Source organism: Bactrocera tryoni, chromosome 5 (genome assembly GCF_016617805.1).
Source record: "Bactrocera tryoni isolate S06 chromosome 5, CSIRO_BtryS06_freeze2, whole genome shotgun sequence".
Lineage (NCBI taxonomy): Eukaryota > Metazoa > Arthropoda > Insecta > Diptera > Tephritidae > Bactrocera > Bactrocera tryoni.
In genome coordinates this window covers 14692929-14837107 of record NC_052503.1, presented here as the reverse complement: position 1 = coordinate 14837107, position 144179 = coordinate 14692929, and the positions used below count along the sequence as shown (strand labels likewise).

Sequence of the window (144179 nt, the reverse complement as noted above, 5' to 3'; positions counted from 1 at the left end):
TTAAGAAAATTTGAATAATCGATTCGAGAAACGCACCAGCATATTACGAGAAATTTTTATAGAGAACTCCTTGGCGTACCAACGTACATACTTATTATAAGGAACTGTTATTATAAGTGACAATAATTAGCGCTTTTATAATAAAATAAATAGAAATTAAAATAAATCAAAAGTAACCTGTTTATCACTAGAAAATGGAAAGTCTAAAGGTGTGAGAAGTTTTTGAGACTTAATCTGACAAAGGCGAAACTTTCGGATATGGAGAGTTGACATTCTTCATTCTCTTCTTCGAAGCAAATTATACAAAGGCATCCTGAAAAATTATAAATCCTACCGCATGTATAACGATTGAACGGTATCTTTGTACAACTACTGAAGGTTGATCTTTGCTGAGAGCGTAGAACTTAGTAGACGATCACGTCCTGAGATTTAGTAGTAACTTTGAAAATTTTTCAATTAAAACTTAATCTGGTTATATATATGTTTATGTACATTTTATATACTTCTTAAAGTATATTACTATTTTCGAAATTAGTATTTAAAATAACACAAAGTAAATAAAAATTCATTAAAAATACTGCAGATGTTTTATAAAATACTTAAAATATTACTTATAGCACATGGTGTCCTAGAAATTTACCTAAGCAAACTTTACTTGTTCTACTGACGGTAAATTAGCGAGGGAAAATAAGAGAAACTTATACAGTTGAAACATATATATTTAACCAAACTAATATAAAAGCATATACTGAAAATATTTGACAAATTAAATTTCCCCTAGTGATGATGGATGAGCCACGTTTCGCGCAGCCGATACCGAATGTAACAGTTGCTGTTGGCCGAGACGCCAATTTGCCATGCGTTGTTGAGCACTTGGGTGGCTATAAGGTCAGTTGAAATTTATTTAAATATATAAAAATATAAATTAAGTTATTTCTTAATTAAGTTTGCGACTTTTCAGCCCACCATGTCCTTTTACATTCTCTTTGTAATTTATAATTATTCCTAATATTTCTAATTTTCTATTTCTTATATAAATTTTTAGGTCGCCTGGATACACATCGATCGCCAAATGATACTTACAATACACAAGCACGTCATCTCACGCATACCACGCTATACCATTACCTATGATAATGCCAACACATGGCTGTTGCATGTGAATCAGGCGCATCAAGATGATCGTGGCTATTATATGTGCCAAGTAAATACGAATCCTATGATAAGCCAAGTGGGTTACTTGCAGGTTGTGGGTAGGTGCCACTAATTTTATATAAATACTACTATTAATTATTATATTGTAATAAAACTCTCATTGTGTGAGATCAAAAATTTAATAATAATGATTACGAGTATTATTTAATAAAATTATACGTTTTACCAGCTGAGATTGTATTGCTCATACCAAATGGTGTACCGCAGACTTATTTTCACTTGGCTGGTTCTTTATGCTACTAATGTTAATTATTTGAATTTAATAATATTTATATATTAATACATTAACATAATTTCATATTTGCTCATTTTAAATTATGGAATATCTTCTTTCTTTTATTTTAAATAATATAATAATTTTGTTTATCCATATTTTCTTCCTTCTTCAGTACCACCGAATATCTTAGACATCGAAAGCACGCCCTCATCTGTGGCTGTGCGTGAAAATCAAAACATCAATATGACTTGCCGTGCTGATGGCTTTCCAACACCGAAAATAATTTGGCGTCGCGAAGATGGCGAGGAAATTGCCGTCGAAAAGAAGAAGAAAGGTGAGTTTCATACGGCTGAAGCAACAATGTTTTGCAATATATGTATAAAAGCTTTATAAAAATAATTTTTACTCTACTCTTTTTATCACTCTTCACATTTTTTTAGTTTTGGTCTACGATGGCGAGGTGCTGCCACTGACAAAAGTTAGTCGCAATGAAATGGGCGCTTATTTATGCATAGCCACCAATGGTGTACCGCCCTCGGTGTCTAAAAGGATTATACTGGATGTTGAATGTTAGTATAAAATCTATTTATTATTGAATATAAATAAAATAAATTTATAAAACTGAATTATGTCTAGAGTATCCTATATATATACATGTGTATATATAATTAGACCTACCAGTTCTATTTAAAAATATTGCCAATTACTTATCAATTCATTAGCACTAATATAGTGTGTCCGTTATTTCCCAAGTTGACTAATTTTTGCCATAGAATCATTTCTAAAAAGTTATACACAGTTAAATTATACACCAAATTACCTGAGCATGCATACAACTGATTTGTGCTCTCTGTGTTGCTCATACGACGTGGTGTATCACATACATACAGTACTTTTCCTGTATAACTTTTAGAGGAACATTTTTATGAAACAAAAATATGCAGCCTGATTTTGGAGAGCAGAAAATTTTGTTTTAGAAAAGCACTTTTTAAAAGTTGTAGATTTTTTTGTTCTGGAAAAAATATATATTCTAAAAAATCAAAGGATACCATATAAATATATGGAAAAAGTAAGACGATATATGTAAGCACGATATAAATTTAGCATAAAGCACTTGCTTGCAAAAACTGTAATTTAAGGAGGCGCTTGCAAAAAACTCAACTTGGAAAATAACGGACACCTGGTGTACTTGTATAATATATGTGACCTGGTCTACGAAAAGGGAGCTAACGTGCGAAAACTAATTTTCTGGGAAAAGCTGTTAAAAATAAAAACTCGTTTCGTCAGTTTCTCGTTATCTCATTAATTTTTTGACACCTAAGCCCCCTTTTCGTAGACCAGGTCACATATATTAAAAAACATACTTAACCATTTATATATGAAAAACGCACTATTTTATCATGTTTTATTTGCTTCTCATTTCCATTCCCTTTTCTATTGAAGTTTCTCCAATGATTTGGGTACCAAATCAATTGGTTGGCGCGCCAGCTGGCACCGATGTTACAATTGACTGTCATACGGAGGCACATCCTAAGTGAGTTTATGAATTAAATAAATAATGAGCAGAACTTAGTAAGGAACTGAATATTGTCTAAATGATAATTAAATCTGTTATGGGTATATTAGCTGACAATATTTTATTGCTTAATATTACTTTATATATCATTATATTAATAGATGAGCTAGGAAAACTGTTGTAATTTAATAAGCAGCTTATGATTTATTAACAATATTTGTAAACATAACAAGATAAAAATACATATTTAGAATTATTTGTCAGTGATTGCAAAAAATTCGGTATAAATAATACAACTACAATAAAGCATATCGAAATCCTCTATAAAAGGCTGGTGAAGAAAATTGCTTACTTAATCATGTTAAGTCATTTACTAGGGTTTTTAAAAATCACCAATCGCTGTGATTCGTGTTTGAGAAATCAACAATATAATATTTTTTTTAGGAACGACATAACCATGTATGATGATTCCAAGACTCTCTTCTTCTCCATGTTTCAACCACTCCATAGTTTTACTTAAAATGACTTCAGTCATTTCAGCAGTTCGCTGCGTGTATTTTATCCCGGAAATCATTAAAGTAAACTACTTTGATTTTCTATTCCTGTTGTGGTGAAGGAACATACCTTTAAAATTCATAAAATATACTTTTAAACAAATACTTTAAATATTTTTTTTTTGCTATAGTCTTCTTAAATGGAGAAAATATTAAGATTTCCTCGGGTATAAAACAGTCTTTTTAAAAGCATTTTTTTCTCATATAAAAGATGAAACATTTTATTAGAGTTTTTTGTCGTTACAAACATAAATTATTAGCAAAGAAATTCTGAAATTTTTGGAAAATAATGTTTTAAACTGAAAATAATTAAAATAAACTTTTAAACAAATACTTTAAATATTTTTTGAGCTATAGCCTTCTAAAATGGAGAAAATATTAAGATGCATGGGTTTCGTCGGGTATAAAACAGTCTTAAAAAAAATTGTTTTCTCATATACAAGATGAAACATTTTATTAGAGTTTTTTGTCGTTACAAACATAAACTATTAGCAAAGAAATTCTGGAATTTTTGGAAAAAAAATGTTTTAAACTAGGCCATTGTGACGCGTTGGCGGGATAACTCCTTACAGGATCATCTAAAGCGAAAAAAATACGTGTTTTAGTTAAAAAATTATCTCTCAATTTGAACAAAGGAAAAAAACTAAAAATTAGATTTTTGGCAGACATCTTTACAAAAAAATTAAAATTTCGCGACAGTTTTTTTAAATAGTTGTAATCAAATCCTTTGTCCAAGTCTTTAAGAAAACCTGTGTAAAATTTCATGAAGATCGGTTGAGTAGTTCGCGAGAAATCTTGTCAACCGATTTCAAAAACACAATTTCTTGAAAAAAGTTTAAAGACGGCGCACTTAGCCTAGCTGGCCTCGAGCGGTCAAGTTCACAAGGCTGTATATCCGAAACTCCGAATTTAATATTCGGATCAATTTGAAAATTTAGGATAAAATTTTAGAGGTGTTGTAGAATTTAATAAGACTTACTGTCTTATTGAATTCAATAACTTCAATAACTCCTTAAGTTGTACTTAATTTACCACTGAAAAGTATATAGATTCTAGGTACATATAAAATACATATACATATATTATATACAAGTATTTTATGTTTCTTAACAGGGCAATAATTTATTGGGTATATAATTCAGTCATGGTGCTGCCAAGTAAAAAGTATAAAACGGACTACACGGAGAATTCCTACCGGTAAGTGCAGCGCCTTCAAATAATATTATAGAATATTTTTTTTCAGAAATTATTATTAGAAATTATAAAAACGGTCTTCGGTCAGTTTAACTTTCTTTGTTTTATATATAAATTTTATTTTGCGAGATAACTTCTTCTCTCAATAATGGCTTAGTTTGCGGAAGCTATCCCTGTCTACATATTTCTTTAAATTCTGTTTGAAGACTCATAACTTGTCATTAGGCATTGTACAATCATGAAATCATAAATTTTTACATTTGTTTTAAAAATTTGTGGTGAATTACACACAAAAAAAGTCTCACCGCTATATTTTCGGTTAGTTATAACTTATAACTTTTTGAGATTATATGAAACCTCTCCATACATGTTTATATTTTCGATTTGCAAAAATATTCTGCCTGTTTTAAATAAAGTCATATAGATTTGCCATTTTAAATATTTCAAATATTTATTTTAAGTATTCATGTTTCGTAAAAATGTTTTAAATTATTGCATATTGACATTTTAGTTAGTTACTTTGACTTCTTTTAGCTACATAGAATATTTTATACAAATTGTTTTTTTTTTCTATTATGCATTTTCATTTTTTCAACAATCTTTTCGTAAGTGAAATTTTTATTTTCCTTTGTAAACAATTCTCTTTACCACAACCATTCTTCTCCGCAACCCTAAACTATTTATTATTATTGCTTTATTCTGTTTACCGTTACGCTTACATACACTCCTGCAACATGCAACAAATGCGGGACAACATAACAATAACTGCAACACAGCGCTCACATGAAGCTGACAATAAGAAATTTACAATATGGTGACTTTGGCAACTATCGATGCATATCTAAGAACTCGCTCGGCGAAACGGAAGGATCCATACGTGTTTACGGTAAGTAAAATGAAATGAAACGAATGCACATTTATTTACATACAAAATGAGAAGTAACAGTTGCAAGTGCACAGTATCATAGAGGGAGACATAGCAATTCTTGGAAGTTTTATAAGAGAGCAATTCTGTTGTGCTTGTGTTGGTAGCAATAAAATTTTCTGTTTGAGATAGTAGAACATTTATACATATTGTAGAAAAATGGTAGTGATTGAAAACCTTTTGATATGGTACCAGAACGTGGTGGGGTTACGAGAGCTTGTTATTAATGTAATTTATAAGAAAGAAGATTTATAGCTCTCGAAATGATAGCCTTGGTAACGTGACATTAAGTTAATCTCCTGTTGGCTAACCTTGTTCGGTGATCTGCTAGCGTTATAAGACTGCCTTTGTAGAAAAAACTGATGCAAAATATGAATCAGTAGGTAGTTTTATTCTGTTCGGTTTGTATGTATGTGAACCAGTACTTATTTTACGAGATACCGATCTAAAATTTGGAACACATCATTTCCGCTACTAAAGAATATAGCTGTCATACAAATAGACCGCTCAAAATATAAAAGTTCTAAACTCTTGCACAGTAAGCTTTTTTATTTGGCAACATATCATTAAGAAATTTGTCATAAGCTATTGACCAAGGCAATGCTACAATCTCTGGGTCCCCTCGGAAAAAAGATCGCCCGCGTTGGCAGGATAACTCCTTACTGGATTATCTGAAGTGAAAAAATACGTGTTTTAGTTAAAACCTTAGCTTAGAATTTGGACCAAGGCAAAACAAGAGTAAAATTGGATTTTTGGCAGACAGCGTTACAAAAAATTTGAATATTTTAGTGTAAATTTCGCCACATTTTTTTCCTCAAATATTTGTGATGGAAAAAAATCTATTAAAAACTATTACTAGGATGAACTTGAGCTTTAGGACAACATTCTAGAGACAATAAAAACCCCGACTTTTTGAAATCCGTAACTGAAATACTCTAATATAGTATTAAAAATATAAATTTTCGAATACTATTAATTCACATTTCCTGTTAATTATTACAGAAATTCCACTGCCATCGACGCCCTCAAAGCAAGTCACACATACCACAATTGAAACGAGGGAAAGTGAGTATAACAGCATTAAATATTTTGTTTTAAATAAAAATATGAACATGCCTAATGAAAAAAAAAAAAACATTTTATTTTAGTCAAAAGTCGTACACAACAATATATTTTTTTGTAATTTATTATGTTATCAACGCTTTCAGACAACATCATACCCACACGCAATGACTCCATAAATGCTATACAAAAGGATATATCCTTGATGAAAGCGGATTTGCTGGGTAGTGGCGCATCCTCGGCTTCCTCCTCGCATTCCGCCACCGCATCTATTACGGGAGGAAATGGAAATAGTCTGTCGGCCCTGGGCGGCTCCGGCATAAATGCCGTCGATCGCAAGGGTACGTTGGCTATTGGCAAAAGTATGTACTATACGGAGCAGCCACCCAAGCAGTTAGATGGCTCAGCGGGTGAGTAGTTGACGAGAAAAATTTGTTTAAGTAAAATATTTTTCCTTTCAAAAGTTAAGAATATTTTGCTGTAAATAAAACAAAAAATCTATGAATCCTGATATACATTTTTTCAAAAAATAAAAAAAGTATGTAAAGAATTTAATTGATATTCTCACTGAAGTTTTGAATACTAATAAAAATTTATTACAAACATCTCATAAACACAATTTTATATTGCTTATAATTATTTTTATGTTTTCATAAAAACTAACTCTTTAACTAACTTGTTAAATTTTTTCGTATTTTCCATTTGTCTTTCGAACTTTCCAGCTGGCGCCTTACACAAATCACCAAGCATTTTCTATTTGTGTAGATTTGCGTTAATATTCTTATTATTAAGAAATCAATCATAAAATTTATGGTCTTATGGCCATTTAAATAATTAACAAAATATAACGAATGAAAATATGAAACCTTAGATATAAAGTAATTGTAAAATATGACACATTAAAGAATTGCTATTAATTTAGAAATTAAAAAAAGAATCAAGAGTTGGCTATGATATAATTTAATTAAACACGTTAAAATTATATAATTATATTTTTGTGACCACAGTTTGTGCTATTTGAGCAGAGTACAGAGAAAATTATATTGAGCTATTATGTAAAGAGTTGCATTTTCAATACTTTCCAAGACTCTGAAAATATACCTTTCTGTGTTTTTAATACGCTACATTACTTTGAATTCTCTTTTCGATGGTCCGAAAATGATTTATGGAATTAAAACTCAAAAATAGTATTCACTTCTATAAAAAAATGATACTTTCCATTCGCCCTGGGTATCTTGACCAATAACGCATAGTTTTCTTATTGACGAAGCTTTTCAGCCAGAAATGAGCCTCATCGCTGAAGATGATCTGTCGATGAAAATCCGGATCATTTTCAAGTTGTTGCTTAGCCCAATTCACAAACATACGGCGATTCATGGTGGTCATTCATTCATGGTGATCATGCGGTTTCAGTTCTTGCATCTATTTGATCTTGTAAGGATGTAGGTCAAGGTCCCAACGCTTGAGAACAACGTGCGAGAGATTTGGGTTTTCCTCAATTGATGCGCTATCGACAGCAATATTCTCGACACAACGGACATTTCTTTGCCTCACTGGCACAGGAACATTTTGTACTGTACCAGTTGATTCAAAATTTTTGCTCAGCTAACAGGACGATTATGACGACCATAAATTGGACGTAGCGCTCTTAAAGTTGAGGCGACTGACTCCGAATTTCGGAGAAACTACTAAAGAGAAATGTCAGAAGAAGATCGGTCTATTTTTGTAGCGTTGTTTTGAAAAATTCCGTTATTTTCTCTAAACTTTTCTATAAACTCAAGTATTTAAAGCGTGACAAAGTAAAGGATGATATATTAAATTTTCAAAGTGGAAGGTCATTGTTTCAAGTGCATTGGTAAAAAATATCCGAAGCTTCGTATGTAAAAGCTGAAAGTTGAAATATTTGAATAACGAAAGGATGACCAAGGTTATGAATGTTCTGACAATTGAAACTTAAAGAATTCTGGTTAAATTTTCGGGTAGTTTTGGGAAATTATAGTAAAGAAGTGAGAGAGCGTTTTCATCAGGAACTAAAAGTGATGGAAGAAAAGTATTAAGGTTGATGAGATCATTATACGATGCAAAAATATAGCTCATCTTTAAAATACACCTGAACCTTAAAAAGAGATTTTCAACACAATGAGGTAAAGATTTGAAAAAAGAGCGACAATTTTACAAAACGATTCACAGTTTCATGATTTGTACGCCCAAATTTGTGCATCCAGAATCGATGTTACATCTAGGGCAACTAAACCACTGTATAACCGTGTTATTTGTTCTACCAATTTTTTCTTCAATTTTACAATAATTCTATCCCATGCTGTCTTCTCACGAATTCACTTATCGCATAATGTGCAAACAGGACGAAGAACAGAAAAGAATTTGTCTTTAAAATTTCACTCAAAGGTAATTATAAAATTAAAGTATTTACCATTTTGTAAATATTTTTATTAATTAAGTCAAATACATGACCAATCTTAGTTTAAAAACTTGGCAAAAAATAATTTGAGCGCAGATTTCAAATACTAGATTAAAATATATGGGCCGCAAGAAAATGTATAACTTCACTGATAATATAATAATATTTTGGTAAAATCAGATATTAATAAATTCCCAAAAAAGTCTGACTAAACCGTTTCAAATGTTCATTAATATCGTTCAACGAGTTCTGCTCTCTGATGATTTTCGCTTTACTCAACTCACTCACAACAAATAGTCACAAGGCGTGGCAAAAACTAATTTGCTCAGTATTTGAAAATGTTAAGCGAAATTATAATCATAAGCCGCTTAATTTCATAAAGTTTTTTGGAATACATATATTTATCAAGTTAATAAGATATTCTGTATATAGACTTTGAAAAAGCATACATGTTACTAGCATATACCATATAGTAAATATAAGTATGTTTGTATGTAAGCAAAGCTTATCAGTTAAATTTATTGTATACGCCTAAGTATTTATAAATAAACTATATGTATGTATGGGTGTAATATATTATATAAGTTATAAAATATAGCGCATATACATTGATAAGCATATACTTTACATAAGCATTTATGAATACATACTTACATAAATGTTTGATTCCAACAGAAAAGTCAATAACGGAATCGCAAGCTTTGTTTTTGGCAGCGCGGGTACTTATATAAGTAAGACTGTTAGATATGTATATAGTTATATAAAATATATAAATTTTTTGTTGTTGTAAAATGCTTAAATGATTTTTATATATTTTATATAAAAAAGCGTGTTAAAAAATAATTTTTGTTTTATATTTTTGAATAAAGCGCTAAGGCTTTATCGCTTAATAATTAATTTTAATTTTGTTTACTCAAAAACAATTATGCAATAACAAAATATTATTGATTTTTTCACCATAGTGACACCTTCCCTATATAATATTCGGTAATGTTTAAGGGCAGTGCTAAAGAAATTATCGCAATTTTTTGATTGCGTATACATTCGAAAATACTCACTGAATGATATTTCGGATTTTTCAGTATTAAAAAAAATTTAAATCAATAAACAATTTAAATTTGTGGCAACTTCTCAAAACTTCCCCTTTCAATGCGGTCTCCTTTTTTTCAAATTCTTACTAATCGTTTGGCTTGTTGTTGTTGTCTGAAGCGACATCTTCTGCGAGTTTGTTTGAATGATTTGGATATTTTGTTTATGAAATGCGTGTTTGCTCGACTCTTCCCGATTTTTTCAAAATGTATACCGTAATTAGGTCTCTTTGGGCATGCTTGATCCTGTAAATTCCGATCCCACATTCATTGAGAGCATTATAACTGCCGATGAGACGTGGGTTTATGAGTATGACATGCAAACAAGTCAACAATCAACGGAATGATGGGAAAAACGTGCTGAAACCAACAAAATCACGCCAGAGCCGCTCGAGATGCGTGGTTTGGTGCATTACGAATTTGTTTCGCGGAGACAGGCGGTCAAGAAGGAGTTCTATTTGGCCGTACTGAGGCGTTTGCGTGAGCACATCCGGCCAAAACGGCTGTATTGTGAAAGAAAAATTCATGGATTTTACACGATGATAATGCACCATCGCATTGAGCTATGATTGTGAGCGAATTTAAAGCGAAAATAGCATTGAATACCTTCGATCAACCATCGTATTCATCAGATTTGGCTTTGTATAATTTTTACCTGTTCCTCAAAACTGAAATATCCTCTCCGTGGAACGTGTTTTCTGTCGAAATAAGAGATAAAACAAAATTGGCCCAAAAAGTGCTTATGAAAAGTGTGGAAGTGGAAAAAAATCTTTGGCATAAGTGTATTACGTCTGGTGGAGCGGCACTATAAATATTGATGAATAATTAAATATTTGTCAAAGTCAAAGTATGCGTGATTTTCTTTAAGTGGTTTTTTAATACTCGCTGTTTGAGGTTATATATAACACTTGCAGTTATTCGTATAACGATTTTTAATGCAAAACTTATTTAAAGTGAATTATTCAATTCGTGACAATGCCAAAAATCCTGCTCTGCATACAAGCATATTCTTAATTATTAATTAATTTCCTGACAAAACAAGTCATTGGATTATCATCAGGCTTATTACTGCCGCAACCCCTCTGAGAGCAGCTCTTAGTACCAATGATTGCTCTCACCGAACAGAAAATATGCTATCGAGAATGTGCTATCTTTCGGCTGCATTCCAGCTGTCTCCCTTTATTGCTAATTAATTCTAACAGCTCAGCTGCTTAAATTACGTTGTTATTTATTTTAATTTTAATCCAAAGCATACTTGACACCTTAAACCGATATGTAAATAGTTTTAGCTATAACGTATGTAAATAATTATAAGGCTAAGATAAATAAATTAAACTAAATTCGCAACGCTGCAATCATCAGTAATATACAATAAAGCATTTCTAGCAATTAGCAGGTGTACAATAAATTAAATGGTGCATTTCAAGAAGCAAAAAATGTAAAAAAAAAGTTTCGTGAATATATTAGCGAGGGAAAAACTAATAAATAAAATAATTGATAAAAGGAAAAATAACGGAAGATTAATTAAACAAATTGCGGATAATGAGTTATGTGTATGCAAATGTTATTTAAGCGATAAATCAGATATGCAATGTAGATAAAAGCACAAACATAAAAAACAATAGCAAAATGTGACATGCTTATAAATACATACAAGCAGAAAAACAAATATTAAAAATAATAAAATTAGCTGTTTAAATGTAAAAAAACGGCAGCATGAATACAGCAGCGCGTTTTTGTGCTGAAACCTGCTTCAATGGCGCGCAGTGGTTATTGGAACCTAATTATGTACTTACGTATGTATTATTACGGAAACACGCATGAGAGTTGTGTTTTATGCATTTAACAATAATAATTATTGATGTACCATAATCAGATTGAATTTTTGTTGATTTTTTACTTTGAGTTAATAGTAAAAAATAGTAAATTATTTAATATATTACTAATAATTTTTTTAGTTCTTTTACCAAATATTTATCCTAAATTGAATATATAAGCGCTTAACTAAAAGTTAGAAAAATTTAGACGAAATTCAGTTTATTTGCGTAAAAGTTGTATATAATTACTTTCCAAAAAAATATAATGCAGAGGTATATAGTAACGTACATACATATACATAATACAAAACAATGTATCATCAAAATTGAGTTTTTTATTGCTTACGATTCAACTAAATCATATTACATACATATATGTTATATAAAATTTTCAGCTTCGACCCAATATGTTCAGTTCAGCATCACTTTTACAGCATGTTAACTTCCAACTCTTTGCTGGCTTATTCGAAGTGGAAATCATACTGAGGCGTCATATTACATGACCCAAGTGCCAGCAAAGTGTTGAATGCAAAGACATTGAGACCAACGATATTAACGCAGCTGAATAACATTCTGGAATTCTTAGCCAGTAGCACTCACTAATTAACGAAACGGATTTTTATGCCCTGACAGGCTATACTGACACAAAATTTGTAACACCTAGTAGGAACCGTCGGGAATCCTTTGTAATAAAAAAATTATATAATCAATTTAGTCAAGTCCGTCTGTACACCAGTATATGAGCAAATGAGTTCTTCAGTTTTCGAGATATCGGCCTGAAATTTTGGAAACGTCTTCCTCTCGCCAAGAAATTGCTCCTTTGTCGAAAATTCCACTATCGTACTACTATAGTATGCATATATCTACATAAATAGCATACCAACTGACCCATCAAATTTAAGTCTTTGTTTGGAAAACTACAGCATACCCTTCAGTGCTATAACAAATGTACCTAGGAAGGGTATTATAAGCTCTATTCAGCCGGGGTTAACACTTTTTCATGTAACTGTAAACAATAAAACCTTTAAAGGCTCTGCTGAAATAAATAGGCTTGTAGATTTCCGACACGGAACACGAGTTTTGAAAGTAAGTATCAACGATTTTGAAGCCAGACGAAAAACTCCTGTAGTTAATTTCAACAATTTGCAAAATACACTGAATCTACCACAAATTTGCTTAAATGTTTTCTGATTTTTTCTGCTATTTATTAAATATATGAGATCGGAGGTATTTTCGCCTTGTTCTAGTAAATGTGTGACTTTCGAGGAGGAAGTGTTACGAGGATTCTATCACGTCTTCTTTCAAACAGCTGATGCTAATCCATTAGAACTCCTAGAACTATTGAAAGGTGGTCGTTGCGGCGTGGAAGAGTTCTGCTGGTCTGGGGCCCATCAGTTCACTGGTGAACTACAACGCTGTTCCTATTTCACAGTTCATCAGATTGAGCTATCTGTTCTAACAATCTCATCAGCCTTACACTTTACTGCAATACCGCTGTGACCAGACACCCAAGCCAATCTAATCATAAAATAAAAAGCATATCACCTAACTAACGCATATTAAAGTTATTGGGAGTATTTTTCAAGTAGGGCATTTTACTTTAAGCGCGTGAAATGTGAGTGCATAACTGCTTTGCGTGACTGTTATCTCATTCTTATTAACACGGTTTATTATTTAGTTACTCATTCTGAATTCTCAAATAATCTGCATGAATCTCGTACAGATTCTTAGAGTCATTAAACAGTTTTTGCGAAGCTATTTACCTCACGCTTGTTTTTCATAATTCTGGGAACCTTCAATTTTTCAGAAGACGTTTCAGTTCAACAGCGTTTCCTTTGCTCGTTTTATTCAATATGCATAGCATTTTTCGATGTGTCTGCAAAATCTAGTTTGTCGGAAAACACTTCATAAAGAGAATCTATGTCCCCAGTGAGTGCATTACCTCCACTCCAAAGAGTCTGAAAACAATTACTCGAACTTAAGGTCATAAAAGTAAAGTGTGATTTTTTTTATTCCTGAGCGCTCATGAGGCATTTCATTAAAATTTTTTTAGCTTCGATAGAAAATGTTGGTTTCTTTGGCACAGAGTTCGTGCAAATAAGTTCAAAGTAAACTTTGCATGAATGCTATTGACTGCAATTTTTTGGAAATCGTCAATTGTTTGCACTTAATGCGTTGTTAATAACTGCATTTTATTTATATTAAATAACAAAAATGTATTTATAAATAATGTGTGGCAATAAAAACCTACCAAGTTATGTAATTATACACGAACAAACTTTGAACAATAAAAAAATATTTATATTTGAGGTAATTGAAAAAAGTTTTCATTTGAATCTGTATTAAATTATTTAAATAATATTTCAGCACTGCATTCTTGAAAGAAAAAAATATATTTTATATCGTTAAAAATATATATTTATTTTTTTTTTGTGGAAAGTAACATAACGCAATATAAAAAGCGAATCTTTTTTGAAGGGTATATTTTTTTGTTAATATACAAAAAAAAATACCAATTACTGCGAGGTTTTCTTAAGTTCCTACGTTGCAACAATGGAATTGTTGGCAGTTAAATTCTGATACACAACATTCATCAGCCATAATTTTTTATTAATTCATTTATTTCTGTTTAAAATATACGAGTATCAGACGAGTTATAAAAAGCGAAAGCAAATGTAAAACCAGTAATTGTAAAAATCATCATAAACGAACTGAAAACTATGTAAACTGTTACAAAATCAAAGTATATCAAATAAGAATTATATTATAAGTATATGCATATGTTTATGTAACCAAACTATATTCGCGTGCTTCAGCCGAGCAGAGTTACTTAATTAAACTAGTGATTTATATGCGTACATACATGTATAGTATAATGAATATATTATAAATATGTAAACTGGATAATAAGATTGAAATAAAAATATACTTAAACTTAGATTAAATACGTTAAATTGAAGAGAAAAAAATTAATAAAATTAAACCACTGTAAATGAAGGCTAATAAAAATGATTAAGAAATGAAATGAAAAATGTTGATGTTTTTTACATATATATATATATATATATATATATTTTAATAACTTGCTGGTAAGTAACAGTTTGGTATTAGTAAAAGTCGATACTTAAATTATTTCTTTTGTGAGTTTATAAAACTGCAAGCCACGCACTCTTGCATTTTAGTCATTTAACAGGTGATCCAAATATATGTCCTTCTTCCGAAGCCTGTTGTTGATAGCTCACGAGTGAGGCGTGTCAAGCTGTTATGTTATTTTTTTTTTAGTACTGTATGCTATTTCATCATGGAAAGACTTACATCTGAACAACGTTTAAAAATCGTTCAACTTTATTGGGAGAATTCTGGTTTTGTATAGAATATGTTTCGCGCGCTTAGCTCAACTTATGGCCAACATAATCGGCCTACTAAGCGAACTATTCGCAACACTATCACCCCTCTTGAGATTAAGCATTCATTCTTTTTCTTTCTTATTAGTGTAGACATCACTTACGCGGTAATAGCCGAGTTTATAACAGAAAGCCAGTCTTTCAGAAAATAATTATTTGGCGCCAATTGGAGATTCCAAGCGAAGCCAGGTCCTTCTCCGCCTGGTCTTTCCAACGAAGTTGAGGTCTTCCTCTTCCTTTGCTTTCCCCGGCGGTTACTGCGTCGAATACTCTCAGAGCTGGAGTATTTTCTCCCGTCCAGAGGCATGAGCATAGTGTAACCACTGTCCCTTAATTTGCTGAATGTCAATGTCGTCGTATGACTCATCTAGCTCATAGTTCCATCGACTGCGGTGTTTGCCGTTACCAATGCGCAAAGGATCATAAATCTTCCGCGCTTCTGCACCATATAGCTGGATGGGGATGATGAGTGACTTATAGAGTTTGGTCTTTATTCATCGAGTTAGGACTTTACTTCTCAATTGCCTACTACCGAAGTAGCACCTTTTGGCAAGAGTTGTTCTGCATTGGGTTTCGAGGCTGACAATGTTGGTGGTGTTTACGCTGGTTCCAAGATAGACGAAATAATCTACGACTTTGAAGTTATAAGTGTCAACATTGACGCCGGAGACAAGTCGCAAGTACGACGACTATTTTTTTGATGATAGGAGATATTTCGTCCGCAGCTCCTTTTCGTGCAACTTCGTAAACAATGAAGAGAAGGTGTCATTCGCAGCAGCTCGGACTGACGTTATGAAGGGATGTCTAGATCTTAACTTGGAAACGTACAAAATATAGCTTGCATAAGAACTGTAGCCGCTCGTCCTTCCTAAGCGACATTGCTTCGCTCTATGCGCTTTTGAAAAGTTCCAAGAAGATTCGATGTTTTCGAGCCAAATTTTGTTCAGCGATGATGTCCATTTCTGGTATGTAGCACACAATTGCATAATTGCCCCAGTTCAGATCAAGACCACCCTAAAGGTTTTCAAGAGCAGTCATTTCATACAGAAAAAATAACGGTTTGGTGTGATTTGGAATCATCGGTCCATATTCATTAAAAAATGTTGGCGATGAGAACGTAACCGTTAATGGCGATCTACAATTTGATGCCTGAAATTGAAGCTCTAGATTTCGGCGACATTTTGTTTCAACAAGACGGCGCTACTTCCAACACATCGCATCATTCAATGGATCTATTGAGAGAACAATTCGTTGTGAAAATATTTTCACGATTTGTCCGGTCGATTGGCCACCAAGAACGTGTGATATCATACCGTTAGACATTTTCCTGTGGGGATATGTTGAATATAAAGTCCAAGTCGACAATGCCGCTTTTAGTTTCATTCTTATAATCTATAAAACCTATAACTCCGTCACTTGTAAAATTCTTCTGTGTTAATTATTTTAATTAAATAATACCTAAAGACGGTTTTTGAAGATGTATGTATAGAGTTTTTGTTTCGATTTCAACTCTTCTTTCTTTTTATAAATTTGAAATTACATGCGATCCAAATTTTTTAAAAAGTTGTTGCTTGGCTTTCTGAATATAGTGCACCTCTCATATTAAAATTAAAAATTAAATACGAAAAATTTCAAAATAAGAATCTGCAAATATTTCAACGGTTCAAATAGCAGAAGAAGACTTTTGAAGTGCTTTACTAAATTCGTGCATATGTACATATCTACCAAAATTATAAATAAATTCCGTACAATTTAAGTCCACATCTCAGCCGACTCTACGGCTATATAAATAACTTCAAGAAGTGCACTCAAAGTGAAATTTTCGTAAAGTGCAAGGCAATTGTAGGCAAAGGTGATGTAAAAATGAACAAATAAATGACCATTCAAGTACAAGGAAAAAGAGCAAAACAACGAAAAAAGTGTGAAGTAAACTAAAACCAATCAATTTGAACAGCGGCCTTTGGTGAGCGCATCTAAAAGGCTCTGCCACGTGCTGAATAAATATTTAAGCATATACACACATATACACTGTATTCATATTATATGCGCGAGAAGGTTTGGATATTTGGAGTACGAACGCGCAAACAAATATGGATATGCATGTGCATTAGAGCGGGTCGATTTACAGGGAGCCAAAAAAAAAAACGAAATAAACGCGCATGCGGGAAATTCTAAATGAAAATGATTCCACGGATTTTTCTGAACAACTTTGTCTAAGAGACTACGGGTCTAAAACTTGTTTCGAACCAACGATTTTGAAGGATAAGTTGTTCAGAATAGACCGCGGAACATTTCCCGCATATGCAATTTTATAGTAAAACCGCGACCCGATCTAATGTAAATATATGTGCACATGGCAGCCAGGTGAATGTTTGCAGAAATATGTGCATGTATGCGCGCGTGTGTGCGTTTGTTTGCAGTGAACTTCCGCTGGCACGAGTTTACATAAATTGTTGCATTTCACATGCATCCTGTGGCAATGAACTGAATATTTTATGAACCTAAACACTCCAATGTTGCAGCACAATATTTATTCAATCCACATTTTGCAGTTTTTTCTTTTGATGTTGGCACTTAAATTTTGGTTTGCCTTATTTAAAGTGGTGAAGAGGTGGTACAGTTCTTTTTATACCCTGAACAGGGTATATTAAGTTTGTCACGATGTTTGTAACACCCAGAACGAAGCGTCGGAGACCCTATAAAGTATATGTATATATAAATGATCAGTATGTTGAGCTGAGTCGATTTAACCATGTATATATACGAACTAGTCCCTCAGTTTTTAAGATATCCTTTTGAAATTTTGCACACGTCATTTTCTTTTGAAGAAGCTGCTCATTTGTCGGAACGGTCGATATTGGACCACTATAACATATAGCTGTCATATAAACTGAACGATCGGAATCAAGTTCTTGTATGGAAAACTTTTACATTTGACAATGTATCTTCACCAAATTTGGTATAGATTATTTTCTAAGGCAACAATGTAATCTCCGAAAAAATTGTTCAGATCGGATTACTATAGCATGTAGCTTCCATACAAACTGAACACATAGTTACTAAAAGAAATGCACCTGTGAAGGGTATTTTAGCTTCGGTGCAGCCGAAGTTAATGTTTTTTCTTGTTTTCAAAATGCTTTACAATAGTTACGTTTTGGATGCTTGTTTTTGGATAGCTTTCAGAGAGATTTGGAATTTTTCATATATTTTTAAATAAATTTAATATGTATGTATATAATTTTCATAAACTAGAAACTCCAAGATTCACAGAGTTGTAGGAGAAGGCTCGTTCCTTTGTGAACTCTGAAATATATTAAGAATACTGAAGGTTTGCCTTTTCGAAATTAATTTTAATCGGAATATTCTTAATAGACTGCCTGGTACTGGTTATTGTATCTGATAATATCGAGTGCTTTGAGAACAGTATAAAATATCTACAAACTCCACTTTGAGCAATCCTTATTATTGCATATTTATCACTGCTTAACTTTAGAGTTCTTTTAAGTACTTTTAAAACTCTTGAAATATTGGGAATAATAGTCTATTCTATTCAGCATCAAAATTTTCGAAAATCGTGCACTTTAAATGCTCTTGGTAATTGAGTTCGGAAAAACTTTTACATTCCCTTTTATTGAATAAATTGGTTTTTAGTTTATTTGTTTAGGAGAAATCAGTAGATCTATTAAAATTTTCGGTATAAGGTCAACCAGCAGGATAGAAATCGAAATATTGGGCGCATCGTCCTGGGCAAAAGTATAAGTCGCGAGCAATAAAATTTACTAGGATCGTCACCGTATAACTCGATGGTGAAAATAAAAATACTATGGGAATATATATACATATGTAATGATATAACTCATTTGCGATATCGGATTATTCAATTTTAATAAAAAGTTTTAATTTGATTTTATTGAGATATTTCACCATTCCATATGGTTGGTTTGTTGAAAAGGGAGACGCAAGAGTTGCTGCATTTTTGCCATAATTCTGCTACCGGATGGTAACCAAATTAACTCTTATTTACAATTTCATTGGATTTGGTGAAATACCTAATTTTTTCCACTTCACCAGTCCATTGTCTCTTAAGTTGGAATATTGGAAACCGTGGGACATATCCCGTCTCATACGGCCAAAGTCTGCACATAAGGAAAATAATGTACTACCGTCTGATCAGCCTCCACGCATTAGCTACACACCACCGAATTATATTTTTGAAGGTGTAATCTTAAGGCGATGTCTTGCGATGACCCTTAAAGTGTTACTAAGTTTCATTTATAGTTGTTTTACTTATTGGTCTGTCTACCATCAACACTAACCCAATGAAAATTTGAGGCATTCTCTATGTTGCTAGTGTACCAAGATCTGAGTGTTCTGCTAGGGTCCATTGCTTCGCAAAACCCTTGAAGAAGCTAAATGGTCTGGATTAGCTTAGGAGAATTGTATTCCCAGCTGCAGCGAGCGGACCAATTCGTCTGTCGTTTCGTTTCGTTTCCTTCTATTTCTATATGACTAGGTATATATATTAACCGAGTTACATACTGAGAGCGTACTTATTGCCTGCTTACAAAACCTAACGCGACTTAGTATTGGCGCTATAAAAAGTCTTAATTACCGCTTGGTTATTCACCAGAAGGTTTTAAAGTTGGTTTTTAGAGCGGAAGCATTATTAGCGTTATATATAGTTATGCTGTTTAAGTGTAGGTGGGACCAGAGCCACTATTCCACGATCACTTGCTTCTGGAACGCAAAGACTGTTTGGTTAGGCCTGTGTTAGAATGTGGCTCGTGGCTCGGTTGTATGGAATCCCTGTTACCAAAGCCATAAGTTATTTTAAAACAAAAAAGGTTATTACATTTAGCCTTAGTGTAATTTATACATCTTCAAAAGTTTCAGCGCTAGTCTTAATAGTAATTGTAGATCTTAGCTCTTGAATATTTTTTCAGCTGAGCAGGTTTATGTCTCGGCGTTTAAACATTTCTCTTGGTATTTATGACTTGGGTGATTCCGTGGGTATGCCAATGCGTTCCTCGAGTCGGCTGAGCGGGTGGAAATTAATAGGATTATTATTATTAATATCTGGCTGCCTAACTGAGTAAAAAAGTTAAAAGGCCTGACTGTGGTCTCATTTGCAATTAAGAGAGTCGAACGGACTGCCTTTCAAAAAATGAAAAATTTGCCAAGTATCAGATTGAAACATTTTCCTCAAAAACAAGCTTTTAAAAAGTGACAAGCTTCACGTGTTTGAGTAGCAGCTTATATTTTTTCACACACATTTTATTTTATTTTTTTTTTGAATACTATATAGTCTTTTGTGTACTCAAATAACATTGGCTGCATACTCTCCAAATAAGCGCAAAATATTACCACAATTTGGCATGAATGCAAACAAAGAAAACTTTTAAATGCAAAATATCTATTTTTTGCCGGCATGTTTCCATTTAAGCCATCAACTGTCGCGCGAATTGGTGCACAGCGGGCGAACTGCGGCAGAAAAATTTTTGTTTCAATTTAGCAGAGTTTTGAACTCCTGTCAGGCAGACAATCAGCAGTGTGAGTGTGTGTGGCTGTGTGTGTTCAAACGCAAAATATTTGCGGATTAAAAAAGCGATTAAAAATAAAAATGCATAAATAAATAAATAAATGTTAAGCACATTAAGCGAGCGTTTTAAATGCAAATATCACAGCGCTCAACTTGGAACACATGCATACAAAGCTACACACACACAAAAGCATGGTCACGTGTATAACCAAGTTGTGGCGGCTGGTGGTTCTCAATGCCTGATACCGCTATTTTGCTCTGTAATTTTTATCATCGTAGCAATTTTGTATTTGTTATGGTTTAAAATTGAATGTTTTTGTTGCGTATGTATGAGTTAGGCTTTTAAGTAAGCAAAGCAATCCGTGCGGCAAACTGAAAAAACACACAAACGTTTGTAATAAATAACATGAAAAAGCATCTCTCATGCGTTTTAATAAATTAATTTGCTGAAATCAACAGTTAAATATTTTATTTAAACAAAACATTAAATTTTATGCTTTAAATGCAAATATTAATTGCCTTTAGCTGACTGGTGCTGCTGAAGGCGTGGGAAGTGAAATTTAAGTAATAAATTTTACAATTATTCGCTGGCATTTTTTCCGTATGAGGGCACGTGACTTTTTTAACACACTATTGCGATAAAAATGGCAATCGATTCGGGAGAATATGCAGTAAGAGAATCTCTCTTGTTTTTCTACGCATATCTATAGCGACTGCTACATAAGTTTAAAAAAATACAAGCGTATGCTTTATATGTGCTTACATATGCCCAGCAACGAAACGTCGGACTTGCCAAAAAATATCCGCTCATAGTCAGCATTTCGTTAAATTAAACTATTGGATGGATGGAGCCGTGTGAGGAAAGTTCTCCGATTGCCACTCACTTGGGAGTGGCCTGAGAGTATTCTTTTACATATGGCTCAAACAGCTTAGAATTCCGGTCTTAAATTAAGTATCCTCTGAGTAGCCAAAAAAACATCCGTATAAAGGCAAGCTAAAGTGAGAAAGGGAAACATCCCCTCCGCAGAGTTGTGCGCTGGGTTTAAGACCCGACACGTAAATCGAGTGGAGAACAGCTAAACTTAAAAAAAAATGAAAGGTTGTCGCATCAAAATAGCATATTTATGTTTGTTAGATAGTCTTCCTTAAATAAAGTTAAGCGGGTTCTAAATAAATTGAAATTGAAAATGAGACTATTTTCGAAAAGGTAAATCAAAATAAACTGCAGTGCTGTAACTGTTTTAAACTTTAACAGATAGTTTGAAAATCTTTATATTAGGTATTTAGAGGCTATGTGAAGTATTGTCCAATTTTTTTATCTTTTTTATTTTTTTAATGAAAATGCAATTTTATTTTGAGGAAATGGTTACACATGAATGATTCGAAGTATTGTCCATCGCTAGGCTAGTCACAACTTTTGCCCATGTTTCTGGCACAGCTCGAATACCATTACGGTAAAACTGTTTATCTTGTGATGCTATCCCAGAATCAAGACATTTTTCAATGTCGTCTTGTGAGTGAAACTGCTGCAGAGCCAACCAAGCGTAATCGAAAGGAACATATAATAATTATTATAATCGTACGGTTTAACATCTGGGCAATATGGCGGGTGGGGTAGGACTTCTCTTTTAAGTGTTTCCAGGTAGATTGTTACGGGTTTGACAATGTGAGACCGTGCGTTCTCATGCAGCAGAATTGCGTTTTCGTGCCTCTTAACTTAGATAACAAGAAACCAAAGTTCCTGGTTTCTAAATCATTTCCAGCGCATATAGTTGCTTTTAAATGGCTTGGAGGGCAACTTGCAATGTTAAAATAAAATTCTTCTTTCCTTCGAAAGTTTTTCACCTTCCTTCATTCGGACGGTCTTTATCATGGAAATCTTCGTCTTCAAAGCTACGAAACTAAGCAAAGCACGTGGTTTCATTTGGAATAGGATGTCTGTAAGCTGTTTGGAGTTCCTGATGCGCTTCTGCCGCCGATTCCTTTGACTGAAAGAAAAAAATCAACACTTCCATCCAATGACGATAATTTGCCAAAAAATTTTTTGTATTCACACCACCAAAACTATATGACACATAAACAAAGCCACTAATGAGGAAACGAACTTTCTTTTTCACATGCCTAGGTTAAGTTTAGCACGTTTGAATCAGTCGATCACAACTAACTGTTGGAGCCATCTATTGACAAACAGCGGGAACTTCGTTGCGAACCTAATAGCATGAGTTTCTGCTTCTGCCTGAGTTTCACCAAGGTAACTGATTTATTGTCTCATTTTTATAGCGTAAAATAAACCGAAACTTTAGAAATCCTTTTATTAAGTATTCAGTGGCTATTTGAACCATTGTTTTGATTTTACGCATTTTTAGCATCAGAACATATTATTATATGGAAACGAGCTTCTCTAGCTTTCATTGTTGTATTTCGCAGATTGACCAAAAGTCAGCTTTAGCCACTTAAATCCATTTGTTATGTAACATACCTAGGGGCATGAAAAATTATGTTCAGACTTCGACAATTTTTAGACCTTGCTATCTCGCGTCTTTCTAAACATTATTTGTGACAAGTTTCAGTTGGAAATCTTCATTAGTGCTTAATTTATATTGTGCAAAATCAAATAAGCTGATGAAATTTGTTATAGTATTATTTGGGATGTAACCATGGTTGTAGTCCGATTTCACACACTTACACACTTTCTTAAATGTCAAGATAGTTTTATGAAGGGATTTTTATTGCAATTGGTAGATGTATTCCCGTGATATATGATAAATACAACTAGAGTCATCATCATTTATAATATTTTTAACCCAAATGTTGTTGTTGTTGTTGTTGTAGCGGCATAATTCTGCCGAGTTGACAGCCCTTGACCGAATAAAAATCCGGGTTCGTTCCGGTTACGTACACCCGACTGTCATGGGAACGGTATATATAACCTTATATCTTGTAGTTTTAGGTTTTACAAACAGCCCTTAGTTGAACAAACCTATTTTACTCTGTTGCATTATATTGTCAGAGCACAAAAATACTTTTTGCTTGCATTGCAAATAGACTAGTTATAAACTAACTACTTTAAATAACGCAAATGCGGGGTTTTTACATTTTTGTGCACATATAAAGTCGAAAAGATTTCCGATAATTACTTTTAATGTTCGACAAAAAATTGTGATCAAATACCAAACGAAAAAAAGCAAAAACAATTACATTAAAAAAGTGTTCACTATTCAAATTTATATTGAAACTGATATGAATAATCGCGTAGAGATATAAATATTCATTTAGTGTATTTAATTCGTATTTTTTTTAGAAAATGTAAGCATTTTTAATATCTATTTACGTTGTTATATTTACATAAGTATTATTATTAAACAAAACAATTTGCATTGAATTTAATTACTTAAATGGAAAAATTAAGCTTATTCACTTATCAATAAAGTCTTTACTAAAATAATAAAATATTTAAAAAATTTCAAAAGAGATACCAATACTTAACGCATATTTTTTTCTGAAGTTGCAGATTTTTGTTAATAAGTATTTACACTTTAAAAGTGTAATCAAAACCTGTTTCTCGGCTATCTTTTCTAAAAAAGCTTCGAGTCGTCATCGAGTTATTAGATTCATCAGAGTGTATGTTGAACCACTAATACTAAGTTTCCAGCTGTTATGTTAGCTATTTTCGGTTCATCATTTCCCTGCTCGATATATTTGTGCGCTGCTCTCTTGTTAGAAAAATTATTCGTAAAATCAACAACGAAGCTATAGATTTTAATTCGCAAAATGAATATGCGATTATCTGATTTATATAATAAAAATTTCCATTAAATATAAAACCGAAATCAATTGCGTCAGAAGAAATCTTAGCCCAGGGTTAGTATAGGTCAGCCTCCGCGCATTCGCTACACTCCACCAAATTATATTTTTGAAGGTGTAATCTTAAGGCGATGTCTTGCGATGACCCCTACAGTGTTACTAAATTCCATTTATAGTAACTTATTGGTTTGTCTTCGCAAAACCTTTGAAGAAGCTAAATGGTCTGGATTAGCTTAGGAGAATTGTGTTCCCAGCTGCTGCGTCTTACAAAACCTAACGCGACTTAGTATTGGCGCTATAAAAAGTCTTAATTACCGCTTGGTTATTCACCAGAAGGTTTTAAAGTTGGTTTTTAGAGCGGAAGCATTATTAGCGTTATATATAGTTATGCTGTTTAAGTGTAGGTGGGACCAGAGCCACTGTTCCACGATCACTTGCTTCTGGATCGCAAAGACTGTTTGGTTAGGCCTGTGTTAGAATGTGGCTCGTGGCTCGGTTGTATGGAATCCCTGTTACTAAAGCCGTTCTGACGAATTAGACAAGTTAAGTTATTTTAAAACAAAAAAGGTTATTACATTTAGCCTTAGTGTAATTTATACATCTTCAAAAGTTTCAGCGCTAGTCTTAATAGTAATTGTAGATCTTAGCTCTTGAATATTTTTTCAGCTGAGCAGGTTTATGTCTCGGCGTTTAAAAATTTCTCTTGGTATTTATGACTTGGGTGATTCCGTGGGTATGCCGATTGCATCCCTCCGTTCGCCGGTTGAGCGGGTGGAAATTAATAGGATTATTGTTATTAATATCTGGTTGCCTAACTGAGTAAAAAAGTTAAGAGGCCTGACTGTGGTCTCATTTGCAATTAAGAGAGTCGAACGGACTGCCTTTCAAAAAATGAAAAGTTTGCCAAGTATCAGATTGAAACATTTTCCTCAAAAACAAGCTTTTAAAAAGTGACAAGCTTCACGTGTTTGAGTAGCAGCTTATATTTTTTCACACACATTTTATTTTATTTTTTTTTTGAATACTATATAGTCTTTTGTGTACTCAAATAACATTGGCTGCATACTCTCCAAATAAGCGCAAAATATTACCACAATTTGGCATGAATGCAAACAAAGAAAACTTTTAAATGCAAAATATCTATTTTTTGCCGGCATGTTTCCATTTAAGCCATCAACTGTCGCGCGAATTGGTGCACAAATTTTTGTATCAATTTAGCAGAGTTTTGAACTCCTGTCAGCCACACAATCAGCAGTATGGGTGTGTGTAGCTGTGTGTGTTCAAACGCAAAATATTTGCGGATTAAAAAAGCGATTAAAAATAAAAATGCAGAAATAAAAAAATAAATGTTAAGCACATTAAGCGAGCGTTTTAAATGCAAATATCACAGCGCACAACTTGGAACACATGCATACACAGCTACACACACACACACACAAGCATGGTCACGTGTATAACCAAGTTGTGGCGGCTGATGATTCTCAATCAAAATCAATTGCGTCAGAAGAAATCTTAGCCCAGGGTTAGTAGAGGTTGTTCGATTCGCTTCTTGGCAACGCTAGGTGAATCGAAGACAATATTAAGAATTCAGTAACGTCGAGTGAAGAAGCTTGTATTGATATAATATTATTTGGAATATTTAAAAACCACTGTTATACAAAACGAGAGGCAATTTTTACTAAAGAGATGAACGCAAATATTCTTTTGTAACTTCAAAGAATTATGCTAAATTTTTGGCACTGAAGATGTGGTATGAACAGAGAAAACAAAAATATTATACAAAAACATTTGCTTAATTTTATTGACATATTCACACTCGGCGGACATACGCGTTTCTAAGCTAACTAGATGAACAGTATTTTTCAATTTGTTTGTGTGTATGTAAAATTGTAGAGCAATCGCGTCTTTTTGTAACACTAAAATACAGAAAAAATATAGTTGAAGCAAAAACATGGCTTGATGACGAGTTTACAGACATTGTTTCAGGAAAATCAATCATATAGGATTGGTATGCTATGTTTAGGCGTGTTGAAATGAATACCAAAGACGGTGAACGCAGTGGATCCTCAAAAGACGAAGAACACATCCAAAAAGTCCACAAAATAATTTTATGTGGCCGCTAAGTGAAGTTGTTCGACTGATCGTGTGATAAAGCTCTGTGTAAAGTGGGTGTCGCGTGTTGCTCGCTTTTAACCAAAAACAATGACAAGTCGAAAACTCCGTAATAAAACCAAGCTTTTGAGTCGGTAAGCCAGGAAGGATAAAACATGGCTCCATAAATCCGCTCCGAAATCCAATAGACTGTCATCCGAGTAAACTGCTTACGATGAAACCGCTCCAAAGCGTGGAAAAACGCCACGGTCTGCTGGCAAGGATATGGAGTCTGTATTTTGAGATGCGCATGGAATAACTTTTGTTGACTACCTTGAAAAAGGAAGGGCCATCAACATCCACTATTTCATAGCTTGATTGGACTGTTTGAAGGCCGAAAAATGGCCTTATTTGAAAAAAGAAAGTGTCGTTTCATCAAGACAACACACACCGTGTTTTAAGTCAGTGGCGATGGCAAAAATCATTGGATTGAGCTTCGAATTGCTACCGCATCCACTGGCGTCCAATGACTATTTTCTGTTTTCAGATCTCAAAAGAATGATCGCTGCGAAAGAAATTTTCGTCCAATGAAAAGGAGATCGCCTAAACTGGGGCTTTTTAAAGGGAAAGCACAAATTGTCCTACAAAGTCGTATGGAAAAGTAGAAGGGTAGCTATAATCAAGTAAGGAAGGGTTAAGTTAGGGTGCAACCAAATTGCAACTTGCACGAGTCAAATCCAGGGAAATACCATAAAGTACAAAACCGTCAACCAAATGATCGGAATCCAAGCAATTATATATTCAGTTGCACTTCCCTAATTCGAATCACAATTATCCACAAAAGAACTTCGAGTTATGGAAAGAAATCTGTGTTAAATTTGACTTCCGTAAGAGTTTGTTAGCAAATCGAAAACCATTATATATACCAAACATATATAGTATATGGGAGTTGGTTCAAATGTTCTCTGAGGTTCAGTAAAGAGCATCACCAATCATATGGAGTAAGTCCACCCGGATGTTTTACGAGAGGTAAGTCAAGTTTTCGTCCAATTTTATCTATTGTAGGCACAAAGACACACTGTTATCAGTAAAATAATCTGTCTTATTTTCACTAAGATAACTCAGTTGTTGGCAGAAAATCGTTGTGTTAAGTATATGTGAACTAAGGGAAGTACTGGCATGATTCAACCCATTTTCAAAACACAGAAATACCATTGTCAGGAAAATATTATCGTTAAATTTCAATTACATATATCACACATTGACTCACATTTTCGACCAGTTTGTAGGTACTGTGTTTTACATATTCGGTACCTACCTAGTTGCTTGAACAGCTTTTGTTGGATTTAAACAATTTATGGTCATAAGATGCCACACGCAAAAGTCATTATACCTTCAAGGTTTTATACCGTTATATTAACTGCTTTTTGATTTGTGCACTGAAAAAGAAAAAGTCAGAAGGAACTTAAAATTTTCTTATATGGGAAGTGGGCGTTGTTATCATACAGTTTCATCAATTTTCACAATTATACTCTGCAGCAACATGTGGCAAGAGTATAAAAAAAAGTAACTGAATGAAGGGCGTAGTTCAAATTTAAGTATATTTTGTTTTATTGATTGAATTCAGATATGCGTTAAAAAGCAATTGAACCGCACAAGCTGTAATCTTACTAATGAAATGTATATTTATTGTTTAATGCGAGCATTTTATAGTCTATCTGGATATTTATTCATGCTTGTGTTATTTTATTGTAATAAAAACAAAATAAAATTCGCTGATATTTATTTGTGGTCATTGCTAGGCCAGAATTTGGGTATTAAAACTGTATTTACAATTTGTTTCTGTGTGCATTAGAATTTGTATTGCAGAAACAACTTTTTCGGTAATTTTTTTTTAATAAAATGTTTTAATTCACACAAATTGTGCATGCAAACATTTTGGCTATTAATTTATTTATCTATTTTTAAGTCAAACAATTAAAAATTATTGTTTTCGGGGATCAAAACAGTGAACAGTGGCGAACAGCTAGGATATGTGATAGACCGAAGGACTGAAGTCTGGTGGAAAAAAATTTTAAATACATAAAATTGAGGGCTTAGTCACTGATTGATTGTTACACAAAAATATTATTTTTTATTTTTTATTTGCAAAAATATCTGCGCGCTGGTTTCTGAATATTTTATAACCGCTAGTTGGCGCTGTTAGTATTATATAATCAAGCAGTCAACTGATTGTGTGTTTCAAAGCCCTTATGTAATTTAAATTTTGTGTTAGAATAGTGAGTAGCTTTAAAATGATATTTTAAAGCTCTTATAGAACTTTTATTATGCTGAGAGAATTACGCCAACGTAGTAGTATGAAGGGAGAACGCCTCGAATGTATATAGTATCTTATGCTATCACAGACAGCTTATTAGGAAGGAAAACCAAAGTAACTTATGGAAAATGCGAAGCTTTGTACCTTAATATGATTTCAAGATGACCGCTGGAGTATAAGAGGGAAAAGTATGCCTTTTATACCCAGAAATACTATGGGTTGCTTAAAAAATTTTAGCTTCTTAACAAAACCAAAAACTATAAGGCCATTCATAGAAAATTTTGTTTTCCTTTCTCTGCCATAATAGCATAACTGGGATGTCTATAGTTCCTTTCTGTCAGCAAAAGCATCTGTAAGACTCAGTACAGAGCCAAAATAAGAATATAATTTCCAGGTGTTCGAAAAATCATTATTTTTCGCATTTTATAATTGAATCATTTCTTACTAGATCGATTTAGTCAAGGATGTTAAGAGTCAAGAAATTTGATTATGACTTGTACAAATTTTTGTAAGCTGTGGCGTATGAGTAACTTCTCAGTAGCAACTCATGGAACTCATTCTACTATATTTAGCCCTTCAAGCTAATCTTCCCTTGCATTGTGTGTCGACATAGACCTTAAAACAGCAAAATTGCAAATCCGGCTGGCAAGCGGAATAAAGTCTACCAAAGTAAATACGCACACATACGCATTCACCCAACTAGAAAGTATTGTGTTGATTTGAGAAAGCCAATTAAATTAAGATTCAAGCACTGCGCCCAGTGACTCAGCAGCAAAGCTATGTAAACTGAAATACGATAAGATCGGATCATCACTGCAATTTAGCAATCAACGAAATTACTCGCACACAGGCAAACATACGCACATACACACTCGTACACAGGCGCACGAGCAAGCAAACTTGACTGCCAGAATTTTTGTTTCGAAGAACTGACTTGATGCAATGAATTATTATGTAACTGCTGATGCATCGACACGAGCATGAAATACTCGTCCGCATATAGAGATGCATGCGTATGTATATGTGTCTGTAAGTAAAAGCGAAAATCCACTTTTCCTTCTGACAAATCGTTTTAAACGTCTGACTAATGCAAATAGTTTAAAAGCATTTTGCGAATGACTTCTACCCACTTAAGTGAATATGCTTACAAATCTACATTTGGCTGTGTGCGTGTGTAGCAGATTAGCTTTAGTGGAATTTGGTAGTTTAAAAAATACATAAGTTCATTTAAATTTCAACGTAATTGGCTGCATTAAAGCAATTTTAGCTGAAAGTGAACTCATTACAAAATATAATTTGTGAAAATACACTAATTCGACTTAAGCAATTTTTCCTTATCACACATGCATCTACGTATATATAGTCTTATGGGAGGTTTTACTTGTGAAACATAGCAAGAAAGTGATTGAAACGGAATGTGTGTGGGGGACCCCACTGGGTGGAGTTTTCTCTCCTCTTCCATAGATCCTGACCGTTAACTACCTGCTTAAAAAACTTGATCGTGGCTGTTGGATGATTGCCTATGTAGACGATGTAGCATTTATGGTCAAAGAAAAGTTCTTGAGTACCGAGAACGATGTGACGTAGTGGTATGTATGTCAGCGTCGTAACAAATGGGGCAGTCGGAAGTGGTCTCTTCATCAACTCAAGTGTCAAGAATGTCCGTTTATTTGAAATTATTATTGAATGAATATAAAGATGTTTTATTTGAAGATATTATCAAACGAATACAGATTAATTTAAAAATTATTTTCGAGCGAATCATAAAATATTCAAAAGACAATTAAATTTATTTCCAGCGCCTGCTAGCACTACCCCGTTTGCTTGCTTGTTAACGAATGCCTCTCACTTGTTAAAACTGTCTGTGACACAAGTAAAACCGTGATGGTTTTATTTACTAGAAGATACAAGATCGCGGTGGACGACATTTGCCTGCAACCGGCTGATACAGTGAAATGTCTACGGCTCATCATGAATTGGAAGCTGTCATGGAAGCCAAATTTAGAAGAGAGATCAAAAAAAGGAGGGGCAATCCTTGCCTGCTGTAAAAGAGCCAATGGCAGGAGGTGGGGTATCTCACCGAAAGTGGTGCCCTGGCTCTATGACGCCATAATCAAGTCCATTAGGTTCTATGATTAAGGAAAAGACCACACTTGCAAAGAAACTGGAGAGCGTTCAACGGGCCGGAAGGTATATGGTTGTGAAAGTGGCTATTAGACTGAGAGAATCTGGGTTCTTAAAATAATGCCTATCTGAACACTCGGATATCCTTACACACTTTGACTTTATACCGAATCACTTGTATAATGGAGTCGCCAAACCGAACGGCGAGGACGTTGTGGGTGTAAGAAGTGGTTGGAGGAGAAGAGCAGTGAGCTTCTTTGCGGATGAATCAAACCTTAGGGGAAATGTTGGTGGAGGGTTTTACTGTTTGGAGCTCTCTATCAACGCCACCTTCAAATTTCCTGACTATTGCAATGTCTTCCGAGCCGAAGTTGCAGCCATTAAGGTAGCAGTAAATTTACTTCACCCTAGTGTAGTCGTCTTCTGAGAAGTGACCATCCACTCATATAGCAGAGCGGCAATACTAACCTTGAACACATTTACGGTGCGTTCAGGGTTGGTCGGTGAGTGCCTAACCTCGCTATCAATAGCAGCGAGTGTCTTTGTGATAAGACTGGTATGGGTGTCGGACCATTGCGGAATCGCAAGAAATTGTAAAGCTGATGAGTTAGTAAGAAAGTACACCCTAGAACCGCTATCGGTAGAATGGAAGCGGGTCGGTGCTCCCGCACTCTGTTGTGTTCTATTTCAAGATAGCCGTGCTTCTCGGAGCGTTTTATGAGCGCTGGACCACCATCGGTAGTTGCGGTGTCGCAAAAGCCTTATGGCCCAATATTGATCGCCGACGATCTAGTGATCTCTTTGCTCTCCGTAAGGCTAGTCCCTCCCTAGTTGTGGCCTTTTAAAAGGCCATTGACCTATTAGCGTCCATGCTGCAAGGTTGGGATTCTTACCAGACGCCATTTGTAGAAGCTGTATGAAAGAAAGTTGAGATGAAAATAACTCAACCCCTCTCGCGTTTAGGAAGTCAAGACTTAAACACTTGGGAGCGCATACCTTCAGACATCCCACGGAAATGGCGGGAGTTGAAATTAAATGCTTATGCAAATGCAGTGTATTGTCTACTAAGCGTTTTGCCAATCTACATGTCCCAACACGGAGTTCTTCTATTCTATGACTTCACAAAGGACTGCATATACCAGTCTAAGTGCGATCTTCGATCAGTCATCAAACCTCACCTAACTTAAGGCGCATCTCAATGATCATTCATTAAGAAGAGGAGGATTTGAGTTTATTAGTATTTAATGGATACATTTAACCTTATATAATAAAGGACGTTTGCAGAAAATGTGAAGTTTATGGCTATGATTTCATCTTTCTTTTCATCTCTTATAGTTGTAACCCTTGAACTCTAGTTCTATAAACGATATAGAAGAAAATACCTGCATTTTGATCTTTAGATTTATTTTTCTAATAGTAAAACTACTTTTGATGGTTCAGCATATTTTAATCCGATTTGAAAATTTTGCTTAATAATTATTTATGAAAATTATAGACCTTAACTAAAATATCTTAACACATTTCTCACTTACCAAAAGTGCCATAATGCCAAAGCCACCAATTTATATATATTTTGGCATTACTGTCTTGTAGGCATTTGCGGACTGAAGCACTAATCCGAAATGCAAGCAAACACATTTTATTATTCATATGCATTTATGTATATATGTATATGTATATCTACTTGTTATATACATATCTACATATAAATAAGTATGTACAGATAATATCTTCATTGAGATCGCAACACAAATTGATTAACCACATATCAACTTCGTATATCAAGATATCAATTCAACCACAGTTTGGGTTGAAAATGAAGAGTAAGGAGTGAGTAGAATGGAGGTGGAAGCCAGAGCAAAGCTTCTTAATTAAGAGGTGAATATACAAGCGGTGTGCTCTGTAGTCGGCGCTTGATAATTTTAGGCCACAGATATACAAGTATTACACTGTTCTACAGTTACAAAATTCAGAAAACATGAAACAAAATAACTGAAATCTTTATGATGTCGGCTTTGTTTTGAAAAATAAGGTGGCATTGATGTAAACAGGGGGACAAATATCGAAATCATTTGTTATATTCCGTTAAAACGTCTTTTAAGAGCTTCTTTTAAAGCTTTTTCTTTTTTAAAGAACTAGCAGTAATATGCCATCAGGGACAATGCCATCAGCACTGACAACTTTTTGCCATCGCTTTTATGTCCAAGTTGAACAGCTCCAAAATTATCCGAAAATGTTTCCAGATTTTTACGGATATATTCAAACTTAGTACTGTAGATATGAGAAGCCTATCCTGATTTCTGTTAAGAAGAAAGGGATAGTTTTATTGAATAAAATAGCAAATTTCGCAACTATTAGTCTGGCTCTAGATAATTTGATTTGTAAAATGGCCTTAAGACTTTGGCATAGTTTTTCACGCAATTTCGAAAAGAAGCCAGGAAGTAAGGCCCACATGAAGTTTGCAAACTAGGAAAATGAGCGCAGACCCCTAATCATAACTGGAAATATAAATTTTTATTTCCACAACTACTATACTTATCAGAATATTTGTTGTTGATATCCAAAAATTAACGGCACATGCAATGTTTCCTTGAATAAGGTCGTAATCTGGACACCTAAAAGCATCAAAAATTGCAATATGTTGCTTCAGAGTATAATGATTTTGTTCAACTAACAGTTGTACGTCCGAGTATTCCCTAAAACTAAACGAGAGATATATAAAGTTATGTAAATGGTGATCCAAGTAGATATAAATTTTTTCATAGTCTTTTACTGAACTTTAGAACTGAAGCCGCTCGACCTTCCCAAGCGACATCGCTTCGCTCCAAATGCTCTTAAAATGTTCCAAGAAGATTTGACGTTCTCGAGTCAAATTTTGTTCTGCGAGCAGGCACATTTCTGGCCTAATGACTATATAAACAAACGGAATTGCCTGACTTGGAACGAACAGCAAACTGAAGAGATTCACGAACTGCCATATCATAAACAAATGTTTGTTGTGGTTTGTGGGCCGGTGGAATCATCGGTCAATATTTCTTCAAAAAATTATGTCGATGGGGTCGTAACTGTTAATGGCGGCTATTATCGCGCCACAATAACCGACTCTTTGATGCCTGAAAATGAAGCTCGTGATCTTGTCGACATCTAGTTTTAACAAGGCGGCGCCTCTTCTTACACATCGCACCAATCAATGAATTTATTGAGAGAACACTTCGATTGGCCACCAAGATCGTAATATCATACTGTTAGATTGAAAAGTCTAAAGTCTGTGCGGACAATCCCGCTTCGGCTTAGATCTTGGAGCAAAACATCACGTTTTTCATTGGCCAGCTACCAGACGAAATGGTCAAACGAGTCATTGAAAATTGGACTCCGCAGATGGATCCTGACACGCGGCAAACATTTGAAAGAGATAATCTTTAAAAACTAAATGCTAAAGAATGTTCTTTCGAGTGACAATAAAAATTCTTTATTACATTTGAATTGTCTATGTTTCCTAAACCACTAAAGCTACAATAACCAAATTAACCCGGTTCAATTATTGTAGGAACTTTTACCGGCGGTGTGAAAATGGATGAAAGCGGATGATAACCCTGCCTGATTCCCAATAACAGCGCTGTTAAAAACTTCTTAAAGCGCGGTAAAGCAATAACGAACTACGCCGGAGACATTAGATTTTACCAGCAAAATGGCTTTATTGAAACCAGGGTCAAAATCAGACGACGGGCGTGGCACCGCCTTCTATTAGGTGAAAACACATATCTCGAGATCCGCTCTATCGATTTCAACTAAATCTTATATCTGCCTGAATCGAAACCAAACTGCTCAATTTAACTTTTCACCGTAAATATCTATCAGCGTGTGAGGTATATAACTGAAATCTAGAGAGAATCCTTTCCTGATAATAGTATATTTGTGTTTTAAAAATGGGCTGCATCGGGTCAATACTTTCCTTAGTCCCCATATACCTAATATAAATATTTTTGACCTTTCGGGTGACTTTATACCTCAGATATCGGCCAATATGTGAGTTATCTTAATAAAATTGAGAGCGCCAGTTTTTTTTTTTATAACGGTGCCTATTCGTGCTTAGAATGAATAAAATCGCCCTAGACCCCATATGACTAACAGGCCTTATGTACCTGAAGGTACTTCCCCGACTTCAATCCTTGCAAGTTGCAAGAGTATGAAATGTTTGGTTAACTTAGCTCTTCCTTACTTGTTTGACAATAATTTCGATTTATCAAGGCATTCTGAAGTGTGAATTTCTTTCACAAACACCGCCTTCTTTTTGGAAGCCCGCGATTTTGGTTAAAACCAAAAGTTCTCTTGTCGTTCAAACATCATTTGTATTCATTTATTATAGTAATTTTGTTTTTTTATTCATTTATGTTTGGGGTTTGGGATAATTTAAAGCAGAAACATTTTCGATACATATCTTGCTTCGGAGGACCTTCCAGAAATCAGCTTCAGACCGAGGGAATTTAAAAATTTTCAAAATGAATCATCCGCTTCATATCAAATTTTTTTCTTTACCATATTAAATTTTGATACAAAAACACTTGCTTATATCTTATTGAAACATTTTCACTTCTGCTCTGTGTTTCTTATATATTTATTATGGACAAAAGTGTATCCTTAATATTTCCGTACAAGCCCTTTTAATTATTTGAGTGACTTTAGGCCGCACATGCACACGCACAAATAGACTTTATTTCAATTACGCACTCAATTATACAATTCATTATATAATAACACCGTAATCGAATGCATTTGCATTACTTGTAATTGTTTTCAAGGCCTTCACCTCAAACTATGGTCTTGCGTAAGTGCCCAAAGTCAGCACAAGCATATGTGGCAAGCACTCAAATTCATTACGAACGGCTTGGTCATGCAACTAAAGATATGCAAATGCATTATTAAGTGCAAAGAAATACCGAATAGCCCATTATATTGAATTAAATTTCACTTATTTGGCTCCGTTTGCCACTCCATCACATTCCGAGAACTCTACTTGTGCAAACCAACAACAAACGCTTCAAACGTGGTGGTCAATTGCAATTTCATTTAATTCCTTGTACAAATTTTAATCATCGGAAATAAATTATTATTGATTGGTGCACATACTATTGGTAAAAACTGTATATACGTGTGTGTGTGTGTGTGTGTGTGTGCAGAAGCATTCCTTTCAATTCAAGTAGCACCACATACCATAGTTCAACATCTTTACATACAAATACATGCACAAACATAAGCAAATAGTTTCTTCAGGGATGCTTTCTTCAGAGCACCTTATAAGTGTGTGAATATATAAGTATATAAATTTATATGTATTTATTTGTTTGACTGTATTTTCACACACTGTTACATTTTATTTTGCCTTCAGTCTTATTGGCCCTAGCAAAATAATTTTGATGTGGCTGACTGCATTTCGGAATTACTCCGGGTAAATATATGAGCAATTCCTTACATCGGTGCTTTTGTGCTGTTCGGTGAGTAGCAACCGCTCTGGTGTATTTATTAGTTACTAACTGCTACACACATACTGTAAAACAATTGAAATACCACAACTAAATACTCAATTGTCTTCGCAAATAATTTTGATTGTGCTCGTTAATTTTGTGGAATAATTTATTTACATACATATGTGTAACCCACAGAATCTTATAAGGCACTTCAGATTAGTTCTCGACAAAAATCAAAAAATAACAATATTATATCTCAATGACCTGTGAAAATAAGCCATATTCACAATTTTTGGACTAACTTGTGTGATATAATCAAGCACTAAGTTAGCGGGGATAAGAACCAGTTCAGCATTCTAGCGTATTATTTCAAACCAATAGAAATAGAGAAGCAAAGGTTGCAATTGTCAGCAATACTCACTTCTTTTTTCGTATCTCTTTAGTTTGTTGATACTCAGGAGAGTATAAAAACACTGTAAACAAAGGACTCCAAACAAAGAAGATGTATTTAGGGTATGAAAGCAGCAACAAAGTAGAATAGCCGCTAAATTATGCTAGGTATATAACTAATATAAGGATCTTGAAGAATTTCTATACGTATATTGGTGATATATAAGGAAACTATGTAAGTGAACAAATTTTTAAAATTATATTAATGGTTCAAAGCTGAGTATGACTGGAGTTGTTCAAGACCTTGGTTTAAGCCTCATATCCATAATAAAATGAATTGTGATCCTCGTGTTGACGTTTTCCATATCAATTCAATATATAGGGTAGTCGAAGAAGTATTTATAATCAAAACATTATTTTTTTTATATTTCTAATGCACTTTAATGAACCCAATATGTACTATTTTGGTGGACAACTTTTTGTCATTTTTCTCCTAGAGACATTATTCCATCAGGATACAAATTTTCTGGTTTCTCGGCGAAAAACTGCGACAAGTAATTTTCACTTGCTTCTCTTGAAGCCAACTTTACCTACCAAGGGAAATTTGCACTGACCGAAACAAATAGTAGTCCAATAGTGTAAGATCAGGGCTATATGGTGGATGTATCAAAATTTCCCAAGCCAAGCTCTCCCAGTTTTTGCAGATTCATCAAAAATGTGTATGGTCTAGCGTTGTTCTGATGGAAGACGAAGCCCTTTCTTTCAATTTCTTGCTTCAATCTCATCAGTTGTTGACAGTAAAATGTAGAATCAATCGTTCGACCAGGTTGGAACAGCTCATATTCGATGATTCTTTTTTAATCCCACCAAACACTCAGCATAACGTTTCGAGACGTCAATTCTGGATTTGCGGCCATTTCTTGAGCTTCACCACGCTTAGACCATCACCTTTTTCGCACATTATTTTTGTATTTGTTCCACTTTTCGTCTTCTGTTATCATTTGCTACAAAATGGTTCGATTTCATTTCGTTTTAGCGAAGAATTTCAGATGTTAATTTGGTCCATTCAATTTTTCACTGACAAATCATATGGTACCCAAACATCGAGCTTCTTTTTGTAGCCATTTGCCATTTTCAAATGGTTCAAATCCGTTTGATGATGAATTAAGTTCCTTAGCGATATCATGGCTGCTTAGGTGACGGTGAATATTTTCCATAATTTCATCGACTTTTTCAACGAAAGGTCGACCAATGCGAGGTACATCTTTCACATCGTAATATCCAGAATGGAATCGAGCGAACCATTGTTGTGCTACACGAACTGGTGCAGCAACGTCTCCGTAAACTTCACAAATTTCATTGGTCTTGTGTGGCATTCTTCCCTTTTTTATACCAAAATCTCAAAATATAGCAAAGTTCTTGATTTTTAAACAGCTGTAACTTTTTTTAAGCTTCCCCGAATTCAATTGTGTTTTTGGTTAAATGAAGCTTAAAATCTCACCTTTAGATGAGAGGTAGCACTGGAGATATATGACTCTAACGACAAATATTGACGAAATACGAAAAGACATTTCGACTACCCAATATTAAATTTAGCCTCTTAAGTTGGTGTAGGAAAGGTTTTTAGGTGATAGGTGATATGTACAGAAAAACTTTCACCTTTTGTATAATAATAATCCAAGTGGAGTTTATTGTATAATAATCGATTCAAAAGAAAGCGAAAAAAACTTCAGCACCGACGAAAAGTTTTCTCCTCACAACCCTTAATAAATACCACAAAAATGTATATCCATCTATTGATCGTGCGACAGGAGAGTAAATATGAAGGAATGAATATAAAAGCTTTTCGTTTTGGTTTAGTTTTAAGAAAAATTATTAAAATCTGAAAGTCCATATTTTTGTTTAAAGATTAAAACAAAATGAAGCCTCAAAATAGTATCTGATCTTAACTTTACACTTTATCTATTATCCCTACTAATTAAGACCAACCGAAAGTACTTTAGGTTAACCCAATTCCAAATACTACTCTCCACTGAGCAAATTAAAGCAGCTAGCAAACTTTCTTCTCAGATTATCACGCTGACTAAGCTTTGAGCATTTAAATTGCCTTTCATTGGTCGATTGTAAGTGAAATTCCCAAAAATGTGGCTTCCAGTATATTTCAGTGCTATGAAAGCGTGCATAAATTATTATGATTCGGCATTAAATGGATTGCACTGGAAGAATGCATAAACTGTGCTTGGCTTTGGTGGCGCTTTCTATTGCGACCAGCCAAACTGGGCAAACTGAATTACAGCAAATTCTCTAAAAATGTTGTTGTTGTTGTTATTGTTGCAGCTGCAATTTGGCTTTTATTTGTGCATTGTATGACTGCGGATATTTATAAAGATATTAATATATATTTATATGTAGAAGTGAGCATTTGTAGCAAGTGCTTGGCAAATGTGGCTTAATTGCAAATGTAATTGCCAACACAGGCACTGGCGATTATACGCAAATATGTATTGGAAATCGACAAATATATGCTTGTATATTCTTTTGTATACATATATATATGTATGTGTGTTTGTACAAATCTATATCCACATTTTTCCATTAACGTCGAAAGCAGCCGACTTGCAGTGAATTTGTAGTGAAATTGGTAATGCAAGCATTTATGCCTTAATTGCAGTTTTATCAATTATTATTTAATGGCGTGCTTAACGGAAAATAAATTTACCACACACCTACACATACTCATTGTTATAAGTATATACTATATGTATCTACAAATCGAATTTTCGACTCAAGTCGAGTGATTAGTCCATATAAAAGTTTTTGTTGCAACTTTTGAACAAAATGGAAGCTCACTGACTTCATTATACGAAAATATTTAGCCTTTGGTGTACTTACAACAACATATGTACTTAGTGGCAATTAGCTTAGGTATGAATTATTAAGAAATCCTCGAAGTTATTAACTGATTAAGCAAAGTTATGGAATGGATTAAGGATTCTTATGGATAAGAAGTTAAAGATGTGTGTTAATTATGCAGCAATAAGTGTTAGCTCTTAAGAATATAGCAAAAATATATAATTAAACAAGTTATCCGTGTATACAGAGAGTGTTTGTTATAAAATTTTGGAATTTCATATAAAATAAGAAAAAACGTTAACTTCGGCTTTACCGTAGCTAATATACCCTTCACAGGTGCATTTCTTTCAGTAACTACGTGTTCAGTTTGTAAGGAAGCTATATGCTATAGTAATCCGATCTGAACAATTTTTTCGGAGATTATATTATTGGCTTAAGCAGTAATCCGTGCCAACTTTTGCGAAGATATATTGACAAATGCGAAAGTTTTCCATACAAGCCCTTGATTCCGATATTTCAGTTTGTATGGCAGCTATATGTTCTAGTGGTCCGATATCGGCAGTTCCGACTAATAAGCAGCTTCGTGAAGAGAAAATGACGTTTGCAAAATTTCAAAGCAGTATCTTAAAAACTGAGGGACTAGTTCGTATTTATACAGACAGACGGACAGACAGATGGACATGGCTAAATCGACTCAGCTCAACATACTGATCATTTCTTCTGGGTGTTACAAACTTCGTGGCGAACTTAATATACCCTGTTCAGGGTATAAATAATATGAAGAAGTGGAAATATCCAGGCGCTTTATCCGCATTGTCCAGTCTTTACAATGCTGAGGTTAAAACACCTCAGCAATCATACCTTCGGTGAACCAGGAGACATAACCGAATCTGATATTAGTCGTTTCAATAAAACTGCGAGGACTTGAAGCATTTTGTTGATTTATGAGGTCTGATTATACAATTATATGGTTATTTTACGTACCACAACGGATTTGCGTTCTAAACTGTCCAAGTGAAATACGTGTTGGGATGGACTTCTCAACCTAACCTAACTCGCTTGATGTACTTGGATAACGTTTAACTCTGTCACTGTAGCTGAGTTCCTGGAAATTAGAGATCATATGTAGATCCGAAAAAAATGTATATATATCAAATGGTGAATATGTAGCTATAACAAACACCACTTTTTCATTTCTAATTCTCATAAAAGCATTGTTAGCAAGGACTCTGCCAACTCTCTCATCCTTTCAGCATTTCTCATCATAAGCAGGGAACAAATTCGTTGCGCGCTTTGCGAAAAGTAAGCAATATTTCTTGAATTTTCAATAATATTCATATGTTGACAGAGATGACTACTATATATCCCTTTTTTAATTATATCGGCAATTCGTGAACTTATCACTGATGTCTTCAAGAGATCTTCAGTATTGCAATACTGGAAGGAAAAAAACTTCTTTGACCAAATTGTTTCAGCAAACATCGACACTATTCCTGCAGGGAGTGAACTGTTAGATTATTCACATTAGCACATAAGGTCACACAAAGAATTTTCAAGATTACATACAATGTACATATATAGACTATGTAAATTGCATGTATGTAAAACGTTTTTGGAATGGATTTTACATGATATCGATTGGCAATTACAATGCATTGAAGAGAGTCATAAATCCTTTTAGACATGCACTCCATCGTGTCATTTTCATGTAACAAGCGCATATTTTCGACACCAACACACACACACACACCCACAAACATCACGAATATACACATAAGCACAAACGTATGTATATATGGTACATACATAGTACATATACATATGTGACTTTGCTTTTGTAAGTTATCGCATATTCTTCCATACATTCCAACCAATTTATTCCGAGACAAAGCCAAATATACAGAAATAGCTTTGCACTCAGTCTCACATCGTTCGTGCTGTACGTGGCTTTTAATCACAATTCTAAATTGCTGGTATGCTGCTGAGTAATAGCTATACGAAAATAAAAGAAACAAGTATACAGAAATAATATTGATTTGAGAAAACTTGTATAAGCTGAAAATTGGTAAATTTTTGTAAGATTTCGGTAGAGATGATTGTCGAATACAACTCAACTTTTGATTCTATTGAATTTTTCTTGATATCATTAATTTCTGATTATTATTAGTTAAGTCGCTCGGCAGATCGAAATTGCTGGAGTGCTTGACCAACAACTTGGCTTAAATTCTTGATGATAAGTCTCTAAAATTATTTTATTTTTCTTAAAAGGAAACCTATCCGCAATCAGTGTCGAATATCTTAGTAAATTTGTAATGAAAAACAAAATCCAATACTTCAAGAGAGATATTGTACATTTTTTTATATGAGAAAGTAATATTTCTGCCAGAAATATATCATTGGAGCCCATAAAACTTTGGATTATTTGGATTGTTATTAGTGGTAATGAAAAAAAATTAAAGGAAATTAAAGGAAAAATAGTATGCCTTTTACGGGCTAACTCATCGTTCAATCAAAAAATTCTAGTTGATATCTATTGAAACAATAATTGTTACTTTTTTATGATAAGCAAATGTTTCTGTCCAAAACAAAAAATTACTCATACGACATGGTGCACTTTATGTATCTTTAATAACAACTGTTTGCTCTCTATCTCCACTACAACTTATAACTTTTTACAAAATTTCGCTTACTAGTAGAATAGCTAGAGGTTACAATTGACTTTATTTTCTATAAATCTGGCAAGCTTTCTCCAGACTCAGTGTACTGTACATGAAGACCTCCATTTATCCGGTTTAATTTCTACTGTATATGTCGATTAATATATGTCGGATATCTTCAGAGTCAGATTTTCTTAAGACTAAAGTCGTTTGTTACCAAAAATATGAGATCCAATCTTTGAGGTAAACTTGTAGTATCAATTAACAGATATGGGATACATATAAAAAAAGGCGAATCGATACATTTCGGTAGCGAAAGTAAGTCAGTACTAACAATCTCATCAAATTTGACATGGACTGGCTCATTTAAAATATGTGCTCAAACCAAATTGATCAAATAATGTCCATATATTGGTACAACCTTCCTAGCGAATTTTACAATCCAAAAAATTAAGAAAGAAATTTTGAACTTCAGTGGAATGACGATAAGAGAATCGTTGAAGGTAGGGCAGAAATGTGTTGGGGAGTTTTCTGTATTACAAGCATAGGTAAAGGGGGTTTCAATAGGAACGCTACAAAAGTAGACTGATAGGAACAGTAAAATCAATGTTTAGTGGACAAATTTGAATCCACAGGCATAGGACGGAAATGTTCCCGCCAGTGACACAAAGAAGAGCCCCCTGAGAATATTGCTGCCGCTGGCGCATTAATTGAGGGAGATCCAAATCAGTCTCTCACACGTCGTTCTCAAGCGTTGAACATCTCTGTGTCATAGTTGTGACAAATTTTGTAAAAAACATCTTGACCTACATCCTTACAAGATCAAATTATTGCAAGAACTGAAGCCACTTGACCACCAGAACCGTCGTATGCTCGTGAATTGGGCTGAGCAACAACTTGAAAATGACCCGATTTTCATCGAAAAACTTCTTCAGCGATGAGGCTCATTTTTGGCTGAATGGCTACCGCTCAATGATCACCAAATATTTTTGGACCGAATTGGATGATATGGACATGGAAAATATGTGGTTCAGCTTACGTGCCTGTGGTGGCCATGCAAAAGAAATCGAGTTCCATATATAATGGCATCGAATGTACTTTCACAGGAATAAATAATTTGATATCCCAAACTGTTTTTTGTTTAATTTAAAAAACTTTTAAAACTTTTTTAGCGCTTTAACGGAAAAACCCGTTGTTTATCATAAATACCACAAAATAATCAGGACGTTTGTGATGTCATGCGGGTCGCCAATACAGCTTTATTAATGACGATGACATCAAAAAAGTTTAAGAAACAGTGATGTTGAGTATCAGAGAGATAGCAAGGAATCTCAATATCGACTCAACGCATTTTGACAACGTGGCTGAGGAGCCTGCCTTCATCAAACGCATCATCACCATTGCTACAAAACTTGATATACAAATAAAGAATACTATTATACTTGGATACTTTGAGGCTTCTATATCGCCGTCACATCCTAGCCTGATTGTGACTAATATTTTGGTCAAACATAAAACTAGAGTCATTGCTTAACCACCGTATTTGCCATATTTGTCTCGTTGTGAATTTTTTCTGTTTTTGTTACTGTAAAAACCGCCTTGAGGAACGTGCCTTGGGTTCACTTAAGTCAGTCCAGGACATTTTTCAACGAATATACAAATTTCTTATAAACATACTGATTCAAAACTATATATTTAAATTATTAGAATTCGCAAACAAATTATTTATTCTTATACCTATAAAAAATCTCTCTTTACAATAAGTCATCAAAGCACTAACATCAGATATGAAAATGTAAACAGATATTGCTAGAAAAAAGGGAAAATACAATTTCAGTCAAAAATGCAGGCAATTTTCATGACAAGAAATCACCAAAACACTATAAAAATCTTTTCCTGACATTTCATAATTTGATTGCTATGCAAAGTAGCATTCTGCAGCCACTCGGCTATATTTTCTGAGAAATATTCAACATCGTAAGCTCCAGCTACCTAGTATCAATTGCATTTGATGACTTGCCTCCTTTGCAATTTTATAAATTCTGCAAACTAAATTCTGCTACAAATTGTCAGCTGTCTGTCAAAAGCTTCACCAGCTGATAATAGATAAATTGTCACACTCACCGCCAGCTTAAGGAAAATGATATTTTTACCGTAAGTATCAAATATAAATGAATATCTGCAGCTGATGCCTTTACTTACACATACATACAAACACACGGTTGAGCATTCTTTTGCTTGTCACCTCGTGCGTGTCACTCGACTGATTGAATGATTGGCCAGTTGGAAGATGGCTTACAAGCCTGCGTTGCCAGTTGCATTGTTGGGCGAGCGGCATGCAGCAGTCAGTGTGACATATGCGGTCTGCAACATATTATACATTTCAATTCGTTGTGGTTTCTATTTCTCCGGCTATTTGTTGTTGTATTATGCATGCATGCCGACAGACAGGCATGCAACTATGACACTGTGATGACTCTATATACATTTGTGGATGTACATATGTATGCGGTTGGTCATTAATGTGTGTGTGTATGTATGTGTGCAAGTATGTGTAATGCCATTAAAGCGCAGTTGGTAATTGCACTGCAAACCGTTATGTAAATGGTTAAATGCTATTTCTACAACAACTATGTAGGTGTGCATCTACATATATATACACATTCATCCACAGTGGTGAGTATAAATAACTATGGTCGAAACGTGATGAGGTCGGTGTGGTTTGCTACAATGGTGGTAATTGCAGTATTGCTGTGGGTCAAAATAGATATGTTGCATACCTCAGAAGACCACGTGGTTGCTGAAATTAATATTTGCAAATTTTAAGGCTAAATATTCCAGAGCTGAGATGCATAAATAATAATGGTAAATAGATACTCAGAAAGTTTTTTTTCGAATTGGAATAACGGTGTTATATTCAATTTCATGAAGAAGTTTATGAAAATATAGTGTTACCATATACGAAAAGATCTTGAAAGACTAGCTAAAATTCCATACACTAATTTTTTCACAGAAATATTATACATTTTGTTGCAATTTCGAAGAAATCTCAGTACATTTTCAGAACGATGTTGCTGTCTGGTAAGCAAAACTAGTATTTTGATCAACTTTTTCATTCAAATAATGTCTAACGTAGACCGTCTGGTGAGCAGATTCAGAGTTAAAAACCCGGTAAAATCTTTTCCTACAAATAATCTTTTATATACTACACATATACATGTATAGTATACATACTTGTATATATAGGCAATAAATAGAAGAAGAAGTACTTCTTCTGCAGAACCGGTTTGAAGCATGGTTTGTTTCAGTCTTACTTAGCATAAAAAAACTCCCAAAAAATATAAAACAGACAGGTGGCGCTGGTGCTTAAAAAGTCTAAAATCTATACCAGTTGAATAAACTCATATCAAAACTTATCTGACATTGATTTTAACATTTATAATAGCATGAAAAGATCTTTGGCCTCATTGTGATCAGCCAATTGATAAGGCGGCTACAAGCTATAGTGATCCGACATGAAAAATATATTCAGAAATTGTAGGGTTATCTTCCATAATAATCTGTACTAAATTTTGTGAAGATATCTTGTCGTCTTAAAAAGTTTTCTATACATAAATCTGATTTTGATCGACCAGTTTATATAGCAGCTATATGCAATAGTGGTCTGATGTGAACAATTTTCTCAGAGTTTGTAGAGCTGTCCCCGATATTAAGTTATGTAAAATTTCGTGTGGATATTTTGTCAACTTAAAAATTTTTAATTACAAGAACTTGATTTTGATCGATCAGTTTATATGCCAGCTATATGCTATAGTGATCCGATATGCATAATACCTTCTAAAATTGTAACGCAGCCTTAGGCAAAGCTCTGTAGCGAATTCGGTGTAGAAAACTTGTCAAAGAAAAAAGTTCTTCATACAAAGCTTTAACTTCGATCGATCAGTTTATATGCCAGCTATATGCTATAGTGGTCCGACATCGATGTCTCACTGATCATAGTTCATAATTTTTTTGAATAAAATTTATTTTATATATAAAAGAAATAACTAAAATTTCAGTTATATAAAATTCGGAATGAAAATATTGGTATAGTAAAGGGGTTTTCAATAGCGCATTGCTAAAGGAGACCGATAGGGACAGCAAGCGACGCCATATATTTCCCGCTCTTTTCACATTTCTCTTCAGTAAGGTTTGCCATTTCATCATGGAAAGATATACGATCCAACAGCAAGTCGAAATTACTAAAATTTACTACCAAGTCAGTGGGCTCAACTCTGAGATATACTAAAGGATAATTTTCTTTTTATTCGATATACTCGACTTTCGAAACACCAACCCACTTTCAAAAGCTCTGTGTCACAGATAATAGTGATAGAAAGATTAAAAAGCAGTCAAAATTGAAATCACTAACCTGCCATAATTTTTGACTGGATTAAACAAAAATGCTTCCGCACATACATACATACATAGATAAATGCGAACTAAGCTATTTATATACTAGCCGACAAGTTGACTTATCAACCGCAGCGCTTTCGAGCATATTGTCATTTATGTTGATGGAAGCCACAAAGAAAAAAGGAAAAAGAAAAAAAATCGAATAAATAAAACTTGCAACGGCGAACGAACAGCATGCGTGCAACTGCAATAGCGCAACTGCATTTGACAACCTCAACACGTTGCCACATTAACTTCATTATTCGCCAACTAACCAAGTATGAGTTGCTTAAGTTGTCATTTGTATGCAACGCGAAGAAGCTTACTAATCGCAACGCCAGCAGCACGGCCAAAGCGCACACAAACACAGACGTACACACATACTATATACATACATATCCATACATATGCATGAGCACCACAAACAGAAATATGCGCGTACAAAGGCAAGTAGCTGTGTGTTGTGGGTACAAATGTAAGGTTGTATGTTAATACATACCTACATATATGTATATGTGTGTGTGATACTCCATCTGCACGACAGGAAGTATCCCTCAGCCAACTGTCTGCTATACTAGAGATAAACGCACGCGCTCGCCAAGTTTGCCATGCTGCTGACATTGCACGCTTCACTTTGTTGCATGCAACAGCAGGCAATTGCTAGCTGCCACATACCACTTAACTTGCCTCAGAGTGCGCTTATCATTAGTGGAGTGGCGGTGGTGTGTGTGTGTGTGCGGCTGGCTGCACTCACTTGCTGGCTTTGGCAGTGTCAATGATGCAAATAACAAAAATCACAACAACAACAAGTACGTTCGCAAGCACATTACTCGGTTTAGCTGCGTTCCGCCTGCTGATGATCTGCTGTCGCTGCCGCTGCCATGGCTGCTGTGTAATTTTTCAAAGCCACAGTCGCACGGGTATTCACTCACGAACGTCGAACGGCTGGCAACATCGTCTCCACAAACCAGCACACATACACACATTATGGAGTGGCTGCATTTTGCGCCTGCTGACGGTGTCAGTTTAGTCAGCGCTTTAGCCAGAGCTGTGACATTGCTGCTGGCGTTTGCTGGCAACCAATTGCCTGTCAATGTGTTGGTGTATACGTGTGTGTGTGTGTGTACTAAGCTGCAGCTTAGCAGTATTAATGTTTGATTTGTCAATATTTATTTTTAATTTGATCGAGTGCAAATTTATTCGGGTACTACTATTTTATATCCTTGTCTACTTTTGATTTCATTGTTGTTGCTGTGTGCTTTTTACTCGTCCGTTTGTATTCATCATCGCTGTAACTGGCAACGGTAATTACTGTCATGCATGTGTTTTCATACCCTACTTTTATAGTTTGACACATTTACACAGTTTCTCCTGGCATATAATGAAAACGTGGACGGAAGCGATCAGTAATGTGCTTTCCAAAAAGTTTGTTCTGATTGCAAAAGTCGGAGTAAGCCAAAAATTCGATGTTGTCGAGTCTAACTTAGTTTCGGGGATATTTAGCGGAGTACACCATTCATGCTTTCTATATAGGGTTTTCATAAAAGTACTTGATTTTTATTGATAATTGCTTGTCTGACTAGTGTCTGTGTGTCTTCGACGTTTCTTCCTGACTATTAAGAACTATTAGCGAGATTAATATATCCTGTTCAGGGTGTAAAAATGAGTTTATATAGATCATTAGAGAACAAGTTGAAACATTGGGTCTGAATTACCAGTAACCACATCACTAGAATGCACCTTACTGCAACGGCCACGTCTCAGATAATAAATAATAATAACTAAAGTTGCCATTACAAATTCGCATTTTACGATATATTTTAAGGGTCTAAGATCTAAGAATCTCTGGCTTCAAACAAAATCGTTGTTTTAACATTTTTGTGTTGTATTTACGTTTGTGAGTGCTCTAAAACCTCTTTGGTACTGAAAAAGCACCAACTAAATATTAGCGATTACTTACCCTTTTCAGAGAATCAAAATTACTGTCTTAGATGAAATTTTCAGCTGAATAGCTGAATAGTTTCAGAGATATGACCGTAAATGTAAAGTTCAAAAGAATCGGTTTCTTGATACATACAAATTTCGATATTTTGTTATGACGGTTATAATAGAATTTAAGAGGTTAACCCTGTCTAGGTTTCTCGGGAAATTGATTTAGTGGCTTTAAGTACACTTCAAGATACCAAAAACATTATTCAAGCAGCAGAACAGAGAAAATTTAAGATTCCTGTTTAATCCGTTGCTATGTCGATGCGTTAGGGCCCGTTAAATTCAACATGGAAAACTATAAACGCGTTATTTTGAAACTGCATTTTTCGAAACGGATGACGAATTTCTTCGTAAATAGTAATAGCATACAATTTTTTGTTGTTATTACAATTTATTTATTTATTTATTTCCGGCTCCTGTTTCGAGCTGAAATCAATTTGAAGGAGGTGAGGTGGAGTTGCTACAGCCAGAGCATCGGAATCCAAGCAATTTTATATATACATATCCTTTATATACCTCAGACCGACATATTCTGTTTAAGTTTTATTAGAAAACTGAAAGTCGTTATGTGTAGCATACGCGAGTTTGGGTAGTATTGACCCGTTCTTATCTATTATTTATTATCATACCACATATTAAAAAAATGTTCCTGGGTTTTATTAAGGTATCTCACATAAAATCACCAATCCTGTGGAGCAATGTCAGGATGTTCGAAAATCATGGTTATAGTTATATGAAGGTTTGATCAAGCTTTCGCCCAATTTTATCTCTTTTAAACACAAAGCAGTATATCTTTATGAGTAACAAACACTCAAGTTTTCATTGAGATAACTCAAATAGCGGCCGATATATCCAGTATAAAGTCATCTGAAAGTTCGAAAATCTTTTATTGCTATATGGGGACTCAGGGAAGTATTGACTCGTTTCATTCCATTTTTAATACACAAGAATACTATTATGAGGAAAGTTTTCTGTCTGAATTTCTATTACATATCTTACACACTGAACGATATTTTCGGTCAAAAGTCAACTATAGATACTGGGGGCCACATATTCGGTACTTAGGGGCCTGAACAATTTTCAATGAATTTAGACAATTTTTGGTCATAAAGTGGCATACTTTAAAAGAATTATTGGTGCAAAACTTTATTTCGTTATATAAATTACTTCTTGATTTGTGTACTGGAAAGTGAAAGAATCAAATGTAATTTAAAATTGCAATATTTGAGAAGTAGGCATAGTTGTAGTCCAATTTCATTCATTTTGACACTGTATAGTAAATGTATCAATAGAATGTCATATAATAATTGAAAGCGGTTGGTCGGATCTCGTGATATGGCGTTTCACCAAAAAGTGGACGCCCTTCATCCAATTTTGACCCCGACTCCATGAAAGCCCTGTCATACCTTCTCGGAGATCTGCATGTCTCCGGCAAATTTAGTTCTTGAATTATTGCGCTTTAAGTAGTTTTTAACAGTACCGTTATATGGGGAGTGAGTGGTGTTATCTTCCAATTTCACACTGTCGGTAGAAGTTCTTATAAGATTTTTACTCAGCAAATTTGGTTTTTGTAGCTTAAGTGGCTTGGAAGATATGCACATTAAACGTATTAGAGGCCGCAGTCATGGCCACTTTTTAAATTTTTTTTTCATAGGTGTTCCTTGTTTCTGTGACCCTCTGTGCCAAACTGGAGTTTTATATCTTAATTTAATGTTTAGTAAAGGCATTCTGTAGTATTTTGGTTGAGGACTTTTTGTAGTTGTGGCAGTGATCCGATTACGCTCATCTATGAACTTGTTTTGTTTTACTAAGGAATGCACATACCAAGTTTCATCAAGATATCTCAATTTTTTTCCTCAAGTTATAGCTTGCACTGACGGAAGGACGGATGAACGGACAGACAGGCAGTCACCCAGATTTCAACTCGTATCGTTATACTGATCAATTAAAACCATATAACATAGCCCTATATCAGTATCAATTAGTTTTAGGTTAGGTAAACAAAACTATTCGTAGCAATATGTTGCAAGAGTAAAAAAAAATCGTATTCGAGCCATACTCAAATCTCTTCCGAAAATTAATTCATATTTCATGTGTCAAAAACTGGAAAAGTCATAGGCTCGACGAGTCTTTAGTAGAGTATTGAGATTGCAATGCCACCAAAGACACGATTTATTTTTATTTATTGTGGTTGTTGTTGCTTCTCTTTATTGTTGTTTCGCAAATCCACTTTATGCTTTGATTTTGACTATCTCACTCAGCACACAGCGCAGCGCACATTGCTTTGGCTTTGGCTTATTTAGCAAAATTCGCCATATTGTGAAGCACCCACTGATTGCATTCATTTATGCATGTCTGCGCTGGCAAGTATCATACATACCATACACATGTGTGTACGAGTGGGTATGTGAGTATTTTAGAATTTGCCATAATCAACGTCATTGTCATTCTCCTCGATGTTGCTGATGCGTCGTTAAGTGGTGCCATTATGTGATAAACTCAGGCCAAACATTGCACATTCCAATAAAGCAGAAACGCACACACACATATATATTTAGTATAGTATGTAGTGCCACTTTCGCAAGTTCAGCTCGAAGGCAGCCTTCAGCTTGTGGTCTTGACTCACTACTCTGCATTTGAGGCGTCGTTGTCGAACTGCACCCATCACGTCACCAACAACACTACCACCGCTAGCAACAACAACACTCTCTACGCCACATTCATTTAATCCATTGGCATACAAACATTGCAATTACTGAAAAATCGAAGCAGCACACACCTACACACATACACTAGCGATATTTGTTGTGTGTGTGTATGCATGTGAGAATATGTGATTTTGTCTTGCTTGCATATCGTTAATGTCATTCAAGTGACTTTGAATCACTGTGTGTGTATGTGTGTGTGTTGATGTATAAAAAGCTAGCATTAGTGCATATATGCGCCTTTCTATATGTGTGCGTGAGCAGACGCGCATATGCTTGTTCTGGCTTCTGTTATACGGAAACATATACACACATTTAACAAAAACGCAGCAGCATTTAAAGTTATGCATGGAAATTTAATGCCAGCTATACACACACATACATACATACACATCAATGGTTGCACTTTCACTCTGCCAATCAACAGTTCGTAACAAGATTTATTTAATGTTTGAAAAAGAAAATATTAAACTGAAATTGAACCCTCTGACTTTTCAGCACACTCAAGCGCGTATACACAAATTTGAATACACGTTCGTATGCATGTATGTATGTGTGCGCACTTTTATTACTCCTTTCGTAGTAATTACTGGCTGGCGCTCTAGCACTGCAAACAAAATTAGGTTAAACAAGCGAAAGTGTGGCCGAACGAAAAATGAAATGAGAGTGAAAACTGTTTGCTCATCAAAGTTGAATATTAAATTAGAACTAAGTATATGCTCAACACATATGGAAAATGCATGTATGTATTAGTTGTGGCTTGTGTAAATATTGCAAAAATTTATTTGTTTTCAATTAATTATTTTTAATCCTTATGAAATATTTATGTATAATATTATAATAGAAATCAACACATCACATATAAAATATATTCGAATATGGCATTACGAAGAAACCTTTGGTAATATTTCAAGAGAACTTGCCAAAAATTAATATTTTCTCAGACCAGTGACCATAGTTTTCACGTGTATAAACTCCTATATAATCAAAAACAAAAAACAAACAAAGAAACAATTATTTTCAGGTTCGTTTAGAACAAGCTTTGTTCAAATTAATTTTCTACATCATATATGAATTTATTTAAATAAACTAGGTCTATTACTTTTATTTATCATATTTAGAATAATCAAATATAGGTATTCAAAGGTAATTTCTAATTATTGCTTTTATATAACCATAAAAAATTGTCTCCTTGGGTAAAAAATAAGGATTTTCGGGATTCACAAACAAAACATAGGCGAAACCATTCACTATAGACACAAGTAGGTAGTAATTACTCTAAAGTAGAACCAACGAAACTAGTATAGCATCTAGCGAGTCACTATCCATGTATGTGGCCTGATGAAACATTTATTCTCTTTTATTGCATTCTGGGAAGTTGCTTACTTCAAACGATTAAATTGTTCAGAGTGGCGGTCCCAAATAATAGTTTAAGGAATGTTCATGACGACCCATCTTGACAAATTTCCTTATTTTACCGATATTTTGGACAATGGGCCTTCCAGAGAAATTAAGGACCATAAGTGCTATCCATAACACATTCACATTTTTAGCCGTCTGTGGGGAATTTTCTCATTGCTAATGTCCAACTTTAGCGCGTGGTCCAACAATACTAAGTCAAGCAAAGCTAACGTAGTAACTCGGGTAACGCTAAATGACTTGTGGTCTTCATGGCCTTTTGACTCCTACGAGTTATTGACCTTGGCTTGAACTATTAGATGGATTAGTTTGAACCCATGGCTAGTGGGCGTGGCTTTCTGTCATGTCGCTGTTAATGCCAAGGCTATCCTGTCCCATTAAAACCCTGGCAGGCCTCGGAGTATGTTTCTCTCCCATCTTCATTATATTGGTGTGCTAGGTGTAAGTTGAGATGACTCCTTCTTTGCTCTGGTCCGCTCTGAACCCTCGCCTTGGCCTCGTAACAGAGAAATCCTTGGGACCATATAAGGCTACTACCTTTCCATGAGATGAATAGCGGTTCTGAGTGGGGACCCGTATGACCACGAATAAAGACAACATCAAACATGTAAATAAGGACTAAGATGAGAAAAGTTCGAAACCGTACAGTATCTCAGGAGAGACACCGTCACCTAGGGAGACGAGACGCCCGTGATGGCGATATCGGATGAGCATGGTATGGGGATTCAGTAAAAATCTGCCTCCAGAAAGTAAAGGTTGGGTAGAAAAACATCTGATAGGTTTATGGGCGAGCACGGAATAACCTAATCTAACCTAACCTACGCCATATAGCGTAACCTAACGACGTACCATATAGTTTACTAAGAAATTTCTTAATGAAAAATAATGAATTTACTTAGACCTTAGGTGTATATGCGTTTGTATTACTGAGATGTACGACTTATTTCGGTTGCAGTGACATCTGCCGAATAAAATTTTGTTTTTAAAACTAAAAAAGTTATTAGTTTGACTGGAAAGAAATGTCGTAAATATAGAAATATAGTTTTATATAAGGCATAAGCTTTAAGGTTAGAACATAATTAAGTTACATGTTGCCTTAGAAGATGTAGAGACCATTACCTTGAGGTAATGGTGGAATATAATATATGTAGTAACAAATTTATTTCAGGACTGTTCCATCAGACAAATCTTATTTATTTAATTGTACACATTATACATAGCAATAATCTATTTTTTTGTTATTATCTGTTACGAACGCGAACCCAACTTCTCCCTTCGTCTTTCATCGCCGTCCCATCACCTACAAGCTACTAGTTTTAGCAAAAAAAGGCAACAAATGGCTTGGCGTATGAACGCATTCCAACTGAAGAACAAAGCATAAAAACAGAATGGCTTTGGGTGACCATTGAGTCGTGCGGAATATAAGCAATTTGTGAAGTCTATGAAGTTTAAGAGTTTCTTTAGAATTCCCACGAGGAAATGTTCACTATACTAACTATATAGTGAAAGGAGAGAAAATCTTTTAAACCGACATTTCGAATAAATATATTTTAAAGCAAAACGTTTTGAAAAAAATTCATTGAAAATTTGGTACGTCTTGTTCACGATTTTTCTATAGAATTTCCTAGAGGGATAGTTGTTAAACCAGTTGTCAAAGTGAACACATATGTTTGACAAAGTGTTATTACTTCTTATTACTTTTACAAAACTTATAGAGCACTTCATGCGCATCAGCTATACACGAATATATTCGGAGTACAAACCATCTAAAAAAAAGCTATAAATACTTGGTAGTCGAAAAAGTCTTTTCGTATTTATAATCAAACTTTAACTTATTTTTTTGAAATATATGCCAATAAATAAATAAACAAATATTTTATCGCTAGAGACATTATTCTATCAGCGTAAAACTTTCACCAGTGTAAATCGAAATTTCGAAATTTCCAGAATGGAAGCGAGCGAACCATTGTCGTGCTCCACGAACTGAAACAGTATCATATCTGTAAACTTCACAAATTTTATTGGTGGCTTGCGTGGCATGCGTCCCTTTTTTATATAAAAATTTCAAAATATAGCGAATTTCTTCATTATTTTCACTCATTTTTAAACAGCTGTAACTTTTTTTCAACTTCCCCGAATTTAATTTTTTTTTATTTTTGGTTAAATCAGGCTTGAAATCTCACCTTTCTAACACCATATGGTGTGACATAATGTGATTGGTAGCACTGGAGATATACGACTGCAACGACATCTATTGACAAAATACGAAAAGACTTTTTCGACTACTCCATATTATATAGGGGATATTCTTAAGCCATAAAATTTCTGGATTGCATTTCATTTACTTTTCATAGAAGAAAGAATAAATAAATTCTAATAAGTTAATCTGCTTAAAGTTACCGCTTAAAGCCCAGCTTTCATGCGACACTAAGTCTGCTGAGTCGCCAGTTATTTGGCTTAAATAAGATTTCATGCATTCATACTTTGATTTGGTCTCACCATTTCCGCGATTCTTGAAAAAAGCAAGGAAAATGTAAATAAAAATATTTTCGTGACCGCCGTTACAACTCAATTAGTGCAGAGCACGACGGAGGTATGCACGAAGTGCCACAAGAAATGTAGCAACTTCACTTGAGGAACGCCCAAACCTGGTAACCGATTCCCCACAATTGTGGGGCGTAACACACCGAGGAAGTTGCCAAAAAAGCAACACCAACAACTTTCGTCTATGCAAATGCAGAGCAGCGCTCGGTACCAACGCTTGGACGCGAGCACCGTTTTAACTGTAGTCGCACGATGTTCGGGCTCTTCTTTTGGCATTGTTCGTGTTTTTTTCGGGGCACATTCAAGTCAATATTTGGCAATGTGACGACAAGAGTGCAAACAAAAAACAAAAGCAAAAACTAAATTGCACACAAAGAAAACAACAATTACGCGTGCGACAAATTGCACACATACATACATATGTAAGTGAGTGTGCGTGTTGGCCTTACAGCTGGTACTATAAACCTACAAAGTACGCACCATAGTTGCAAGTTCTCTTACTTGTCGCCGTTTTGCGCACATATACCGTTGGCATTACGCTGTTGTGGTGTTGTGTTGCAACAGTCACCGGATCAACAGTGTCATTTACATGCAAATGATGCAAGCAAACCGGTGACGCTCCACGGAATATAACAAACTTTGTAGTCTCAAGCCCGATGTTGTGCCCCGACTACCACTAAAATTGCCCAGCACACAAAAAAGAAACAGCATAACAACAACAACACTTAGCACTACTACAACAAGTCAGCAACACCCCATCAACATGCGCAACAACATGAAATAGTCAACCACAATTGCCGGTCGTCGGGTTGGGTTGCAGTGTTGTGCAGAAAAAGTGAGGTGTCAACGCGTAAAGCACATAAAAGAAAGGATCTCAAAGGATGTTCCTGCAACGTTTGTGTCTGATCCCTCTGCAAGCAATTTTGTTTGTAGAAATACGCTGGCGGCGGTACAAGTTTATTACAGGGGGTTTAAAGGCACCCCAAAGTGCTCATCAAAGATATGTGTGTAACGTTCTGTTGATTAGTTGTGGATGTTTTTTTCGATTGCTTGCTTCAAACTCATCGGTTGTTGACAATAAAATGTAGAATCAATCGTTCGACCAGGCTGGCGCAGTTCATGAATGATTCCTTTCCAATCTCACCAAACACTCACCATAACCAGGATTGACGCCTCGGTTTTGCGACCATTTGTTGAGCTTCATCACGCTTCACGACCATAATCTTTTTTACACATTATTGTCGTATTTGATCTTCTGTTACCATTCGATTTAGAAATGGTTCGATTTCATTTCGTTTCAGCAAAGAATCGCAGATGTTAATTCGGTCCATTAAATTTTTACAGACAATTCATATGGTACCCAAACATCGAACTTTTTTTGAAGTCAGCCTTTTTTAAATGGTTCCAAACGGTTTGATGATGAATGTTAAGTTCTAAAGCGAGGACCGTCAGGTCCTGGTCAATCTTTTCCACAATTTCATCGACTTTTTCAATGATAGCTCGACCAGAGCGAGATGCATCTTTCACATCGAAATTTCCAGAACGGTTGAGAGCGAATCATTGTTGTGCTACACACACTGATACAGCATCATCTCCGAAAACTTTACATATTTCATTGGTGGCTTGCGTGGCAAAGAATTTTTCTATAAACATTTCAAAATATAGTGAATTTCTTCATTATTTTCACTCATTTTTGAGCAGCTGTAACTTTTTCAAATTCCCCGAATTTTTTTTTTTTTTGGTTAAATGAAGTTTGAATTCTCACTTTTCCAACGCTATATAATGAGATGCAATGTGTTTGGTAGCACTGGAGATATACGACTGCAATGACATCGTTAAAAGCCAGTCAGGGAGTGTCCGGCCTCATTAGAAGTACTTAGAACGCTACTTCGTGATCAGACTTGTGTTGGTGGCAACTGCAAAGCCGACGTGCGTGCTCATATCAAACTCTGGTCATCGTTTTATGTTTTAAGTAATACAATGAACCAGTCATAAGCTGTTCAAGCGAGATCCTTGTAAGGATAGACCTCATAACCTAACATAACTTGAAAGTGACACATTTTTCCAAGCCACATAATAATATGTAAACTAAGGAACTTTAAAAATTTTAAAGGTTAGGAACTGAGTATGCTTTCAAACAGAGGGTCGGTCCAACAATTGAATCTAACCTGCAAATCTATCCGTAGAGAATCCTGAATATGTATATTAAAAGGCGACTTGAATTCGTGGACGAAATTGTAAGAGACATTTAACCTCTTCTTCTTGGCGTACCGCTACTGAGTCATAATACAAATAAATATATACTTATGTAAACACATACTGACATATATATACATATGTACGTATATAGATCCCTGCGTATTTGCTCTAGCTGCGGCAATTACGTGCAGCAGATGAAGTTTCTTGTGTTAATGGCATAAGTGCTGGACGCAAAACGAAATTATGCTGTCGTCCAGCGTGCTGTGCTATGCCAAAGTGACAAAACAAGCGACAGAAAGGATTCCAGCGCACACACACTCCTGATGTAATATATACAATATGCATATGTATGTATGTATATGCTTGGTATACAAATAAGCACAAAGGATAAACAACATTTGCATATTGCAGAAGATAAGACGCATATGTATGTACGAGTATAAAAATATAACTGTATTATACATAACAGCGCAGAAAAAAGCCAAAAACGCAGCAACAACAAACGGAGCGCAGCAGTAGCCTTGCTTTGGTAGTAATGAGTAGCACTTCACAAAGTAATTATCACAGTTTTTGCTTTTATATGCTTAATCAAAAGTAATGGTGTATTCACTTTGTGGCCTGGTAATGCTTGTAGAACATGGCGGAGAGTATAAAAATGTTTTTGTTTCGAACATTATACGTAAACATAAATATAATGGAAGTTTGTGGAGCTAAAGTAGCAACTCAGTTTCAAGATTTCTGACGCAGCTTGAAATTTACAAATAACTTTTACGCTTAAATAACGAATAGTCTGAATGGCCAAGATATGAGAAAACGATATAACTCTTTCTAAAGATTTGAATATAATAATTTATTTACTTAGACCTTACAACTTTCATACCGAACTCCCTTGAATTTCGTGTTCAGTTAGAGATCCCATAACCGAGAAGATTATAACATAAAATAAATAGTTGGAGCGTTTATGTTTTTTTTTCAGTTACAAATAATTGAGGTTGAATTGGGTTCAAGATACGATTCGTAGCGCTGAATATAAGAAAGCTGCTGACGACGAATCGAGGATTTCATAAACAAGGCAGAATACAAAGCATGCGCTAATAGGTAATGAGATATTAAAGCGCTTTCTCTGCCAATATCCAGCTGTAACATGGTTGAGATCGCTATAATATAATTATATAATGGTAATAACATTCGCGGTTCCTGAAATACCCATCTTAAAGAAGGAAAAGAAGACTAAATTTCTTTATCGAATCTGGTGAGTTGTTCAACCGCGTTAAGTTGGAAAAACTTATGGAGACAACTGATCAGTGTGAAAAGTGGAGTCTATTAGCCCTTTTCTCCGCAAGAAGTTGCTCATCTGTTTCAACCGCCGATATTGGATCTCTATAGCATATAGCTGTCAAACAAACTAGCCAATCTAACTCAAAACCTTCTAAGGAATACTTGTTATTTTACAAAGTATGTTCCCGACATTTTCCATATTGTATTACTCAAGGCATTGGAACAGAAAAAAACCGTAAAGCTGTCATTCAAGTTTTTTGATCAAAATCAGGATATATAGCTTCGGCGCAGCAAACTCTTGTTTTAGTTTTTTTCACCAAAATAAAAACAATTACTTGGTTGTATTATTGGGCTACCCGCATCTCGTGCGGCTTAGGGAAATACCCACTCTTGATTCAGAGTTTGTCCGAGTTCTATGACTCTTTAAAAATGAATATGTCAAAAGGACACTTCTGTGTTGCAAATAAAGACAAAATTTTACAAAAGATTGTCAAAGTATGATCCTAAAATCAAGGTCATGCGATAGGATTATGACTGCTGAAGCTAGCACTAGCAGCAGGTAAATGAACCTCATTTTAACACAATGCCGGCAAGGTCAATTCAACCGGATTGACTTTTAAAAAGACACGAAAAGTTTATTGTTATTTATCCTACAAGCTATCCCAGGTATGAAATAAAGTATAGCTTCAAGAACAATAGAAGTTGAAGACCAAAATTTGGCCACAGCAATATACTTCTTTTGAGACCTTAAATCAATCCTTTGTCTGCGGTTCTGCGACTTCTATCACGTATCATTGTGTATAGCCGCAGTCTGTACTGCAGATAGTGAGAACAGGTATAAAGTTGTTGGCTAAAATCCATTTTTGGTGGTTTAGAATATAGCTTTGACCTTGATTTTTTTTTATTAAAGGCTTTTTCTGGGAACAGGTAGCAAGATTTAAAGTAAATGTACTAAAATCTATTACTATTAGTTAAAGAAAACTTAAATCTAAATTCTTAAAAATATTAAGCAAATTGTGTAAGCATGAAGATGATTATTGACTGTCGTTTTTTTTTGAATGTTGCTCCAAGCAGTTAACTTTTGATATTATTTCGAAGTTGAAGTATCAAAATGTTTGAACAACACTCTAAAACGATTCGAACATTTATTGTCATAGGAACTGGCTCTAATAGACAAGCTGAATAAACTTAGAAATTCTAGAGAGTAGGCTCGAACTGTAAATTTGTTTTCCACAATGCTTTTGCCTAAAGTTTTTTGGTACATCACGTTAGGTGAAATGGAAATTGTTTTCTAGTTTTTCTGGCGATATTTACATTAAGGGGTTATATGGGTTTACGGGCTTAAATAAACCAATTTATTTATTGTGTTAATAAATTTTAAAACAGCTCTATAATATTGCCCTCAATTTTCAAGTTGATCCGGCTAAGAGTTTCAGAGATACAGCCTTGAAAACTTATGCGCTCGAGGCTAGTTAGGCTAAGTGCGTCGTCTTTAAACGCGTTTTGATCGAAACTGTGTTTTTGAAGTCGAGAACTACTCAACCGATCTTTATAAAAGAATTTTGAAAAGATTTTTAAGAAAGGATTTTTTTCGATTGCAACTATTTGAAAAAAATGTTGCCAAATTTTAATTTTTTTGTAAAAAAATTCTGCCAAAATTCTAATTTTCAGTTTTTTTCCTTCGTCCAATTTCTAAACTAAGGATTTAACTAAAACGCGTACTTTTACCTTTAGATGATCCTGTAAACGCGGGCGCATTTTTTTCCAATGGGTAACCGAAAATTGCGTCGGAAGTTTAAAATATTTTTTTCGAACAATTTCAGAACTTCTTTCCTAATAGGGTATATTTGTCACGATCAATAAAATATTTAATTTTTTATATGAGTAAAAATTTTTGAAAAAGTAACCCTTTAAAGAATCTAAAAAGGAACAAGAAGTTTGCTTGGAATTTTGTGTTGCCAGCAAAATTTTAGGGAGTCTACTTTGTCACGGACATAAGAACCTATTTGAGTGGCGCAAGGCATTCATTGAAGGTCGTGCAGCCATCAAAAACTTGACTTATGCGAGTCGGCGATCACCTCTTTCAATGACGATAATATCGAAAAAGTCAATTATACTGCTTCCGAAAATCATCGTAGTGGAATTACAGAGATGGCGGATTTTTGGTTAATGTTTGGGGTAACTCGTCGCAAAAGCGATGCTTAACAAAATAGTTGAGGAGTCTAAATTAATCAAAAGCATCATCTATACCAACCAGAGCATATGACAAGTCTATGTAAATTGAATTAGATGAAATTGAATTGAATCTTATTTTGAAGGTGATACCAAAGAACTATATTAAAATACGTGAAAACTGTCTTAATCGAGGTAAATATTTATCATGTGGTAACTTAGCTACAATAAAGTTAGTTCAGATTTCTAATTTTGTGCAGAAAAATTGAAAAGTATAAGAGCGATAGTTTTTTAAGGTTCTTGGTATTAAAAAAACTTTACGATTTCTATGTTCATATGTCCAACGCAAATATAAATCGACGCTTATTCTAGCCCTTCCCGACAGTAACGCATTCTGTAAAGGCCTCAATATCATTGACAACAAAAGCAAATGGTGAACTATGTAATATGGTCTTAGAGCCATCCTAGTATACTATAAGTGCTCCTCAGGCAATATGCAAAATAAACGTTGACGATATTTTAACTGGATTGTAGATCAAAATCAAGTTAATAAATACTACAGTTTTCTAATTATAACGAAGGCAATAAAAATACAAATGTTTATTAGAGAAACATGAAAAGCTATATTTTGAACTACTTTTACAAGTTCGTTAAAGGTATGGAAACTGAACTCACGACAATAAGAGTATCCAGTCTGATAAACCCTCAAAATATATAGGTATGTAACTTATGTAATACCCATGTATGTTTCCCCTATCTCAATATTCTCATATAAGTTATACGAGTGTTTTAATAAACCACTTAAGAACCGTTGCTTAAAAGAAGAGCGGAAAAATCTTTGTCTCCATACATATACACATACACTCTAATTTGCTCACCTTCCATAATTTTCATTTGGATGAATTTTTCCCACCTTTTCCAGCCAGGCATTCTCTATGTAGTATCTACATATGTATGTATATGGATCAAAACACACATGCTCGCACATAGTCGGAATTGTTGGCGGCAAATATTTGTTCCAACGAAAATGGAGCGTAAGTAAAAATCTCTAATTTAGTACGGAAATTATGTTTATTGTAGCGAAGACGCTTACAGCCGCCAACAACAACACACGACCAACACGCAAATGACTGGCAGAAAGAGCAAAGAGTGGGGGGCAGCAGAGTTGAAGTGAAATTTGTACGAGTACGAAGCCGAAAGGGATATGCGAAATTAATTAATGCAGAACGCGTGCGATGCTCGCTGTTTTTGTTGCCTTTGTAATTTTGATGGAGCGGCGATGTACTTGAGTTGCATTTCGACGAGCTGGCAAACGCACGGCGATAAACAACAAGCAAAGAAACACACTAGATACAAAGACAGATAAAATAAAAAACATAAACGATGCGACGGCTGAAGTTAAGTTGGCTGCGGGTGAGCGCAGGAATATTAAATGAGGGCGCAAAGCTTAAATTAAGATATTTGAGATATTGAAAGGGTGCGCCAGGCAAAGTAGATGAGTGAAGGTGTCAATTTAAATAATATGAGAAGGCTTTAAGAATTTTTTATGCAATAGTTTCTTGAGAAAAGATATTTGTTTAAGAGAGCTAAGCTTACTTTTATGCCTTAAAATTTATTTAAGTCTAAAAAATCAGCATTTCTAAATTTTGAACACCTCCAAAGAAACAGAAATTAGTAATTATTTTAATTTTAATTTTCTATACCGAAAAGTCTATATTTAACTTGTCTGAACTCAGCTGTCTCCTTCAGTGCCCAAAATACGAAGAATTAACAGTAGTATTTAAAAATCTGGAACAGAGAGTACGATATAACGAGAGGGAAAGTCTTTCACCTTAATATTAGGATATGATCAAATCTGACCAGGATTCGAAAAAATTGAAAAATCTTTATTATAGACTTCAAGAGGCATATGAAACCCTCGTCGTAGAATATAGAAATGCTAAGCATTTCTTTTACGATCTTTGCTCGACGTCATTTTCGCAAAATATTCACGTCTTTTGGCACGAGTCCAACTTTAACATGCTTCATATTGAAAACATTACCATGAATATATTGGCGATCCGTAAGAGATGTAAAGATTCTTAGTTATCTCTTTAACGACAACTCGACGATTTTTAAGCCCGGTTTCTTATCGTCATTGACAGCACAGAAAAGATAATTTTTTCATTTATTACCTTAACCTGATTTTTGAGAACTCAATGAAAAAGAAATTAATACATAATAGCCAACCTAGGACTGTTTTAAGTATGAAAAAAATAATTTCACAGAATGTGGATCTGTCAGATTGGCGCTAAGATGATGAAGCTTATGAAGAAGGCTGCACAAGAATACGAATTCAAGTTTGTTTGTTATAAATGTTTAAATCTGAATTTATTTTTGTTTTACATCATTTAGATTGCATCGAACAAAGATGGTATTAAGAAACCTGATGAGAGTTTGGGAGTATGGAACGGATTTGACCTTACCGAAGGATTTTCAAGATGTTAGACCCACAATTTATTTAGTACACGATAAAGCTACATAGATTAGATTTATACTACTGTCATGATATTCTGCTCAGACAATTTCGTGAAAGTTATTTTTCGTTGGATTTGCTTAGATCAATAGCGAGATCCAAAAACCTCGACTTACGCTATAATGAATAATGTTTATAAGAAAACTCTTCCTCATAATTCTTAAAGCTTCTGTCTTAACTCGCGAGTCTTCTACTCAAACGTACACAAGCGCGGACAACGCTGTTTCGGCAGCGCAATATCGCGCAATTCGCACACGTAGAAAATGCCTCCGGCACGTTGCAGTCTTCAGCTGCCAACAGCAGTAATATTCTAAGTAGCATTAACCTTATATGATATACATACACATATTCATATATGTACATATGTTCGTATTTATGATGGATGTCTTGCAGCGTGCTTCTACACACACATATGCATATGTGTTGGCTTAGTAACACGTAGTTTCGCTGCGTTAAAAAGGAAGTGATTCAAATGCTCGCGAGCTCGCTCTACCGTGCACACATTCACATATGGATATGATATGTATGCACATATACATATATACATATAAGTATATAAAAATATATGCAGTTTTGATATGCTTATCTGCAGCGTGCGTTTTAGCAAGTCTCGTGGAAAAATTATTTTGCACGTGAATCGTTTATTAATCTCAGATTGGAGTTGGTGTGGAAATTTCCACAGGCGGCAGGCAACTTGTTTTACGAGGCAACATTTTTACTAAGAGAATATGAAATATGAGGAAATTTTTTCGCATCATGGAATTGTATGGTTTTAAGATGAACTCGATTTTTTAAATTTTCTTTGTGTGAAGATAATGGAGGAAAACAATAGAAATACCAAGCAGAAAATATTTTGAGTTGAATAAAGTTACCAACTATTTAAAAAAATATATTTGCCAACTGAATCAGTTTATATTTATTTATTTGAAAAGAGTTGCCACCTATCTGAAAACATCACACAATATACAAAAGTTTCCACACAATTTGTTTATAAAACTCTTAATAATATTTTTGGTAATATATTGATGTTAAACTTTACTTATAAAGGGTGTTTTTTTATTCTCTTCCAAAGCGGCAATCATCAAGGGCTTATCTGCGGTAACAACCTAATTCAAATATCCCGAGAAAAAACGGTTAAGTAGTGTTAAATTACGCGATATTGGAGATCAAAACCCAGTCCCATGACGGAAAATTATGCGCACACCAAAAATTTCCTTAAAAAAATTTATTGTTTCATTGGCTGGATGGCATGTTGCGCCGTATTGTTGGATCCCAAGATCAACATCCTCCAATTCAGGCATGAAATGGCTATTAGTAATGGATCTATAGCATTCTCCATTGATTGTAACATAATGGACCAAATGATTCCCTTTGTCCATGCATCATTCCAAACAGTGACTTTTAGAGGAGATAAAGTGGTTTTGTTGTTGAAAACTTGTTTTTTCGACGGAGTCTACCCCTCTTTCGATGGTAGGGTGAAAATAGGTGATGAGAGTCATGCGGAGACTTTCTTATTTGGTATGTCGAGGTCTATTCTGATTTAATTTGATACAAAGGTCAGAAGGAAGGGTTAATCTATACTTTTAGGACAACTTGAGCTCTTTCTCTGCAAGGGGTTGCGGTTAGACTCCAAGTACGTTACTCAGAGGGAGAGACTCTAAAGCTTTTTGCTACCGAACAAAGAACTTCTTCAAGCAAACAGTTACAGGGATGCTTTCTGCCAAAACATCGCAGCGGAAACTGCTTGGAGAGGAGTTCGTTATGTTTCTTGACCGGATGCTTGCGGACCTCGCTATGCAAATATTCAATCGGATTCATCAAGCGGCATCGTGTAATTATTCAGGGTGCAGTATTTTAACGCGTCTAAAGCTGCTTTGCGTTTCACTATATCCAGAAAAGTTGTGCCAACAATGCCTTTTGGATTATCATTTTGTTCATTAACACACCCATTCAACCAAAAGTGACTCTCATCGCCGATCGAAATTTTCTAAAGAAATCAGGTTCGAAGTTCCTCTCGTTTTGGGCTCATTTACCAAATGTGCGTCGCGTTTGGTGGTCGTTTATCATCGGCTCAATACAGAGTTTTTGAAAGTCCGCAAGCCAAGATCCAGTCACAAAATCTTCCATAAAGTGTATGGGGCTCAGCTGAAATTGTTGCGCACTACAGCGGATGGACTCATTCGGGTCTTCTTCGAAACTCAGTTTCACAGCAGTAATAGCGTCTTCGGTACGGACTGTGCGGCGTCTCATGAAGACGCGCATTATTCACTAGAGAAAGCGTGGTTCGAAATTGAACCATGGATGCTCGAATTACCTGTTTCTTTACCCTTAAAACCCTATTGCTAAAGTTTGGAAAATTGATTTACATAGTTTATACCTTTAAAAATGAAATACTAAAGTTTCAAATCGGTATCTCTAAGAATTTCTAGTTCAGCTCAATCCAGTTCACTAGTCCATTTTTAAGCGCGTTTTTCTCCCAGCAACAATTTTTGAATTGGCTGCAGTGGTAACTCGAAGACCATCACCGTGAAGTTTAATCTGTCTGTTCATAATTCTGCATACAGCTTGGATTTTAGATCTGATAAAAAAATTAAATTTGGAGGCCAAAAACGTCCAATATATTATATTGGGTAATATCCAACATTTTATTAAATGTCTCCATTTGGTCAATTTTTATTTTGTTTTTGAATCGTGTTTGGGTTGCACGGAGAATATCTTCTAGTAGTTATAAGAAGTATTTTTAATTTTTTACAACAGTGGAAGACCTATTTTTAGCACCGCCGGAAACCTCGTATAACTCAAAAATAATTTCTTTTCCAAAACCTTCACTTTGTATTATTGAAACATATATAAATGTACCGGGGAAATCTTAAAGCAATCGATACAGTAGTAAAAAAATCCCAAAAAATGACGTTTATAAGGCTGTGACAATAAATGTGCCCCTCTATGTACACAGTGAAAAATTATTTTTGTGACCGGATTACATCCAAAATACCAAGTCGAGTTAAAGCTCGCATTAAAAAATATTTCGACTTTAGTCCATTTTGGTTCCAACTTGAAACCATTATTTGTTATACAACGGAAGCTTGAGCACTTATTAAGAAGTAGCAATTGGTTAATATATTTAAAAAATTATTGGTATGGTCAGAAACATAACTTATAGGTATAAGCCTAACTCAAGCCGACGCGGCCGCATACTAATTTAAGTTGTTTTTCTGACCATTCTGATTATCACTTGTTTTTAAGAGGAATGCAATTTTGGCAATTCTGTAAAGAAAAATGTCAGCGAAAAGACGTGAGTCTTAAAAAGATCGAATCGACGGGCACGGTAGGATTGCTTTTGAATTATGCCAAATATGAGCGTGATCTGTCAACCAGTTTTTATACAGCAGCTGCATAAATCGGTACACCACAGTAGTGCTTAGGGATTTTTACAATAGATAAAAATATCGAACAGAGAATTTGCTCAAGAAGGCTTCAAAGATAGTCGAGAGATCGTTGACGACCATTTGGACGAATTTCGACCTCTTCAACTTATGAAAATATTAAAAAAATTAAGGATATGGTGATTGAAAATCGTCAGTCAAGTGTTAGGGAGATGGCAAGAGGTCTCAACTTCTCCCGCGAGTCCGTTTTAACGACTTTGTTGGTTATTTTGGGTATGAAACGCATTTTTGCTCGACTCGTCCCGATAAAGCTGAATTTTTTTCCATAAAAGTACCGTAAACATGTCTCTTTGGGCATGTTTGGGCGTGCGAGTTCCGATCCCATATTCATGGGCTTATGAGTTTGACATGCAAACAAATCAGCAATCGTGGAAATGGAGGGAATAAACCAAAAACACGCAAAAACCGCTCAAAATGGAGGTAATGCTGATTGTGTTTTTTGATATTCGAGGCTTGGTGCATCATGAATTTGTTCTGGAGGGACATTTGGTTAATAAGGAGTTTTATTTAGCCTTATTCAGGTATTTGTGGGAGAACATCCGTCGTAAACGGCCGGAAGTGTGGAAGGACAATTCATGGATTTTACGCGATGATAATGCACCATCGCATCGAGCCACAATTGAGATCGAATTTAAAGCCAAAAACGCAATGAATACCATCTATCAACCGCCGTGTTCACCAGATGTGGCCTTGTGTGATTTTTTCTTGTTCCCCACACTGAAAATGCCGCCCCATGGAGCCCGTTTTCAGCAGAATGAAGAGATAACGAACGAAATAAAATCTCGAGTTTCGAATTCTTAAAGCAGCAACCCAGCTTCCAGTTAAACCTAAGCTTTTCTTCTTTTCCCTAACAAAAATCTTAAATTTTCACACGCTGACGCTTGCAGTACAAACGGCATTTAAATATTGAAAACAAAGCAATAAAAAAATAATAAAAAAGTTGCTGGAAATGTAAAAGGAGCACACTAAAGGAAACCTGAATACAGCTACAACAAATTTATAGCCATTTAACATTGTGTCAATAGACTTAAAAGTGAGTGTCACCGTGTGCGCCATGTGTGTGTACGGCATGTAATACAATCACAAAAACAAAAGCAAACAACAACACATACGAGCGCAAATAAATGCGTGGGCGAGTACAAAGCGGCAAAGCAGAGCCGCTGTTTGTTGTAAGTTGAGCCAAGTCAAGGAAATGCCACGAACGCGAACACAAACACGCACACACACATAAACACATATATGCACAGCAGCACAAATACAAAGAAAAGGAGAGCAAAGAAAACAAACCGACTGGCGGCTGAAAAATGGAGCGGCGCGCATATTAAAATGGCAGTTGTCATGCAAAAGCGGCAAAAAAGGGCAACGCAGCGCGGCAAGACAACGCACGGCGGCGGGTAAGAACGAGAGCAAAGCGTTCGCATATAAAAATGGCACATTACCGGGAAAACAAACACTAGTAAACTTATTCATTTATGCATGCACACTTGGAAGTGGAAAGACTTCCGCGTGGAAGCATACATTCAGGCGCACGACAACGCACTCCACATTCCGGGGAGTGTGTGGCAGCGCAGAATGCGGTTAACGGTGAATGCTGAGCGGCGACAACGGCAAGCATATGGCTGGGAAATAAAAACTACTACGAAAATACTCGCTCGCGTTTACATGCACACACACACACACGCGCGCGCATGCATGCAAATGAATGCGTGTTTTGCGGTCACAGCGAAAACGAATGCAGCAACAAATGTGGCAGAAAAGCGTGCGAGCGAGCGACGAAACAGCAAAACCGTTGAAGGCGAAGGTTGGCTTAACTCGAAGAGGATTTTGTGGCAACGGCATTCACGCACACTTGTGTGTATGTGTTGGCTTGTTCGTGGATATGTGAGTGGTGCGAGTTAAATGCATTTGTAGGTTGTGGAGGGGAGCATGCTGTAATGTAATTGGAGTTTTTTCTGAAAAGAATGCAACAAGCTGCAAAGTAAATAAAAGAGATGCTTCATAATTAGCGCAATTTATGCTTTAATATATCTTTCTGACCTTTGTATATACAATATATCATATATTTTGCAGGTTGTGCGCACGCTTATAAATGGAATGGAATTGCGAAACTTTTTCACACAGAAAATTCAAAGTTGTTGTACATTTATACAGTTTTATTAATTAGGTATTCATTTCTTACTAAACTGCAAAAAAAATGCGAAAATTTTATTTATGAATTATTTAAAGAAATTATAAAAAATAACTTACGTTGACCTCGGCTGCACTGACGACGCTTCACAGATTCATTCCTTACAGCGTAACAAGGTGTAAAAGGTATGATTTGATCTGAGTTATATGTTTGGACATTCTTGCGCTGCATTATTAGAACAAAGTTCCATTTAAAATTTCGCAAACATAGTTTGCCAAATCAAAAAGTTATGAATACAAGAACTTGATTTTTATTTATTAGTTTGTATGGTAGTTATGGTAATGAATAACGGTGATTCCCTCAAATAACTTCAAATAATAACCTTTTTGGGGAGAAACATAGGGTGCGTAATTGGACATTTGTCTCTGAAATACTCGTTTCCGTATATGAAAATAGATGAACAGACGAACATGACTTAATCGACTCTGCTGACCACTATGATCATTTATAAATTTTTCTGAGGGGCTCGGGCGCTTTCTAAATGCATTTGACAATTCAAGTTCCGATATGCTGTTCGTAAACGAAAGTTCTATCGTCAACAGCAACTGGATTTTGGGCACCCATTAACCCACTTCTGAACTAAGACTCTAAGGCAATAGCTGCCATGACTGTCATTCGTACATTCGTTAGACCAGATTGTATCATTCGCTGAAATGGATACATCAGATGGCGGCTGTGTCAAAATTTGGGCCACCGTGTATAGCACAGCTATGTAAAGATATTAAAATATATGAAGTAAATGTAGGACTCCAAAGATATTCTGCGCGGTAGCCAAAGTTAGTTGACAGATCTACTAAGAAAAGGTATTTGCAGGAAGTTTTCAATAAAATCAAGGTCACTGTAAGGATAAAGGCAGTTCCCAAAATTTATATCATCAAGGTTACAATATTCATAGATGCGACTTTTCGGTTGCTTTAAAAACCCGAAGTGTCTTTTGTTTAAAGCCCGCAAACCACCACAAGTGTGTGTAAAGAATAGGTAAAAAACAAAAGAGTTCCAAAGACACAGAAAGTGTACATAGAATATATCATGGCTTCTCCGACAGGTAGACGATTGATGCTACCAAAAATTAGTTCCGCTAAGATAAGCATTAAAATAACTTTGTCTTCAAACTCCTTTTGTCCTCTATCGAACGACACCAAAGTCATTGCAGCGCCATTTTAACAAAAAAAAAATCAACTGAACAGGCAAAAACTAATTTGATTTGAGAGCCAACGACACAGAGGACTTTCTAGCGTTATTAAAAATTTAACCCACTAAATGAAGTAAAATTTGTCATTCAGAATTATGCAACTAGCATATACCTCAAATTAATTTGTCTTTAGAATGAAAATTTTAAAACATCAACTAGTACTTTTCAAATATCTATTTTCAACCAATATAAGCTCTCAGGTGTAGGCTTAGTCCTCGAAGTATTCATTTTATGATTATATTATTTTAAACTATTGAACTACTATTGAAAAGAACCTAGGTTGACCCCTAATACATGCCCAAATGCTTCTGACTATCCACTACGGAAATCTAAGCATAACTCGCCTACCTGCTTGTTATTCACAGCGACCAAAGAAAATATTGTTAGCACTCAGATATATATTTTTGAACAGCATTTACCTGCTATGTCCTTTTAAACTTTTCTATAGTTATTATTTGTAAGGTATATGTTAGAACTTATATTTGCTATTGCTTTCAGCATCCATTGTTCTGGCGACACTAAACTTGTAAGACGTAAGGCTTTTTGACTTTCTTTTATGTCGGTTATAATCTCCCACCTCTGATCTCACCGCACTTGGCATTGGAACACTAAAATCAAACCACGGAGAACTAAGCTAAATATGATTAAATTTCCGTGTTACATATTTAATTTTTATAGAAAAAATGATTTATTTTATAAAATAGATAACATTATATATACAATATTTACACAAGTATAACTACTTTGTACACTACACGTATTTCTGTTAAATAAGATATATGAAAACAATATACAATATCACAAAATCTTGCGTAACAAAGGTCGATGGCACATATGTATACCACTTAAGCTGATATTTGCTTAGCCGCTAAAAAAGCAATTTGTTGTTGGTGGAAAATAAACTTTTGATAGACTTCCTCGTACTGTTGAATCTGTTGTTGCTGCAGGTTAATCAGTTGCTGTTCTAGAAGTTGCGATTGTTGCAGGTGATATTGATACCAGGCATGCTGTTCCTGTACCGCCTGAGCCAACATGGCTTTATGGGCTCCCTGCACCTCGTGCGGTGTGGGGAAGTACACCGCTTTAGGAACCTGAGGATGCGGTACACCATTCGCCATCGCCCCAAGCACTGCCTTACTGCCAACAACCGGCTGCTGGGCTTGAATTGCATCCACTTGTGGACTAAGAGCCCAATAATTTCCACGCCCAGGATCATTCATAGCTCGTGGAATTTTGCAAAAGCATGAGTTCAAGCTCAGTGTCTGTCTTATCTAATTTTGCCTGCCCTGCTCATTTTGACGGTAGTACGGGAAGTTTTCACTTATCCAGTTCTGTATAGCACTCAAAGTAAGTTTGGCCTCAGGACTGCTGCGAATCGCCATGGTCACCAAAGCACTATAGGTATAGTGGGGCCGACTTCCACAGTTCTCTTCGTTAGACGACATCGAATTGTTCGGTGACATGGATTTATCAGATGGTGGTGGTGTCAGCGCTGGATTGGTACCATCATTGTTTGCTAACAAATTACGAATCGAGAAGCTGGATGCAAAAGCCATTGTGTATAACGGTGTTGAGAGCTCAGAGTATACCAGATAAATTAAATTTGCTTGTGATGTTCTGTGTGGAAGCCACAAAATGACTGATAACTTTTGCTTTGACATTTTTGGTTTTTATACTCTAAAGCATTTCTCTGTTGAAAAGAGTTTGACTTGGTCAAACTCAAGTGCGGTGAGGAAATCAAGGTCAGGAGAAGGGATTATAACCGACTTAAAAGAAAGTCAAAAAGCCTTACGTCTTAAAGTTTAGTGTCGCCAGAACAATGGATGCTGAATACAATGAGTGATTCCGGGCCAAAATATATATCATCGTACCTAACCTTTACCTTGACGTAAATGAGAAACAGGTAGGCGAATGACACTTAGATTTCCGTTGTGGTTGGTCAGCGGCATTTGAGCTTATCGGATAAGTTGAAGGTAACTGATTTAAGCGGTTATCCAGTAATGCATAGTACTTAATGCTACGTTGTTGGCTAAATCAGTTCAATAGTTTAAAACCGACGTGATAAAAATAATATTTCAAAGACTAAGCTAACAGTTAGGAGGAAGTCCTCTGAACAGTCGGCTTCCAAATTAAGTTAGGTTTTGTCTGTTCTCGTTGTTGTATTTTTTGAGATTATCGCTTTAATGACCTTGGCTGTTGGTCGATAGAACACAAAAGAAGTTTGAAAGCATAGTTTATATAACGCATATCTTGGTAGCACTAATTTCAAACAGAATCGATTGTATACCTGTCGCAGAAATCCCGGTTCTTTATATTCTTTTTGTTTCCACACAGCCACCATCTGATCAGTATCAACGAATGATTCAATCTGGTCTAATGAATGGTTCTATGCAAATCGCACCAGTTATTCGTTTAACGCATCCTGGACGTGGTACGTCATCGCGTGTTCTCGATCCCGTTTGAATATATTTTACCAATCAAAAACACTTGCTCGCGGCAAACAATTATCCCCAAAGACCATTTGAATATTCTGCACATTTCAATCTTCGGCACCAGAAATTTGTTTCCGATTGCAAAATTTAGGGGAACTCCTTTGTTGAATGTTGTGTTTCCTGCCCCCTTTAGTACATCAAAATACTACCAACTGCATAATTTAGAATCGAGCACATTGTGTATTCAGTTGTGCCCAACCACAAGTGAAAGGGCGTGATGAAATTCTCGGCTCTAAAATTGAAAAGGTTTCTGCTAGGAGAATATGCCAGATGTAAAAGAATTAAGTAATCACGACAGATCTGCTATGAAAATGTATGATAGATGCTAGCTGATTTATTCCTTTGCTAACACACGAGATATCAAATTTAAAGAGTAAACTTCCTTTCCATTCAGATACGAAATAATACAAATTGTTTATTGCATATTTTTTGTACAACTATTTAAACAAAAGACACACTATACTACTTTTAAACAGTGTTAACTGATAGTTCTCGAATTTCTGATATTAGACTTTGGATGTTTCTGAATATATTAATTGCGGGGCTAAACCACCTTCTAATGAATATATGCGGCACAGCCCAGAGTATTATTAAGAGCTGTGATTATAACACTTCCACGAAATAAAGATTATTCTTAACTCTTCCCCAGCTCTCACCCCTGTCATTTTATCTCCAGCTTCAGCCTTGAAAAATTTAATAAGTATTGGATTTTGCAATGAGTTGGTATGGTTTCTATACGGAAAGGCAACGTTTTCAAGTCACTAACTATAATTATCAAAATAATCATTCTCAAATGGCAACTTTTCGTGTGAATTCGCTATTGTTTGGTCGTCCGCCTGTGCTTGCTATTCGTCGAGTTGTTGAAAATTTCGAGTGTACATTTCGTTTACATAATGATCCAGTTCCAGTAAAGCACAAAACTGCACGAAGTAGGAATAAATTCCTACCGTTCAGGCAAGTGTTGCTGAAGTCCGCAATTTGTCGATCAGCTCTCAACCATAACCTGGCGGATGAAAAAGGGTTTGGGCTTGCATCCGTATAAAAATGTTCTCACCCAAAAACTGAAACCATTGGACCATCTTAAACGGTGTGAATCTGCCGAATTTGTCTTGGAACAACTTGAAACCGATAATGATATTTTTTAGGAAAATCGTCTTCTCACTTTCATCGGAATGGTGCTTTAAATAAACAAAATTGTAGATTCTGGTGCAAAGAAGCCCCAAATTATTGATGAACAACCAATATATTCACCTAAATTGACAGTTTGGTGTGGTTTTTGGTCTGGCGGAATCCGTAATTCTTTCGAAATGAAGCTGATGACACCGCTACTGTCAATGGACAGCGCTATAGATCAATGATAACCAACTTTTTATGGCCACAGTTGGAAGACGTTGATCTTGATAGTATCGAGTTAGAACAAGATAACCGAATTATTGCGAGAAAAGTTTGGTGACTCGATTATTTCAAGAAATTGTGACATTGTGAATGGCCATTAAGAAGTTGTGATTTAACACCATTAGACTATTTCTTTTGAGGTCATTTGAAGTCATTTTTCTTTACAAATAAACTGATCCTCAAGCTTTAGAAGTCAATATTGAACGCTCTTTTCTCGATGTACTAGGATCTCTTCAAATTTTAGGACTTGATTTAGTAGAAAACGTACTCGAAAATTGGGTTCATTGAACTCGTTCATGCAGTAGAGTTTGTGGAGGCCATTTGCATGATTTTATATAAAAACTTTATTGTATCAATTGTACTTCACATGTAAAAACATTTGAGTTTCCTTTACAATTAATTTCTTGTTTTGCAAAAAGAAATCATGCAGCTTTTATTGGAAAATCCTGAACTTAGCTGGTAATTAGAAAAAACAAAATTTCACAATTTAATTCGACTATAAATGTAATTTAAATACTTATTAAACAAAAGGACTTACATCAGAATCTGCATATATATATTAGATAACAAAAACCATTCAGAATACTCTTATAAAATCAAACTTAAAGTTTTAAATCCCAGACAGTAATTCACCGCTGGTACACCACGTGGTATGAGCAGCGTTTAATGATTTCCGGATTTACAAGTATATGAAGTTCGACACTTTGGCTTAAGCTTTGTAAAGAACAACTTAAATTCTAGTTAAAGTACAGAAAAAACAGCATTTATTTGCGAATGGCTTTCTTAATGTAACAACAAGAAAAGTGCATCTGTGCATAACTTACTCTTTACAAAACTTAATTAAGTTGCAAAAGTTGGTTTTATTAAACATAAAATGATCGGCTATTGTGCTTAGAGGTGGTCGGTAGCATCAACATACAGTTGCAGGACAGTTATGTCTAAAATCGTGCAGAAGAGATCGATAAAATTTCGCAAGTCCAATATATTCCACAAATAATTAACTTCTTTTGGCTTATCTGCTCACCCCATAAATTCTAATGACCAAAGACTATGCAGACACGTGGTAGAAATTTAAAAATAACTTCATTACTTTCCTTTAAAATTTGCTACAATCTAGTTTTTACATTTATTATAAAATTTTTAAAAGAATCAGAGAGACAACTTGAGTGAAAACAAAAACAGAAGGCGAAATATAACAAAAGGACTTTCCACACTTTCTGAAATCTTCCGCTAAAAATATTATAATATATACCATTGCAAATGAAATACGTACTTAATTTTTACAAGCTATGATTTATTTTATAAAATAATGAACAATAATTACACTATTTACAATCATAATTACATCTAACCCTTTTTTAAGCTATATACTATATATCAAAATAACAAAATATATACAACACTTTGCGAATGCTAAAAACTCGACTCAAACCGGTACTTGCTGAGCACTTAGAAAAGCGATTTGTTGTTGGTGGAAAATAAACTTTTGGTAGACTTCCTCGTACTGTTGAATCTGTTGTTGCTGCAGGTTTATCAGTTGCTGCTCTAGAAATTGCGATTGTTGCAGGTGATATTGGTACAAGGCATGCTGTTCCTGTACCGCCTGAGCCAACATGGCTTGATGGGCTCCCTGCACCTCGTGCGGTGTGGGGAAGTACACCGCATTAGGAACCTGAGGATGCGGTACACCATTCACCATCGCCCCAAGCACTGCCTTACTGCCAACAACCGGCTGCTGGGCATGAATTGCATCCACTTGTGGACTAAGAGCCCAATAATTTCCACGTCCAGGATCATTTATAGCTCGAGGAATTTTGCAAAAACATGAGTTCATGCTCAGTGTCTGTCTTATCTGATTCTGCCAGCCCTGCTCATCTTTACGGTAGTACGGGAAGTTTTCACTTATCCAATTCTGTATAGCACTCAAAGTAAGTTTGCCCTCAGGACTGCTGCGAATCGCCATGGTCACCAAAGCACTATAAGTATAGTTGGGCCGACTTCCACAGTTCTCTTCGTTAGACGACATCGAATTGTTCGGTGACATGGATTTATCAGATCGTGGTGGTGTCAACGCTGGATTGGTAACGTCATTGTTCGCTAACAAATTACGAATCGAGAAGCTTGATTCTAAATGAGCCATTATGTATAACAGTTTAGAGTGCTGAGTGTATACGAGATAGTTTAAGTTATCGAGTGATACTCTGTGTGGAAGCCAAAAGATGACTGATGACTTTTGCTTTGAAATGTTTCGTTTTTATACTCTAAAGCCTTTCTGTGTTGGAAAGAGTTTGACTTGGTCACTCTGATGCCAAAGTGCGGTGAGAAAATCAAGATCGGAAAAAGGGATTATAACCGACTTAAAAAAATGTCAAAAAGTCTTTAAGTTTAATATCGGCAAATCAATGGATGTGGAAAACAATAGAAAATACAAGTTCTAACATAGACCTTACAAATAATAACTATATAAAAGTTCAAAAAGGTCATCACAGGTAAATGGGCGACACTAGAATAGATATCAGAGTACTTACTAACCTTTCCTTTGTTGGCTGTGGATGACAAACAGGTAGGCCAATGACGCTTAGATTTCCGTAGTGGATGGGTAACTAAAATTAACCGTTAGCCTATAATGTATAGTTTTTGGCTAAATATATTTAATAATTTAAAACAGACATGATAAAATTAATATTTGCAGGATTAAGTTTAAGTTTTAGGAGCTTATATATAAAAGCCAACGGATGGTTTTTTTAGTCTTTATATGTATTTCGGACTCTTTTGTTTTTTACCAAGTCTTCACCCACACTTGTGGCGGAGAACAAAAGGCACAATGTCACTTATATGTTATGACTTTGGTGACATAATGCTTTGGAAAACATTTATCCTTTCTGACTAGCATACTTTTGCAACCAAATATATTTGATATTTTAATTTATTAAACTTTTTGCTACACAAAAGCACAAAAACATTCAGATTGTGAATACGAAAAGCTTCAAAGAAATCATGGTCCTGTTTTCGGCTTTGTCTGTGAATATCATTGGAGATTTTGACATACCTTTGTATCATGGCTTCGCTTTTTTTTAGCGAACAAATGTGCTATCAACCCAGCTCCAACACTACAACTATGTGTTAGATCAGTGAACGATTCAATACGAACAGATTTGTGGAAACTTTAAGTGTAGTAAAGCGTGTCCACGGCAATTTTTAGCAGTCTTGAGGGCAAAGAGTGCCCTTAGTATGAACGGATATTTTCTCAAGATACCATGACCTCTGGAGACCCCGCACGTCGAAACTACTGAAAGTTTAGTCCAGAAAGGAAAGCAAATGAAGCTCAAAATCCATTGATCCCAGTAATAATACTATGCGCTTAGTGATTTGCTAAATGTGATTTACTTTAACACACCTGAAAAAGCAGGGAAGTGTCCAGGACGCAATATCAGTGCAGGCACTACAAGAGCAATAATTTCATCTTTTACAGCAGCCAGTCCAGCGGCAAAAGCTGCCACAATAATACCAGAGAATCCACAAAAGGTTCATCCATTCCAACAATTTAACTATGGTGACTGTTGTCATCCAAAGTGTTGTGTTGGAGGAAGATCACTTTTTTGTTGCTTAATAGAACCATTTTTCAATTAGTAAGTTAGTTATAGTAAAACTCTGTTATAATTCTGCTCTTTTCTTGGCCTCTGATAATAGTAGATCCGTATTTTGTCGATGACCACGAAATGATACAGAAACTTTTTCCGATGTCGCGTCGATAGCGTCGCGTCAAAAAAGAAACTGCAATACATCGTGTCAAAACATATTAATTACATGTAGGTAAATCATATTTCTTGTAGTAGGAAGCATGTTAGTGGCATAATAATAAAAAAGCGCAATTATTTTTTTACTCTTTTAGCTCTTTCTGCATATTTCGCTCGCATTGATTGGAAAAGTTTTCGATAAAGCAACAAAGGCATATGCATTTTGAGCTGTTTGTAAGCAGATACCTTGCGGTGAATGACCATATGAAAGTGCGGACTACTAAACTTTGCGAGTAGTCAATGATTTTCCAAATACACTCACACAATCACACACATACATAAAAAGACATACACACATATACAAAGGCGTGTAAACATTTAACTACAGCAAACTCCGGCAATATTCAATCGAAGCGCAGGCGAGTGAAGTTTTGAATAAAACGCCGACAATGTTGCACACCACATTTGCTCCCCCTACAGCACTCGAATAAGTGCATTTTTTTATTGCAGGCAGTTGCACAATGATCGAATTGTGTGCAACGCGATATTGCTTGCGAGTTGTTGGCAATGCTTTACTCGTATGTATGTGTGTGTATTTATTGTGTGTTTTTATACCCTGAACAGGACATATTTAGTTTACCACGATGTTTGTCACACACAAAATATCTGATTTAGCCATGTCTATATATCAACGAGTATATACTATACATATATCGTATGAGATGTCGGTATGAAATTTTGAACACGTTCTTTTCTCACTAAGAAGCTGCTTATTTGTTGAAAACGCCAATATCGGAGAGCTAAAACTTATAGCTGCCATACAAATTGACCGATCAAACTCTAGTCCTTGTAGGGAAAATTTTTTGAGTTAACGAGGTTTCTTCAAGAAATTTGGCACAGATTATTATCCACGGCAACGCAATAATCTTCGAAAAAAATATTCTTATTGGACCACTGACTGCTCATAATCAAGATAAATATTTTTTATAGCCTTCTATGACTTAAAAAATGCACTTTTGCAGGGTATTATAGCTTCACTGCAACCGAAGTTAACACTTTTTCATGTTTTATTTGTTGGTGTGTGTGTGTATGTACTAGTGCGCTTGGAACTTTCATATGCATACCCATTGTAAGCGCATTGAAACAACAGCTGTTGGTGCCGCCGCTGCTGTTGCTGCCATTATTGCTGCTCTTGTTGTTGCTGTTGGTGTTGTTGTTGCAGTTGCTGTCTGTTGCATATAAACTATTCCACTCGCCTTTGTTGCTCAACAGTGCCTTCAAGTGTCCGACTGCTGAGCTATTTGCAGAAACTGCGCAAATTTGCATAGCTGAGTTGGCTGTCGGCAACTGTTGCTTGTTGTTTGTTTTCGATTCCCTTTTACGCCCCCCTTTTTTCTGTCTTCCATTATTGCTACACTTTTATGCATTACGCTGCTCTGGAAGTTATTAATTTCAAGTAGACTGCTCATAGAATAAACTTGCACACGTATAAGCGCCGGTAAATATACAATTTAAAAAGTCCGGCGCTTAGTGGAGCCACTTCCCAGCTAAATTCTGCAATCTTCTACTGGCGCAAGTAGATCGGCGAGTGTATTTGCTGAGAAAATATGAAAGTGGAAACTAACTTAGCAAGAATATGCTTCGAGATATGCATAAATTGGAGCAAATGCAAATGCTGTGTAGACTGCCTTAGTGGTGTCTTGGTGGTGCTGGTGTTAGTTAATATCAGGAATTAAAGCACTTCCTTTACAACAACGATAATACAAATTTAGGGAATTTAAAAGAAAAGTAGCCCAAGACAGGAAAGCGTTTAAAACCGTAGCCAATATAACATTAGCCCAAATAACATTAAAAAACCTTCGAAAGAAACAAAAGTGAAATGGAATCGATACTGCAAAAAACTTTCTGCACGTTTCCAACAGAAGCTCTCCACAAAATATTTAGATTTGCATGTCAAAAAATTATGCAGATTGCATCGATTACTATTGACCACATCAGAGCGCGACATCACATGTAAACAAATCTTATCGATGGAAAACTTTTGGCTCTGCCTCCTCTTAGCAGAGGCAACCGGTCCGCAATAGAGAGAATACCTAGCAAAGTATTTTAATCGAAGACATGCCTCCTCAAAGAGAAGACATCATGTTCATTTTCCTGCTCACTGTTATAATTATGCTTCACGTGGAAATTGTCCCACAATTTAGCGAATTGCGCTCCAAACATGGATTCTGCTGAAAAATCCAAATTCGTTTTGGATCAATAAACTTACTATAAAATTTTCTCAGAAAAAACTCTGGAATATTCGTTTTTTCGGAATTGTATCTGTATATATAGGGCGGCCCTCCTGGCACTGTCTGCACCCATGGCAAATTCCAGTAAAGTTCACAACTGCAAGAGAGCACTAAGTTCAATAAAAGACAAGCTCCAACTAAACTTGATCTGGGTTCCCGGCCATAGGAGCATTTTCGGTAACGAAAATGCAGACGAGTTGGTAAAGGCAGGAGCTTTCCTCAATGAATCCGAGGCGGAACTAATACCAAGGCCGCTAGGGTCGATCAAAGGAGAGATCAATAGACAATTTCAACAAATTGAAAACAACAGGTGGAAAAACATTACAAAATACGTCATAACTAAACAATTATGGCCAACATATGACAGGACAAGAACCAACGACTTATTAAATAGGTCAAGAAAAAGTATTTACAGAATAACAGCTACCACAACAGGGCACTGGCCATTTGGGGAACATGCGTCCAAAATGGGTATGCCCTACAACGAAATCTGCCGTGGCTGCGGAGTAGCAGGGAACAAGGAAACAATCCACTTTCTCTGCGAATACCCAGCTCTATCACAGATAAGAGTGTACAGCTGCTGGCGTATGCCGATGATATTGATATCATCGGCCTCAACACCCGCGCCGTTAGTTCTGCTTTCTGCAGGCTGGACAAGGAAGCCCAGAAAATAGGTCTGGCAGTGAACGAGGGCAAAACGAAATATCTTCTGTCATCAAACAAACAGTCGTCGCACTCGCGACTTGGCTCTCACGTCACTGTTGACAGTCATAACTTTGAAGATGTAGATAATTTCGTCTATTTAGGAACCAGCATTAGCACCACCAACAATGTCAGCCCGGAAATCCAACGCAGGATTGCTCTTGCCAACAGGTGCTACTTCGGACGAGGAACAAAAGCTAAACTCTATAAGTCGCTCATAATTCCCGTCCTGCTATATGGTGCAGAGGCTTGGGCGATGACAACAACCGATGAGTCGACGTTACGAGTTTTCGAGAGAAAAATTCTGCGAAAGATTTATGGTCCTTTGCGTATTGGCCACGGCGAATATCGCATTCGATGGAACGATGAGCCGTACGAGATATACAACGACATTGACATAGTTCAGCGAATTAAAAGACAGTGGCTACGCTGGCTAGGTCATGTTGTCCGGATGGATGAAAACACTGCAGCTCTGAAAGTATTCGACGTAGTACCCGCGGGGGAAGCAAAGGAAGAGGAAGACCTCCACTCCGTTGGAAGGACCAAGTGGAGAAGGACCTGGCTTCGCTTGGAATATCCAAGTAATAATCCACGTAGCGAAAAGGAGAAACGACTGGCGCGCTGTTGTTAACTCGGTTATAATCGCGTAAGCGATGTCTACGCCAATTAAAAAGAAGAAGAAACATTGCAAAGTTACTAAAATCACATATGAATATTGGGCTTACCAATTCTAACTTTAAAGGTGTTATTAAATAAATATCGGACGCACTCGTTTGTATTATTTTAATTTCGTTCGGTCAGTATTACATTCTTTCGGGCTGATTTCTGTTAAATAGTATTTTAAACCTTTCGAAATTTTCTGAAAGTTTTTACTTTAAATAGTATTATATAGATATTAGAAAATGTCCTATTATATCTCTTACCAGTAAAATTTCTACAACAAAATTTGTGGTTAGCACTGCATACATATACCATATTAAGTAAGTGATTACAAGAGAAAAATATAATTCTTTACTTTTTTCGTTTTGTTCTTTTGCATATTATTAATGATCTTATTACTCTTCTACCAGACTCTTTATCACTTCATCAAATATACGTTTAAAACTTCAAGTCAGAGGCATATATTTAAACTTAGCATATCCGCCAAACACTTTTTTCTTAGCTCCAAAAAATAACGTACCCCAAGATTCTACCCAGATACCTATCGACACTTACTTTGATTCACCCCATTTCACTTAGCAAGTATTTTATACCTGATCATGCAGGTTCAAAAAAATGTGGCTTACAAAGGTTTACCTGTACTCAAACTCCATTATTCATTCGACTACACTAATTATTCGCTTGCCGCGGATAATACTCTAACTAACAATAGCTGCTTTACGTCACTTAGGTCAAGAATGTTTTGACCTTGATGTCATTGTGCTTCAGCGCGGTTTTCACGCTACTGTAATTGCGGGTTGCATCAATAATACTTTTTGATGTCCTTGACTACATGGCCATACTTTTCACATAAATTTGAGGTAGTTTTATACAACTTCGGGAACAATAAAATCAATGCCACTTTAGATCGTATGAAAAAATTGTTCAATATGTGCGATCTCTGGTGCAAAACCGGAAATATTGTAATCCAAAAATATTTTGTGTTTTATTGTTTTTTTTTTTTAATCATCAGTCATAAATCATACAATATACTTCTTTATAAGTAATATATCTTGGGCACTTGCAATGACTCACTGAAAACTACCCAATAAAATAATAATGCAGGGAAATATACTGCATAGTGTTACACCGCCAGTCCATGACCAAAGCTCAGTTCTTTCACCGATACCACCCGCTGCTAGCCTTGGGTTCATGGAATAATATTTCCCACGCCTGGAAGGTATGAAGGTTGTTACACACCCAAGGTCAAAATGTGGAATACCACTGCGGCTTTAAAAACTGGAAGTGTCATTTGTTCTGAGGTCGCCATACTTCATAAGTAGAGGATAAAAAATATTTTAGAACAAACATTCAGCAAAGAAAAGCTAGCTTATTACAGGTATAAGATCAATGCAACTCTCCATGACTTCTGCAGAAAAATGTTCTATATTGTCTGAGCTTTGAACTCTTTTTCCTAACTCAGTACCTTTTAAATAGCATAGTCTCTTTTACACATTAGAACTTCATCGGTCAACTGCGTAGCCTTGAAAAGTATATATTACTAAAAAACCGCTAAGTTCGGTTACCTTGAACATTCACCACATCGAAAAACTACCGAACAACCACTAGTTAGACACAAGCGCCATTCGTATACCTGTCCGTTTTTCAGAACACTAAAAGGAAAGGTGAACTTAATATTCTAATAACTGAGTCGGCGTCGCAGTTTTACCTGAGATATTTTCAAACTCTTTTATACATATTTTTTCGAAAGTCTGTATTCTATTGTGTTTAAATTACATTGTTCTTGCGTTAGTACACTTTACAACGTCAGACTTTTGACTTCGGTTTTATTGTGTCAGCTTAGATCTCTTTTGGTGACCTTGATTTTCTTCCCGCATTTTGGCCATAAGTCGGAGTTAACCCAACTTTTTGGAATTCAGAAATGCTTTAGGGTACAAAAAGAAAATTTGTAAAGCAAAAGTCATCAGTCATCTTTTGACTTCCGCACAGAATATCACTTAAGATTTTATTTAGCTCATAACCACTCAGCTCTCCAAACAGTTATCCACAATGCCCCAATATTTAGAATCAAGCTTCTCGATTCGTAATTTGTTAGCGAACGATGACGGCACCAACCCAGCGGTAACACCACCACCATCTGACGTATCCATGTCATCGAACGAATCGATGTCGTCTAACGAAGGAAAGTGCGGAAATCGTCCCAACTATACATATAGCGATTTGGTGACAATGGCGATTCGCAGCAGTCCTGACGGTAAACTGACATTGAGTGCTATACAGACTTGGATTAGTCAAAACTTCCCTTACTACCGAAAAGATGAGCAGGGCTGGCAGAATCAGATAAGACAGACACTGAGCACGAACTCACATTTCTTGAAGGTACCACGACCTTTGGGCGACCCCGGACGTGGCAACTATTGGACCGTGAGTTCGGAATTGGCCGCTGGTAGTATTGCTGGCAATATAACTGCATTTGGGCCCTTACTTTCGGGCGTACCTCATCCCGAGTTGCCGAACGCAGTCTATTTCCCCACGCCACAAGAAATAGATGCAACTCAGCGGACAATGCATGGGCAGCAGATATGGCAGTTCCATCAACAACAAGCGCATATTTTGCAACAACAACTACTGCAACTGCAACAGCAACCACTTCAGAAGCTTTACGACGAAACATATCTAAGGCTGATCTTCCACCAGCAGCAATTTGCTTTCTTAACCATTCAGCAAAGTCCTATTTAATTTAGGTGCTCTCCTTTAGTAGTGTGTAATATTATTTGAAGTATTATAATATAATTTTTGGTAATACATAGCTTAAGTTAATAAAATGTGATACAATTTAAAAAATAGCGGTTTTCGCTTTTAGGTTTATGAAGTGTTACATAATTTATTGGTGTGTTAGGTAGCTTCGGAATAGTATTTTTTTTAATTGCATAAAAAATTCATTTTGCAAAAACTTGTTTGAAGCAAGTTAGAAACTGCTCGGGTGCGGGTGTAACCGAACATTTTATACCTTGCAACTTGCAAGAATCAAAGACAGGGAAATACTTCAAGTTTTAGAACGAAATAAAAACAATTTTGTATAGACGTATATATGCTACATCCTATACTCACGGACACATAAGGTTTGTTAGAAAAACGGAGACCATTATACTTAGTATATGGAAGTTGAGGCAGTATCGACCAGCTTTTATCTATTTACCACTACCACATACTATAAGCATGGCACATACTAAAGAAGTCACGCTCTCTCATTTTTATTTAGTTAACTCACATATTGGCCATTATATGCAGTACAAAGTCACCAGGAAATTCGAAAGTCTTAATATTTGGTATGTGAAGGGTTGGAACAGTATAAGCCCGATTCAATTCGTTTTTATCATACAGACACACCATTATCAGAGAAAGAATAATCCTTAAATTGCAATCTCATACTTTGACCGTTAGCCGAACGATTTTCTTGCCTATAACCGCATGAGCGGTATCTCCGACAATAAAGAAGAATATTTAGTCTATTAATAAAATTTGAAAATTAGTCCAATGGAGCTAAGAATAGGCATTTCGTGCGTGAAATCGTTGCGAATGTTGGAAAGAGTTAAGGTACGAAAACCCTTCAAAGACAGTCGAGAGTTCGCTGAAGACATACCTCGTTCTGGATCCATAACCAAGTCTCTTTGGACATGGTTGATCGTGCGAACTCCGATCCCTCAGTCATAGAGAACATTATAACTGAAGACAGGACAAGGGTGTATCAGTTTGACATACGAACAAGTCAACAATCATCGGAATGGAAGCACGTTTTCAGTCGATCAAAGCTGAAGACCATACCAAGAAGTGTTTCAAAGACTGGAAAATCGTTGGCATAAGTGTACTGCATCTGACAACAAAAAATATTGATGAATAATTAAATATTTTCTGTTTAAATTACAATTTCCGGGCACTTTCTCGGCACAAAAAAGACAAAAAATAGAATAGAAAGTGACTGGATATTTCTACCGCAGCTACTTTCATATAACTGTGCTACAAAATAAACTTTACTAAAAGCAAATAGTACAGTTGATATTTTAAATTCTAAAATATGTCGAGAAGATCCTTTTGCCTCACAGAGGAAAATTTCTTGCGAGCTCCAGAAGTCCAACGCTAAAACGAAAGAAGAAAATATAGTACCTAATCCGACGTAATCGACAAAAGAATCCAGAATAGTGACGAGTTCATAATTAATGCCTGATTTAGTCTAAGACGTGCCCCAATTCCGTAGTGATAACATAGTTGTTATTGTTCTCTCTTGATTACTTTGAGACGGCAACCTGATGATACCATACCAACAAAATACCTCCCAATTTATAAACTTCAAAACGAAAAGCAGCCATTTTCTAAGTTATATCACATTTTATTAACTTAAAATATTACTAAAACTTATATTATAATACTTCAAATTATATTACACGCTCTTTAATAGAGCACCTAAATTAAATAGGAACCTGCTGGCCTCTCAAGAAAGCCATTTGCTGCTGGTGGAAGATCAGCCTTAGATATGTTTCGTCGTAAATCTTCTGAAGTGGTTGCTGTTGCAGTTGCAGTAGTTGTTGTTGCAAAATATGCGCTTGTTGTTGATGGAACTGCCATATCTGCTGCCCATGCATTGTCCGCTGAGTTGCATCTATTTCTTGTGGCGTGGGGAAATAGACTGCGTTCGGCAACTCGGGATGAGGTACGCCCGTAAGTAAGGGCCCAAATGCAGTTATATTGCCAGTAATACTACCAGCGGCCAATTCCGGACTCACGGTCCAATAGTTACCACGTCCGGGGTCGCCCAAAGCTCGTGGCACCTTCAGGAAATGTGAGTTCGTGCTCAGTGTCTGTCTTATCAGATTCTGCCAGCCTTGCTCGTCTTTTCGGTAGCAAGGGAAGTTTTGACTTATCCAGTTCTGTATGGCACTCAATGTCAGTTTACCGTCAGGACTGCTGCGAATCGCCATTGTCACCAAATCGCTATATGTATAGTTGGGACGATTTCCGCACTTTCCTTCGTTAGACGACATCGATTCGTTCGATGACATGGATACGTCAGATGGTGGTGGTGTTAGCGCTGGGTTGGTTCCGTCATCGTTCGCTAACAAATTACGAATCGAGAAGCTTGATTCTAAATGTTGGGCCATTGTGGATAACTGTTTGGAGAGCTGAGTGGTTATGAGCTAAATAAAATCTTAAGTGATATTCTGTGCGGAAGTCAAAAGATGACTGATGACTTTTGCTTTACAAAATTTCCTTTTTATACTCCAAAGCACTTCTTTGTTGCAAATAATTGGGTTAAGTCAGACTTATGGCCAAAGTGCGGGAAGAAAATCAAGGTCACCAAAAGAGATCTAAACTGACACAATAAAACCGAAGTCAAAAGTCTGACGTTGTAAAGTGTACTAACGGAAGAACAATGTAATTTAAACACAATAGAATACAGACTTTCGAAAAAATATGAACAAAAGAATTTGAAAATATCTCAGGTAAAACAGCGACGCCGACTCAGTTATTAGAATATTAAGTTCACCTTTCCTTTTAATGTTCTGAAAAACGGCCAGGTATACGAATGGCGCTTATGTCTAAGTAGTGGTTGTTCGGTAGTTTTTCGGTGTGGTTAATGTTCAAGGTAACCGAACTTAGCGGTTATCCAGTAATATTTACTTTTCAAGGTTAAGCAGTTGACCGATGAAGTTCTAGTGTGTAAAATAGACTACGCTATTTAAAGGGTACTGGGTTAGAGACCTTGGCTGTTGAGCAAAAAGGAGTTCAAAGCTCAGACAGTATAGAAAATTTTTCTACAGAAGTCGTTTAGAGCAGCATAATTTAACGGACTAACCTCCATACCTGCCGCGGGCGGGAAATATTTTTTCCATTAACCCAGAACTAGCAGCAGGTGGTACTTGTAATGCTGGTAATAGAACTGAGCTTGGGACATGGAAAATGGGGTATCAGAATGCATATTCCCCAGTGATAGTATGGGATGGGGTTGTTTTCAGTGAGCCATTGCAGAGTGCCAGAAATATATTTGTTATATAGTAGATGTAAATAGTACGATATATGACTGATGACTGAAAAATGATTTTGATTTACCATGTTTCCATTTGTGTACCAGAGATCGCACATATTGAGAATTTTTCAGGCAATCTAAAAGAAAATTTTTTGAATTATTCACGGAATTGTATAAAACTACGTTAAATTTATATGAAAAGTATGGCCATATTGTCAAGGTCATCAAAAAGAGCTATAGCTTATGCAACCCGCAACTACTGTTGCGTGAAAACCGCACTAAAGCACAATGGGATCAAGGTCAAAACATCACTGACCTAAGTGACTTAAAGCAGCTATTGTTCATTAAGGTATTATCCGCGGCAACGGTATAATTATTGTAGCAGAATGAACAAAGGAGTTGGAGGATCTATATAAGACTTAATTTTTGAAAGTAAAAAATAGTCGCTTGGTGAAATTTAGTGATTGAAAACAACTTTCAGCCTTTCGTTTCTGAACCCCACGAGGATTTGACTCACCATTAAGCTGGGTATGAGCATTGTCTGAGAAGATGATAGAGCTTGGATAATTTATAAAAATTAATCAAAAAAGAAAGTAACCGGACCGTTAGAAGTAATTAGATTACCAACACGAAAGAGTCCGATCTTTCTTTATTAAAACTATTAATGATCGAACAGGAAAGTTCGAAGTTAATAGTTATAGAATTTGGACGAGTACTTATAGTCAAAGCTATGGTCGAAGCTTCCAGTGTTTTGTGTACGAGTAAATATATCTTAAGGGTGTGCGCTTCTTTGTATATAAGTTTTATTTGAACCGAGATGATTCCTATTAAATTATATGCAACTCATAAAAAACAGCATTTGAGGAATCATAACCTTTTACTTTCATAATACTTCATAATTAAAGCAATATTCTTTCCTTTTCCTCGAGTTCGCCCATTTTAAATACGGTATTTATTTGTGAGCAAATTGCAAGGTAAATGGACTTAAAGTTGCTGCCGCAACGCTTTGTGGCACTGCAGCAAGTGTTGCGCATTTATATACGGTTTCCGTTCATTTTTCATTTGCATCATTTATTTCACAATATCATACAGAATTCATATGAAGCGTTATGTGTAACTTAATCTGTGTGCTACGGCAGAGACAAAAGCAAGTGCAAGCAAATAAATATAAAACAAAATAATTTTTTGTTTTATAACAATGATGTTTTGCAAAGTGTGTTCCACGCAAGCGGATTTGGGCCAAGCTTTTCATACAATTTTAGGGCGCTTTTAGATTGTGTGTGGGTTTCAACTGCCTTCATATTTCTACGAGAAGCTTTGCTTGAGCAGACCAAGCAAGTTGTTAAGACAGATATATTTTTCTGTGTGCTTTGTAATGTTACGATTTGACTTGGAAATGAACTCAAGACATTTGGCACGTCGTCCGAACGCATACACACTGTATGAAGCCATATGGCAACTTACTTTTCGCACCAACACCCTTACAAATGGATGTGAACGCCAGCAATACAATCCAATTTGAATTTAACCTTTTTTATGATTTCTTACGCGAAATAAGGTGGCGGAAGTGATGTCGTCCGCTGGTAACTGCTGTGAGCCACACAGCATGTGTGCATATTTGCACGTGTCTGTATGTGTTTGGCAGGCATTGGAGCAGGAATGATTCAATTCTCCGCGGAATGCTGATGCAAGTGGTATGAGCGCAAAAACGCTGAAGCGTGGCTGAGCAAAAGGGAACAGTGAGCAAGAAATTATTCCATGCAATATAACTTAGCAGTGGGAATTGGGAGGCGGCAAGAGCCGCGAATATCGCAAACATTCATCACAGTAATCATTCGCGGCACAACCTGAATGCAAGACGAATTTCATTCTGAGTCTGTAAATATATGCACGCTTTGGTGGCAGCCTGCGTCAAACAAATAACGTACAGCAGCTTAACTTTTGTACCTTTTGCTCCCTGGAACCCTGGAATATTGCAACGTGTTGCAAAGTGTAAGGCGAATAAAATAAATGAAGTAAAGTAGTTTTAAGAACAAGCAACACCAAACTTTAATGGTGGATGCAGACATGGGGAGAATAATTGTTGTTTAATAACGTAAAATATCTCTGTAGTGTGACCCCTGTTGAAATATTGAACAGAATCGGATAAAGAAGAGAAATGCAAAAGTCAATATTGGACTAAAACAAGCATGTCTGAAAAGTCTGAAATATAACTGTATTGCAAATGTTAACATAATTTCAATTTATTTTAACAGCCTAATATCCCAATAGCTTCAACTATTTTGGCTATGTGGTTAACAGTTAATGGTCATAAAAAAACAACCACCTTAAACATAAAGCATTTCAATCAAAGTTTTTACAGTTAAATGTATATATGTATGTTAAAAACACCACTATCACCCTGGGCGTGGAAATTATTGGGCGATCAGTCCGGAAAAGAGAGCACTTCAGACCCAGCAGCCGGCAGTTGGCGGTGAGGCAGTGTTTGGAGTGATGCTGAATGGTGTACTACATCCTCAGGCTCCAAATGCGGTGTAGTTTCCCACACCACAAGAAGTACAGGGAGCCCATCAGCAACATGCTTGGTACCAATATCACCAGCAAAAATCGCAACTTCTGGAACAGCAGCTGATAATCCAGTATGAGGAGCTGTATAAAAAATTTGTTTTCCACCAACAAAAATCAGCTGAAGTAATATTTTATCTTTTCTGTCGAGAGAGGCTTCAACAATGGTTGCTTGCCACCAACAAAAAATAGATGGATGGAGTATACCAAAAAAATCCTATTTATTTACTCTATTAGTTTGTGATATTAGTTTAAGAATTATTGAACATATAACATTATAAGTTAATAAAATCTAAAAAACAAAGTACGAAAAACTTTACTTTTATTATAAATATTTGTAGGGTTTGTTGTAGTCAGGTTCACCCACTTTGTTGGATGTACTTTTCATTTCTTTTCAGTATTATATTCTTCGATGATAGTTTGAACTGACAGATAAATTGATAAGTAAAGTCAACATGAGGAGTGAATTTTATTTGGTCGTGCAGTAATTCCGTTATTCAAGTTACGAAAAAGTTATGGGGTCGGTTTCATAAGTACTCGAAGTTTTTGTGTGCCATTTACAGCAGTCTTTAAGCTACCAACATAGTATGTTAATTAGACTAACATAATAGTTTGAAGGTCGTTTCTTTGATTTCTTTGATGATGGTGGTTTTAAGTTCTTTCATAGAAAATTCGTAGTGAGCTCTTGCTTTTGTGTTTAGAGACTTAGCAGATTTTCTCCCAAGTTCTTAAAAAAAAAATTAAATAAAGGAAAATAAAACAAAGGAATGTGGACAACATTGTAAATGTATAAAGATAGCAAGGCACATTGCAAACAGTGAAATTAACAACAAAACAAAGAGAGCTTAAAAATGCATTACTCCTCCCGTCCTCGATGTTCGTTTGTAAAGTGAAGTAAACCGCTGTCAATTTTACCGCCACCTGCAATTTTTCGTTTTTGCGCCAATTTCGATTTTCTTTTGCGGTTTAAATCGTTATGCGGTGTTACGCGTTCGACTGTTGCTCTTGTATAACGGTGGTCGACTTCTCTGTGTTGCAGCACAATGATCAGCCATTAAAATGGGGTATGCATTAGTGTGACTTGCGATGAAATTGAAAATATGCAGACATGGAGAAATTCGCCGAGGTTACTCATACGCCATGGCTAGCAATGATGTAAACTACATATATTATGTTTGTATGTGTAGATGTGTGATTTGAAAATGGCATGACCATTCGTAATATAAATTAAATGCTTATTTTTGATTTATTTACAGTTATTTGCACTGTGGCAAAGTGTGATGACATTCATGCCCTACAATGAAGAGACGCGTATATATTCTTATAGAGCACACCTCTGTAAATATAAAAAAGTATGGTATAGACAGGCAATAGTCGCATAGATAACCAAGGAAGTTAAAGGAAAAACAGCTTTAAAGCGATGATACTGGTATTGAAGAAAATATTTTCAAACCTTCGAAAATCTGGAAAATTGAAAGCAGTATCAAATACAGTCACTCTTCAAGCTAATAATGGTACGAGCATTCCGAGCTACTGTAACAATAATCATGGATGAGCTGTTTAAGCATTGAAATTATTTATAGAATTTATTTTTTCTGATAACTCTGAACATTAACTAAGACTGTTTTGTCTTCTGACAGGCATCTAATAATTTCTTAGAGACAGTTTTGAGATATCGATATGAAATTTTGCACAACTCTATTCCTCCTTAAATAGATGTTCATATGTCCCAACGGCCGAAATCGGCCAAGTCCTTCTATGGAAAACATTTTAATTTGAAAAGCTAATTCCACGACTTTTGGCAGAGATTTTAACCCCAGGCATTGCTGTAAGATCAGAAGAAATTATTCAGATCGGATAACTATAGTTTGTAGCTGTCGTATGAACCGAACGATCAAACTGAAGATCTTGTACGGAAAACTTTTTATTTGACCAGGTATCCTCAACATTTGGCACAGATTATTGCCTAAGACAACAACACAATATACACACAATAACCCGTAAATATTGTTCGGATAACTATAGCATGTAGTTGACGTAGAAACTGAGCGATCAAAAAAGAAAAAGATTTATTTGTCCATTTTTATGTTAAAAGAAATAAACCTGTGAAAGGTAATAAATATATTTTGATATCTTATATACAGCTTTCTGTGGGAGTTCATTTCAAATTTGTTTTCTTGTTCTTTGCAATATACAGATAATTATCGATTTTTGGATTACAATCGAAATCCCTCAAAATTATAAACAATACTCAATTTCAAATTCACCTTTATAAATAAAATTTCTTTAAAGCTGCTACTTTAACCGGATTGAGTAAGTAAAGGAAGACTATATGCTATATGTATATACATACATATATGTGTCTACATTTACATACCATTACTTTTTCTCTACGCTGTCAACCCATTTCAATTTAGCGACAGTCCTCTTCACTCTACAACTATCAGAGCTACAATGCAATTTTCAATATTATTTAATTTTGAGGCAGACATAAGAGTGCAATATTTAAATAAACCTGATATACCTAAACTAATATTTATAATATATAACTGTATATTAATAACGGTAGTACTCATACACGTGCAGTGGTTTCATTTATCAACCAGACTAGTCAAAATAATAAACACTTTCAGATGAAACTCTAACTCGATATGCATGTGTGTGACAACCCTTGCGCTGTCTACTCTCAAGTGCTTCAAGCCACCAGCTGCAGCAGTTGCTGTTGTACGTGGTGTGGTTGTGTGTGTGTACTTTTGCCGCCTAAATGGGCTTGACACTTCATAATTGAAACGTTTGCACAATCAGTAGTATGGGCCAAATATTTTAGTGTTTTCTGCTGTTCATATTCAAACATAAGCTCACACAATGTTAGAGCACACATTTGCATACTAAAATAACAGACATGCATAAATGTAAATTGTGTGTATGCGTGTGTGTGTGCGTGCATGTTTTTGTATGCGCATAAAATAATAAACATTCAACAACTGAAACACGCCACATATTGCCGTTGAACCCTTTTTATGCAGAGCCAACCCGAAAAGCTCATAATCCGCTTTACTACACACACACACACATACACACACGGGCACTGCTGTGTATGTGTGTATACAAATGCCGAGGCATTTAGATGTGGTCGAGTAAATATTCATGTTAGGAGCAAAGACGATTTGACAAAACTTTTTGGGTTTCGCCAACAAAAAATGGTTGCCTGCTTGTCCAACACTGCTTGGGTAAATAGTGTTGGTGTTGAGGCAAATACGGCGTGGCTCTATGCAATTTCCTGCAGACAGCCATATCCTTCACACTTACTTATAAAATTGTTACACAACTTGCTGTGGCTCTATTTTTATTAAAACACACACTTTGCTTTACTTACATTTTTTGTTAAGATTGAACTTTTTAATTAAACATTATCTTAGGCTCGTCGCCTAGTGTACTTAAGGCTTAAGGAATAATGAAATAAATGTTCACATTCATACTATGTACATATGTATATGTTTGTGAAACGTGAAAGGGGATTAATTTTGAGTGTTTAGAATATCTATTTATACTTTCATAGAATATTCAAGATTAAGTCAGACAGATGTGCATATATTTAAGCATATTATATTTATAAAATTTTGGTACTTAACAGTTTTATATTTATAAGACATATGATAACAATATACTAATCCAATATTACTATTTCAAATGACAAATTCCGGTATCCCGAAAGTTTATAGACCCATACGGTTGTATAACATTCTTTCAGCGTATGAAAATATCGATTTTTGATTTAATTGATTTCGGGATAACAAAAATTTTTGGGGGAAATAAGGTTGCATAACATTACTTTCGTGTACCATTATAATTTCTTACAAACATTGCTTTCAGGATCCTGAAAAATTTCGGGACCCATAAAATTGCAAAACATGATTTTAATGTACCATGCTATTTTTTTGCAATTATTGATTTCGGGATCCCGAAAATTTTCGGGGCTCATAAAACTAAATAACAAGATTTTAATATATCATGAGATTTTTTTTGCAATTATTGATTTCGGGATATCGAAAATTTTCGGGACCCATAAAACTGAATAACATAATTTTTGCGTATCATGATATTTTGTAATTAGTGGCTAATATTATTGTATATTATGATTTCAAATTACCATAATAAATTTCATTTTTTTAATTATTTATTTGGAGATTGCGGAACTTGTTAATAATATTCCCTTGTCCTGAAACATGCACGTTTATCGTCTAAAAGCATATTAGATCCACTAAGAGATCAACCATTCTTTCACTATCTTCTATGCAGAAGAGAATTTATTGATTTCAAAGACTTTTATCTATTTGTATATAACCAATTGTTGCAAACTGGCAACTAACAGCTTTATCGTAAAGTTTTATATTTTTGAAGTTATACATACAGTATGTTCTTTACAGTAACTTGAAATATTCATCTCTGCTTAATAATGGAATTAAATCATAAACATTTTGGCGCGATAATTCTCGCAGCTTTCTACGTGGATTGTCTCACCATTTCGTGAAAGTTGTCTAAAATTAGTTATTGCTGCGCAAACTGATATTGCAAAACCATCATATGAAATTTTATATCTATAGAATATATCTATCTACAAACATCAGTGGGAACAGCACAAAACTTCTCCTCCTCCTTCTGTTCAGTTCATCATATCTGAATATATAATATTCGCTAATTAGAATCTCAAGGTCAAAATTGTGAGATTTAAACTATCTTTCTTTCCTCTAAAGACTTTTAGAATTTTAGATTTTACCACGTCAAAGATTTAAGTAAAATGTCTATAAAACGTTTTGTTACCAAATCTAAGAGAACAAAATCGCATTCGGCGAAAATCATCACCGAATATAATACCAAAAGCATGAATAAGAGGTTAAGTGTGCCCGACTTCTACCAACACGGGTAACTTTAATAAGATTAAGTAAAGTTTATAATATTTTTGTTTTTCAAATTTTATTAACTTCGAATATTATTGTATCTACTATAATTCTTAAACTAATATCAATAAATATTTCGATAACAAAAATGGATAGAGATTTGTTTTGGCATACTTTATCACCGTTCTGAAGATATTGCTGCTGCACTTGCCACTGTAATAAAAACGCTTGTTGTTGGTGGTACGATAATCATCTCTTAACTTTCTTCCGATACCATAGGTAAAATACTACTTACGCTGATATTGGCTGATTCATTAAAAAGGCAATTTGCCGTTTGTGATATTCGAGCTGTTGATGAATCTGCTGTAGCTGCAGGGCTAGCAGCATCTGCTCTATGAGTAGGGCTTGTTCCAGGTGGTGTTGGTACCAGGTTTCTTGCTCGTGTAGCGACTGAGCCAACATGGTCTGATGAGCTGCTCCCAGCATTTCTTGTGGTGTGGGAAAGTACACCGCATTTGGAGCCTGAGGATCCGATACACCTTTCACCATTGCTGCAATGACCGTCTCACCGTCAACAATCGGCTGTTGGGCCTGAAGGGCTCCCTCTTCTGGACTAATCGTCCAATAACATCCACGCCCAGGGTCATTTATAGCTCGACGAATTTTGCAAAAACAAGAGCTTGTACTCAGAGTTTGCTTTATCCTATTCTGCCAGCCCTGCTCTTCTTTGCGGTAGTAAGGGAAGTTTTCACTAATCCAGTTCTGTATAGCATTCGAAGTAAGTTTGCCTTCAGGACTGCTACGTATTGCCATGGTTACCAACTCACTGTACGAATAGTTTGGCCGACTACCACAGTTGTCTTCGTCAGACGACATCGACTCGTTCGGTGATATGGATCTATTAGATGCTGGTGGTGACAGCGCTGGGTTGGTGCCGTCTGCGTTCGCTAACAAATTACGAATTGAAAAGCTTGATTCAAAATGTTGGTACATTGTGGATAACTGCTTAAAGAGATGAGTGTATATGAGATAAGCTAAGTTCTCGAGTGATATTCTGTGTGAAAACCAGAAGATGACTGATGATTTTCCTTAGAAATTTTTCTCTTTTATACCCTAATTTATTTATTTCAGTGTTGCAAGGAGTTTGTCTTACTCAAGGTTGCAAAATTGCGGTCTTAAAATTGAGGTCAAGAAAAAGGATTAAAATTAACGTAATTGCTATAAAGGGCCTTAAAAAATCTGATGTCCTAAAGTGTAATATCTTAAGAACAATGGAGTTTTTATAAAAACAATAGAAAATAGAAGCTCTTACATGGAATATCTTTAGAATATTTAAAAAAAAAATCCATAACAGGTAAAAAAGAGACGCTGGTGATCATATTCAGGTGTACTAAAGTAACCTGTTTTTAATTGCTGTGAATAAAAAGCAGCTGTGGAATATGTTCAAGGTGACTCAATTTATCCGGTAATTTACTTTTCAAGGCTACGTCGTTAATCCATTAAGATCAAACTTATAAAAGCATCTTAGGATAAAATTAATATTTCGAGGATTAACCTCAAATCTTGATGTTTGTATTGGTTTGAATTGATTTGAGAGAAAACATTGATCCTATGTGTTAGTAATTATATTTGAAATATGTCTTCGTTTTTATCATTATTTATAATTTTTTTATCAATTAATGCGTTATCGTTTTATGAAAGGTTTGTGAAACCTCAGTACAGTCTTTGTTCAAATTACGCCTCTGTGAATTTTATACCTGCTTCATATGTAATCTCTTTCTAAACACCCTGCATTAATGACCTCGTCCGTTGTTTGGTAGAACATAAACGAAGTTTGAAAGCACAGACAATATAGACCCATTTTCCAAGAAAATAATTTGACTTGACATTGATCGTGTACCTGATAGAGGACCGGCGTGAAATGCTCCAGACCATTTATTTGGTTTTAAACTCTATTGTTTTATGTTCTAGTTTTGTGGTAGGTGTTAGACAAAGAACAAAAGATGTTTCGGGTGTTTTTTGTGGCCGAAAAGTAGCGGCCATATTATGACCTTGGGTTTAATAACTAGTTATGTCCTTGGTTTATAAACACATTTATAACAGTAGTTTGATTTAATCAAGCTCTTTGTATCACATAAATGGAGTGAGTTTTGGCTTTAGCAAAGAATAATGCAGGAGAACTTAATTTATTTACTTCTGTGAAAACCACAATGACTTATCGTTTGAACTCATAATTTTCTATTCATAACTTGTGAGCGAACAAAGATTGTACCAATTCAGCACAGAAACCGCCACCATCTAATGAATTTATATTAACGATTGAATAGATGTAATCTAATAAAGAGAACTGTAGAATTCTGGCCAACTATACATTCATATAGTGCGTTGGTTCTGAGCCAGAAAATTTAACTAAATCGTGCGCACTTTCAAGCGATTATTTATCATAGCTTTTGACATAGATTATCTCCGCAATAATGCATCGATGAGCTTAATTTTTGGCAATTAAACTTCAACAAAGGCCACTTTAACGATGGTATGATGGATTCAATCGAAGCCGCAGTACACTCCATAACGAATTTCGTGAAAGTCGTCTAAACTCAGTGTTGTTCCGAAAACAATTGACGCCTTAAGCAAGCTAATATTGCCTACCATGTGACCTATCGAATTTAAGTTTAGTTCTATAGCTTTACAAAAATACGCAGTTTTGATTAGAAATGACAACTTACTAAGTATCTTTTAATGCAGCTTATTACAAGCGAGTTACAGGGAGAATTCCCTATTCAGAGCTGACTTCATTATCAGTTGTGTGCAGAACAAGTCTGTTGACAGTAAATGTAGAATAAAGTTATGTGCCTGATTTGGATTTGTTTTAAGAACTATAAATGGCTACCATATCAATGTGCATTAGTCCCTTGTACCCCACCTTTCTTTTACAGGTGTAAAATGCTGTAACTGGTTTCTTTATTCTATTTATCAATCTTCGATTGATTGATAAGTTGGGTTTCCATGAAAACTTCCTGTCTAAAATCAGTCTTAAAATTGCTTGGAATATTTGTAATTAGTTCAATTGCGGCCTTCGAAATATGTAGGACTCATTGAGTTTTCACTCGAAATTTCTTCAAATGGAGAGGTAGATTTCATTTAATATTAATGACTGGAAAGTAATTACTAAGTATAGAGGCTTATTCTGAGATTTTTTTCAGCATGTTTATAAATATCTGGTCGAAGAGATATCACAACTTTTACTCAGTTGAAGTAACTTCTGTTCACAGATCTCACATAAAATAGCAGAGCATTCAGAAGGAAGTTTAATACTCCTATTTTACTTAAAAACAACATGGAAGTATATTGTGGCATAGCAACTTATCTCTTCAAGCCTGCCGTGAGCTGTTAGAAAATCGCTGCGTGACTTTGCCAGTTAGAAGCATGTGTAAACTAGGAAGGCGGTGAACTCGTGCCATCCACAGTCAATAGCGCTGGAACACGCAAACTAAATAAACAAATATATATGAAAAGTACAACAACAACAACAAGTTATAAGTCTAGCAAAAGAATTGTGACTTTAAGTCTAAGCACAACAAGCTGCGGTTTATCAGCCGCTAAAAGTCAAATTGCCATCACCATTCGCCAAAGCATTACTTTGTTGAGCCTATGGTGGTGAGTTGGTGGAGTGGGAGCGCGGGTAATTAGGGTGCTGCTTAAGCGACACACTAACTTAATATGTGTTACAACATGCGAGTTAAACGTACGCACATTTGTTGCATTTACTAAATGCTAACTGTTTACTCTATTCTCAGTATGCCTGCGCACATTTTTATTGCCTGCCTTAGAGCCGCATTAGTTACATAAGTTGAGCGGCTGGTTGTGCTTTCATTGTTATGTATTTATTATTATTTTACCACTTAAAGTTTACTACAGGGATTTGTTGGTTGTGGCCACAGCGAAGCACGAGCAAATAGCCAACTAAGCGAGTAAGCGTTAAATGTTTTGTTAGAAAAGTAATTGTTATGCGTTTATTTGTTGTTGTTGTTGCTACTCTTATAGTATTATTGTTGCATGAATTATGTTGGCAGTCGTTGAATGTAACAGATGTCCATGAGTAGTTGTGGTGGATATAAATTTAAATAAAGTCAAGCATATGTGTGTGTAAACAGCAATGCGTTTTGTTGTTTTTGCAGTAAATATTATGCATGCGAAGTGTAAAATAAATAGCAGCACATCTCACATAGAGTGCGCATATTTGTTCACCGCTATTCAGGTCAGTCGAGTTCATAGTTGCCAGTCGGATAAATACATTATATATAGTATGTATATGTATTGCAACACCAGCAAAGAGGATTCGATTGACGCGAAGTATGACGTTATTATAAAGAAGTAAGAAAACATTACAGCCGAAGTAGGAATACTCTCACAATTCTTTTTTGACAGGAGTAGAAACACATTATATTGGGTATATGAGTGTCAGAGAAACTCATAAGCCGATACTACACTTTTTTAGGAATCCAACTTTAAAATATCGTATTACTGTAACATTGTCAAGAAATGTATGTTGCACAGTTAGGGTACGCCATACACAATGGATAAGTTCAAAACTGGTCATTAGAAGTAGTTCCTACCATGCTGAAACATGCCCCAATGAGATGCGGCTCATTGACTACGCCGTGTCCCGAACTATGTCTGGAACCTAGCAGCATTGGAAAATTCATCAAGCTACCTGGCTGCCTCCGGATCGATTCTTTTCGGGTTTGTGTCAACTTGTGTCAACGTGTTCTGTAAAGTTCGCCATTTCATTATGTCATGTTTCATTTTGGTACAAAGCTTGGAGATTATCTAAGAATATTACGAAAAAACTTTTTCTCCAGTGAATACTGGAAGATCTTTTCTGGCTTAATGGTGAGGCAAATCCCAGCGCAGATCAGGAAACGCGATTGCATCCCCACAAATTGCCCATTTGGTTTGCATTGTGGTATGACTTCATCATCATACCTTATTTTTTTAGAATCAACAAATCTGCATAAAAAAAACAGAAGCCATTTGGACCAAAATTTAATGTGTTTCTTTTATTTTTACATTACGTCGTTTTTGTTGATACCCTTTATATAACATTTATACCAGCTCTGAGTAATGAAACTTGCAATGCGAGTCCCAAACTTGGAGACCGGCACGTAGTTCCCACCATTTTCTTTTCCCAACAAAACAATAACGTATTTTAATTCATATCAGCATAACCCCACAGTAATTTTCGTTCACTAAATTTCACCCATAGCCTATTTTATACTTGAGCTTCAACGAAGTATGTCTTATAAATATTCTCAAACATCTTTGCTCTTTCGGGTACAATATTTATTCGGTTGCGGGGATAATACCCTAACGAACAATAGCCTTTTTTGTTAGGAAGGTTTGACCTTGATCGCATTGTGCTTCAGTGTGGTTTTCACGCTACTGTAATTGCGGGTTGCATCAGCTATAATACCTTTCTATGGCCTTGCCTACATGACCATACTAGTAAATTAAGTTTTACGTATTATTATACAATTCCGGAAACATGCTTTTTTATATGAAATAATTGGTAAATCTGAGACATTTCTGGTGCACAAATCGAAATATGGCCATTCACCAATATGTTTCAATCATCAGTCATAAATCATTCTATTTGCTTCAATATAATAAATGGATCTCTGAAAACAACTACTATTACAGGTAGTACATTATCCACGGCTCAAAGAAACAGTGCCTTTTAAAAAGCATAGTCTCTTTATTTACCATTTACCACACTGAAAAGCTACCACAAATCCACTACTAAGATATAACCGCCATTATTCTACCTGCCTGTTTTTCAGAGCAGTAAAGGAAAAGGTGATCTTAGTACTCTGATAACTGACTCGGTGTCGCTGTTTTACCTGAGATGACCTTTTTAAACTCTTTTAAGGATATTTTTAGAAGGTTTATCTATGGTAGTCAGTCTTCTTTTGTTTTTAAATTATTTTGTCTTGCGTTACTAGACTTTGGAACGTCAGACTTTTGACTTCGGTTTCATCGGTTGCGTCAGCTTAGATCTCCTTTGATGTCCTTGATTTTCTGGCCACACTTTTGACATAAGTGTGAGTTATCCCAGTTCTTTACAACAAAGAAATGCTTCAGAGTATAAAAAAGAAAATTTGTAAAGCAAAAGTCATCAGTCATCTTTTGACTTCAACATAGAATATTACTTGAGATTTTATTTAGCTCATAACCACCCATCTCCTTAAACAGCTATCTAAAATGGCCCAACATTTAGAATCAAGCTTCTCGATTCGTAATTTGTTAGCGAACGATGACGGCACCAACCCAGCGTTGACACCACCACCATCTGATATATCCATGTCATCGAACGAATCGATGTCATCTAACGAAGGAAACTGTGGAATTCGTCCCAACTATACATATAGCGATTTGGTGACCATGGCGATTCGCAGCAGTCCTGACGGTAAACTGACATTGAGTGCTATACAGAACTGGATTAGTCAAAACTTCCCTTACTACCGAAAAGACGAGCAAAGCTGGCAGAATCAGATAAGACAGACACTGAGCACGAACTTACACTTCCTGAAGGTACAACGACCTTTGGGCGACCCCGGACGTGGTAACTATTGGACCGTGAGTCCGGAATTGGCCGCTGGTGGTATTACTGGCAATATAACTGCATTTGGACCCTTACTTTCGGGCGTACCGCATCCCGAGTTGCCGAACGCAGTCTATTTCCCCACACCACAGGAAATAGATGCAACACAGCGGGCAATGCATGAGCGGCAGGTGTGCTATCAGTTCCATCAACAACAAGCGCATATTTTCCAACAGCAGCTACTGCAACTACAACAGCAACAACTTCAGAAGCTGTGCGACGAAACATACCTAAAGCTGATCTTCCACCAGCAGCAAATGGCTTTATTAACAGGCCAACAAGTTCCTACTTAATTTAGGTGCTCTATTAAAGAGCGTGTAATATTATTCGAAGTATTATAATATAATTCTAAGTATTATTTTAAGTTAATAAAATGTGAAATAATTTGAAAAATGGCGATTTCTCATTTTGAGGTTTAGTAAGTGGTTGGTATTTTGTTGGTACGGTATCATTTGGTCACTGACGTCGCTTCTCTGTAGGGAAATCGTAGTCGTTGTTGTTCTCATTAGAGCAAAATTGCTGTTTCAGTGTGATCAAGAGAGAACAGCTACAATGTCACTATAGAAGGGGGACACGACTGGGACTAAACGAAGCAATACTTATGAATTTGCAGAAGGGGGCATTCTTTTTCCGATTATATCAGATTGGGAATGAGGGGAATCGCCATTGCCTTCTTTCGTTTTAGCGCTGGATATGTAGACTTCGGACAAAAATAACAGGAACTGATTATGAAAGGGCCCCTGTGCGACAATGGGATCTCTTCCGCATATTATAGAACACAAATATCAACTGAAGTATTTGCTTTCAGCAATGTTCAGGCACCTTGTACTCTTTTGTCTAACTTTTGCAAAACTGAGGTTGAAATATATCATATCTTCTGTGAGTCTGGTTAAATGGGAGGATCTGATATTAACCGCTTAAAGTGCTTTGGCGGTTTTTAAGAGCCTTTGTTATCAATACTTAAGGGTGCTTAGATGTCACAATAAACCGGCGTCTCAGCTGTTCAAGTGGGACTCATTTTCTTCTTCTTCTTTATTGGCGTAGACACCGCTTAAGCAATTATAGCCGAATTAAAAACAGCGCACCAGTCGTTTCGAAGTCTGGTCCTTCTCCGACTGGTCTTTCTAACGAAGTTGGGGTCTTCCTCTTCTTCCACCATCGGATACTGCGATGAATACCTTCAGAGCTGTTTTCATCCATTCGGACGACATGTAAGTCATGCTAGCGTACCCGCTTAACGTCGTCTTTTATCTCATATAGCTCTTCGTTCCATCAAATTCGATATTTGCAGAGGCCAACGCCCGAGTGACTATAAATCATTCGCAGAAATTTTCTTCCGAAAACTCGTAACGTTGACTCAGCAGATATTGTTTACGTCCATGCCTCTGCAACAGGAAGGGAATAATGACTGACTTGGAGAGTTTGGTCAATGTTCGTCGAGAAAGGACTTTACTTCACAAGTGTCAACTCAGTCCAAAGTAGTACCTGTTAGCAAGTGTTATTCTGCGTTTGATTTTGACGCTGACATTGTTGTTGCTGTTAATGCTGGTTCCAAGATAGAGGAAATTATCTATTATTTTGCCCTTGTTTATTACCAGTTCAGGAATCTATTTTGTAGCGACTTATTAACCTAACTCAATCCTAGACTTAATTAATGCATTTTGTTTGGAAGAACAAATAAGAGAAAGTGTAGAGCAAATATGGCAGTTCTTAGCTCCATTGAACACGCATTAAAATCAAAGTCAGTTTATCGAAATAAGTACAGAAATAAGTACTACAGTCAGAAGTTTTCTAAGAAGACAAACAAGTCTTTTTATACAAGTTTTTGCCAACTAATTTTTTTGATGCAATCTTAAAAAATTACATTTCCGAAAAATCATACCAATAAAATATGTCAGACTTCATAAACCTCAAAACCAAAAGCCGTTATATTTTAAATTATATCACATTTTATTAAATTAAAATATTACTAGAACTTATATTCTAATACTTCAACTAATATCACATGCTATTTAATTGAGCATCTAAATTAAGTAGGAACTTGCTGGCCTGTCAAGATAGCAATTTGCTGCTGGTGGAAAATCAGCCTTAGATATGTTTCGTCGTAAGGCTGCTGAAGTTCTTGCTGTTGGAGTTGCAGTAGTTGTTGTTGCAAAATATGCGCTTGTTGTTGATGGAACTGGTAGCACATCTGCTGCTCATGCATTGCTCGCTGTGTTGCATCTATTTCTTGCGGCGTGGGGAAATAGACTGCGTTCGGCAACTCGGGATGCGGTACGCCCGAAAGTAAGGGCCCAAATGCAGTTCCATTGCTAGCAATACCACCAGCGGCCAATTCCGGACTCACAGTCCAATAGTTACCACGTCCGGGGTCGCCCAAAGGTCGTGGTACCTTCAGGAAATGTGAGTTCGTGCTCAGTGTCTGTCTTATCTGATTCTGCCAGCCTTGCTCGTCTTTTCGGTAGTAAGGGAAATTTTGACTAATCCAGTTCTGTATAGCACTCAATGTCAGTTTACCGTCAGGACTGCTGCGAATCGCCATGGTCACCAACTCGCTATATGTATAGTTGGGACGAATTCCACAGTTTCCTTCGTTAGATGACATCGATTCGTTCGATGACATGGATATATCAGATGGTGGTGGTGTCAACGCTGGGTTGGTGCCGTCATCGTTCGCTAACAAATTACGAATCGAGAAGCTTGATTCTAGATGTTGGGCCATTGTGGGTAGCTGTTTGGAGGGCTGAGTGCTCGCGAGGTAACTAAAAACTCGAGTGATATTCTGTGTGAAAGTCAAAAGATGACTGATGACTTTAGCTTTACAAATTTTCCTTTTATACTCTAAAGCTTTTTTTAGTTGCAAAGAATTGGGTTAAGTCAGACTTATGGCCAAAAAGCGTGAAAAAAATCAAGGACGTCACAGGAGATCTAAGCTAACGCAACCTATGAAACCGAAGTCAAAAGTATGACGTTCTAAAGTCTAGTAACGCAAAAGCAATGTAATTAAAAAACAAAAGAAGACCGACTACCATAGATAGACCTTCCAAAAAATATCCTTATAAGGGTTTAAAAATGTCATCTCAGGTAAAATAGCGACACCGTGTCAGTTATCAGAGTACTAAGTTAACCTTTTCTTTTACTGCTCCGAATAACTGGCAGGTAGAAGAATGGCGGTTATATCTTAGTAGTGGATTTGCGGTAGCTTTTCAGTGTGATAAATGATCAAGATAACCGAACTTAGCGGTCACCCAGTAATATATATAGTACTGTTCAAAGATACGCCATTGACCGATGAAATTCAATTGTGTAAAAGAGACTAAGCTTTTTAAAAGGCACTGTTCATAGAGCTGTTGAGATCAAAAGAGTTTAAAGCACAGACAATATACAAGTACAGCAGTTTTCTTCAGAAGTGATTTAGAGTAGCATTGCTCTTGTACCTGTAATAAGCTAGCTTTTGTTTTCAGAATGTATTGTTTTAAGATATTTTTATCCTCTACTTATGAAATATGGTGGGCTCAGAACGAAAGATACCTCAAGTTTTTAAGCCCGTTGTGGTGGGCCACATTGTGACCTTGGCTGTGTAATTTAATGGAATAACCTCTGTACCTACCGCAGGAAATATTGGTCCATGAACCCAGAATTAGCAGCAAGTGGTACTCGAAATGTTGGTAATAGGACCGAGCTTGAACCGTAGATAAGCAGTGCACCATAATGTACTACATGTGATAGTAGTTGTTTTCAGAGATCCATTTATTATATTGAAGCAAATAGAATGATTTATGACTAATGATTGAAACATATTGTTAAATGACCATATTTCCATTTGTGCACCACAAATGTTTCAGATTTACCAATTCTTTCATATAAAAAAGTATGTTTCCGGAATTGTATAATAATACGTAAAACTTAATTTACGAGTATAGTCATGTAGTCAAGGTCATCGGAAAATATTATAGCTGATGCAACCCGCAATTACAGTAGCGTGAAAACCACACTGAAGCACAATGCGATCAAGGTCAAAACATTCCTAACAAAAAAGGCTATTGTTCGTTAGGGTATTATCCCCGCAACCGAATAAATATTGTAGCCGAAAGAGCAAAGATGTTTGAGAATATTTATAAGACATACTTAGTTGAAGCTCAGGGATAAAATAGGCAATGAGTGAAATGTAGTGAATGAAAATTACTGTGGAGGTATACTGATATGAATTAAAGTCTTGTTTAGTTGGGAAAAGAAAATGATTTGAGTTTCCGAGTTTGGTATTCCCACAAGCAGACTACAGGTTTTATCCCTGAGAGCTGGCATAAATATTATACAAATGGTACAAACAAGAACGACGTGATGTAAAAATAATAAAAAAAACATTCAAATTTGGTCCAAATACGTTCTCTTTTTTTCTGAAGATTACTTGATGTCATTTATGATTTGAACAGAATATTGGCGAAATAGCTACCAATGATTCCGTTTGTATATTACACGATATTTTATTTGATGGTTACGGCATTTTCTTCCTCAATTCTAAAAATAAGGTCTGACGATGGCGCCGTGCCATAATGCGCACCTAATGGGCAAATTGTGGAGATGACATAGCATTTCCTGAACCGCCCGAGGACGTGACTCACCATTAAGCCAGAAACGCGACTTGTCTGAGAAGATAATTTTCGATGAAAGGCTTTTACTGATTGGACTGCGACATTGAGAATCAACTTCTTACATCATACCGACGGAATACTTGAAGGTGGTACTCGAAGGATTGCTATATTATAATAGGAAGTTAAGTTCCAGAGTTCTTCAGACATGGGGTTCAGACATTCATTGCTTCCTTCTCGTAAAAAAATGAAAAATAGCGGATATTTTACTATTTGCGGGTGCTAATGTCTAGTTCCTTACGCTCAGATTGGACTTTAGAAAGTTCAATCATAAGACATAGGTACTCAAAGCTTTTCATATTTTGCCACGTTGTACTACTTATCAAGTAATAACCCCAAAGGTGTACTTCTAAAGGACCTCGTTAGACAATTTTTTTTATTATTTTTAGCTTAGTATGCTCTGTTTGAATCAAGATTCATATATCTATGAAACTTTTACTCGGAAAAACTTTCAAGAGCTTTTAAGTAAATTTCGTTCTGTAAACTATTTCAGTAGTTAATATTTATCAAGTCATTTGTGGCCTTTGTTATGAAAATAAAGTCCAAAGTTTATAGACCAGCATTTGATAGTTACCTTAAAATGCAGTATAGTACGTCTTTATAGCTTTCTCGTGCTATTTTCGCTTCAAGTAGGCCCTAGAACAAAACTAAATGTTAAGGCTAAAATAAGCTACTCTTTCGAAAATGCTAAAACTGTGCATTAAAAGTAGGTAAAAACAGAATTTGTTACACATCCATTTTTAATCTAAACATGAAAATTTGAGGAAACTTAATCTAAGTTAGTTTCGGAAAGATCTGAATTATTAAAAAATATAAATTTGTTTGTTATTCTTAGTCTTTAAGAGCATTTGTAAAAAAAATTATTAAGTTTAAGGTATTACAAACGCTCTCCAAAAAAGCTCTTAAGTGTAATTTAAGGGTGCCCTTAATTACCGCAACATGACCTCCACCGCAGCAACATTTACAGTTCACATTTTCTTATGCAAATACCGCATAAACTTGGCATTTAAAATTATCCAGACATGAATTATTAAAGTTGCAAGCAACGAGCATAAGCAGCAAGCTAACTACTACCACAAAGTACCGCTACAAAATATAAGCAAAGCGGCTTCGTCGGCTCCCACTCAATACGCTTATTAAACGCGGCTGCTTGTGCCATCATTTTTCTTCGCTTTTACAGCACGTTGTTAAGGGTACAAGTAAAGTGAGTATTATCCTGTTGCTGCTCCTCAAAAATATTTATTCTCTTTTCCACCTTTTTTCTGTGTCTACGGTTTCGTCTCGCTCCTCCCGCTCTACTATAAAATCCAGGCGCACACAGCTTGAGTGGTATTTTAAATATTTAAAGTTGTCTGCTGATATCTTCTGACGCTGATGCGCATCCATAGCTCAGTTTATATGGTATGTGCGTTCTTCATCACAGCCGCCGCCGACGTATTGACGGTTGTACATGGGTAAGCACGGAAAGCGTCGCCTTCGTAATAACAAGTTTCCTGCGCGTACTCTTCCACTTAATACTAATAATGTGGTGCTCGCTCGGCGTCTTAATATCTCTCTACTCGCTTGTCTGCCGCATCGTGGTGGGTGGATTGAATGACGCGATACGCGTGTTTCTTACTTTCTTTCGTACTTCAGTCTTCACAGAGGGTTCTGCTGATTGCGGTACTACACTGCTTCGTAAGATGCTATCGGTGAAATCCACTGACAAATTCTGCTGAATGAATTTTGAAGTATAATTCCGCTTTGTATACAAATCCGCTAAAGTAACTGTTGAGCAGCTTGACTTGCAATGTCACGCAGCGTTCCTATTATACTTAGTACTGACTTACTTGCGACTGCTTTTACTTTCAACTGTTTGCTGGTATTTCTATTTATATGCTCTACGATGTGCTTCCAGTTGAGGTAGGCAAATTTGCACTCAGTTCATTTTAAATGCTTGAAAGGGAGGCTATGACAGGTCGCCATAGGTAAACAATCATTTTGTACTTGATACCACTCAAAACGAGTCTCTTCAAGTAGCAAAAAGGGATCAATTTGATACAATTAGTAGTTAATGATAAGCAAAAGTTTGATTTCATATTTTTTAACTGAATATTAAAGAACTATTTTTATAGTGAATGCTGTGTTGGAAGACACTAACTTTTGATTGAAGTATTGATTTATTATTTGCTAGTTTATTCACTGTCAATATCCGGATCATATAGCAATAAGATTTTAATAGAATATTAATTATTAGTTTAGAGGCGCATTAAAGCAATGATTCCTGTAAGAATCTTTGTGTTGAGTTTATCAATTGTACGAGGGCCACTGTTAGTTTTATCAAATATCAAAATTATGTGAAAAAAGTAAAATATGGGGATGTGGCTGGCTAGTCAATGTCACCCCTTTTCACATTATACATCCATGCATCCGGGTAATCGTCTATATACATATGTTTCACTCATTTTCGGCAGACATATTGAGCCAACATCCATAGAGACAAAAAAGCTTTGTCGCCTTCAAAGTAATCCCCAGATGTAATACGATTATGCCAACGACTTTTCCAGTTCTTTTCATAAGCCTTTTTTGGCTCCTTCGGCGAATTTTGCTTTATCTCTTCTTTCGACTGAAAACGTGTTCCACGGAGCGGCAATTCCAATTTGGGGAACAAGAAAAAATCACACGGAGTCGAGCAAGATGGCGTCTCATACCCAAAATATCTACCAAAATCATTTGGACGTACTAGCGAGAAACGATCTATCTTGCTATCTCTCTAATACTTGCTTTTCACTTGTGTTTCCTTACTTCACTTTTTTAATATTTTCATCTGTTGAAGAGAATAGGAGGCATGTCTTCAATGATCTCTACACAGTCTTTGAAATTTTGTACCATTCGTAGGCTATATCTATATCTATATCTATATCTATATCTATATCTATATCTATATCTATATCTATATCTATATCTATATCTATATCTATATCTATATCTATATCTATATCTATATCTATATCTATATCTATATCTATATCTATATCTATATCTATATCTATATCTATATCTATATCTATATCTATATCTATATCTATATCTATATCTATATCTATATCTATATCTATATCTATATCTATATCTATATCTATATCTATATCTATATCTATATCTATATCTATATCTATATCTATATCTATATCTATATCTATATCTATATCTATATCTATATCTATATCTATATCTATATCTATATCTATATCTATACCTATATCTATATGTATCTATAGTATATTGGATTGCTCACTTTTGGGTCAATCAATAAAGTGTTCAAAAAAATAGTGAAAACTGTTACACATACAGTGATATACCTTAAATATATTTACAGCAAAAAAACAATATGACGTTGAATAAACGCTTTATAGCTTGATTAAAAAGGGCTTTTTAAACAATCAATATTCCTGAATATATATTTTCTTTTATCAAGTTCAAGTAATTGTAAGAAAATGTCACTTATGTAAATATGCCCATGAAACATTACTCGGCAACATACTTATACATACTATACATATTTATAAATGGAGCATATGTGTATATTAGGTATTGTTGATCCTTCATCAAATTGTTTGAAGCACTTGTTGTCAAATATGGCAATGATTCGAACACAACTTTTTCCTGCTCTTTTACGTCTATAAATAGCGGAAATATTTCATTCATTTTCCCCACTTATTTTAGTTCGAGAATTAAGGTTAAACTGTACATATGGTATAGACGATTCCACTTTGGAGGAATTGCCGTTTGAATCGTCAGCTGATTTTCTCCTTCTTTTCTTACTTTATTGTGACTCAAACAACCTTTGATTCGTGGATTATATGTATGTACTTTAGCACCCAGTAGGGAAGTTAGGTTGCATACAGAAGATTCATCATTCAAACTTATACTCGTATAATTTTTAACCAGACTGGTTTAAAATCAATATTCCTGGTTTCATATCTGCGGCTGATTGGTCTGGTAGTTGAGATTTTGAATAATAATACACGATAATGAAATTTGGAGAGTATCAAAAAATCTTTAGTTCGAACAGCGTTATAAATACCAACAGAAACGTGCTACTAGTGACCAATGATCAAACCGGCCTGAACTTGCAACAGAACTTATGCCAGGTCTTAATAGTATATGGATTACATATTGGCGAAGTCGAGGTATAAACAATTTTATTTTATGAAATCTTGTGATAAAGGTGATGTAGACGTTTTTACTCATATAAAAATCTAAAATGGCTTTAAAAGTTTTGTTATTTTCTTTGGTGTTTTATCACCCTTTGCTGACAAAAGAGTCGCTAAGTCTAATATCGAACTTCAATATCTCTGCCTAAGAACTTCATGTCTGGAGTTGTAATGCCTCAACATCTATTCAATCTCCATTTAAATCTTTGAATTTTGGCATCGTTGAGAAGCCAAATGCGTCCAATGTTGAGCGGGTTGTTCGTAAAAAGGATGGAAAATTTAATTTTAAATCAAGTTTATTCAAATTTCATTTATAGTGTATTAAATTTTTATATTTTCGTCGCAATGTGAAGTAAAGTATAACATTTTGAAGGAGAGTGGGGAATGACTGTTATGCTATTATATAGTGAAACTTAAGCGAACAAGTTTCGTCGCTCACAACATATTCAGCTTTAAGCTGATATCACATTGCATTAGGTAACAAAATATTAAAAGTAAGCAAGTAAAATTTAATTAAACTGAAATCCGTGAAGATTATATTTTGAAAATCATCGAACTTAAGTAATCCTTAGGGTTATTGGAATAAATGTGTGGAATCATTTTCAATATAATTAAGCCCATACTTAAGTCAGTTTTGTCCGAAAGTCAGTACAAGACACATTAACCCATTTCTGGTTGAAATTTTTTAAGTATCTCAGCTATCTTCATTTAATTTTGAGTTACGTTTTGAGAAGTCCGGGAAGATCTTTTTAAAGAACATCATTCTAAAAATAAGCGACGCTGCTACAATATTTTTCTGGAATCTTAGAAAAAATTCTAACAAAATTATATTAAAATTTCTATTCAAACTGATTCGGAATTCCCTGCAGGATCCTGTGTGAACTACTTTAATAAGAATGTGTTTTTTTTTTTCAAAAACAGACATACGCATGTCTGTATAAATATACTCACACATATGTACATATGTATGTGTACAGTTAAGTAATAATTTAGTAGTTTTGTTGGCTTCGAAACAGCCGGTTCTTTTATTACTTTACTGCACTACAGATGATATTACTTTCGTTACATTTCCTAATTTATTGTAGTACTAACTTTATGCGCTGCTGCAGGCACACACACATACAAGTGTGTATACTTGTATACATACTTATTTTCTTACCCAAGTCTTAGTAGTTTTTGTTGCTGTGATTTTCGTTTTGTTTATATTTTCTTTTCGTAACTGTTGATGATGATTATTTTCGGTCATGGTCAGCTGGTTGCCCCAAACACATACACACGCACACACTCATACAGCCGCCCATTTGCTATTTATATGTGGCTTGAGATATTTGCAATGCAGTGTCTTGCGGTTGTTGACATTGAACGCGGATGAAAAGTATATTTGCGACGAGGGGTGAAAGGAAAAGGGAAAAGCACAAAGCACTTGAAAATAAATCGCATCAATTTAGTTGATTCTGATAGTAAAAGTGCCATAATGTAGACTTACTTGTGTGCCTTGGCCGGTTATGAGGAGAAATTTTCGGCAGTAAGTGGGTCTGAAAATAGAAAAGCGGATGAAAAGTTGGAGAGGGTGTATATATATGTATGTAATAGGATATTTGTAAGCACATGAAGGTACTTATATACTAAATTAGTGTGTAATGGAAGTGTGTGAAGTCACTTATAGTTGTGGACAAGCATTGCAACCCTTAGATAATGCTAAATAATTTGTTTCAGAATTTGAAAATAAAAATAATATTTAAAAAAATTGCTACTCTGCTTTTTATAACATTATTATTATGAGTTATTTTAATTAGAAAAATATTCTGCAAACTAAAAGGCAAAAAATTTTCACAAAATGTTTACTTCTTCCCACAAAACAAAACCAAAAGAAAACACGCAAAGCATTCCTCTTACACTTAAATACATTTTTGTCAACCAAAAATGCTACAGCAGCAAAAAAGCACGAAAATCCTTTAAAATTTCACCTAAGCCCTTGGCACAAAGAAAAATTCATACTCATAATTTAATTAGTGAGCTTTACAAAAGACTAAATGAAAAATGAGTTACGGGAAATGAGCAAGAATGCAATGGTAGAAAGCAGAAAGAAACGACCAGCCGGCAATAGCAGCGAAATTAATGTCGAAAGTATGGCAACCAAGGCGAGCGGGTGGCTGCGTGAGCACGCGGAACAACCGTGCAGCCAGACACATTTAATGAATTTGGCCTCCTTTAGTCACGATTGTTGTGTGCACTTCGTTTCGTTTCGTTTAGCTATTACTCTTATTGTTGTTGTTACTGTATTTTGTTGTTTGTAATGCTTTATAAGCAGCTGCATGTTGCACACAGATAAGCTTCCATTTCGGGACGCAACATTGCTGCAGGTGTTTGGCGCTCACACCCACTGCCTCCCAATCATTTCTCTTTACACTTTTTAGGGAATTTCTTTGGAGTCGTTGGTCGGCGATTTTGGATGGTTTTTGCTGGTAGGAAGTGTTCCACGGAAAGGTGCAGTCAGCATGAAATGAAAGTTTCTAACTTGGCAGCATGTGGACAGCAAGTCTTATTGCTAATACGTGGAATCATAGAGTCCAATAGCCGTTATTGATTACTGTGACCTATCTTGTTATACGACTTTTATGGAATTGGAATAGCTGAGGCGAAATTTCGAAGAATAACCAAATACAAAATTCCTATGTTGGTAACAAAGCCTTTAAGCATACTTGTTGTTCCTATATTGCATTCCACATCTGAGAATGCACCACAGCATTCTCCACCACTCCAATCGACATCGCAGTGCAAGCAGCAAACGAAGACCGAATTGCTTCCACTCCTGAAGTAATGTTTCTACGTAAGCTTTATTTGATATTTCCGGATTAGAGAACGAAAACAAATTTTAATTATCAAAAATCGCTTTATTGATTTTCAGAATATTCTCCATTAAGTATAGGTTCTTTTACATGCATTCCAACCAATTTCCGAATCACTTTTGCCACTCTGATTGTAGTATCTCCAAAACTTGCGTTCTGAAGGCATAAACCGTCTCTTCAAATGCCGAAAAACATTGACCTATTAGTTTATCTTTTACGTGCGGAAATAAAAAGAAGTCTCACTGCAATACTCCTCCGTGTATGACTCATCAAATTGAAGTTTTGATTGCTCAAATATACAGTTGCTTCAGTCGATGTTTGAGAGCTCGCGTTATCATGGTGAAGAGTAATCCATCTTCGGCGGTTGGTTTCCCGAATTTCTTGACAGACAACTGACAAGCAAAACGCTGTACAAGGTAGATTCCAAAGTAAACAGAACTTTTTGAATCTAGCGCCCCTAGTGGCGCCATCTATATGTCGAATAGTGCGTTAGAATCTGCTGTCTATATCGATTGTTCAATGAGAGTTTCATGACATTTCATAGATTTTAGTGTCAGTATGTTTATGTTATTGGTGCGAAAATGAGATTCGAACAAAGAGCCAACATTAAATTTTGTTTTAAAATTGGTAAAACTTTTACCGAAACGTTTCAATGGATGAAACAAATTTATGGCGATGATTACCTATCCCGTAGCAGAGTGCGCGAGTGGTTTCAACGTTTTCAAAGTGGTCGTGAAGACATAAATGACGATCAACACCGGAAATTCCATCAAAAATGTGCGTAAATTCAGTAAAAATCAGCCAAAATCATCATTGAAATTCATGGAAATGGAATTGAACATCTCTAAAACATCGATTTATCACATTTTGACAGAACATTTGAGCTTACGAAAGGTGGGTGCATGGTTTGTTCAGCACAAATTGACTGACGACCAAAAATTGCTCAGAACCCAACATTGGAAGGACGATTATTTGACCAAAAATCACATTTTAACCATTAACCACTCTTCGTATTCACCTGATATGGCACCGTGCGACTTCTTCCTTTTTGGAAAAATGCATTTGCCCATGAAAGGAAAGCGTTATGCAGAGGCCATTCAAAAGGCTTTCACCGGCATACTGACGGCAAAACCGGCCAACGAGCTAAAACATTCATTCGACATACTTTTGGACCGTGTATTGAAGCAAAAGGGGACTATTTTCAATAAAATAAATTGATTTTGCCGAAAAAACCATTTCTTCTGTTCTTTTAAGTCGTGTTTACTTTGGAACGCACCTTGTATACTACTCAGAATTTACTCTTATGCATTGTCCTAGTGGCATGGTTGCGACAAGCCCAGTTGCTTCAAGAAACAGGCAACCATTTTCTTCAAAGTGTTTCGTGCGCGAACAACCTTTGCTGGATTTGGCTTATCTTGAAACACCCATACTGTTATCTTCTCTTTACTTTTGAATGTATACGTTTAACTACATGTTTCATCATCTTTAACGATTTTATAGACGTGTTTCGAAGCACCGCTATCGTATTCTGCGACTTCGACTGAATTGATCATTCCATCAATGCACACTGGCCTTTGTTGAAGCTTCATCGCCAAAAATTGAATTAAGCCCATCGATGGACTTTTGCTGTGATAATCTACTTCGAAAGTTGTGAAAACTAATCGATCGATTTCATTTAATTTTACGGCTCAGAACCAACGCACTATATGAATGTATAGTTGACCAGACTTTTACAGTTCTCTTCACTAGATGACATCGCATCAGTTCCTAATACAATCTATTAGAAGATGGTGATATCAGCGCTGGATTGGTACAATCTCTGTTCGCTAAAAAGTTATAAATCCAGAAGTATGAATCCAAATGATAAATCATTGTGGAAAACTTTTTACAAAACTAAAATAATTAAATTTACTAGCAATATTTTTTGCAAGAGCCAAATCTCACTGTATTTCTGTGACACAAAGAGCTTGGTTAAGTCTAATTAGTGTCAAACATGTTGCCATAAAACCGAGGTGATCACTGGTGTTCAAACATCATATCAACAAGGCCACAATACGGTCGCAACTTTCGGCCACATTAAATACCCGAAATATATTTTGTTCTAAGTCCAACACCTGCCATAAAACTAGATCATAAAACAATAGAATTTGAAACCAAAGAAATGGTACGGAGCATTTCATGTGAATCTTCTCACAGGTACGCCATCGATGCTTTGTCCAACTATTTTCTAGGAAAATGGGTTTATATTGTGTGAGCTTTTAAATTTCCTTTTGTTCTACCAACCGAAGGAAAAGGTCATCAACGCAGCGCCTTTAGGACTTTGAGGCTTAATTTGAACGCCGACTGTACTGAAGTTTCACCAGCTTTTTAAAAGAAGATATCGCATTAAGAAAAAAAAATGTAACCGATCACTACTACATATTTGTATAAAGTGTTAAAACGAAAGCATCATTCAAATATAATAATGTAAATATCAAATAGGATCAATGTTTTTTGTTACATTAACTCAAATCATCTCAAACGAACACAATCTTCTAGATTTGAGGTTAATCGTCGAAACATTAGTTTTAGCATAAGAGGCTTTTATACTTTTGTTCTTCATGAGTTAACGGCGTAGCCTTGAAAACTAAATATTACCCGATGACTATTAAATTGAGTAGCCGTGAACATAGACCACAGTTTAACCACTCTGACCAATCATTATTAAAGCAAGCATCATCTTCCTACCTGAATTTTCTTCACAGCAAATTAAGAAAAGGTTATCAGCGTTTCCCTCCAACCTGGTATGAATTTTTTAAAGTATTCTATTGATTTATGGTGTTAAAGCTTCTCTTTTCCATTGTTTTTAAGTTCATTGTTCTTAAGATATCACACTTTAGAACATCTGACTTCTCGAAGTCCCTTTAAATCGGTTGGCAGTTATAATTCCTTTTCTTAACCTTGATTTTATGACCGCACTTTTTTTGAATTAGTCAAAATACTTACCACACAGAAATGACTTAGGGTATAAAAACGAAAATTTTCAAAGCAAAAGTCATCAGTCATTTTGTGGCTTTCACACAGAATATCACTCGAGAACTTATCTTAACTTGTATACACTCAGCTCTTTAAATAGTTATTTACAATGGCCCAACATTTTGAATCAAGCTTTTCAATTCGTAATTTATTAGCGAGCAATGACAACGCGAACCCAGCGTTGACACCACCACGATCTGATATATCGATGTCACCGAACGAATCGATGTCGTCTAACGAAGGGAACTCTGGAAGTCGGCCGAACTATACTTACAGTGCGTTGATAACCATGGCAATCCGTAGTAGTCCTGAGGGCAAACTGACTTTGAATGCTATACAGAACTGGATCAGTGAAAACTTCCCTTACTACCGAAAGGATGAACAGGGTTGGCAGAATCAGATAAGACAGACTCTAAGCACGAACATTTGCTTCTGCAAAATTCCACGAGCAATGAATGACCCTGGGCGTGGAAATTATTGGGCTATAAGCCCAGAAGGAGCACTTCAGGCCCAGCAGCCGGTTGTTGGCAGTGAGACGGTGATTGGAGCGATGGTGAATGGTGTACCGCATCCTCAACTTCCAAATGCGGTGTACTTTCCCACACCACAAGAATTACAGGGAGCTCATCAGCAACATGCTTGGTACCAATATCACCTGCATGAGTCGCAGCTCTTAGAGCAGCAACTAATGGTCCTGCGGCAACAGCAGATTCAAAAGCAGTACGACGAAGTGTATCAAAAATTTGTTTTCCACCAACAACAAATGGCGTTTCTAAGCTCTCAGCAAATATCAGCTTAGGCAGTGTCGGAAGAAAGTTCAATGGTGATTTTCGTATCACCAGCAACAAGCGATTCTAGCGTATACCAAAAGCAAAGCTCTACCTGATTTAAATATTAAAGTGATACTAATTTAAGAATTAAAAATATTATTAGTTAATAAAATTTGAACAAAACGAATTTTATAAAGTTTATTTATTTCATTAAAAATAACTTCTCCCAACGCTCGTTTATCTTCTTAGTAATACATTGAACATCCCTAGCTTGTTGTTTGTTAATATTAGGTTGTCAAAGATCTCCTTTCTGCTTTTTTGTCTTTTGAATTTCGCGGCTTTGTATAAAGCGCTACAGAGCTCGTATCTAGCAATACTATATATCTTTGATAGGTCTTGACATAACTTACAAAACGACGTTATACATGATTAGTTTTAATGTTGCGTTCAACAGTTATAGACGTGTAAACGTGGAGTTCACTAACGCCGAAATTCGCGCTATTTTAAAGCTTTCCTTCGTTAAAGGCAAATCCGCTATAGAAACGATCCGTGAGATTAATAGTGTTTTGGGGGATGGTACTCTATCACTTCGAACTGCGGAGAAATGGTTTCGACGATTCAGAGCGGGTGAAAACGACACCATGGATAAGCCAGCCGGCGGAAGACCTGTGACGACGAATACCGATCAAATCATAGAAAGCATCGAGTTAGACCGACATGTGGCATCTCGAGACATCGCCCAGAAAATGAAGGTTAGTCACTAAACCATTTTAAACCATCTGCAAAAAGCTCGATACAGAAAAAATTTTGATGTTTGGGTTCCGCATGATGTGACACAAAAAAACCTTTTGGACCGAATCACCGCCATGCTGCTAAAACGGAACGAACTCGACCCATTTTTGAAGCGGATGGTGACTGGTGACGAAGAATGGATCACATGCGACAACATCAAGCGAAAACGGTCGTAGTCGAAGGCCGGTGAATCGACCCAAACAGTGGCCAAGCCGGGATCGACGGCCAGGAACGTTTTGCTGTGTGTTTGATGGGATTGGAAGGGAATCATCCACTATGAGCTGTTTCCATACGGCCAGACGCTTAATTCTACCATCTACTGCGAACAACTGGACCGCTTGAAGAAGGCGATCGACCAGAAGTGTCCAAAATTGCCAACAGGAAGGATGTAGTGTTGCCCCAGGACAACGCCAGACCACACACTTCGTTAATGACTCGTCAGAAGCTACGGGAGCTCGGATGGGAGGTTTTATCGTATCCGTCATATAGCCCGACATGGAGCCAAGTGATTACCACCTGTTCATGTCCATGGCGAACGCCCTTGTTGGTATAAAGTTGAACTCTAAAGAGGCTTGTGAAAAGTGGCTGTCAGAGTTCTTCGCAAATAAGGAGGGGGCTTCTTCGATGGTGGTATTATGAAGTTGCCAGATTATCGAACGAAACGGCGCATATTTGAACTAAATCCGATCACTGTAACACTTTTTATTAAGCATTGAATAAAGATCAAAATAGCGGAAGGTGGATATTTGACAACCAATATAAATTCTGTTATGATTTTCAAAAGAATTGAAGTTATTGCACTTTCTTGTTTGTAAATGTCCGATTTCAATATAAAATTTTATTTCCACATGACGAACTATATTTTGCGTATACGAGTACCATACGAAATATATTTCATCGTTTTGCCGAATCAAGCTGAGTGAACATTAGTCCATTATCTTTTGATAGTTAGTTAGATTAAACAGGGATTTTAGTAGATCTGTAGCAAGTGAGGACATAAGAAATTAGCAAGAGAAATCGCACAAGAGTTTGTGCAATGTATGGCAAAGGAAATTGATGTGTTGGTTGCTAATTTTGTTCAAATAATCTTGTTGGTCATTCATATATATTATGTTGTTCTGCTATGTCCGTGGATTTTCTTCTTCGCTTTAATTCTGTTCTCCAGTAATTATAACCATCGCATCAGCAAATTTTTTGTGGGTCTTACCCATTTTCTGTAAATCCGCATAATAGAGGGTTCAACTAAACAAAATAGAAAGTTTACTTATTTTCAAAAAAAAAAATTCTATTTGATCTCGGATTTCTGACATTAGATTTTGTATATCTCTAAATTATTCACTACGCTATCATCTTATCGGTCTTGAAACCTAAAGTAATGAACATTTTGAGTGTTTAATGAAAAAACAGAAATCTAATAAATGAGTGATTTTCCGGCAATTTGATAATACAGAAGTTGTGTAAGTTGTTTCCACTAATCACTATAAATCCTTTTTGCCCTATAAGCAACTAAGATCATTTGGTTTATTAATATAAAAACTGAACTGGACTGAAACTGTAAATTAACACGGGTAGACCATGTGGTGTGAGTAACTTCAAAATATTTGTGCAGGTACAGAGGAACATAAGCATTATTTGCCTTTTACCTTAGTAAACTTTCGTAACATAACAACAAGAATATAAATAGATAATAATCTGAGAGAACAAAGGAAAACCCGGAATATACCATTAAGTTCATTTTCATTTTCTCTCATTTTCTGCTATAACTAATATCTGTTCAAATATAATACGTGTCTCATTTCCTCTTCCAGATTATGATTAACTTTATTGAAAGCAACAATTTATACATACAATATTAATGTAATTCTTTCTTAAACTATACATATTTACTATTAAATATTTACAAAATATATTTTAAACTTTGAAAATCCCTTACGATCGTAAAAAAGTGAACTCAAACTGGAACATTCTGGGCCGCCAGAAATGCGATTTGTTGTTGGTGGAAGGCAAGTTTTTGATAGACTTCCTGATACTGCTGTTGAAAGTGCTGTTGTTGCAGAACTACTAGTTGTTGCTGTAGAAATTGCGTTTGCTGCAGGTGATACTGGTACCAGGCATGCTGTTCCTGTAGCGCCTGAGCCAGCATGGTCTGATGAGCAGTGTGTATCCCATGCGGCGTGGGGAAGTAAACAGCATTTGGAAACTGAGGATGCGGTACACCATTCACCATCGCCCCAAGTACTGTCTCACTGCTGGCAGCAACAGGAGTTCGAAGTGCTCCTACTTCTGGACTAATGACCCAATAATGTCCTCGCCCTGGATCGCTCATAGGTCGTGGAGTTTTCTGGAAACATGAGTTGGTGCTCAGTGTCTGTCTTATCTGATTCTGCCAGCCCTGGTCATCCTTTCGGTAATAAGGGAAGTTGTCACTGATCCAGTTCTGTATAGCACTCAAAGTCAGTTTCTTTTCAGGACTACTGCGAATTGCCATTGATACCAACGCACTGTACGTATAGTTGGGACGACCTCCACACATATTTTCGTTAGGTGATATGGATCTGTCAGATAGTGGAGGTGTCAGCGCTGGATTAGTACCATCACTGTTCGCTAATAAACTGCGAATCGAGAAGTTTGATTCCAAATGTTGGGCCATTGCGGATAACAATTTAGAAAGTGTAAATTGAATTTTACAGTGATAGTCTGTGTGAAAGCCAACAGATGACTGATGACTTTTGTTTCAGAAATTTTCGTTTTTATACTCTAAGTCATTTTTGTGTTGCAAAGAACTTGACTATGTCAAACTTATGTCGGAAGTGCGATCATAAAATCAAGGTCAGAAAAAGGGATTAGTGTTGTCATAACCAATATAAAAGAATGTCGAAAAGTCATACGTGTTTAAATCTGGTCTGGAAAGAGTCATCAAGTTTGAAGTCAATAGAAGATAGCCGTATATATCTTAAAAAAGATGCCTGAAAAAAGTTCAAAATGTAATTTCAGGTAAAACGACGATCTTTAGAAGAATCAGACGCTAGAGTATTAAGTTAACCTTTTTTATTGTTGTTGTGAAAAATAAGCAGGTAGAAGAATTATGCTTACATTTGGGTTATGGTAAATCCGAATCATTTCAGAGTGTGGTATGGATTCAAGGTAACCGAGTTTAGCGGTTATCCAGTAATATTTTGTTTAGATGGCTACGCTGTTTGCAGACCAAGGTCAATAGTTCAAAGTGACTGATGATTCATGAATATTTTAACGACTAATTTAGAATATGCTTTCGATTTGATGATTTAAGTTTACGTTTATTTGTATTGCATTATTTCAAAATACCGTTCAATTGCAAATTTTTTTATAAGGTATTCACTAATTCAATAAAATCTGACCAGAGTACAGTCAGCACTCAAATCAATGCGCTGTTAGCTTTTGGAGTTTTGTCTTTGATACAGCATAAAAAAGTTTGCAATCCTACGTGTCCTATTCACCATTACCAAGCCCGATGTGGCCATATAATCAGGGTCATCGAAAAGGATATAGGCAGTTTCCACATATTATATCCACATGGTTGAAGCTTTCCGGTGGCATAAATATTGGAAAGTCTCATTTGTTCTTAGGCATCAGAAAGCAATAGAGTTTGAAGGCAGAGAAATAGTATGAATGTATTGCTCAGGTACAAGAACGAGGCCAAGCCAAATTAGTCTTTGAAATTTTATCAAAAGTTGTTTTTACGCTATTAAAATTTTACGGTTAATCATTTAGTTATGCAAATATTACTTGCTGATCGCCACGTTGAACTTTTGCCACCAAATGCAAGTGTTATTCATCATATTTGTCTGTTATTTCTATTAAAAAATGATGTATTAGTGCGGCACTATCTGATCTTAATCAGCCTTGTTCTGCTACTTGCGATGACATTTTTGAACCTTTTTATAGTTAGAAGGATATAAGGAGATTCCTTACAACCTTTTATGACAATAATGGTGTCTAGGATAGTGTCGGATCAATAGCTCCTCAAGCGCCCTTTACTCAATTTGGGAATTTTCAAACTTGCGGTTGAGTTGATACCATCTATGTAAATCGAACAATATGTAAAATATCATTTAGGAAATTATGCCGATGCATAATCATGGGTAAATCTATATTACGGATTACATCTATCACATTTTGAGCAGTTTCCACAAAATTGTTTTGGAAAACATTTTTGAGCACATAATTACAACGCTGGCAAAAGCACACGCAATCGCCTCAAGACATTCCCTGGTCCAATTATACTCTATGTAGGAATTTTCGATGCAGCTGACTTTTATTATTTGTAATTTTTTATTGAAATTATCATGACATGACGGCATAGGCCTTTTCCCCTTCTCATATAATCGACTTATTATTAATTTTCAGGAAATGAATCTTTGAGGACAAATATTGTTTACCATTTTAAAAGCCGAATGAAGATGGAATAAATTTAAATTGTCTAACGAAATCTTTCCAAGACATATATCATCCTTTCCCCAATTAATTTTATCCTTAATCAAAATTGATTTGCAATAAAATTTCTTTAAATTATGTGTTTTTTTTTCATTGCCTTTTTATAGAACACATAAATTATGTTAATCTGTGAAGGTAACCATCTGACAGATGTCGTCATATATTTTTAAATCGAACGAATAATCAATTGTTTCCAGAAGAACAACTGATTTTGGGGTCCCTTCACGAAAATCGTCTTGTAGTGATTCACGACATCGATTAAATTCATCATAATAATGATAAAGAGCTTGTCGTCAAAAATTTAGTTATCGATACCCTGCTGCTGAGTTAATTCACGTTGAAAATTGGAAAGAAAACTTTGGCGATTTAATTCCATTTTTAGCCGAGATAAATATACTAAGTTGGTAAAAACAACACAAATAGCACAAGTGTTTAAAAATTTTCTGAGTATGTACATCGTCAAAAATTACAAACTTTATGATAAAGTTATGAGTTTCTAGATTGCAACACTAAGATTGCTAAAGCTCGAGAAATAACAGACAACTTACGTAAGATAAGCTCTTTCAGATGAAAGCAATAAAATTCGTCACGCTTACACGCTTAGTTCCATTTACTGAAATCTAAACTTTTTATCTAAAAATTATCAATATATATAAATTTCAAAAGGGAAGGATCTATTCTTAGGTTTTCAAATTGCTTTAATACTCCCTGATGAAGCTTACAAATAGTAACGCGCTGTCATCGGCATAACGTACATAACTACATTACACATTGAACTATATACTCAACCATATTTTTTATGCTAACCGCACTGCAAGAAGAGAAACAAAACTTGCGTAATAGCGAATTTTCTCAGTTATTAACATTTTGCTGACCTTGATTAGCAACTTTCTGTAGGAGGTTGATACCAAACGAATGGTTTTATAGTTTACAAATTGATCTTGGGTCAAAAAACGAACTAAACTGAAGTTTGAACACGTTCAATCACTTTCGCATTGAATAACCAGAGATGATTTCTTCCATGTTAGCCTTTTGGTGGTGTTCCATCATTTTAGCAGCTTGATTAACAACATTTTTTGGTTTCTGTTCCGGTGCGTGAATGTACATTTCAACTCGTGAGCACGCCACGCATATCTGGCCTTATGAAAAATATGAAATTTCCAGATGTATGCCAAACACTTCTAGCGACTATCCTTGTGTCCTGTTGATTGTCATCGCAGATGCAACTTTAGCTGGAAACTGAATATCCTTGAACTAAAATGGCAAAACGTACGATGTAAAATGTCTTCGGCAATGCCACTTTTGTTCGTATTCCATAATTGACGCGGATTGGAAGGCTAATACGTTGAAATGATCATCGCGAAAAGTGTGCGAACTTCAGTGGAAGCGAAATAGCTATCGCATCGTCCATCGTTTGAGCATCTAACCGCACCATACACATATGTACATATACTTTGCTTCAAGATAAAGTCCGTCAAACATCGCAGCTGTTGTTTGAAAAGTCGTGCTGTGACATCGTGACGATCGCTTGCTAATTGACCGCGATCCATAATTCCGCACGTACATATGTCATCGCATTCTGTGAGTACTCGTGCATATTCTTTGTGCTGCCAATGTATGTTGATGGCAAAAAGAACGCGGATCGATATTAGGGCGACCTCTTCGTGGCATTGTAACAAATTTCAATCTGTAATTGATCACTTTGTCTGAAACACACATAAAGATTTCACTGAATAATTTTTAATAATTTACCTTTTGAATAACCGAAATAAGGAAAGCAAACGACCGAAATTCAACGATTCAAATAATTTACAAATAAATCAATTGGAAAACAAAACAAAAAAAATAAAAAAAAAAAAATTGTATAGAAAAGTCATTTTTTCTAATTTTTGTTTTTTACAAACCATCCTCATTGCATTCCCTTCAAAGTGGTTTAGGTAATTTTTCATTTCATGCAATGGTTTAGATAGTTACAGCGAATAGACAAAAACCCAATTTATTTTTTTATATAAGATTTGAAGAATAAAGATCAAGCTCACATCAATAAACAATAAACTCCTGAGCCAGAGAATTCCAAGGAAAACTGCTTTAAAACCAAAGCAACGGAATCAAAGTTAAATATTTATCAGTTATAAAGCCAGTAATTACACTGGCCAGAAAAATCTCCAGCCAAGGGGTTATAATAAGCATTGTAGTCGCGTTGACTCTGTGCGATCAAACGGACGATGTCGTCATTGCCGATTTGTTTCGTAAAATCCACCGCAAGTGTGGGATCGCGAAAAACAAAACAAAGGATTTGACTACACTCACGTAACAAAACAAAGCAACGCGTTAGCTGCCGAAAGCCACTTAATTGCTTTCTTGGGTAAGGCCTCAGGTAAAACATACATAAGTTGAGTCTTTTAACATAAACTGGTGACTTTAAGGTCCATTGTTCCTCACTTGCATCATTCTTTTGTTTTCAACGCGAGATAAAGGTTGGTTGACTTTTGATAAGGGATGGGATTAGCTATACTAAACAGGTATAAGTTCGCTCGCTCTAGCGTTGGTAAGATCGTCAGGCAGGTCTCTTTTTAACAATAGAAAAAACGACTTAGTATAAATCTGCCGTTATTATCGCTGCTATCTTGCTACAAGTCTCTTTAAGTACCTATAATCCAGTTGAAGGCTAGATAATCCTGTAACAATAAAACAATACAATCAAATGCGCTGAATTTTTGCGAAACACGTGGTCCGGTTAAGTGACGATATTTTGCGTAAGAGAAACTTTGCGTCAGCTGAAATCATGTTTATTCGTCATTGTTCGCCTTTATTCGTGGTCATTATCAGGTCAAAAGATAAGAAACAATACAAGATATGATAGTAAAAGTGGATTACTTGATGGCCTTCGAGATAATCTGCCACATGTTTTATGGGGTTTTCCAACAATCCTTTGCGTGAACTTGAACTAGGAACATTACAGCTAATATTGGTTTCACGCAACAATGATTTTCTGTGAACTACTTGTAGCTGTGTACGACAATGAAAATATTTTCTTAGGGTTTTATAACTCGCAATGTTTTAGATATAAAGCAGTGGCGGAATTCGAGAGACTAACTTAAACCACTTCACTCAAAGTGCCTATCAATTCTAATATTTAAATTCATTTTCAATCCTCTCCCTCTAAAAATAGGAAATCGAGTATTGTGAAACTTTTGACAGTTTTTTATACTTTTATATTTGGATATGAGATAATATTGATAATATCGGGGACAAAACCGCAGAGCTTTTAAAGAGACTCCATGTATTTGAGACAAATTATTTAATCTAAAAGTTTTTTTTTACTAATATATTAGGACAGTTTCATAGTATCCGATGGAAGTGTGGTGAAAATGCACGAAAAATAAGCTGGGCTGAAAAATTCGTAGGGCAACATGGAAAAGTTTTTTTGTTGTATATTTTACTATTCAATAAAATTATCTTCGATAGCAATAAAACTATTATAGTGGTAAAAGAATTTTTGAACACCTTTTTTATAATACATTGACGTAAACCTCAAAACCTCAGTTTCAACGGTGAAGAGGTCTTCATTCAAACAGGAAATGGCCATGGGGGCCAGATCTGAAGAACAGGATTGATGCAGAAGCGATTCAAAGCCCACTTCCGTCAATTTTAACTTGGAATTCATTGATTTTTGACACGGCGCGTTATCTTGATGAAACACTCCAATAATGTAATGAAATAATCGAGATAGTCGATGAATATTATACCAATATGAACATCCCAAAATACTGATCCTATTACATAGCCAACCATCTTTTGTGTGTTTCCACACTTTGAGGTCGGAGCAGCATGTGGAGTTCGCTTCGCTGATGGTCGGCTGGACTTCAAAATAAAATGATGGAGGCATGTTTGTTGCAATTTCACATCTCAACGCAAAAATTCGGTTTTATTAGGATAGAAATGCTTCAAACGCACCTCAGAATCATCAATCCGTTGATGGTTTTGTTGGATTGTGAAGTCTCTTGGCTCCCACTTTGCAAAGAGCTTTCGCATACCTAAATATCACTCACAATATAACCAACACATTCCTTGGATATCTTCGGAGTCTCACCCATCTCTGCCAACTTCACTTTACGGGTTTTATTGGTTTTATTGTGGAAACTTTTTTGATGTTTTCGTCGACCCAAGTCTCTTTAGCACACGAAATCCTTTTTGTTCCATTTTTTTGTAAATTAACACAAGTTTTTTTTCACCCAAAATGCTTTATTTCATAAACTAATAGTCATTTAAAGGAGAAGGCTGACTAGAAAGCAAAGGCATTTTATATTAATAGTACCATCTGTAAATCAGTTTATGAACTTTTCAACCCACTTGTTACAGAAATGCTACGGAGCATTTAATGCGGATCTTCACGATCGATGCCAAGTCAGACAATTTTCTTGGAAAAGGGGTTTATATTTTCTGAGCTTTCAAATTTCTTTTCTGCTCTACCAAACGACGAACTTGGGTTATTAAAGCAGCGACTTTAGAAGGAGATGATATAAGTAAGCAGGTAAAGAAATTACAGAAGCTTAACTTGAACGCCGAATATATTAAGAAAAAAACATATTTCAAATATAACAAATACCATATATGATCAATGTTACATAAACTTGAATCATCGCAAACCAATTGAGATTGATCCTGGAAATTTAACTTTAGCATAAGATGATCTCACACTTTTGATTTTAATGGGATAACGGCGTAGCCTTGAAAACTAACGGGATGACCGCTAGACCACAGCAGAAACGAATCTGAACAACCATTTATCAGTGCAAGTGCCATTCTTCTACCTCTTTTTTATTCAAAGCAATTAAAGAGGTTATCTTAGTGTGCTAGAATCTAAACTACGTCTGCGTATCTCTTTTACCTGGCCTGCATTTTTTAAAGTAGTCTATAAATATTTTTTTGTATTGTTTTTCAATTCTATTCTTCGAAAGAACTTTACACTCCAGAAGATCTGACTTTTCAAAGTCCCTTAACATCAGTTATGTTAGTTATAATCCTTTTTCTTGACCTTGATTTTATGAACGCACTTTTGGCACTTTGAGTTAGTCAAACTCTTTCCAAAACAGAAATGGCTTGGGTATAAAAATGAAAAGTCTCACAGCAAAAGTCATCAGTCACCTTTTGGCTTCCACACAGAACATCTCTCGATAACTTATCTTAACTGGTATTCATTCAGCACTCTAAAGAATTATCCACAATGGCCCAACATTTTGAATCTAGCTTCTCGATTCGCAATTTGTTAGCGAACGATGACGGCACCAACCCAGCGCTGACACCACCACGATCTGATGCATCCATGTCACCGAACGAATCGATGTCATCTAACGCAGAGAACTGCGGAAGACGGCCCAACTATACGTACAATGCTTTGATAACCATGGCAATCCGTAGCAGTCCTGTGGGCAAACTGACATTGAGTGCTATACAGAACTGGATCAGTGAAAACTTCCCTTACTACCGGAAAGATGAGCAGGGCTGGCAGAATCAGATCAGGCAGACACTGAGCACGAACACTTGCTTCTGCAAAATTCCACGAGCTATAAATGACCCTGGGCGTGGAAATTATTGGGCACTTCAGGTCCAGCAGCCGGTAGTTGGCAGTGAAACGGTGATTGGAGCGATGGTGAATGGTGTACTGCATCCTCAGGTTCCAAATGCGGTGTACTTTCCCACACCACAGGAAGTACAGGGAGCTCATCAGCAACATGCTTGGTACCAATATCACCTGCATGAGTCGCAGCTTTTGGAGCAGCAATTAATGGTCCTCGGCAACAGCAGATCAAACAGCAGTACGAAGAGCTATATAAAAAATTTGTTTTCCACCAACAACAAATGGCGTTTCTAAGCGCTCAGCAAATATCAGCTTAAGCAGTATTTTATCTACGCTGTCGGAAGGAAGTTCAGTAGTATAACGGTAACCACAGCAGCAATATATTGAGCAGCGGTACGATGAAGTACGCCAAAAAAAGTTTCTATCTAATTCAAATAGTTTGTGATATTAGTGTAAGAATTATAGCATATATAAGTTAATAAAATCATAAACATTACTTCTATTATTAAAATATGTTATTAACTTCTTCACCGCAAGCTTCAGCTTTGGTAATATATTCTGCGATGATTTTCTCGGGCTGTGATATGGTTTTTGGTCACTTGTAGCTGGTAACAACACGTCTTATGGTCTTTTCACTTAGATTCTGTGACGTGGTAAATGTAAAAGTTTCAAACTCTTGTGAGGAAAGAAACAGAGCTGAAATCTCACAATTTTTGATAAAGCCATTTTAAGCAGCGAATATTATGTTTTCATATGTTAAATACGAACAGAACCGTAGGAGAAAAGGAAACACTTAAATTTAGCTCTCAAGAATAAGAAATCTCAATGTGTTCAGCAGCATCGAAAGTTCTTTATTCCAGAAAGTGCTTAAACAATACTTCGAATTAGTGTAGACTTTGTATATTTCTAAATTCTACTTTCCGATCTCATTTTATCTATTTTGAAGCCTGAAGAATTGAACATTTTGGTCGTTTAATGAAAAAACTAAATATAGTTCTGCGAAATAAAAGGCAGCGGCTACGCTGGCGTATGGACGGCCATCGGAAAGGTCGATTTTGAAATGAATGCAGATTTCAGTATATTTTACCGAATTTCATCCATTTTATTCATTTTAAATGAATTGAAATACATTAAATGAAAGTGTTTTGCTGGCGAATTTGATAATATCACAACAATAAGTGAGTGTTTTGCCGGCAATTTGATAATATACAACTTCTGAAATGTTATTCGACTAATCAGTATAAATCCTTTTTTGCTTATTAAGTAACAAAGGCGATTTTTTTTATTAAGATAGGCGCATACAAGTAAATATGAAAACATAAAAACAGTAAATTAAATGCGGGTGGTCTGAGCACAACAACAAGAATGTGTACAATAATCTGTGACAACAATGGAAAACCCGATGAAGAGGGCTGGCAGAATCAGATAAGACAGAGACTGACCACGAACTCGTGTTTCCTGAAGGTTGACAGATCGCGCATAAATTTGGCATAGTAATTAAGGACAGTCCTACCAACTTACTAAAGCACATTTTATACAAATATCATTTACTTGGGGAATTTACTTAAATTTTCCAGGTGCTTCATTGCCATAATGTATGCCGGTAGTCATCCGTGATCCTGATGCAATAAGAGGAACTGATATTAGTCGCCTAGAACAACTTATAGCAGGTTTAAAGTATTTTGTCGACTTTTAAAAGCCCTTGCTATTAATTCATAGCAGTACTTAGATATCACAATAAACCGGTGTCTTTGTTGTCACAGTGGGAGTCATTTTGAATCGACCAATTTACCTAACTCAACCTTGGGCTTAATTAATGCATTTAATTGGGAAGAGGTAATAAAAGAGAGTGTAGAGCACAAGAGACCAATGATAGTAGTCCATAGCTCCATTGAACTAGTGTTAAACTCAAAGTCAGTTTATCGAAATTCAAAAAACTTTTTATATAAGGTTTTCTCAATTGATTTTTTCTAATGCAATGTTAAAAATCGATAATTCCGAAAGGGGGTAACTGTGGTCCATACCATATCATACCATACCATACCAAAAAAATACCTACCACTTCGTAAACTTCAAAACGAGAAGCCGCCATTTTTTAAATTATATCACATTTTATTAAATTAAAATATTACTAAAACCTATATTATAATACTTCGACTAATATTACACGCTATTTAATAGAGCGCCTAAATTAAGTAGGAACCTGCTGGCCTGTCAATATAGCAATTTGCTGCTGGTGGAAGATCAGCCTTAGATATGTTTCGTCGTAAGGCTGCTGAAGTTGTTGTTGTTGCAGTTGTAGTAGTTGTTGTTGCAATATATGCGCTTGTTGTTGATGGAACTGCCACACCTGCTGCCCATGCATTGCCCGCTGTGTTGCATCTATTTCTTGCGGTGTGGGGAAATAGACTGCGTTCGGCAACTCGGGATGAGGTACGCCCGTAAGTAAGGGCCCAAATGCAGTTCCATTGCCAGCAATACCACCTGCTGCCAGTTCTGGACTCACAGTCCAATAGTTACCACGTCCGGGGTCGCCCAAAGGTCGTGGTACCTTCAGGAAATGTGAGTTCGTGCTCAGTGTCTGTCTTATCTGATTCTGCCAGCCCTGCTCATCTTTTCGGTAGTAAGGGAAGTTTTGACTAATCCAAGTCTGTATAGCACTCAATGTCAGTTTACCGTCAGGACTGCTGCGAATCGCCATTGTCACCAAATCGCTGTATGTATAGTTGGGACGATTTCCACAGTTTCCTTCATTAGACGACATCGATTCGTTCGATGACATGGATATATCAGATGGTGGTGGTGTTAGCGCTGGGTTGGTGCCGTCATCGTTCGCTAACAAATTACGAATCGAGAAGCTTGATTCTAAATGTTGGGCCATTGTAGATAGCTGTTTGGAGAGCTGAGTGGTTATGAGCTAAATAAAATCTGAAGTGATATTCTGTGTGAAAGTCAAAAGATGACTGATGACTTTTGCTTTACAAAATTTCCTTTTTATACTCTAAAGCATTTCTTTGCTGCAAAGAATTGGGTTAACTCAGACTTATGGCCAAAGTGCGGGAAGAAAATCAAGGTCACTAAAAGGGATCTAAGCTAGCACAACCTATAAAACCGAAGTCAAAAGTCTCACTTTCTAAAGTCTAGTGACGCAAGAGCAATGTAATTTAAAAACAAAAGAAGACCGACTACCATAGATAGACCTTCTAAAAAATATCTTTAAAAGAGTTTAAAAATGTCATCTCAGGTAAAACAGCGACACCGAGTCATAATGCTCTGAATAACGGGCAGGTAGAAGAATGGCGCTTATATCTTAGTAGTGGATTTGCGGTAGCTTCTTAGTGTGATAAATGCTCAACTTAGCCGACCTTAGTGGTTATTCAATATTATATACTTTTCAAGGTCGATGAAGTTTTGATGTTTAAAAGAAGCTTGGCTCTTAAGAATAAAAGACTTTGAAGCACAGACAATATAAAACATTTTTCTACAGAAATCATTTAGAGTAGCATTGATCTTATACCTGTTATAAGCTAGCTTTTGTTTTCAGAATGTATTGTTCTAAAATAATTTTTATCCTCCACTTATGAAGTATGGTGACCTCTGAACAAACGACACCACAAGTTTTAACCTCCGTACCAACCACGCAAGGGAAATATTTGTCCTCGAATCCAGAACTAGCAGCTGGTGGTAATAGTAATCTTGGTAATAGAACCGAGCTTGAGCCGTGGATTAGAAGCGCACCATAATGCAATATATTTTAATCTGATATTATGGGATGGGGTTGTTTTCAGTGAGCATTGCAGGGCCCATATATAAATTTCTTGTATGAAAATAAATAGTATGGTTTATGGCTGATTATTAAAAAATACTTTCTTCTTACCATATTTCCATTTTTGCACTGGAAATGGGGCATATGGACCAATTTTTTCATATAATCTGAAGTAATATTGGTTTTATTGTTCCCACAATTGTATAATACCACGTCAAGCTTATAGTGTATGAAAAGTGTGGCGGTGTAACTGATGCAACCAGTACAGCAGCATGAACGTCTCGCTGAAGCACAATGCCACAAAGTCAAAAAATCCTTGAAATAAGTACCAATATTATCCGCCGCAACCGTATAATTGAGCCGAATGAACAAAGGAGTTTGAGTACGGGTACATATTTCCATACCTACATAGGTAGGCCTTCGTAAGATCCAATGTTTTGAGCATGCAAGTTTAAAATATTAGCTTAGTGAAATGCTTAAAAGTAACTGTGGGTTTTTTTCATGCTGAGAGAAATCAATGCGAAGGGTTAGAAGACATGCTAAGCTTAAGCATTAGGCACTGACTTGAATATTTATACGTCAGAGCTGCAGAGTATAATTGATGAAGTGGTAAGGAATCTGATAGCAGAGTATCAAGATCATTAATATTATATATTTTAATATATTTTTTTCATATGTAAACATTTACTTAATTTTGTATAATTGAGACAAGAGAGCGCAATTGATCACTATTTTGAAGCAATAATATGAAAATCTAACTGAAGTGTAATGAGAAACATGTTTGAAAGAGGGAGCCATGCCTTTAAAATATTAACTTAAGTTAGCCTAAACTACCACATGGTTTGAAGTAAAAGCATGGTCTTTGAAATTTTATAAAAAGTAGGTCTTACAATATTGCACTTCATTGGATACCGCGAGTATGAGTTATGTAAAAATATTTCTAGATTTATATAAAGTTCGACGAACTGAGTTAAGCTTTTTAAACACCTAATATATATTTATTTGCAAAAACAAATGTGTTAAATCTATGCATAAATTTTTTCACAGAAAATATAATTAAGTTGCAAAAGTTGGATGTGGAAACTACTCGCCAATACTCTGTGCCAGTTGCAATTGAGAGCACTGGTTAAGATATTGCGGGACCTCAATAAATGAGCGCCAGCCCATCATTATATACATAACTACGCTTTAATTGAAAGTGAATTAATCAGGAACTCTACTCTTAGCTGGTCGGAAAATTATATAGGTAGCATTGATATAAGGTTGCACGACACGACAGCCTATAAAGTAATATGTATTTTTAAAGGGAAGCACACGTACTTTTCGATTTGTTTTTTGCTACCGTTACAACACTTTGGAACCATCCATCATCCGAGACGCATCTTTATATATTACATTATTTACATCAAATAAACAGTCAATTGTTTCCGAAAGAATAACTGATTTTGGTGGACCCTGGCGAAATTTCATCAATTTACGTCCTCGATCATATTTAGCATACCATCGATAAAGAGCTTCGCCGTCAAGAGTTTTATTAAGTCCATCGATGCATTGCTGCTCAAATAATAATCAAGCGTAGAAAGTTGTAAAAATAATCGCGTTCAATATTAAATTAAAAGGCAACCAATGTAAGATGTGAAAAACGATTTCGCAATGATCTGTTTTCAGATGAAAGCAATAAAAATCATTATTCCTATATAACTGTAGAATGAAAAGGAATGTTCGTCTGAAAATTGAGGAAGAAAAATTTAGAATTTGCGTTACTTTACTTTTAAAATACCGATTATCCAAAAATTATAAATAAACATAAATTTCACAAGGGTTCACAATGCTTTAATCAGCCCTGCTTTGCACTTTGCCGATATTTTTGAAAATTGTAGAACCAATAAAGCTCAAAAATTGTTAGCATATAACACATAACTAACATTATTAATACCTCTAAAATATATACCAAAGCTCACTTTTTTTGCTAACCGCACTGTGAACCTTTTAAGAACGCAAATAATTTCCAAACCTCGGTAATTGTGATTGAGATGAATTTTCTTTCGCAATGTACTCAATTTATTATCCAAAAGACCTTTGAATTTATCTATCAAGCAGTCATTATAAAAAGGTTATAAAATCGGTAATTACAGTGGCCAGAAAAATCACCAGCCGGGGTCATAACACGCATTGTAGTCGCCTTGACTTCGTGAGACCATAGGGACGATGTCGGCATTGCTGACATGTTTCGTAAAATCCACCGCAAGTGAGGGATCGCGAAGAACAAAACAATGAGATTTGACTACAGTCACGTAACAGAATAAGGCAACGCGTAAGCTAGCGAAAGCCACTTAATTGCTTTTGACATAAAACAGGTCATTTAAGATCTATTGTTCCTCACTTGCATCATTCTTTTGTTTTCATCGCTAGGTAAAGGTTGGTTGACTTCTGCCAAGGGAAGGAGGTAGCTATAGAAAGCAGGTAGAAGCTGACGCACTCTAGTGTCGATAAGATCTTGTGAAAAAACGACTTAGTCTAAATCTACGTCTTAAGTAGCTATAATCCAGTTGAAGGCTAGATAATCCTGTAGCAATTAAACAATACAATCAAGTACGCTGAATTTTTGCGAAACACGTGGTCCGGTTAAGTGACGATATTTTGCGTAAGAGAAACTTTGCGTCAGCTGAAATCATGTTTATTCGTCATTGTTCGCCTTTATTCGTATACTTGTGGTGCTTATCAGGTCAAAAGATAAGAAACAATACAAGATTTGATAGTAAAAGTGGACTACTTGATGGCCTTCGAGATAATCTGCCACATGTTTTATGGGGTTTTCCAACAATTATCCTTTGCGTGAACTTGAACTAGGAACATTACAGCTAATATTGGTTTCACACAACAATGATTTTCTGTAAACTACTTGTAGCTGTGTACGACAATGAAAATATTTTCTTAGGGTTTTATAACTCGCAATGTTTTAGATATAAAGCTGTGGCGGAATTCGAGAGACTAACTTAAACCACTTCACTCAAAGTGCCTATCAATTTTAATATTCAAATTCATTTTCATACCTCTCTCTCCAAAAATAGGAAATTGAGTTACAATTTAGGCAGTTTTTTATACTGTTATAATGTGATAATATCGAGGATAAAACCGCAGAGCTTTTAAAGGGACTCCATGTATTTGAAACAAATTACATATTTTATCTAAAAGTTTTTTTTACTAATATATTAAGACAGTTTCATAGTATCCGATACCACATTTGAAAATGTACGAAAAGTAAGCTTGGCTGAAAAACTCGTAAGGTAATATAAAAAAAGTTTTTTTTTCATAAAATTTATTTAACTATTCATTAAAATTATCTTCGATAGCAATAAAATGATTATAGTGGCAAAAGAATTTTTGAACACCATTTTTATAATACATTGACGTAAACCTCAAAACCTCAGTTTCAACGGTGAAGAGGTCTCATCCAATAATTTTCCAGCGAGCATTCTCTTAAGGTCTGAAGAACTGGATTGATCCTGGTGCAGATGCATCGTCCTCCAAAAAGTCATGATTTATTAATACACGAAATCTTTTTTGGTATATATTTTTGTAACTTAACACAAATTTCTTCACTCAAAATGCTATACCCCATAAACTAGTATCCGTTTAAAGGTGGTGGCTGTATAAAAATCATACGAATTCAGTAGTAACATATACTATTTATCAGACAAAGAACTTTTCAGCCCACCTGCCACAGCATTACTTAAGTTTTAGAAATATTAAAATTTTGCAACCTTTGATTAAATAGACTTTTCGTACAGTGAAATAATATTGCCAAGGCAAACAATCCCCCACAAAAGTTTCAATTAAATATAATAAATATTCTTTAGATGTGATTCATATGCCTTTTGAGGTTACAGATCAATTTTTCTTTTCGGATTAACATGATGCTACCTTTGTACTCCTATTTATGCTGCAATTTCCAACCAGTTTAAATAATATTTTTCCAACAACAACGTGCTATACGTATAGTTGGACCGATGTCCCGTTAGACGACTCTTCATCGTTTGGTGACATGGATCTACCAGATGATGGCGAAGTCCTCGCTGGGTTGGCACCGTCATTGTTCGCTAACAAATTACGAATCAAGAAGCTTGATTCAATATGTTGAGCCATTGTGGATATTAGTCCTGATATATCCATATCACTGAACGAATCGATGTCATCTAACACAGGAAACTGCGAAAGGTAATAAGAGAGAGTGTAGAGCACAAGAGACCAAAGATGACAGTCCATAGCTCCGTTGAACTTGTGTTAAACTCAAAGTCAGTTTATCGAAATTCAAAAAAAAAAAACTTTTTATATAAGTTTTTCTCAATTGATTTTTTCTAATGCAATGTTAAAAATCGATAATTCCGAAAGGGGGTAACTGTGGTCTTACCATACCATACCATACCAAAAAAATACCTACCACTTCGTAAACTTCAAAACGAGAAGCCGCCATTTTTTAAATTATATCACATTTTATTAAATTTTAATATTACTAAAACCTATATTATAATACTTCGACTAATATTACACGCTATTTAATAGAGCACCTAAATTAAGTAGGAACCTGCTGGCCTGTCAAGATAGCAATTTGCTGCTGGTGGAAGATCAGCCTTAGATATGTTTCGTCGTAAGGCTGCTGAAGTTGTTGCTGTTGGAATTGTAGTAGTTGTTGTTGCAGCATATGCGCTTGTTGTTGATGGAACTGCCACACCTGCTGCCCATGCATTGCCCGCTGTGTTGCATCTATTTCTTGCGGTGTGGGGAAATAGACTGCGTTAGGCAACTCGGGATGAGGTACGCCCGTAAGTAAGGGCCCAAATGCAGTTCGATTGCCAGCAATACCACCTGCTGCCAGTTCTGGACTCACAGTCCAATAGTTACCACGTCCGGGGTCGCCCAAAGGTCTTGGTACCTTCAGGAAATGTGAGTTCGCGCTCAGTGTCTGTCTTATCTGATTCTGCCAGCCCTGCTCATCTTTTCGGTAGTAAGGGAAGTTTTGACTAATCCAGTTCTGTATAGCACTCAATGTCAGTTTACCGTCAGGACTGCTGCGAATCGCCATGGTCACCAAATCGCTATATGTATAGTTGGGACGATTTCCACAGTTTCCTTCGTTAGACGACATCGATTCGTTCGATGACATGGATATATCAGATGGTGGTGGTGTTAGCGCTGGGTTGGTGCCGTCAGCGTTCGCTAACAAATTACGAATCGCGAAGCTTGATTCTAAATATTGGGGCATTGTGGATAACTGTTTGGAGAGCTGAGTGGTTGCGAGGTAACTATAAACTCGAGTGATATTCTATATAGAAGTCAAAATATGACTGATGACTTTTGCTTTACAAATTTTCCTTTTTATACCCTGAAGCATGTCTGTATTCCAAAGAATTGGGTTAACTCGAACTTATTGCTAAAGTGCGGGAAATCAAGGTCACCAAAAGAGATCTAAGCTGACACAATAAAACCGAAGTCAAAAGTCTAACGTTGTAAAGTCTAGTACCGCAAGAACAATGTAATTTAAAAACAATAGAAAACAGACCTTCCAAAAAATATTTATAAAAGAGTTTGAAAATATCGCAGGTAAAACAGCGACGCCGACTCAGTTATTAGAATACTAAGTTCAACTTTCGTTTTAGTGTTTTGAATAACAGACAGGTAGACGAATGGCGCTTGTGACTTAGTAGTGGTTGTTCGGTAGCTTTTCAGTGTGATAAATGTTCAAGGTAACTGAACTTAGCTGGTTTTCAGTAATATATACTTTTCAAGGCTATGCAGTTGACCGGTGAAGTTCTGATGTGTAATAGGGACTATGCTTTTAAAAAGTCACTGGTTTAATGAGCTTTGAGAATAAAGGAGTTTGAAGTACAGAAAATATAGAACATTTTTCTGCAGAAGTCATTAGAGCAGCATTGATCTTTTACCTGCAATAAGCTTGCTTAAGTTTTTGGGATGTATTGCTTTAAAATATTTTTTATCCTCTACTTATGAAGTATGGTGATCTCAGATCAAACTACACTTCCAGTTTTTATAGCCGCAGTGATGGTCCACTGTATGACCTTGGTAGTGTAATTTAACGGAATAACCTCTGTACCAACCTCTCCTGGGAAATATTTGTCCTCGAATCCAGAACTAGCAGCTGGTGGTATTAGTAATCTTGGTAATAGAACTGAGCTTGAGCCGTGGATTAGAAGCGCACCATAATGTAGTATATTTTAATCTGATATTATGGGATGAGGTTGTTTTCAGTGAGCATTGCAGGGCCCATATATAAATTTCTTGTATGAAAATAAATAGTATGATTTATGACTGATTAATAAAAAAGAATTTCTAATTACCATATTTCCGTTTATGCTTCAGAAATCTTACATATTGACCAATTTTTTCATATAATGTGAAGTAATATTGGTTTTGTTGTTCCCGGCAGTGTATAATACCACGTCAAACTTATACAAAAAGTATGGTCGTGTAGTCACGGTCATCAAAAAGTATTATAGCTCATGTAACCCGCAATTACATTATCGTCAAAACCTCGCCGAAGCACAATGCAATCATGGTCAAAACATCCTTGACATAAGTGAGGTAAAGCAGTTTTTGTTCGTTGCGGTGTTTTCCGCCGCAACCGTATAATTGAACTCAATGAACAAAGGAGTTTGAGTAGAGATACATATTTCCATACCTTCATAGGTAGGCCTTCGTAAGCTCGAAAGTTTTGAAGCTGCATGCTCAGGTTTAAAATAGTAGCTAAGTGAAATGAATAAAACTGGGTGTGGGTAGGGACCTGCGTAAGTATTTGGTGTACGTTATTTTTTCATGCCAAGAGAAAACAATGCTAAAGGTTAGGGGACATGCTTAGCTTAAACATCAGGCTCTGACTTGAAGATTTATACGTCAGAGCTGCAGAGTATAGAGCAGACTATTAAGATCATTAATAATATGCAAAAGAACAAAATGAAAAAAATAAAAAAAATATATTTTTTTCTTATGTAAATACTTACTTAATATGGTATATATTATATTATTATTATATTTCCTTAATGCTGACCACTAAATTTTGTAGTAAAATTTTTATAGGGAAGAGGGTTAATTGAAAATTTTCAACAATCTGCAGACATTTTTCTGACATCATTTTAGTTAAAAACTTTCAGAAAAGTTCAAAAAGTATAAAATGCTTTTTTGAAGAAACCAGTAACTTTTACTAGAGTAAAACTGAACGAACGGAATTAAATTGAAAAATAATTTATTTAGAACTTTTGTTAATTACAATTATTATTAATTGTTCTATATAATTTGTCTATTGAATTTAGGTTAGGAATTCTTTCTATTAGTACACCCCTGTCAACCACTCCACATACCTTCCAGTTGCGACTTGAGCCATTTATTCAGACTAGACACTAGAGACGCGTGCATGTTGCGATGTTTAGAACTTTATAGCATGGATAAACAATATTCTCTCATGCCCGCAAAGCTTAAGTCTGCCACAAATTTAATAAGACGCCTAATAAAAGTCAGTTAAGTTGATTCGCAGATAGTATGATAAGCGAGATGCCCCAAATTTGTTCTGGCAAAAACTGCAACGCGGAGGGCAGAGTGTTTAGATGTTTTCTCCTCTCTTAGGTTTCCTTCAAAAGCTTTAGCTTCTCCGCGTTATTGCCAAAAGGACAACGTTCAGTTAGAATACCTATGCTTGCTAAGTTCGCGCGAGATCCAAAGATTTAGCGTCAGAACTCAAGACAACATGAGCAACGGCGCACTCCGCAACAGATCGAATTTGTATAAGGATACCCTTTCATCCGCTGTAACCAGGCACATTTTTTACTTTTAGTGTTTTCTAAGAAACATTTTTGCAAGTAAAATACAACTAAAGTCTTCAATCCTTACGAATTTTATAATCCATTTCTTTGAACTATTAACTTAAATCAATAAATATATTTTGTTTATGCAAAGTAAGTAATTTTTATTGTCATTGTCAAATAATAATGCTTAAACTGAAGGCTTCTCAGCTGTTAAAAATGCGACTTGTTGCCGGCGGAACACAAGTTTTTGATAGACTTACTGGTCTTGCCGTTTAATCTGTTGCTGTTGCAGGAATACCAGTTGTTGTTGTAGAAGTTGTGATTGTTGCAGATGGTACTGGTACCAGGCATGCCGATCTGGCACTCCCCGAACCAACATGGACTGATGGGTGCCCAGTATCTGATGCGTCGTAGCGAAATACACCGCATTTGGAAACTGAGAATGCGGTACACCGTTGACCACCGCCCGAAGTGCATTCCCACTGCCAGCAGCCGGCTGCTGAGAACGAAGTGCTACCACTTCTTCACTAATGGTCCAATAGTTTCCACGCCCTGGATCGCCCATAGGTCGTGGAATTTTGCGGAAACAAGAGTTCGTGCTCAACGTCTGCCTTATCTGATTCTGCCAACCCTGTTCATCCTTTCGGTAGTAAGGGAAGTTGTCACTGATCCAGCTCTGTATAGAACTCAATGTTAGTTTACCCTCAGGACTGCTGCGGATTGCCATGGCCACCAACGCGCTGTAAGTGTAGTTGGGCCGAATATTGCGGTTATCCTCTTTGGAAACAATCGTATTGCTAGGCGAGACGGAGCAGTCTAGTGGTGGTGGGGTTGGCGCTGGGTTGGTACCATCGTTGTTCGCCAATACATTTCGAATAGCAATATGCGATGCCATTGTGGTAATAGTTGTGTGTAGCAGTGTTTACGAAGGAAGTGAAATTCTCTAATTTTATGTTCTTTTATGCGAAAGCCAAAAGCGACTGATAACCATTGCCTCAAAAATTTTCATATTTATAGCCCAAAAAGTCAAGGAGATGTGAAAATGCGGTCCTAAAATCAAGGTCACCTGAAGAAGTAAATGCAGTTTCTAAACAACAGACCTAAAAATTTTCGGCTTTTCGGTGGCATTTAAATTACCAAGAGTCTTTTGTCCTTAAGATGAACCAAAGGCTTTCAAGAACCAGAGGAATAGTGTAAAGGTTTTGATGCATAATTTGTCATAGATATAAGATCGGTGCTGGGCAAAAAGTGTTCTATGAGAAATGGTTCTATACTGTCTGTGCTTTCAAACTTCCTTTAGGCTTTAGGGTTTTAAATGAGAGCGGGCTCCTAAATACTAATTCTATTTCATTTTCTCATTTAAGCACTTTTGAGACAGATGTAACCTTGAGACTATCTGCCAGTGGATAACCACTAAATGCGATTGCCTTGAACATTTACCACACGCAGAAACGCTTCTGAATATTCACTACGCAAACTCAAGCGCCACTGTTCTACCTGCCTGTTATTCGCAGCAACAAAAGAAAAGGTTAACTTAATACTTTGATATCTTGTTTTATTCAGTGTCGCGCTTTTACCTGAAATTTCATTTTTAAACCTCACGATAGTTAATTTACTTTACTTAAGACTTCTGTAGAGCTTCAGTTTTCTATTGTTTTCCATGTCTCAAGATAATACACTTACACCATATGACTTTTTGACACTTTTTTAAGTCGGTTTTGTCACTGATAATCCTTTTTCTTGACCTTGATTTAATGACCACATTTTTGACATTAGTCAATCCGTATGTAACATAGAAATACGTTGGGGTATAAAAACGAAAATTGTGGAAGCAAAAGTCATCAGTCATCTTTTGGCTTCCACACAGACTATCACTGAAGAACTTAACTTCTTTCGTATACACTCAGCTCTTTAAACAGTTATTCACAATGGCTCAACCTTTTGAATCCTGCTTCTCGATTCGTAATTTGTTAGCGAACAGTGTGAACCCTGCGCTGACACCACCACGATCTGATATATCAATGTCACCGAACGAATCGATGTCATCTAACGAAGAGAACTGTGGAAGTCGGCCCAACTACACGTACAATGCTTTGATAACCATGGCAATCCGTAGCAGCCCTGATGGCAAACTAACATTGAATGCTATACAGAACTGGATCAGTGAAAACTTCCCCTACTACCGCAAAGATGAGCAGGGCTGGCAGAATCAGATAAGACAGACACTGAGCACGAACACTTGCTTCTGCAAAATTCCACGAGCTATAAATGATCCTGGGCGTGGAAATTATTGGGCACTTCAGGCCCAGCAGCCGGTAGTTGGCAGTGAGACGGTGGTTGGAGCGATGGTGAATGGTGTACCGCATCCTCAGCTTCCAAATGCGGTGTACTTTCCCACACCACAGGAAGTACAGGGAGCTCATCAGCAACATGCTTGGTACCAATATCACCTGCATGAGTCGCAGCTTTTAGAGCAGCAACTAATGGTCCTGCGGCAACAGCAGATTCATCAGCAATACGAGGAAGTGTATCAAAAATTTGTTTTCCACCAACAACAAATGGCGTTCCTAAACGCTCAGCAAATATCAGCTTAAGTATTGTTTTATCTATGCTGTCAGAAGAGAGATCAGTAATGGTTTTCGTAACACCAATAAAAAGCGCGTCTATTGCAGCGGTACGATGAAGTTCGCCAAAAACAAATTCCCTGATAATTTAAATCTTAAAATAGTTTGTGATATTAGTTTAAGAATTATTGAAGTTATAATAATATTTTAAGTTAATAAAATTTGGAAGAAAAAAAATTATAAACTTTACTTCTCTTATTAAAAACAGCCATGTTGGGAGAAGCTCGTATGTCTTCTTAGTAATTTATTGAACATCACTAGCTTCAGCTTTGGAGTTATATTCTGCGATAATTTTATTTGAACGTGATGTGGTTTTTGTAGCCTTATATTTGTTTACAAAACGTTTTGTGGATTTTCATTTAAAATCTTTGCCATAGTAAAATCTAAAGTCTAAAAATTTTGAAAGGAAGGAAACAGAGTTGAAATCTTGCAATTTCGATTAAGAGATTTGAAGTAGCGAACATTATATATTTAGATATTATAGACTGAATCGAATCGGAGGAGGAAAGGAAACACATAAATTTCTTTTATTACTTTCATAAGTTCACTCAAGAATTGCCATGCTTAATGTATGCAGCAGCTTCCAACATTCTTTATTTCAGAAACTATTTAAACAATACAATTCCAGTGGCCGCCGAGGTAATAGGACAACATTTAGTTTTACCTTCAAATGAGTTGAGGGTAATGCAATTTTCTGTTTGTAGATGTTCGAGTTCAATATAAAATTTTGTTTTCAAAGAATGAAATATCCTGAGGGAAGCCGGATGAATATTAGTTCACTAATTTTAAAGATAATGCTTTGGAAGCTTATGATTCTTCTGGTTTCCCACTCGTATTTTAGGCAGCTAATTTGTTCTAACTATTAAAATCGGTATATAAAGTCACTAGGAAAACAGAACAAAGTATCAAATGCTCATGAATTCATTTCGACAATAGTTTATACAATGTATGGCAAAGGAGTGTCAATTTAGTTCAGAGAATTTTCTTCCTCATTCAGTTATCGAATATTTCAAATAGATAATGAGAATTTTCATGATACACCCTGAAATTTATAGCTTGGCTATATCGTGACTCTCAAGCAGTTATTCCATTCACAACAGCGCGAAGTTTTTTGCGCAACTATTGAAAGTCTCACCCTAACGACGTATTCTAGAGATTTCAATCAAACACAATTTAGTTGAACGTTATCTTGTTCACCGTCACTTCAATCACCAATTCACTATGTACTAGCAGCAATAGCTTATCAAGCATGCTGTGGTTAAAAAATCGAATCCACCAGAAAAGTTGTTGTCACATAATTTCGTAAGTCTCATTTGTTTTTGGCTATAACCAGCCACATCTATAAGGCAAAAATAGTTCAGAAAACAATAGTGTTAGAGTGTTTGAATGATTTGAGGAATAGTAACAAAGCGATTGATGTGAATCAGGTACACTGTCGATGCTTAGCCAAAATATTTCTATGGAAATCGACGCTTTATAGCCTCTGCTTGACAGG

General features: G+C 35.7%; 14 protein-coding genes across 14 annotated transcripts in view; 6 read left to right on the top strand and 8 right to left on the bottom strand.

Annotated features, from left to right (window-relative positions):
• LOC120778969 (lachesin) overlaps window positions 1-9885 on the top strand; it is a 12313-nt gene extending 2428 nt beyond the window's left edge. The window contains exons 2-11 of the mRNA XM_040111045.1: window positions 782-888; window positions 1046-1253; window positions 1605-1766; window positions 1873-2001; window positions 2876-2966; window positions 4616-4699; window positions 5473-5582; window positions 6624-6686; window positions 6830-7093; window positions 7406-9885. Coding sequence (XP_039966979.1) covers window positions 782-888; window positions 1046-1253; window positions 1605-1766; window positions 1873-2001; window positions 2876-2966; window positions 4616-4699; window positions 5473-5582; window positions 6624-6686; window positions 6830-7093; window positions 7406-7488 — 1301 coding nt within the window. The 3' untranslated portion in view covers window positions 7489-9885. The remainder of the gene's footprint in view (window positions 1-781; window positions 889-1045; window positions 1254-1604; window positions 1767-1872; window positions 2002-2875; window positions 2967-4615; window positions 4700-5472; window positions 5583-6623; window positions 6687-6829; window positions 7094-7405) is intronic.
• Window positions 9886-76045: 66160 nt separating this feature from the next.
• On the bottom strand, window positions 76046-76759 carry LOC120777008 (fork head domain transcription factor slp2-like). The gene has a single exon (XM_040108109.1). It carries the CDS (start codon window positions 76757-76759, stop codon window positions 76046-76048), a length of 714 nt encoding a protein of 237 aa, XP_039964043.1.
• A 7299-nt stretch (window positions 76760-84058) lies between these two features.
• Window positions 84059-84748, top strand: LOC120777003 (forkhead box protein D1-like). The gene has a single exon (XM_040108105.1). It carries the CDS (start codon window positions 84059-84061, stop codon window positions 84746-84748), a length of 690 nt encoding a protein of 229 aa, XP_039964039.1.
• Window positions 84749-86475: 1727 nt separating this feature from the next.
• On the bottom strand, window positions 86476-87165 carry LOC120777002 (forkhead box protein D1-like). Its single transcript, XM_040108104.1, has one exon. It carries the CDS (start codon window positions 87163-87165, stop codon window positions 86476-86478), a length of 690 nt encoding a protein of 229 aa, XP_039964038.1.
• An 8620-nt stretch (window positions 87166-95785) lies between these two features.
• On the bottom strand, window positions 95786-96487 carry LOC120777001 (forkhead box protein J3-like). The gene has a single exon (XM_040108103.1). It carries the CDS (start codon window positions 96485-96487, stop codon window positions 95786-95788), a length of 702 nt encoding a protein of 233 aa, XP_039964037.1.
• Window positions 96488-101755: 5268 nt separating this feature from the next.
• On the top strand, window positions 101756-102448 carry LOC120777000 (forkhead box protein D1-like). The gene has a single exon (XM_040108102.1). The coding sequence runs from the start codon at window positions 101756-101758 to the stop codon at window positions 102446-102448; it is 693 nt and encodes a 230-aa protein (XP_039964036.1).
• Window positions 102449-104184: 1736 nt separating this feature from the next.
• Window positions 104185-104877, bottom strand: LOC120776999 (forkhead box protein D1-like). The gene has a single exon (XM_040108100.1). It carries the CDS (start codon window positions 104875-104877, stop codon window positions 104185-104187), a length of 693 nt encoding a protein of 230 aa, XP_039964034.1.
• A 12276-nt stretch (window positions 104878-117153) lies between these two features.
• LOC120776998 (forkhead box protein D1-like) lies at window positions 117154-117663 on the top strand. Its single transcript, XM_040108099.1, has one exon. The coding sequence runs from the start codon at window positions 117154-117156 to the stop codon at window positions 117661-117663; it is 510 nt and encodes a 169-aa protein (XP_039964033.1).
• Window positions 117664-120377: 2714 nt separating this feature from the next.
• LOC120776997 (fork head domain transcription factor slp1-like) lies at window positions 120378-121076 on the bottom strand. Its single transcript, XM_040108098.1, has one exon. It carries the CDS (start codon window positions 121074-121076, stop codon window positions 120378-120380), a length of 699 nt encoding a protein of 232 aa, XP_039964032.1.
• Window positions 121077-128126: 7050 nt separating this feature from the next.
• Window positions 128127-128774, top strand: LOC120776995 (fork head domain transcription factor slp1-like). Its single transcript, XM_040108097.1, has one exon. The coding sequence runs from the start codon at window positions 128127-128129 to the stop codon at window positions 128772-128774; it is 648 nt and encodes a 215-aa protein (XP_039964031.1).
• Window positions 128775-130671: 1897 nt separating this feature from the next.
• LOC120776994 (forkhead box protein D1-like) lies at window positions 130672-131361 on the bottom strand. Its single transcript, XM_040108096.1, has one exon. It carries the CDS (start codon window positions 131359-131361, stop codon window positions 130672-130674), a length of 690 nt encoding a protein of 229 aa, XP_039964030.1.
• Window positions 131362-136819: 5458 nt separating this feature from the next.
• On the bottom strand, window positions 136820-137509 carry LOC120776993 (forkhead box protein D1-like). Its single transcript, XM_040108095.1, has one exon. It carries the CDS (start codon window positions 137507-137509, stop codon window positions 136820-136822), a length of 690 nt encoding a protein of 229 aa, XP_039964029.1.
• A 2807-nt stretch (window positions 137510-140316) lies between these two features.
• LOC120776991 (forkhead box protein I1c-like) lies at window positions 140317-140955 on the bottom strand. The gene has a single exon (XM_040108091.1). It carries the CDS (start codon window positions 140953-140955, stop codon window positions 140317-140319), a length of 639 nt encoding a protein of 212 aa, XP_039964025.1.
• Window positions 140956-141988: 1033 nt separating this feature from the next.
• On the top strand, window positions 141989-142654 carry LOC120776989 (forkhead box protein D1-like). Its single transcript, XM_040108088.1, has one exon. The coding sequence runs from the start codon at window positions 141989-141991 to the stop codon at window positions 142652-142654; it is 666 nt and encodes a 221-aa protein (XP_039964022.1).
• Window positions 142655-144179: the final 1525 nt, after the last annotated feature.

What these genes read in the sequence shown, in the direction of transcription:
- LOC120777008 (XM_040108109.1), bottom strand. Translation starts at nt 76,759, where the DNA reads ATGGCTCATTTAGAATCAAGCTTCTCGATTCGTAATTTGTTAGCGAAC.
- LOC120777003 (XM_040108105.1), top strand. Translation starts at nt 84,059, where the DNA reads ATGCCCCAATATTTAGAATCAAGCTTCTCGATTCGTAATTTGTTAGCG.
- LOC120777002 (XM_040108104.1), bottom strand. Translation starts at nt 87,165, where the DNA reads ATGGCCCAACATTTAGAATCAAGCTTCTCGATTCGTAATTTGTTAGCG.
- LOC120777001 (XM_040108103.1), bottom strand. Translation starts at nt 96,487, where the DNA reads ATGTACCAACATTTTGAATCAAGCTTTTCAATTCGTAATTTGTTAGCG.
- LOC120777000 (XM_040108102.1), top strand. Translation starts at nt 101,756, where the DNA reads ATGGCCCAACATTTAGAATCAAGCTTCTCGATTCGTAATTTGTTAGCG.
- LOC120776999 (XM_040108100.1), bottom strand. Translation starts at nt 104,877, where the DNA reads ATGGCCCAACATCTAGAATCAAGCTTCTCGATTCGTAATTTGTTAGCG.
- LOC120776998 (XM_040108099.1), top strand. Translation starts at nt 117,154, where the DNA reads ATGGCAATCCGTAGTAGTCCTGAGGGCAAACTGACTTTGAATGCTATA.
- LOC120776997 (XM_040108098.1), bottom strand. Translation starts at nt 121,076, where the DNA reads ATGGCCCAACATTTGGAATCAAACTTCTCGATTCGCAGTTTATTAGCG.
- LOC120776995 (XM_040108097.1), top strand. Translation starts at nt 128,127, where the DNA reads ATGGCCCAACATTTTGAATCTAGCTTCTCGATTCGCAATTTGTTAGCG.
- LOC120776994 (XM_040108096.1), bottom strand. Translation starts at nt 131,361, where the DNA reads ATGGCCCAACATTTAGAATCAAGCTTCTCGATTCGTAATTTGTTAGCG.
- LOC120776993 (XM_040108095.1), bottom strand. Translation starts at nt 137,509, where the DNA reads ATGCCCCAATATTTAGAATCAAGCTTCGCGATTCGTAATTTGTTAGCG.
- LOC120776991 (XM_040108091.1), bottom strand. Translation starts at nt 140,955, where the DNA reads ATGGCATCGCATATTGCTATTCGAAATGTATTGGCGAACAACGATGGT.
- LOC120776989 (XM_040108088.1), top strand. Translation starts at nt 141,989, where the DNA reads ATGGCTCAACCTTTTGAATCCTGCTTCTCGATTCGTAATTTGTTAGCG.